Genomic DNA, 133275 nt, shown 5'->3' with positions numbered 1-133275 from the left:
AAGAATGAGTAAATATTTTAGGCTTTGGGGTCATATAATTTCTGTCCTGACTACTCACTGTTCCTACAGTGTGCTACTGTAGCAAAAAGAATAGCTATAGACAACATGTAAATAAACGGGCATGGTAGTATTCCAATCAAAATTTATTTACAAAACTAAGTAGAAGGTTTGATTTGGCCTGATGGCTATGGTTTGTCAACTCCTGCTCTACATTGTCAAAAAATGACCAATAATTATGTATTTCTCTATTTCTTTGTATCAGTGAAAACCTGTTACAGGAATAGGCCTTTGGCAGACAGATGGTCTGATCCCTCTTAGGAATGGTTCACAGGAGATATTGATTCATCCAGTCTAAGCTACCTTAGCTGTTTCATGTGTATTTAAGTTAAGACTGAGTGGATCAATATTACTTCTCCAGTGAATCATCCCTAGGCAGTCCTTTAGTGAGACTTTTCAGAATGGTTTGGAAGGAAGGATTAATGTGGTATAAAGTTCCCTGAGAGGAAAGGGAATGGAATTCTTGAGGACCTGATTGGATCATCCTCCCAAGTCAGGCTATTTTATTGGCAGCTTGATAACTCTTGTGGGGACCTGAAGATCCGGGAAGTTTGCACCTAGCACTGGAAACACTGCTGGGTTCCTTGTTTTAGTGCAAATGAACTGTGTTCTCTACCTAAACTAAAGACTGTATCCTCACCCTGTGTCCATAGCCTGTTTTCGTCAATCACTTCAGAAACTCTGAGAATAGGGGCACCTGGGTGGCTCAGAGGTTGAGTGTCTGCCTTCAGCTCGGGTCATGATCCTGGGGTTCTCCTCATGAGGAGCCTGCTTCTCCCTCTGCCTATATATCTGCCTTTCTTTGTGTGTCTCTCATGAATAAATAAATAAAATCTTGAAAAAAAAATTAGAAACTCTTATGATAGTTACTTTTCTTGTTACAGAAAATAACCTTCATTGTAAGTGAATATCAGAAACTGATTTAAAAGCCACACACCAATCACAAATCAAGAAAAAACATCTTTAATCCATTTATATTTACATTTAAACATTTACATTTTCCCCTTCTGAAAATGTTCTTTTTTTGCACTTCATGATATTTTATTATCAGCTTAATGAACACTGTCAGTTTTGTATGGGTCTAAACAGAAAAGTGAAGTTGTCAATGCATTTTGCTGAGGGATTTAAGCTTCAACCTCTCGTTTAATTGTCAAATTTCCATTCACAATTTATGTATTTTAATCAACCACTATAAGTTTTAAATGGCATCATTTAAGGCTCAGTGAAGAGATCCCTGGGTGGTGCAGCGGTTTAGTGCCTGCCTTTGGCCCAGGGCGCGATCCTGGAGTCCCGGGATCGAATCCCATGTCGGGCTCCCAGTGCATGGAGTCTGCTTCTTCCTCTGCCTATGTCTCTGCCTCCCTCTCTCTCTCTCTCTATGTGACTATCATAAATAAATAAAGATGAAAAAAAAAAAGAATCGGTGAAAAGTGAATCAAATTTTATTTAAGTAGCTGCTTAATCAAATCATAGGATTTTAGAGATAACAGCAGTGGACAAGTTAGCTGCCACAGAGCATTGTCCTAAATGTTTTCTGGAAACTTCTCTCCCACTAGGTTCCTCAACTAGACACAGCTGTTTGAATCAGAAGTTGTTCCCTTCACACACATTTGGCCAACAAGCACTGTTCCTAGACAATCTGGAACTGAGACCAAGGGATTTTTAGCCTGGGTGTGGCTGCTGTCTTGAATACAGGAAATGAAAACTCAAGAGCTGCTGTTTGTGTTATTTTCCACATGTGACCTGAAAATCATAGTGAGCTGGACTACAGCAATAGTGAAAAATAAAACGAGTGCAGAGGTTGGGGTAGAGGGCGTCCCTGCATGGCTTAGAGCACACCAGTCTATTCCTGAAGCTCAGCTTCAACCCAGCTTCTGTGAAATGCACATTTATTCGTTAAACCAATTCCTTCTTCTCTCTTTCTCTCTCAAGCTAGGTAAAGGGGGTTTCTGTTAGTCATAACTAAAAATATTTCTAACTAATACATCATGTAGTCCACACTTCTCATTGTACAGAAAGAGAAACACAAGTTCAGGAATGATAAATGATTTGCTCAAAGACCCCCTTTCAATGACAGACTAGAACCTAGCCTTCTCCCTCTTTGCCAGGTTTTGCTCCAGGTGATGCTAGATAGACATTTATTGAATGAATGAATGAATGAATGACCCCATGAATGAATTAATCTTGAATCTCAGCTTGCAATTAGCTTTTCCTAATGGGTTTGCTCTCTTCTTTTGGCCCGAATAAGTGACAAACTGCCTCTGGACTACTTACATCCAGAAGGGAAAACACTCAGCTTTAGAGTTGTGCTTCTCCTGCTCAGTTTGAGCTAATTATGGAAAGGCCTTATTTGGTATAGTAGATTCTGTGCACTGCCCAGGTGTCCCCTTCAGAAGGAGGCATTCATTTCTCTAGCTCCTGGCTGCTGAAGGTTTGTAACTGTTGCTCCTTCTAGTTGTCCCACTGAAGGGAATTGCCTTGGCAAGGTTATGCAGGTTATGCCTCTTCCTTGGGGTCTGTCCTCAATGATTGCTGATGCCAGGAAACAAAAGTCCGGTCCCCTTGCCTCAGCTCAGCACAATTCTGAAGGTCATTTCATCTCCAGGCTTCCTTTGCAGCTGTGTGGCAGTTCAACAACTCCCTCTGCCCAATCTTCCTTACTCCCTCACAGGGGCTTATTCCTGAGCACACTCCTTAATTTAAAACTTCTGCATGCACAAAGTTGGTTTCTGTGGGAATCTTATCTAAGACAGTACTACTTGCACTCTGTTACCAGAGTAAAAGATAAGTGGAGCAGAAAAGCTACATAAAGCAATTTGTGTCAGAAAGTTTAAGATCCCCCAAAGTTCTTCTATCTCACAAATGAAACTCTATTTTTTTTCATTCTAATTGATATTTTTAAAATAGTGTTAGCTGTGAATTATTTTAAACTGTTTACTTAAGACATGAAAAGTATAGCATCTTGGGCACCTGAGTGGCTTAGTTGGTCAAAACATCTGCCTTCTGCTCAGGTTAGAGTTAGATTTGGGCTCCGGGGTCCTCGGGCTGAATCCCGTGTTTGCCTCCCTGTTTAGTGGGGAGTCTGCTTCTCTCTCTGCCCCTCCCCACCTGCCATTCTCTCTCGCTCAAACGATAAGTAAAATCTTAAAAAAAATTTTTAAGTAAAAAAAAAAAAACCAACACATCTTGTATCTTGTATTCTATTAACCACTTTCTAATAAATTACTTTTATATTCTTAAAACTGCTTAATCCCTGGTAATCCCTATATAACAGTAATTACACTACAGCTGTCTCCTTTGCTGGTCTTTCCTGCTAGATTGTCTTGTCTTTGAATCTCTAGCACCTAACTTTCAGACTGTCTCTGAGCAATTCAGGTAATGTTGGTTGAATAAATAGGTTGCATTCAGTTGAAAATCAGAAAAAGATTATAGCAGGAAAAGAATTCTTAAACTGAAGGCCTGAATCACATTTCATTACATAAACTTTTAAAAAAAATTTCTTAAGTTTTTATTTATTTTAAAGATTCTATTCATTTCTTTGAAAGAGTGACAGCACAGTGGTGGGGAGGGTGGGAGAGGGAGAGGGAAGAGCAGACTCCCCACTGAGCCTGGGGAGGGACCCAGGTGCCCCTGAATAAGATTTCTTAAACTCAGAAGCCTTGAGATATTAACAATGGATTGTCAGAAAGACATTTTAGAAACTTGTTTGTCTCTAAAAGAATTAGTATCTGGAATTCCGAGTTTGGCAACATGTGAACTAAACTAATGTAGAACCATTCCCTCAACAAAATGCTGAGAGATTCAGTTTTAATTTCCTTCAATTTTTACTTCGAAAAATTTCAAAGCTACAGAAATTTTTTTCAGTTTGGGGCCATTACACTCAAAGTCTGTAAACAAACAAAAAACACTTGCCCTTTTTTTTCTTTCTCTGAGTGTCTTTATGAACTCATGGGTTATTTTTTAATTAAATTTATTAGTCCATGAGAGTCTTACTATTTTTGATCCATAAATTGTCACAAATTTGACTGAAGAGTTCTTTTGATCTGACTTCTGTATCTCTTTACATTATATTAGTCTTTTAGTATTTCTTTGCATTCTCGCTCATATTACACGGCTGACCTCACAAGAAAACAAAGGAAATTCCTATTTGCTAGAAAGAAAAGATAACTGAAAGCCAAAGCAGATTATAATTATAAACTGACACTGAGGTAGCCTGGGAGGCTGTGAGGGGACCTGGAACTGGATCTTAACAGCTAGGGTGATGAGCCCCTCAACCTGGGTGTAGCATGGAATAGAACTGAGATCTCTGTATAAAGCAACTTCAAAGAGCTGCAAGTACCATGAAAGGGGACTGAAAACTGTTCATAAGGCCAGAGAGACAGCAAAGATCCAGAAACTCTATGTGGAGGAAAAAAAAAAAAATCCCTGGTGAGAGAAGAAAATCATTACACCATTCAGTGATTCAGGATGAATTTTAAATTACCTGAGTGGGCAGTCTGGGTGGTTCAGCGGTTTAGCCCCGCCTTCAGCCTAGGGCGTGATCCTGGAGACCCAGGATCGAATCCCAAGTCAGGGTCCCTGCATGAAACCAGCTTCTCCCTCTGCCTGTCTCTCTCTTTCTCTCTCTCATGAATAAATAAATAAAATCTTTAAAAAAAATTACCTGAGTGTTATGGACATCTCCAAGGTACTCTTGGCATACCTGGCAAAGGCATTCATAAAATCTCTTTGGAGGGACACTGTAATAATCTACAATTCCACATTAGATTTTCAGAGAAATAACAACTGCCATCCAAGATATACACACATAATCGAGACGTTAAAAGACATGAGTAATGACTGTCATGAACATAGGAGTACTGAAAATCTAGACAGTTGATAAAATAGAATATTCGGAGAGATACTATAAAATTAGTATCTTTTCTTAGAGTATGTAAGTGAGCTAGGGAGTTGGGGGGGAAGGAAGAGGAGCAGACTCCACACCCAGCATGGAGCCATTACCCTGAGATGGTAACCTGAGCTGAAATCAAGAGTTAGATGCTTAAATGACTGAGCCACCCAGGCACCCCTAAAATTAGTATCTTTTTTTTAAAATTAGTATCTTTAAATGATGAAACATATAAGGAACTATGACTAGAGATTAAATCACTGTGCAAAAGTGTATTTGATATAAAACCCAAACACAATGACCAGAAATGAAAAATAAAGTCAATGAAATTATAAGAGAAACCATGGTGTGAATAAACAGATCAGATACAGATGAATAAAGCGGTAATGAATTAGAGCAGATACTAAACCAGTAAAATTGAGCAAAGTACCGGAATGAAAAGATAGATGTCTAAGAAAAGCTCTACTAGAAAAAAACTGTAGAGAATGTTTGTGAGGTGGATAAGAAATTTCCAAAATTGAAACATGGCATGAATCCTCAGAAAAATGAAATACACAAAGTTTGAGCAGGATAAACAAAAATAAAATCCCTATCTAGAATACCAAAGAAAACACAATAATCTTAAAACCAATCATAAAGAGAGGGCAGATTAGGCAAAAGGGATTAGAATTAGACTGCTAATAAATATCTAAGCAGTAAAACAAGGTTAAAAGACAATGTAACAGTGTCTGTGAAGTGCTAAGAGCAAAAAATGCAACATAGAATTCTGTACCTAGTAAGTAAACTATTATTTAAGAGAAAGGGTGAAAATTAATATTTTCAGATACAGATAACCGCTGAAAGAGATATTAAGAATGTATAGAATAGTCAACTGCTACTATTTTTCAGTTTTTGACCAATACTACACTTAAAAAGAAAACCACTGGCTTTGTAGAATTTTTAAATAGCTTTATTGTATTATAATTAACATATTAGTTAACTATATAGAAGTAAAGGATACATATGCATTTTGTACATTTTTTGACATGTGCATACACCCATGAAACCATCGCCACAATCAAGGTAATGAACGTCTATACATCAACCTCCAAAATTTCCTCATGCAGCTCTTTATTTTTATTTTTTAAAGATTTTATTTATTTATTCTTGAGAGATACAGAGACCGAGAGAGGCAGAGACACAGGTAGAGGGAGAAGCAGGCTCCATGCAGGGGTCCTGACATGGGACTCAATCCCGGGTCTCCAGGATCAGGCCCTGGGCCAAAGGCAGTGCTAAACTGCTGAGCCACCGGGCTGCCCCTCATGCACCTTCTTAATCCCACCGTCCATCTCATCCCCTGGAAACTACTGATATGCTTCCTATCCTTATGAAATTAGTTTGCAGTTTCTAAGATTTTATATAAACAGAATCATAAAATACATACTTGTTTTTATCTGGTTTCTTTCACAGAGGTTAAGTATTTTGAGATTCATCTATGTGGCTGCATGCAGCAATAATTCATTTTCTTTTTTTTTATTCCAGAGAGGTATTTCCTTTGTATGAATATACTAAAATCTCTTTATTCATTCATCTGCTGATGAATATCTGGGTTGTTTCCAGTTTGGGGCCATTACAAAGAAAGTTGCCAGAAATAAGTCTTTTTTATTGAGATATAATTGACAATAAAACATTGTATCAGTTTCAGATGTACAATGTAATGACTCAGTATTTGTATGTATTATGAAATAATCACAATAACAATAATTAAAATAAAAGTAAGTCTAGTTAAAATCCATCATAGCACATAGTTGCAATATCTTTTCTTGGGAAGAGAACTTTAAAAATTTACTCTTAGCATCTTTCAAATATACAATATTACTAACTATAGTCACTATGTTGTACATTACATCCCCATGATTCATTTTTTTTTACAACTGGAAGTTTATACCTTTTGACCACCTTTGATCACCTATTTTGCCCATCCCCCACTCCTTGTCTCTGGTAGCTACCAATCTGTTCTCTGTACCTATATGTTCAGTCTATTTGTTTTCAGAGTCCACATATAAATGAGATCATACAATATTTGTCTTTCTCTGACTTATTTCACTTAGCATAATGTCCTCAAGGGCCATTCATGTTGTTGCAAGTGGCAAGATTTTATTCTTTTTTATAACTGAATAATATTCCTATGTATGTATGATACACACACATTTCCTTTATCCATTCATCCATCGATGACACTTAGGTTACTTCCATGTCTTGGCTCCTGTAAACTTGCTGCATTGAACACAGGGGTGCATATATCTTTTCCAGTTAGTGTTTTCATTTTCTTTGGATAAATACTTAGAAGTGATGGATCATATGGTAGTTTTATTTTTAATATTTTGAAAAACTTCCATACTGTTTTTCCATCATGACTGCACCAATTTATATTCTACCAACAGTGTTCAAATATTCCCTTTTGTCCAGTCACACCAAAACTTGTCTTTTAGATAGATAATAGTTATTCTAACAGATATGAGGTGGTATCTCATCGTGGCTTTATTTGCATTTCATTGATAGTGATTGTGAACATCTTTTCATGTACTTATTGTCCATTTGTATCTCCTCTTTGGAAAAATGTCTATTCAGATCCTCTAGTCATTTATTAAACTGGATTGTTTTTTGCTATTGAGTTGTATAGATTTTTTATATTTTTTTAATATTAGCCCCTAATCAGATATGATCTGCAAATATTTTCTCCAAGTCCACAGGTTGCCTTTTCATCTGGTTGACAGTTTCCTTTGCTGTGCAATAAAAATAAGTCTTTGCATGGATAAATACTTTTATTTCTCTTAGGTAAAAACCAAGGAGTGGAAAGTGTGGATTATATGGGGAGTATATGTTTAACTTCTTAATAGTTTTTAAAAGTTGTTATTTTGCATTGCATTCAGTGATGAGTGGGAATTTCAGTTCCCCTAGATTTTTGCCAACCCTTGGTATGGTTACTCATATTAATTTTAGCCACCAGAAAAGATATGTAGCAGCATCCAATTGTGATTTTAATTTCTAATGACTAAAGATGTTGAATATCTTTTCATGTGTCTATTTCCCCTTTGTACATCTTTTTGATAATTTGATAACTTGAAAATTCTTTCAAATATTGATTTATTTTATTTTTAAAGATTTTATTTATTTATTCATAGAGACAGAGAGAGAGAGGCAGAGGAGAAGCAGGCATCATACAGAGAGAGCCTGATGTGGGACTTGATCCAGGGTCTCCAGGATCACACCCTGGGCTGCAGGCGGCGCTAAACCGCTGCGCCACCAGGGCTGCCCTATTGATCTATTTTAAAAGTTAGGTCATCTCCTTATTGTAAAAGTTTTTTTATATATATATTTGGGATATAAGTTCTTTATCAGTTTACTATTTGTGAATATTTTCTCCCAGTCTGTGGCTTTCTTTCTTTTTTCATTCTCTTTACAAGTTGCCTTTGACAGAGCAAAGGTTTTTAATTTTGATAAAATCGAGTTTATTAATTTTTTTCTTTAATGTATGGTGCATTCTGTGCCATATCTAAGAAATCTGTGCCTAACCCAAAGTCACAAATATTCTCCCATTGCTTCAAGGTTTAAGATTTAGGTTTTACATTTAAGTCTATGATCGATTTTGAATTAATTTTTATATATTGTGTGAGGTAGGATTAAAGTTCCATTTTTTGCATATGGGTATCTAATTTTACTCTTTTGTCATAGCTGATTTAGCTATTTATGGACCTTTATTTTTCCTCATAAATTTCTGAGTAAATTTTAGTAGTTCCTCAAAAATTCTACCACAATTTTAACTGAGATTACAATGAATTTAAAAGTCAATTTGGGTAGAATCAATATGAGCTTAAGTTTCCCCAATTACATCACAAATTCTCTTGCCTTAGTCGTCAAAACCACCTTCATATTTCTAAATCCTACTAAAATTTTCATTGTGATTACACTATAACACTGCCTCTCCAATGAAACACTTTTTTTCACTTTGCTTCCAGGACCCTACACCAGGGGTCAACAAACTTTTTCTACATGGGGACCAGATAGCAATTTTAGAGTTTGTGGACCAAACAGTTTCTCTTACAGTTACTCAACTATGCCATTACAGTATGAAAGCAGCTATAGAAAATATGTAAATGAACAAATGTGGTAGTATATTCCAATAAAATTTTTAAAAAATTTTTTAAAATTTTTAAATTTATTTATGATAGTCACACACACACACACAGAGAGAGAGGCAGAGACATAGGCAGAGGGAGAAGCAGGCTCCATGCACCGGGAGCCCGACGTGGGATTCGATCCCAAGTCTCCAGGATCGCGCCCTGGGCCAAAGGCAGGCGCTAAACTGCTGCGCCACCCAGGGATCCCCAATAAAATTTTATTTATAAAAAAAAGGCAGTGGGTCAGATTTAGTATCTGTGAGCCACGGTCTGCCAATCTCTTTTTGTTTTCATCCCACCTTACTGAAAACTTCTCTGTCTCTTGTGCTTATTGTTCCTCATCTCCTTAACCTCTGAACACCAAATTCCAGGACTCAACTTTCCTTCTGTAGGTATAATCAATTTCTTGGTGATTTCATCCAATATTAGGATTTTAAATACTTTATCTATATTAATGGCTGCCAAATAGGTAGGTCCAGTCCAGACAACTTCCTGAAATCCAGCTGTTACATTCTATGTCTTATTTCTTGTGCCCAAGATTGCGAATCCGAGAAACCACCATGGAGCCGACACCGATGCAAGCGCACGACAGTTTATTAGCAAGCTCAAGCTTGGGTCCAAGTATACCCGACACAGAGGAGCAGGGACTTGGACCCCGAAGTGGGTTACAGTTGGGTTTTTTATAGGCTGGTCTAGGGGATTTCCAGAAGGGATGGAAGAATTCTAAAATGGGACTTTCTACCATGGGCGTGGGCTCTGTTGTCTTTCTGATATGGGGTTCTCTGCCGAGGGCAATTCTGAGCTCTGTTGTCTTTCTGATATGGGATTACCTGCCGAGGACATTGAGGACATTCTGTAGTTTTTCCCCTTAAAGTTCAGCTCTTATTCACAGGGAACTAAGATGGATGTACTTGTGCTAATGCTAAACTTTAGGTGGGATGGCCTTAATTTTTCTCAGCCTCCACATTATTAATATCTCCACCTGGATAACTAATAGGCATTTCAATCAATACATGTTCAAAACTAAACTCCCAATCTTTTTTCATAAACCTAGTCTGCTTTCACCATAATAATTGATGACAACAATATATTTCCAAAAAAGAAAAAAAAAAAATAAATAAAAATAAAAAAAAAAAACAATATATTTCCAGTTGCTCAGACCAAAACCCTTGGGAATCACCCCTTCCTTTTTTTTTTTTTTAAGATTTTATTTTATTTATTCATGACAGATCGAGAGAGAGAGAGAGAGAGAGAGAGGCAGAGACACAGGCAGAGGGAGAAGCAGGCTCCATGCAGGGAGCCTGATAAGGGACTGATCCCGGGACCCCAGGATCATGCCCTGGGCCGAAGGTAGGCACTAAACCACTGAGCCACCCAGGCACTCCCATCTTTTCAAAACCATCTAATAGCTCTGCATTTTATTAAGAGTGAAAACCACAGTCCTTGTAATAGCCCATGTAAACTGGCACCCACTCCCCACCTTGCACCACTGTATCATTTCTATGATTTCATCTCCTACTATTCACCCATAAACCACTTTGCTCTGGTCACTGCATTATCTTTAAAGAGCAGCCATGAATCAGTCTTACAACACTGCACTAGCAGTTTGCTGTTTGGAAAGCTCTCCCCTTCGATATATGCATGGTTAGATGCCTTATTTCCTTGTCTTTGCTCAACTATCACTTTTTTCCTGAGATGTTCCCTGATCACAACATCACCCTATAGTTCCTGGCTTCCCTCCCTTTTCTTCCTTACCTTTCTTCAACTTACTTATCACCTTCTAATTTACTTGTTAATTTTGTTTACTATCTATCACCTCCAGAAGTAAGTTCCCCTAGGGCAGTGAATTAGTGAGACTCCCAAAAGGAAATAGATGGTACATTTAAAACAGTTTGAGAATGATTTACTTGTAAAGAGACTATTTACAAAACTATGAGTGTAGGGGAACCCACATGGATAGTAGCAGATGAGCTGTTGCAACCCAGGCCTGAAGAGGAAAGGGAAGCTCTTACCCAAACCGAAAGGAGAGAACTATACAGAACTCACCGTGAGAAAAGCTTTGAAGGGTTGTGCAGCCTGAGGCAACCTCCCAGGGATTTTGGAATGTTGAATGCTGTGAAAACAATCCAGTGGAGAGATGGGGGGAAAAAAAGATTTGGTGGAGGAGAGGGATAATAATTTTAAGAAAAATGTCCTTAAATGATTCTAATATACAGTAACTTGGGATATGATCAAAGTTGTCTTATATGTAATCAGGAAAAGAATGGGCTATCTAGGGCAGCCCTGGTGGCTCAGCAGTTTAGCGCTGTCTTTGGCCCAGGGTGTGATCCTGGAGACCAGGGATTGAGTCCCATGTTGGGCTCCTTGCATGGAGCCTGCTTCTCCCTCTGACTGTGTCTCTGCCTTTCTCTCTGTGTATCTCTCATGAATAAATAAAATCTTAAAAAAAAAAAAAAAAAAGAATGGGCTATCTAATAAATGATGTTGAGGCAAACTTTTTCCATAAAAATATAAAATTAAACCCCACCCTCATATTACAAACTAAAATAAATTCTAGATGGCATAAAGGACCAAACATAAAAAGCACAACTTAAATGCTCAAAGGAAAATGTATTGTAACATCTTTATGACAACAGAGTAGAAAAGAACTACTTAAAAAGGTACAAAAGCAAAATAAATAAAGGATCTTTTAAAATGGATACACTAAAATAAACTTCCATACTACTTTCAGGTTTATTATAAATAGTGTTAAAAGACAAGTCACATTATGGAAGAAGACATTTACATCACAGATAACAGGATTAGCACCAAAAATATATAAAAAGGAATCAGTAAGAAAAAGCCAGACAATCCAAGAGAAAAAAGTGGACAAAGGATATGAACACATTCATAAAGGAAAACTGTAATGACTAATAAACACAAAATGATCTACCTCACCTGTAATTCAGAAATGCATTTAAAACATGATGCCATTTCATATCCATCGATTTGACAAAAATGAGAAACCATATATAAGGATATGGAAAAATGGGACTGCTCTCACAGTGTTGACTAGAATATAAATTGTACAACTACTTTAAAGAACAATTAAAAAATTCCTGAAAGGGGACACCTCGGTAGCTCAGCGGTTTAGCACCTGCCTTCAGCCCAGGGCATAATCCAGGAATCCTGGGATCGAGTCCCACATTGGGCTCCTTGCGTGGAGCCTGCTTCTCCCTCTGCCTGTGTCTCTGCCTCTCTCTGAGTCTCTCATGAATAAATAAATAAAATCTTAAAAAAAAAATATTCCTGAAAGGATTTATGTATATACCTCATGAGTCAATGGTTCTGCTTCCTCATATAAATTCAGATAAACTTTGGGTACAAGAATCCATGTGCTGGAGTTTTTGGTAAATTTGTTTGCAATTTCAAAAAACAAGACAATACTATTGTTCAAGAGACATGGATAAGTTAGTCATTCTTATAATGGATTGAGACATAAAAGACCCAGAAATTTATGCAACAAAATAGATAAATCTCAAATAAAAAAAAATAGATCTCTAAAACCTAATGTATGATGAAAATAAATTACAGAATACATGGAACATAACACTATTTTCATTTTAAGATCTCAAAACAACATATTGTTTTGAATATACACATATTTGGTAAAAGTATAAAAATAAGTATGGGAGTGATATCCACCAGTAGTAAAACAGTAATTATACCTGAAAAGAGGAGAAAGAAAAGGAAGTGGGACTTCAGCTTTTTAAGACTTTGTGACTTATAAGGAAGGACATCTTTAAACAAGTATGGCAAAATGTAACCTCTGTCAAATGTGGGAATGAGATTCATGAGCATCTGATACTCTAGATGCTAAAATTTGAACTATTTCATAATTAAGTTTTAAATAAATCAGTAGTAGGAACGCCCAGGTGGCTCAGTGGTTGAGTGTCTGCCTTTGGCTCAGGGTGTGACCCCTGTGTCCCTGGGTCCCCACAGGGAGCCTGCTTCACCCTCTGCCAATGTCTCTGCCTTTCTCTGTGTATGTCTCTCATGAATAAATAAATAAAATCTTTAAAAAAATCAATCCCTAGTAGCTTAAGTACTGTACTTTAAAAATTAAACATTGTTTTACTCACTGAAAAAAAATATTTAAACATGTATTAGTTACCATAATAAAAAATCCCCAATTTACCAGTCTTTTCACCAAATCTCATTTTTGTACCTAACTACAATTGGCCCTTGAACAACAATGGGGGTTAGGGGCATTGAACTCCTCACAGTTGAAAATTGACACATAACTTTTAATTGCTCCAAAACCTAACTACTAATAACCTCCTTGTTGGCCCTACTAATAACATAAATAATTAACATATATTTTGTTATATGTATTATACACACAATTTTAATAATAAGGTAAGCTAGAGAAAAGAAATTAAGGAAATCATAAGGACAAGAAAATACATTTATAATACTGTACTCTATAAAAAAAAATAAGGCCCACATAGAAGTGCACCTGTAAATAGTTCAAGTACTTGTTGTTCAAAGGTCAACTGTACTAACATAAAGCATATGTATTTTTTTAAAAGTATGTAGATTTTTATTTATTTGTATGTATGTGTATGTATATGCATAAATGTGGGCAAAAGTATTTTTTAGATTTTATTTATTCATAGAGATGCAGAGAGAGAGAGACAGAGGCAGAGACACAGTCAGAGGGAGAAGCAGGCTCCATGCAGGGAGCCCCATGTGGGACTCGATTCCAGGTCTCCAGGATCACACCCCGGGCTGAAGGCAGCGCTAAACCACTGGGCCACTGGGGCTGCCCCAGTTTTTTTTTTTTTTTAAGTCTATTGCTATTTTATAGTTTTGTCTGCTAATATAAACAGGATTTTTTTCTTATATATATATAAAAATATATATATCTTGAAGAAAATTTCAAAGCCACTGGTTTTAATAAAATAAACATGTAAATTATTAATCTTTACTGCTCCTAATGGTAAGTTTATTAAAAAAAAAATCTGTTGAGATATTCAAATTAATGTGAATAAAGAATGGGACATAGGATTAATAAAATTCAAGGAAAAAAACTAGGAACTGCTAAAAATGTTCAGTGATACTGAAATAATTTAAAAACATTAAGTTAACCTAAGTCAGTCAATTTTCCTCCATATATATAATATAGATACTTAATGAAACAATAGTAAGTCAGGGAATTTACCAGTGACTGCGTTGTGACAACTTTCAGCATTCTATTCTAAGAGCAAATTTCAAATATGAAACAACTTTTTATGTAGGTATAATTTCCACATAAATAAAGCTAAACATGGGAGATGAAAAATTAATGTAGCAAACCTTTTGACATGCATAAACCATTTCACAGACTACTAAATACTTTATATACATATTTTTTTTTATTGGAGTTCGATTTGCCAACATATAACAGCCAGTGCTCATCTCGTCAAGTGCCCCCCTCAGTGCCCATCACCCAGTCCCCCCGTCTCCCCATCCACCCCCCTTTCCACTACCCTTTGTTCGTTTCCCAGAGTTAGAGGAGTCTCTCATGTTCTGTCATCCTCTCTGATCTAAATACTCTTCTTACAAGTATAAGAAGGCATTAAAGATAGTCAATGACTTCATGTCAAGTATAATATGAAGAATTTAGAAAAGTCTTTGATCTCCTAAAATCATTTTATTATTTTTAAATTAAATTATTTTAAAATATGACATTTCATATCCAGTATGGATATACCTATGTTTTGCCAACAAACAAAGCTTGCATTAAGAATCCTGCAAAAATTAAAAACCCTGTATCATCATTGAATGGGAGAAGAAACACAGTCCCAGAGAACACAATGTTCACTAAGAAAAGAGAATGGTAAAGATACACAGATAAAAGAGAAACAAGAAGAATATTAAGTACAATTTTATAGTTCCCACCATTTAGATGGTAGGATGGCAAGCTGTTTTGTGATGCTGCCAATCACATCAGGGATGGATGGGACATGTGGAAGAAGAGCCATTTAAGTTTTATTGATGAAAATGGGAAGAATGTAGCCACATGATACATTTTCACAATAAAGTCTAGCTGTGGTCTAAGTACACTATTTCTACTAAGGCTGTATTATATAGTTTGATTAAGGTCATTATTTCCTAAAAAAAATAATAAAGGATTTCTTTATTCTACAGTGATCCTAGGTGATTTTTATATTTTATTCATCTATCCTTGAAAGACTTATTAGAAAAATGTCTTTACAGAAACAGAGAGATATATTCTATTTCTGAGAGGAAACCAAATAATTGTTTCTTAGCTATAGAAAGAATTTCAGTGCTTTAGGAAACAAAGGCCACTTTCTGTTGAGAGTTGGCACACACTATGATTTTTTTTTGACCAATTTAATGTTTGTGGGACTAAACAAATTTAATATAATAATTTCAATCTGTTTCATTTCACATGGGAGGAAAATCTACCAGTTTGTCAAAACACTGCATTCTTAGTTAAGAACAAAATACTCTTCAAGGTCAAAGGGAAATGAATATGACATACCTCCTGAGCATTTATTTTAGTTCATAAAGTTTGATTTTCAAAACAAATGACATGTCTTATCTAATGCTGTTTAGAAATATTTAACTATGTTCTGCAGTTTTCAACAATGTTCTCTTAATGTGAAATTTAATTATGAGACTTTAATTCATTCATTTTCAAGAAGCTAGTTCTGAAATATGTGCATTTATAAAACTTTTGCCAGTGTTATATATTTAAGATTAAAAACTACAAAGACTTGATTTTATACTCATTGCTTCTGAGTTGGTGCATCACAATATGGCACATTTTCTACAAGGAGTTCTTTCCTAGGGACCAATTCTGAAAGAAAAACAAAAAGTAATTGATATCATTAAAATTAAAATTAAATGAATATACACTCTTCCTCCTAACATTTGTAACAGTAAAATAATGAATTTTAAGGTAAATCTTCCAGAAATATTTTATTTCAGTTAACTTCAAAGGTAAAGTCCTTGATTTTAAATGGAGACTGTTAACAGGATTCTCATTTCAGATTCTATTAAAATATATATGATCAACTTAACCCTTTATCATTTATATATTTATTAAATATAACTAATTACTTGAACAGAATTCTGCTAATGCACATTATCACCTATCTGATGACAGATTACTGAGAATTAAAACAATCAACCTGAAAATTTGTTAAACTGCCTACTATATAAAAAGCAAGACCATTTTCCTAATTTAAAGATTCTAAATTTTACTGAATAGTGGTTCTCAAATGGGGGTATTTTCGGTTGTCACACCAAGTGAAGAATGCTGCTGGCATTTAGCGAGCAGGAGCCAGGGATGTATGGGACAATCTGGTGCTGTAAAGAACTATGTTGTTTAAAATGTCAACAGTGCCTTACTGAGAATCCCAGTTAAACAACAACAACAAAAAAATCTTACTGGAGGGATGCCTGAGTGGCTCAGTGGTTGAGTGTCTGCTTTCTGCTCAGGGCGTGATCCCAGGATCCAGGATTGAGTCCCGCATTGGGCTCTTGCAGAGAGCCTGCTTCTCCCTCTGCTTGTGTCTCTGCCTCTCTCTGTGTGTCTCTCATGGATAATTAAATAAAATCTTAAAAAAAAATAAAAATTATATAAAAAAGCTTACTGGAGATTAAGTGAGATATAGCTAATTAAAATACAAAATTTTGTAAAGATCAATGATTTTTCCTTTTTTTTCCTCTAGAAGAGCTGAATGATTAAAAAAATGCTCATATCACATTCTATGAAATAACTTGGATATAGTCTTCAAAAATATCAGGGTCACGAAAGACAAAGAAAGACTGATTGCTTCAGATTAAGGAAGACTAAAAAACATGGTAACTAAATGCTATTTGTGTGATTCTCAACTGGATCCTAGACCAGAGCGAATTTTTCTTCTTCTTTTACAGAAAACAAGTTAGGACAAATGAAAACATATGAATGATCGAGTTGTATCTGTATTAATATCCTGGTTTTGGTAATTACATTGTGGTTTTATAAGGGAATATCCTTGCAAATTTAGCAAACATATATGTAGGTATTTTTAAAAAATGCACTCCTTCTCCAAATCCAATCCTAGTGGGCTGTCATGATTTTAAAAATGACCATTTGGGGTAAAGAAGCATTATGTTTACAATTTATCCTCAGACCATTCAGAAAAAAATTGAAGGACGGATAATAAAGCAAATGTGGTAAATGTCAGCATTTATGGAATCTGGGTAAAGAAAATTTCTATACCCTTCAACTTCTCTTACATCTTTCCTATAAATTTGAATTATTAAAAAATTTTTAAAAGGTATCACTAAAACAAATTCAAAAGGAAAAATAACTTAAAAATAATGTTATGAGGGGATCCCTGGGTGGCGCAGTGGTTTGGCGCCTGCCTTTGGCCCAGGGCGCGATCCTGGAGACCCGGGATCAAATCCCACATCGGGCTCCCGGTGCATGGAGCCTGCTTCTCTCTCTGCCTGTGTCTCTGCCTCTCTCTCTCTCTCTCTGTGTGACTATCATAAATAAAAATTTTAAAAAAAATCCATATAAAAAAATATTATGAGCCAGATTATAATTGTGGTTTACCAAAATGAAAATCAGCTAAGTCATTATTATTTAGCCATTGTTTATATCTCCTCTACTACCAATCTTTGGCGATACCACCAGAGAGCAAATTATAGTTTAGGTTTTAACTTATTAGCAATGGCAGTAAATTGTTTCACTTATCAAACACATATGTGCCATTTTATGCTGAACATCACCAAATGAAGATGCAGAGGTGAATATCTAAGGCTCTTCAGCACAGCATAATGACTACAGTCAATAATACTGTATTGCATATCTGAAAGCTGCTAAAAGAGTAGATCTTAAAAGTTCCCAAGAGAAATAATTTGTAACTATGTACCTAAATAGGCATTAACTAGACTTACTGTGGTAATCCTTTTGCAATATATATATTGAACAGAGGGGACTGGAACCTCCCCTGCTGAGGGCTGCATGCTACTGCATTTAAATTGCTACGTTGGCTATGGGGTTAACAGCTGTTGTCCTGGCAGCACTTGGAGAGCAAGTCTAATAGGCCCACGTGTAATCTGCTGTGAAAAACCATTTGTATAGTGTGTTTCATTTTTTAATGTGTGAAAATAAAGAAAATTAAAGGGAAAAAAAAGGAATCATGTACAAATGAAACTATTATTTTCAATTATACCTCAATTTTAAAAGTAAGAGATTTAATTTTCTCAAATATCAAGAAATAAAGATTAAGGCAGTCCTGGGCTACTTCATACCTCAGGTCTTTGCTACCACTTAGAAGCAAGGCTCTTTTTACTTTTTTCCTAATCATTGTTATGTACAGGTAGTCACAGGCAAACATCCTGATAGTTTTTAAGCATGAAGATTTTCATCCTTTGGTAATGGTCTCTGTGTTCTGCCCATTCCCCCAACTCTAAGATTAATGGATACTTCTTAAAGTAATGAAAAATTACAGGCCTCAGTAAGTAAATGAATTGTATGTATATCTGATCTTTTTCTGGCAAATGGAAATTGCTTGAGGCACTGATTTTATTTCATGTCAGAACTCAAAAGCCACCTGTCTGTACTGGCTATAGGGTGAGTGGGTAAGAGCAATTCTCATTTTCAACACTGCAAGACTGTAAATCTCAAGTATAGGACTCTCAATCAGATAGAAAAGTGCCCTTAGCAAAATAGTACTTCCTTCCATATTTGCTTTGCACCAACTAGCTTAATCTGCATTCATCCTCTTTTTCAATGTTTTGCTGAAGGCAGGAAGAAATAACCAGAACATCTTGCCATTCTGGTTATTTCTCTTATTTCTGTAGCCTCAGCTGGTCTTTGGTCTGTGTCTCAAGAAACACAATGAGCCACTGACCTTATGTTTCATTACTACATAATGAGGACCATCAGCCTAAAGGTTGTAAAGGTCAGGTCCACATAGTCCTATCCCCTCTCTAGTTTTTTGCCTTCCATTCAACTAATTCCACATTTTAGGTTATGTAATTTTCTGTATCCTACTTCTGATAACAACTTCTATTGTTCTTAGTTAAAAGAAACAGAAGCTGACTCTGGCTGATGAAGCAGAAAAGTCATTTATTAAAAAGGTTATTAGTCTAACTCATGCAAAGATTTTAAGGGCTTAAGCATCAGGCAAGCTTAAGGCTAAGCTTCCAGGAACAACGTATAAAAGTTATACTGCAAAACTGGCCTGATAATGAAAGCTGCTGGTGCCTACTGGGCACTAAAAGAAACTGCCACCACTTATACTACCATGGAAAACAAGATGTTACATTTCAGACGCTGCTGGAAACTCAATTTTACTACATCTACTCCTGCCACCACACCTATGCCACTTCTCAATCAGTAACTTGACTCTGCAACCACTGATGCTACTTCTGCCTGCAATAGAGATTCTAAGCCAACCCTCTTTTCTCAAGTTCATTTCTGAATATAAGTAAGTATACTGCACCTATATCAAATTCTATGCCTGAGGTATAAAGAAAACTGAGGAACTGAATTTCCTAGATTTTATAATGGGAATTTAGAACTCAGCAAGATGGATATCCCTGAAACAAAATTATCAATTCAAAGAGTGGTAAATAACCAGAAAACTTGCCAAAATTCACTACTCCATCCCTTTATCCAATTCACTTTAAATGATTTTTGAAATCAAAACTGCCTTACAATTGAATTTTTCTAAATTAACTCCTAGCACTTTCATTAGGCTAAATATATCATAGGCATATTTACATGCTGTTATGCTATTTTTCATTGTAATACTGCTTTATGGATTATAAAATCCCTGATTTTGCTCTCTGTATTAGACATCAACGTATCATAACAACATAAGTTTACTGAAGTTGTCAAATCTTGAAAAAGAAGTATACTGAGATCATGATTTATTTCCTCTACTTTAGGCCCCGGAAAAACCTTATCTATTATGGTCATATGAAATATAACAATTAAAAAGTAATTTCGTCAAATAAAAAGCCTTTAATTCACTTGTGGCCCAAATCAAAATATAGGTCAAAATTAAAAATAAATAAATAAAAGAGGAAGGAGTATTTCTTTTTCTTGAAAAGATTTTATTTGTTTATTTGAGAGAGAGAGAGAGAGAGAGAAGAGAGAGCATGAGCTGGGTGAGGGGCAGAGGGAGAAGTGGACTTCCCGCTGAGCAGGGAGGTGGACTGGGGTTTGATCCCAGAACTCCAGGATTATGCATAACCTGAGCTGCAGGCAGATGCTCAACCAACTGACCCACCCAGGTGTGTGAGGAACGAATATGTCCAAACTCTTTATGAAGCCAGAATTACTCTGATACCAAAACCAGACAAAGACACTATAAGAAAAGAAAACCAGAGGCCTAGATTTATTTATGCAACCAACGTTTGTCGAATCACATGAACTTGTCTTAGAACAAAAACCATAAGATAGTTTTAGGCATAGGCATATATGAAAAACCACAGAACAGAAGTTTAAAAATGCACCTGAAATAAAGAATAGTTTCCTGGAACTTTTTTTTTAATGTAACACCCATGTATTTTGTTTGTCTCAATATATGTAAGAGAAGAAGTTAAAAAATATGGATAATGCTGTTTAGAAATGAAGTATGATTAATATATAGCCACCTGAAGTCCTAAGTTTTCTTTTCTTTTTTCTTTTTAATATTTTATTTATTTATTCATGATAGACATAGAAAGAGAGGGAGAGAGGCAGAGACACAGGCGGAAGGAGAAGCAGGCTCCATGCCGGGAGCCCAATGTGGGACTCGATTCTGGGGCTTCAGGATCACGCCCTGGGCCAAAGGCAGGCACCAAACTGCTGAGCCACCCAGGGATCCCAGTCCTAAGTTTTCTTGTTCACAATTTGTTCAGTATACATTTTCTTATTCATAATTTTTCTAATTCACAAATTTGGTGACTGTCTATAAAATACATGTTTGATAAAGGTCAACAATGAAACCAGCTGCCAATGTTCATATGAGAAAGAGGGCTTTCACAAATGTCAATAATCAATGAACAGTGTAAATCAAGGGGATAAATTCAATATTTTTGTAAGACATAGTTATTATTTTTCTATGCACTATCTAGGAAGGATAGGCTAAGACCAATGATGAAAATGATATGAATCAAAGATTATGATCAATCCAAATGCATGTACTTGAGATACCAAAAACAAATACACAAACAAGCTACACACAGAAAAAAGTAGGGGATAAATGGAAAGAAGAGTTTCCCTAACATTTTTTCTTTGTCCTGCCCCCAGTTTCCCCAATATTTTAAAAAAGATTTTAGAAATAATGAATCAACAAAACTAAAATTCAACCTATGGAATGGGAGAAGATATGTGCAAGTGACATAGCCAATAAAGGGTTAGTATCCAAAATATATAAAGAATTGATACAACTCAATAGCAAAAAATCCAATTAAAAATGGGCAGAAGATATGAACAGACTTATCTCCGAAGATATACAGATGGCCAATAGAAATGAAAAAGATGCTCAACATTACTCATTATCAGGAAAATGCAAATCAAAACCACAATGAGATCTCACCACATGCCTGTCAGAAGGGCTAAAATAAAAAAGACAGGAAACAAAAAGTGTTGAGGATGTGGAGAAAACAGAACCTTCAATCATTATTGGTGAGAATGCAAACTGGTGCAGTCATTGAGGAAAATATGGACATTTCTCAAAACATTAAAAATAGAACTACTCCATGAGCCAGTAATTCCAATAGTGGGCTTTTACCCAAAGAATAAGAAAACAATAATTCAAAAAGATATATGCACCCCTGTGTTTAGTGCAGCATTATTTACAATAGTACATAGGCAGAGGGAGAAGCAGGCTCCCTGCGGGGAACCCAATGCAGGACTGGATCCCAGGACCCCGGGATCATGACCTGAGCCAAAGGCAAACACTCAATCACTGAGCCACCCAGGCACCACTGTTTACTGCTCTTATAAATACAACTCAGATCTAATAATTTCTGATATATTCTCATGAACTAAAAATAAAGCTCTGTAGGACTTACACTATTAAATATGAAGATTTATTATGAGGTTGCAATTATCAAGACATTATGACATATGATTCATGGATAGAAACACTAATTAGATTATAAAGTTCAGAAACAGATATATGCATATATAGTTATCTGATTTTACAACAAGAGTGATCCTGCAGTGCAGTGGGGAAAAAGTGTTCTTCTCAATAAATGAGGCTGGATTATTAACTGGACAGTCACATGTAAAAAAAGTAATTTTTGACAAATAGCTTATGATTTCACTTCTATGTGTGACCAATAAACAACAAAAACAATGCATTAAAAAAAAAAGCAGGGATCCCTGGGTGGCGCAGCGGTTTGGCGCCTGCCTTTGGCCCAGGGCGCGATCCTGGAGACGCGGGATCGAATCCCACGTCAGGCTCCCGGTGCATGGAGCCTGCTTCTCCCTCTGCCTATGTCTCTGCCTCTCTCTCTCTCTCTGTGACTATCATAAATAAATAAAATCTTTAAAAAAAAAAAAAAAAAAAAAAAAAAAAAAGCAGAAAGAGACCTAGAGATACAGAGAACAAACTGGTAGTTGCCAGAGGGGACAGTGGTGGGGGAGTGGGCAAAAGGGGGCTAAAGGGGAGTAGGAGCTACAGGCTTCCAGTTTTGGAATAACTAAGTCACAGGGAAAAGGTACAGAATAGGGAATATAGTCAATGATTATCATACTACACAAAGTGCCGTCTGATGACTAATGGAAGCTACACTTGGGATTAGCATAGCATGTACAGTGTTGTTGTATCACTATGCTGTATACCAGAACCTAACATAACATTTTGTCAACTATACTTCATTTCAAAAAAAAAAATCTTGACTATGTCACACCATATACAAAAATCAATTCTAGTTGATATGAACAACCACGTGAAAAGATCAAACAATAAAGCTTTGGGAAGAAAGTATAGGAGAATCTCTTTATGACCTTGCTTGAGATAGACAAAGATTTCTTAAACAGGACTCAAAAGTATCTACAATAAATGAAAAAACTGACAAAGATTACATTAAAATTAAGAACTTCTTAGCAAAAAAAAAAAAAAAAAGAACTTCTTAGCAAAAGATAACATTACCAAAACAAAAGGCAAGTCACCAAATAGAAGATTCTTGCATATCCAACAAAGAATATGTATTCAGAACATACAAAGAATTTATTCAAGTCAAAAATAAAAAGGCAGATAAGCCCTTGGAAAAATGGGGAAAAGACTTGAACAGACATTTTATAAAAGAGAGTATCAAAATGGCCTTTTAACAACTGAAAAGGTGCTAATACTTCATAGGTTACCAAAGAAATGCAAATTAAAATCACAATGCACTAACATTACACAACCACCAGAAAGGCTAACATTTCGGAGATAAAGAGTACCAAGTGTTGGTGAGGGTGTCAAGCAACTGGAGCCAGACACTGCTGCTGGAAGTGTAAATTAGTCTAACCACTTTGGAAAACTGGTTAGCAGTATCATACATTAATTTTGATAATTACAGTGGAGTATTACAAATGTATTTTTCTTATGATTTTAATACTTTTCCCTAGCTTACTTTACTGTAAGACTATAGTATATAATATATATACAAAACATGTGTTAATGTACTGTTTATGTTCTTGGTAAGGCTTCTCATTAATAGTTGGCTAACAGGGGCTAAGTTTTTGGGTAGTTAAAAGTTAAATAAGAATTCTTTTTTTTTTTTAAGAGAGAGCGAGCAATTAAGCAGGGGGTAGGGACAGAGAGAGAATCTTAAGTAGGTTCCATGTCCAACTCAGAGCCTGATGTGGGGCTCTTGTCCAAGACTCTAAGATCATGACCTGAGCCAAAATCATCAGATGCTTAACTAGTTGAGCTACCCATGTGCTCCTATACATTAATTTTCTAATGTGCAGGATAGCAACTCTAGCCCCTGCGCTGTTCAAGGGTCAACTGTAAACACACACACACACACACACACACACACGTAAATGTATATGTAGATATATGTAGAAAATTTTATTTTTCATATATGTATAAATTTTAAACCAAAAGGCACATTCAATAATGTTCAAGGAATCCATATTCATTATAGTCCAAAACTAGGAATAACCCAAACAAACAACAGGAAGGATAAACTGTGGTATATTTAATCAGTATTTTTTTTTTAAGATTTTATTTATTTATTCATGAGACACAGAGAGAGGCAGAGACATAGGACAGGCTCCATGCAGAGAGCCTGATGTGGGACTCAACCCCAGGACCCTGGATTCATGACCCGAGCCAAAGGCAGATGCTCAAACGCTGAGCCACCCCGGTGTCCCTATTCAAACAATATTTATAGAATTGTTACTATAGAACAATACAGATGAATCTCCCAAATACAATGTTGAGAGAAAGAAACCAGACAAAATAGTAATCCTATATGATTCCATTTACATGAAGTTCAAACATTTTATTATATTAAATTAAAAATCTACAGTATTAACAGTTAGGATAGTGGTTAGCTTGTTGGAAGGCGGTATCTGGAAGGGACATGAGGGGCTTTGGGGATGTTGGTAATATTATTAAATAGCTTACTATGGATGTTGGTTACATGGATATTTCACTTTGTGAAACAGGATGCATAGTTACAAATTGTGCACTTTTCTGTTTGTATGTTATACTTCAATAGTTTAAAAAAAGAGAAGGCTTTCAAAAATTTGAGTATCATTTTTGTTGTTGTTGTTGTTGTCTCCAAAGACACTTTAGAGAAATTTTAAAAAATGTAACGTGAAATAAAAATTCTGCTGAAGCCCTATAAACAGTCTGGAGGTATAATGGAGGATCCTCAACTATATTTCCATTTCCTAGAATTATTTTTAAAGTAACTCTAATCATAGAATAAAAGGTAAAGAACTAGATAGTCTAGGCACATGATAAATGGTAAATGTTAAGAACCCCAAATATGATGAAAAACAAGTCATACTGTCTTTTAACTATAGTTCTGTAATGTAACCAGTAGTTAAGATTAAAAAGAAAAAGTAAACTTAAGAAAGAAAAAAAATCTAGTACAAAAAAAGAAAAGTTTCATAATCTAGCATTTCTAAATAGTAGCCTTACAAAAGTACACAAGATATACTGCATTGTCTGGCAAAATCAAGCTGTTTTACTAATCAGCATTAAAAGTGCTGCAGTTGCTCAATATTTTAAAATGCAATGAAGTCAGAAAACATTTTTCTTTAATTTTACTTACTTAGTGTATTGTGGTCTGTGTGAATACCTTGTATAACAGATGTTCTGAGTAACAATTCAACATCGGAACCTATTTTTATTAGCTGTTAAGAAACCAAACAGAATAAATCCTTTGGGTATTTTTTTCAATGGTCCATATGAATGCACTGTTTTTGAAAATTGTAGATTTACTGTTATTTCTTTTTTGGTAATGCGGCCTTTAACTTACCATTTCAAGCATACAGGAAACTCAGACATGTGTGTACTTTTAACTTTTATCCATCTGTTCTGTATTTTGTTTCAAAATAGATTCAGAGTATTTTTTGTTAGAATATATATTTTATGTTTAAAATTCTGTTTTCTTTTTCTTTTGGAGGAGATTGAATCTTTTTTTTTTAAGATTTTATTTATTTATTCATGAGCGACAGAGACAGAGAGAGAGAGGCAGAGACATAGGCAGAGGAAGAAGCAGGCTCCATGCAGGAAGCCTGATGTGGGACTCAATCCAGCCATTCCGGGATCACACCCTGAGGTGAAGGCAGGTGCCCAACTGCTGAGCCACCCAGGTATCCCTGAATCTTTTTTTATACAGTTGGATATTCTAAACACTAGGAAAAAAAAAAAAACAACAACACTAGAAATAATACTGAATCAGGAGTTGGAACAATTGGATTCCATAAATGGCTCTATCATTAAGTATAAGGCTTTGGGTTAATAACTAAGTTTCAGTACTTATATGCAAAATGAAGAAGTGGACTAGAACAAAGATTCTCAAAGCTGAGGATCCCTGAGGGACCCTGAGACCCTTTCAGATATCATGAAGTAAAAATGATTTTCTCAATAGTAGAGCTTTCTGCATTGTTTGAGTTGTAAGCAGAAGTAGAACCTGCTCCATGGAATACCATTTTATATGAATGAACCGCAGAAAAAGTATGATCATTCAGACTTGGGTATATGGCAAACATTTCCTTGAAAATGAACGAGCTGACTCTGTTACTTCAAGAAAACAACTGTATTTGCTAACAATAATGAAATTCAAGTTTTCAAGAAAAAATTAGAATTCTAGGGAAATTGTATCTGCCACTATGAGCTTGATAGTTTCTCAATAATTACAGATTTTTCTGATAAGATATTAATATTAATCAATACAATTTTAAAATATTATATACTGAACTATGTCAACATTTAGAAGATATGTATACTTGGTGAACCTATATTTTCCAAATCAATGGTACAAGACGTTACAAAATCATGCATGGTTAAAAATCTATTCAAAGAGAAAGATAGATTAAATCTATTGGTCTAGTAAATGAAGACTTGAGGGCAGCAGAAGAACATCCTAGGAATAAGCAACAGCATAAATGCCCTGAGATAAGAACATTCTCGGTAAATTCAAGCACCCTCAAAGAACGCACTGAGACTGGAAGAGTAAGAGGGATGGAGTGAGCTAAGGTGGGAAGTTAACAGAAGTCAGATGACAGAGTCTTATAGGTCATATTAGGGACTTTAGATTTTACTTTGGGATGAAGCTAGGGGGTTGTGAGTACAGGAGTAATGTGATATGCCTTCTTATTTTTTTTTAATTTTTATTTATTTATGATAGTCACACACACACACAGAGAGAGAGAGAGAGAGAGAGGCAGAGACACAGGCAGAGGGAGAAGCAGGCTCCATGCACCGGGAGCCCGACGTGGGATTCGATCCCGGGTCTCCAGGATCGCGCCCTGGGCCAAAGGCAGGCGCCAAACTGCTGCGCCACCCAGGGATCCCGCCTTCTTATTTAAAAGGCTCAATCTGCCTTTAAAAGTACTGAGAATAAAAAAAAAAAAAAGTAGGGAGTTAGAGAGGAAGATGGGAGACTCACTGGGAGACTGTTGTAACAATCCAGTGAAAGACGATGGTGGCTAACTAGGAGGTAATGATTGGGACGATGAGAAGTGGTTGAATTCTGGATATATTTTGAAGGTTAAGCCAAGAAAATTGGCTGACAGGTTGGATATAAGTTCGAGAGAAAGACAGCAATCAAGAAACAGAACACCAAGTTTTTTGGTCTGAGCATTAAAAAGAGGGAGCTGCCATTAACTGACATGGAGAAGACGTAGAAGAGCAAAGCCTCATCTCCTAACAGGATGTGAGAAGGGACTTAGGAAGAGAAATAAAAATGGGCCTCCTTATCCATTGAAGGTACATAAACTGAATTGACTCATAAGTCAAAGGCAAGAAACAAGGCTAAAAAAAAAAAAGAAAAGAAACATGGCTAGATGAGGAATAAGGGATAAGGGAAAAGCATAAAGGATGAGCAGGTGATGGTCTATAGGAATCCTGGAGCCAAAAAAAATAAAAACAAAAAACAAAAAAACTCACCAAACAATCTCTTATCTACCTATTTACCTCTCCCCACCCATTCATCTAACAGGTAACGGAGTTCCACAATGCAATTAACCTATAAGGAAGTTTACCATTTGTTGAGGTGTAGTATCAAAGAATATCCACAATTTATTTTAAAGGCTATTATATGTTCCTACCCTTTCCCAACTACTTATCTGTGTGAGCCTCAATTTTCTTCATGTATTGCAAACATTGCACCAGATTGAATAAGGAACTATGTAATGAACTTATTATGTTTAGACAACAAATACGTTTTTCAAAAACTTGGTTTAATTTCTACTACAGTAAATATGGAAAGACATACCACATGAACTACACTTTTTGGGGTCTTCAACTTTAAGAAGGTCTGGAGACCAAACAGTTTGAGAACTGCTGGTGAAAAAGATGCCTAAGGTTCTTTTTAGTGTCAAGATTTCATGAACCCTACAATACACAACAATGTAATTATCTAAAACCTACTAAATATTTAATCTATGCAGAATTATAAAACATACAAAATACACATTTGTATATAACAAATACCTCATTTCTAGACTGCTTAAGGTTAAATTAGTGCTTTACAAGTAAAAGGAATTTAGAAGACTGTAGTTCATTTCCCAGTTTAGTTGATATAAAGACATGTCAATTAAAAAATTTGTTATGATTTCAAAATTTTAAAAAAATTACCATAGTTATTAATCAGCCTACTGAGTAGCAAATTATACAAACTTTTGTATATGTCTTTTAATTTCTCTTCAAGTTATGACTTGATTATGATGTCTCTTAACTTTTCCTGTGAATAAAAATTACACCAGGAAAAAAAAAAAAAAAAAAAAAAAAAAAAAAAAAAAATTACACCGGGATCCCTGGGTGGCGCAGTGGTTTAGCGCCTGCCTTTGGCCCAGGGCGCGATCCTGGAGACCCAGGATCGAATCCCACGTCGGGCTCCTGGTGCATGGAGCCTGCTTCTCCCTCTGCCTATATCTCTGCCTCTTTCTCTCTCTCTCTGTGTGACTATCATAAATAAATAAAAAAAATAAAAAAAAAGACTTGCAGTTGTCTAAAAAAAAAAAGGAATTATTTCTACAGATGAAATCAGTTTCACTCTGATTCTCAGAACTCAGAAGAATTAAAAAGTAAAAATTATAAAAAAATTAAAAATAAATAAATAAATAAATAAAAATTACACCACCCGTTTGCCTTATCAAATGGTTATACAAAATCTTTCCCTTTCATTCTTTTATCACTTAGGCTATCTCATTTTGACTCATTAAATTATTACAGATATTTACTATTCTAAAAATTGCATTTTTCTCTTCTAAAAAATAAATGCATTTTTATCAAAAGTAATTTTAACATGCAGAAATTTTATTAAACATGGAATATTTTCTCTAGTTTGTACTTTCCTCTTTATGAAACCAATTCTTGGAATTATAAAGGCTACTACAAATAATTTTCCATTTTTTGTTTTCTTTCTAAGGGTCCTTTCCCTACATTTACACAAAGCTAGATAAAGGAACACTTAGGAAGCTCAAAACAGAGACAATGTATATGTATATGCAGTATGATTTTATACAAAAAAGGAATCATTATTCATTATTTTAAAAGAACATGTATTAGGAGTATTAGGAAGTTCATATATTAGTGTCAGTAGACAGATTGTCTTCAACTAGAGCAAGTGACCAAAAGCCAAAGCAAGCATAGCTCATAAATTGTGGCAGATTAACTTTTATTGTCAAGATAGGAATTAAAATAAAGTCTGTATAGTTGAGCTAAATGAATAGAAATTCCTTCTGTAGTTCTAATACTTATTCTCCTTAGTTTTAGTCACCTGCCGTAGGTAAAGACAGAAATTTTGTGGGTTTCTGGGTTGGTTCAGCTGCTCTTCCTTTGACCACAGCTACATTCATGTTCTTTTCAACCGGCAACTTGCTGTCTTAGAGCAAATGACCCTAAAGAGGTGAGCCATACCAAACAAGTGAAGGTTATCTTATAGTAGTGATGCTTTCAACTATCAAGTAGTAATTTTTATGTCATATAACCCCTCTATTTTCATCATTTCCTCTTAGTGGCTAAGAAAATTATAAGGGCTTTGTAATAATTGAAAGACTCAATTACTATACCTCTTCTATTTTCTTGGGAGAAGTTTCACTTTTATTACTTTTGAATTCTTCATTTATCTTTATTCTGGCTGCTAGAGAAAGAAAAAAATATATAATTATTTCTTTTCTAATTCATAATTCCTATCCCAAGAATGTATATGTTACTTGTTATAAATGACTACTTCTCTAGTAGTCGAAATAGTTTTGCCCCATGTGAAACTAATTCTAAAAAATTAGGTATTTATTTAAAAAGTGTCCTGGAAGCCTTTGACAGGCTGGCAAATTTGTAATTAAACCTAATGTATTCTAATACTTTTGTTTCCTGCTTTTTACTTCCAAGTTCATTTGTATACTTATAGCTATCAGATTCCAATGAATAATTTTCAATGCTTTCTTTCCATGAATCTAAAAATTTAAATTAAATGCCTTAAGATGGCAAAACTCAATACATACAAGCATGTTAAATTTCACACACACACACACACACAAATAAAATAAAGACACAGTAGCAAAATATATATATAAGTGGTTTGGGTGGCACGTAAAGTGAATGATAAATAAACCTTTTGTTCCTGTATACCACTGACACTTTAACATCATTATAGCATAATATAGTCTAATCTGAAACTCTTATTGTTGCTGTGAGCATATAATGGAACAACCCATGTAAAGTGCATGGTAATTATGCAATGTTAGTAGTTCTCATATCATTTAATAACACTTAAAATGCTGTTGATGGAAAAGAGCCAGAAATCCTTCCTTCTATGCTTTATATATTTCAGTATAAGGTGGTGAAGATTGGGATTTGGAGTCAAACTGCTTAGGCTAATTCCCAGGTCTACCTCTTACTACTAAGATGTGGGACAAATCCTTTCACATTTTGTCAGTTTTTTCCCATTGGAAAAAAAAACAGAAATTATAACAGTAACTACCTCACATGGATCTATGAAGATTTAAATGAATTTGGTAAAGTATATATAACATGAAATATATACTTTAATGTTCAAGAAATTATTCTTGGTGAATTACAAAAACTTGAATTCCTGATGGGGATACTACCTAGGTGTATCCTAGGTGCCCTCTTAAAGAGCTGCAGAAATCTATGTAGTATTGCACATGACCAACACAGAACCTAAGCTTTAGAGCTATGACTTCCAGATATAATAGAAGCCACTTAAAACGTGAAATAGTAAGTCTGTAATCATTTGGAATACATTCTCTTTCATAGCTGCTATCACTTCTAGAATGATATAATATGAAGTATCTGGTCCTAGAGAGTGTGAAAATGTGATTATATAATAGAGAAATAAGTTTAATGACTTGACAAGCAATGGAGCATGCTGAAATTCTGATGTTTCCTGATTCTTTATGAAAACTTGATCTTTGAAAATTTTTCTTTAAGTATATACTCCTCAAACTAGTGTAATGTAAAGTAATCTTTATACAGCGTAACATTACAGGAGAGATGTGAAGATCATTCTCTAAGATGGGTCTTTAAAAAAAAAAAGATGTTATTTATTTATTCATGAGAGACACAGAGAGAGAGGCAGAGACACAGGCAGAGGGAGAAGCAGGCTCCATGCATGCAAGGAGCCCCATGCGGAATTCCATCCAGGGACCCTGGGATCATGCCCTGAGCCAAAGGCAGACGCTCAACCACTGAGCCATCTAGGTGTCCCTCTAAGATGGATCTTTTTTTTTTTTTTAAAGATTTTTTATTTATTTATTCATAGAGACAGAGAGAGAGGCAGAGGGAGAAGCAGGCACCATGCTGGGAGCCCGACATGGGACTCGATCCAGGGTCTCCGGATCACGCCCTAGGCTGCAGGCGGCACTAAACCGCTGAGCCACCGGGCTGCCCCTCTAAGATGGATCTTGATCATACAAGTTCTCTTGGATATATCAGTAGCCATGTGAAGAACTGACTTACTCCAAAGTGGCAAAAAATAAACCTACCTTTTTAATTTTTTTTAAAGATTTGGTTTATTTATTCATGAGAGACACAGGCAGAGGGAGAAGCAGGCTCCATACAGAAGCCCGACATGGGACCTGATCCCTGGACCCCAGGATCACGCTCTGGACCGAAGGCAGGTGCTAAGCCGCTGAGCCACCCAGGGATTCCCTAAACCTACCTTCTAATGCTCTGGTATCATTTTTAAAAACCTGTTGTCTGGTCCTGTGTAATGTTTTAAAGAGCTGTAAAACCTGTAAAAAAAAAAAAAATCAGAATTCAGACCTTAAAAAAGATTTATATTTTATGTAATTACAAGGATTACAAAGTGTTTCTTTTCTGCTACTTAGACTATTTTTCAAAATAGCTGGTGAAAACCAACGTTTGCCAAAACAACTTTCCATTCGTTATTTACTTTTAGATTGTAAAAAATTAGCTTTATTTACAAAAATAATACCAAATTCTTTGAAAAAGAAAAACAACAAAGGATGGTTAAAAAAACGTTAATAATCTCTCTGCCAAAATCAGACTGCTATAGTAACAAACTTTGTCCGGTATGTATTTGTTCTCACTTTTCTTAACATACTGAGGCCTTTCATCTGCTCTTAAAGTTTACACACAGATACACAAACTCATGAACTTATTATATCTTACGAGAGCCCAGAAGGAAGATGTTTCAGATAATTTAGTAAAATGTAATTGTGATTTCCCAAAGAGAAGTGGAATGCTGATACTTCAGAATATACTAAGACCGTTAAAAAAATAGAAGAGCCTGACATTTTGGTAGAAGACAGATTGTGTAGAGGCTTTGGTGTTAGGCCAAGCCTACCTCATACTTATCAGGTTTAAAAACGTACTCAATATTGTTCCCTCAATATTGCTTTTTCTCCTGTCTTCTCAATTGTAGAGAATAGAAGACACTGAGTTTTTCAAGTTGGAAATCTCTAGGCAATTCTTTAAATCTACATTACTCTTTGTGTAGAAATTTTAGGAATGCTTGTTTTTGATATTCTCCATCCTTGAAAATTATTTAAGTTCAGACCCTCCCATCTCCTGTTTAGACTACTTAACACAGATTTGTCACTCTGCCACTATTCCCTCCTTTCCTTCAATCCATTCACTAGATAAAATAGCTAATATTTATTTACTAAGTATACCCTGTGTGCTAGGCAGTTTTAGCTATTTACATATATTAGAAAATCTGTAACATGAAAGGCAGACATCAAAACAGAAACAGGAAACATGGAGCAAAAAACATAAAAACAAAAATCAAACCACAATGAACTTCCTCAGAAACATAAGTAACTGCAAAGATGGAATAATAACAAAAAGAAATCATAGCAAATTAAAAAAGGAAAGTTCAGAAAATGCCCCAAAGCTCTCAGACATCAAATGAATGATAGCAAATATTAAGGTGAGAAAAAACAGCCAAGAAATAGAATAAAAACACAGAAATTGAGGGGAGAAATGAAAATTAAGAGAGTAGTCTAGATGGACCAACAGTGGGATGCCTGGGTAGCTCAGCGGTTGAGCATCTGCCTTTGGCTCAGGGAGTGATCTTGGGGCCCAGGGATCGAGTCCCACATCAGGCTCTGCACAGAGAACCTGCCTCTCCCTCTGCCTATGTCTCTCTGCATCTCTCATGAATAAATAAGTATCTTAAAAAAAAAAAAAAAGATGGACCAACAGTTACATTAATAGGGTTTATAACAAGAACAGTGGGGGGCCTGGGTGGCTTGGTTAAGCATCCATCTCTTCATTTCAGCTCAGGTCATGATCCCAGCATTCTGGGAAGGAGCTCCTGAGTTGGGATCTGCATTCAGCACGGAGTTTGCTTAAAATTCCCTCTCTCTCAAATAAACAGATCTTAAAAACAAAAAATAAAAAACAAAAACAAGGGATCCCTGGGTGGCGCAGCGGTTTGGCACCTGCCTTTGGCCCAGGGCGTGATCCTGGAGACCCGGGATCGAATCCCACATCGGGCTCCCGGTGCATGGAGCCTGCTTCTCCCTCTGCCTGTGTCTCTGCCTCTCTCTCTTTCTCTCTGTGTGACTATCATAAAAACAAAAACAAAAACAAAAACAGAGAAAGAAGACAAAAGAAATTAAAAGGAGAAAAATGTCACCAAGTAAGGTGCAAAAGTTACTTGATTGAAAAAACTCCAAGTGCCAAATCAAAACTTGTACTATAGTACATCATGATAAAAATTCGGCACAATGCTAATAAAAAGAAAAATTTCGAAGATAAAAAAAGTTCACATACAAAGGACAGAAAATCAGAACATCTAACTTCTAAATAGCATCACTGTGAGAAGACAATAGTCTAATTTCTTCAAGTTTTAAAAAAATACCCAGCTTAGAATACCGTATATAGCCAAATTATCACTTAATGCAGCAGGAAACAGACATTTTTTTAAAATGTGGAGTGTCTTACCTGCCATACATCCTTTCTTGTAAAGCTATAGAATAATGTGCTCCACAAGGGGATGAACTGGTGAGACAGGTGATCCAACACAGAGATGGTGAAGGACAAATACATGTCAGCATTTGTGCAGCCAGCCTAGAAAGCAACTAGTCTGGACTACAGAAAAAGGTTGAACTGCTCCAGAAAAGATGTTCCCAGGAAAAAAAATCAAACTGACACTGATTTTGGGAACAGATAAGCAGGAAACCAACCAATGTTAATAAAATCAAGGCTATTAATTTCAAGAGAAACAGAATTAGAAAAGAAAGGCAATGTAATCATATATTAGAGGACTCAGAGGTGGACAATTTAATACAACCATAACAAAAAAAAAAGAAAAAGTGATTCACCAAGATTTGTGTAATGAAAGGACTAAGACATAAGGGGGGAGCTTAGTCATCAACTTTCCTTTTTTATTTTATTTATTTATTTTTATTTTTTAGAGATTTTATTTATTCATGAGAGACACACACACAGAGAGGCAAAGACATAGGCAGAGGGAGAAGCAGGCTCCATGAAGGAAGCCCGACATGGGGCTCAATCCTGGGTCTCTAGGATCACACCCTGGGCTGAAGGCGGCGCTAAACTGCTGAGCCACCAGGGCTGCCCAACTTTTCTTGTTAAAAGTCAGTAAATAGCACCTCCAAAGAGAAAAAAATTAATGAATAGCAGTTTAAATATGTTCTTTAGAAACATGGAGGCAAATATGAGAATAGCTAAAAGACTTAAAAGCACTTTTCTCTGGGGAGCAGGAATTGGGAGTATTAGAAGGAAGTACACACCTATTAGTTTCTATAGTAACACTATTTGATTTCTTAAACCTTACACATTTATCAACTTTATAAAAACTAAAAAAACTTACTTTAGAAAGAGAAAGGGAAAAGACATTACCAAAAAAGAGATTACACAAGCCTTGACTGGAAGAAAATATTTGCGAACCATATATCTGGTAAGGGGCTATTATCTGGAACATTTAAAGAACTTTTACAATCAGTAACTAAAACATAGACAAAGGATTTCAAAAGACATTTCTCTAAAGATAAACAAATGGTCATCAAGGCCATGAAAAGATGTGTAATATGATTTGGTATCTGGGAAATACAAATTAAATCTCAGTGAAGTACACTTAGGCCCAGCAAAATGGCTGTAATGAAAAAGAAAATCAGGAACGAGTATTGGGAAGAATGTGGAAAACCTGGAACTCTTTTGTTATTATCTGATCTAGCAATTCCATACTTAGGTATATACCCAAGAGAAATGAAAACATGTTTACTCAAAAACTTATACATGAATCATCATAGTAGCATTATTCACAAGAGTCAAAAAGTAGAAACAATTCTATCAATTCATGAACAAATAGATAAAATGTGGTATATCCATACTGTTACCACTTGAACTGTGTTCCCAAAAAGGTCATGTTGTAGTCCTAATTCCTAGTACCTGTAAAATGTGACTTTATTTGGAAAAAGGGTCTCTGCAGATGAATTAGGTTAAGATGAGATCATTAAAATGGGCTCTAATACAATATAAGTAGTATTTTTTTTTTAAAGATTTTATTTATTTCTTCATGAGAGACACAGAGAGAGAGGCAGAGAGACATAGGCAGAGGGAGAAGCAGGCTCCATGCGGGGAGCCCAATGTGAGACTCAATCCCAGACCCCGGGATCACACCGAGTCGAAGGCAGATGCTCAACCGCTGAGACATCCATGTGTCCCTATAACTAGTATTCTTAAAAGAAGAAGCAAATGCCATGAGAACACAGACACACACAGACGGCCATGTGAAGACAAAGGGAGGGCTCAGAGTGATGCAAGAATAAGCCAGCAAGCCAATGAGCCAATGGACACCAAGGATTGACTGCCACTATCAGAAGCTGAGAAGAAGCAGGGATTCTACCAAGTTTCAGAGGAAACATGGCTCTGCTGGCACCTTCATTTCAGACTTCCAGCCTCCAGTACTGTGCAGACAATAGCTTTCTGTTGCTTTAAGCCATCTAGTTTGTGGTACTTTGTTAGAACAGCCATAGGAAACTAATACGGATTTTGGTACTGGGAAGCAGGGTACTGCTAATGAGTACCTAAAAATATCAGAAGTGGCTTTGGAATTGAGATGTGTAGAGACTGAAAGAATTCTGAGGTGTCTGACAGTAAAAGACAAGACTGCCTTGAAGATTGTTTGTGGAAATATGGACTTTAAATGTAATAGGGTATCACAGAAATCCAGGCAGTTTAATATTACAAGTTAGAAGACAAGTTGCATGGGATTAAGAGTGGAGAGTTAAATAAATCTAATCATTTTACAAGTTTAGGGAAAAAAGAAAGTAATTTCATTAACACAACAGACAGCATCCCTAATTTAAGAACTAGTATACACAAAAATAAATTCAAAAGACAAGGTAGAAGACAAGTTGCATGGGATTAAGAGTGGAGAGTTAAATAAATCTAATAATTTTACAAGTTTAGGGAAAAAAGAAAGTAATTTCATTAACACAACAGCCAGCATCCCTAATTTAAGAACTAGTATACACAAAAATAAATTCAAAATGGATTAAGGGGGCAGCCCCAGTGGCACAGCAGTTTAGCGCCACCTGCAGCCCAGGGCGTGATCCTGGAGACCCTGGATCAAGGGTGCTTCTCCCTCTGCCTTTGTCTCTACCTCTCTCTCTCTCTCTCTCTCTGTGTCTCTATGAATAAATAAATAAAATATTTAAAAAAAAATGGATTAAGGACCTTAATATGAAACATGAAACCATAAAAATCCTAGAGAACATAGGCCGTAACCTCTTTGATATTGGCTGTAGCAACTTCTTTCTAGATATGCCTCCTGAGGCAAGAGAAACAAAAATAAACCACTGGGAATACATCACAATAAAAAGCTTCTGTGCAGTGAAGGAAATAATAAAACTAAAAGGCAGCCACAGAATGGGAAAAGATATCTGCAAATGACATATCTGATAAAGGGTTAGTATCTAAAACAAAGAACTTATAATACTTAATACCCAAAAAATGAATAATCCAGTTAAAAAAGAAGACATGAATAGACATCTTTCCAAACAAGACATACAGATGGCCAACAGACACATGAAAAGATGCCCAACGTCACTCACCAGGGAAATACAAATCAAAACTACAATGATTTGGGATCCCTGGGTGGCGCAGCGGTTTGGTGCCTGCCTTTGGCCCAGGGCGCGATCCTGGAGATCCGGGATCGAATCCCACATCGGGATCCCGGTGCATGGAGCCTGCTTCTCCCTCTGCCTATGTCTCTGCCTCTCTCTTTCTCTCTCTCTGTGTGACAATCATAAATAAATAAAAATTAAAAAAAAAAAAAACTACAATGAGTTATCACCTCACACCTGTGAGAATGCCTAAAATCAACACAAGAAGCAACAGGTGTTGGTGTGGATGTGGAGTACAACTGCACCAATAGGTACTTACCCACAGAATACAAAAATACTAATTCAAAGAGTTATATGCACCTTGATGTTTATAGCTGCATTACTTACAATAGCAAAATTATGGAAATAGCCCCACTGTCCAGGGACTGACGAATGGATAAAGAAGACATGGCATATAAATATACAATGGAATATTACTCAGCCATAAAAAAGAATGAAAATTTTCCATTTGCAATGTTGTGGATGGAGCTAGAAGGTATTATGTTAAGTGAAATAAGTCAGAGAAAGACAAATACGATGTGATTTCACTCATATGTGGGATTTAAGAAACAAAACAAATGAGTAAAGGGGAAATAAAGGAAGAGAGGCAAACCAAGAAACATACTCTTAACTATAGAGAACAAACAGATGGTTATCTGAGGGGGGATGTATTAAATAGGTGGTGGGGAATAAGGAGTGCACTTGCTGTGATTAGAACCAAGTGTGGTGTGGAAGTGCTGAATTATGATATTGTAGACCTGAAACTAAAATTACTCTGTAGGTTAACTAACTGGCATTTAGATAAAAACTTAAAATAACAGAACTAGTATAAGAAAAAGAAAATGTCCTCGGTACTGTCTTGGAACTATAAGAGCTAATGTTACCTTGGAGTCAATAAATTTTTATTAAAATGCAAAAAACAAGGTCACAGATTATCTTCTCTCCCTCATTTACTTATACTAACTGGATAATTTAGGTAGTGTAAATGGCACGTGGATTCTCTACAGATCAGTTGGAACAAGATATTGTTACTTACTGTAAACTTGGACAAGTTACTCAGCTTTTTTGTCTACATTTTCTTACATAATGTGTTAATATTAAAGATGTATGGGGTAATTTCTGAACTAGGTTTCAATTTAATTACCTACCTATCTCTTCTAAGTCTAGGTTATATGCCCTTCCTGAGTACATCCACAGCACTGAGCACTTACTATACTGTATGGGAATCAAATGTTTACTTGCTGTAGTCCCATACTTCCTCAAAGGCTATGTATTCTTTACACTTACCGTAAGTTATCTTCTATATGTGGTAGACCTCCTCAAAAGGGTTTTTGGAATGAATCTTACTTATTTTGTATTCAGGTTTTCCAAGCAATTTCCCACTTCAAGGACTTTCCATTTACTACTTCCTCTTTCTGAATTACTCTTTCCTCTCTTCTTCTGGCTAATTTCTAACCAAATTTCAGTCCTCAACTTACCTTTTAATTCTAGGAGAGCCTTTTTTTCTTCTTTAGAGTAGGCTCCCTGATGGAGCCTAACCACAGGGCTCCAACTCAGATCCTGAGATGAAGACCTGAGCTAAGATCAAGAGTAGGATGCTAGGATGCTCAACTGAGCAGGCACCCCAAGATTTTTTTTTTTTTGCATCCCTCTGGAGAGGTTAAACCCCAGTTATAAGCTCACAAAATACATCATATTTCAATTCAAAATCTCCCTACCTGCTAAATTTCTTGATGAAGGCAAAAGTGGTCTGTTTACCGTTGCATCCACTATGCCTAGACAGTGTAGGCTAAATGCTGGCTGGAAGGTATTATTGGCAGCTATTATGGATAGTCAATAAATTATCTGAATAACTCTGTACAATTGTTTCTACTGGTGTTCTGACAGATACTAAAATGTACTGAGAACACCAAAGTAGTACAGGAGGCACCGCCTGATGGTTCCTTATTACTGACCAACCATAAGCATTGCTTTTTCCTCACTGTACTGTAACAGGCCTTTCCCCCCTCTTTACCATGCTTATATTGCAGCCAGTGACAGGGACAGGACTCGACTGGCCATGCTGATATTTAAAGTTAGGGACGGTCAGTCTCTGAGAAGTGTGCACCAGCCAGGAACGTGCATCAGTTGGACAAGAGCTGAATCTGAGACCAGGTCCTGAGGAAAGCACCCGATGAGGCCATCACTTCCCAAGGTCATTGCGAGTACTCAGGTCTCGTGTTCATTTTTGGCAAGTGATTCTGCCGCGATTTTCCGGTTATCTGACTAAATTTTTCTCCCATCTGACCTTTCATTCATTAGATGGTTGCAAACGCAGGCTGCCTTTGTCGTCTCGTCCACCTCTCAAGGATGTTAAAAAGGTCCCTCAGACAAACACTCGGTGTGGGGATGAAACAGGTGCAGAGTTTGCATGACGGAGAAACAAACTATTTGCACCCTAGGAGGCGAGGAAGGAAGCACTGGTACCACCCTCCCTCCTTGCACCCGCGCAAACCCTCCACTGCCCTTCGACGGTGGTCACCGGGCTCCTCAGCGGCAACGTTCACATGCTCCGTGGGGGATCCTGATCCCCCATCTGCTGAGATTCCAGACAACCTGTGCAAGGCCGTCCATTTCCCCTCCCTGTCCGCAACGCACCCAAGCCCTCCTGGCCCCCGTCACCTTGGCCGCCTGACCCATGGCTCTCCTCACCGCGGCCGCCACCTCTCCTGCGGTCGAGTCGCCCCGCCTCTCGGCGACCAATCACTGCCCGGCGTGGGCCGTCCAACTTCGAAGCCACGTTCCTGAAGTGACGCAACCAATCACCGCGCAGAATCCCCTTTTTAGCCCCGCCTTCCACGGAGGAACACCGGAGACGAGTATGCTACTGGTAAGACCGCGAGAAGCTGCCAAGCCCAACTACTGGAGAGAGGAGAACGGAAATGACCTGAACGCCATGTTAGTTAGGGGCAGAGCCACTTCCGGTCTGTTCTGACGCGGTCAAGTGGCGGAGGGTGGGTTGAGAGGTAGTGGGTGGCTTTGTCGTCTCTACGTTAATCCTATTGTTTGGGGGTTGGGGTTAACTATTAGAGAACCTTTATGTTAACGTTTCCCAAATGGGATTGTCTCCTTGTGAAAGTGCATAAGAGCCAAGACGTAACTAGTACAACTGTCGTTAATTGGAATTCTGGCTCCCCAAAGCGCTGTTTGTACATTCTCTCAATTCCCGTTAAAGGTGAGGTAGAGTTACCTGCTCTAGACCTAGGCTAGAGGGGTGCCTGGGTGACTGGGTGAGTTAAGGCTGACAACTCTTGATTTCAGTTTAGGTCGTGAACTCTGGGTGGTGAGATTGAGTCCCCTCCCCCCTCGGACTCCGCGCTCAGCGGGAAGTCTGCTTTTCCCCTTCTTCCTCTCCGCTTTGCTCCTCCTTGCTCAGGTGTTCGCCAGCACACTCTCTCTAAAATAAATAAATCTTAAAACAAAAACAAAACCCATACAGCTGGTAATGGAAGTCTGAGACACAAATCCGTATGCCTGATCTCAAAAGCCTAGCGTTAACCCTCTACACAAGCTCCCTACTCTGGTTTTGCTGCTCAAGAGGTAGAGAAATGTTATTTAAGTATATTTAACTTAGGACCTGGCAAACTTCAAGAAAAATCTCAACCTTTTCCCCCATCGCATAACCATTGCTTTTTTCCCTACTTAACAGCCTTTCAGATTAATTTCTAGCCTTTCAGATTAATTTCTAGGTAAAACTGACTTTTAAGTTTTACCTAGTAGGAGAGAACGATTTGAAGCAATGGATCTTAAAGACCTTTTTCCTTCTCTGTGGTTTATGTCATTTTAAAGAATATTGCAAGTCATCAAAATAGCAAGATAATAGTTGACTTTTTAAGTTATAATTCATTAGATTTGCTAATGAGTGTTTAGCTTAACCAAGTTTTTTTTTTTTTTTTTTTTATTCATGAGAGACACAGCGAGAGAGAGAGAGAGAGAGAGAGAGAGAGAGAGAGAGAGAGAGAGAGACACGAAGAGTGAGGGAGAAGCAGGCTCCTTGGAAGGAGCCGGATGCGGGACCCGGGGATCACGCCCCGGGCCGAAGGCAGGCGCTCGACCGCTGAGCCACCCAGGCCTCCCTAGCTTAACCAAGTTAAACCAAATATACTCTGTACTTTTATATAGGAAACAATAGATGATCTCGTGACATTGCATGATGGTGCCTTCTAATTTTTTTTTTTTTTTTTTTTTTTTTTTTAAATTTTTTTTATTTATTTATGATAGGCATGCAGTGAGAGAGAGAGGCAGAGACACAGGCAGAGGGAGAAGCAGGCTCCATGCACCGAGAGCCCGACGCGGGATTCGATCCCGGGTCTCCAGGATCGCGCCCTGGGCCAAAGGCAAGCGCCAAACCGCTGCGCCACCCAGGGATCCCGTGCCTTCTAATTTTTAAAGAATGATTGAAACATGCTTATTTTCATTTCTAATTTAGAATCCTTGCCCAATTTCCTGAAAATTCATAATTTATTGTTATAATTTCTGGCTAACTAGGGTCCTGTATTCAGTTAACTAAAACCCCTCATCTGCCAATACTTGAAAATATAGTTCCCACAGGGCCAGAATCAGTTCAGTACTGAAGCTTCTCTTAGGTAAACCTGTATGGTTCCTTCAGCTGTTGCATAAACAAGATGACTATTTTGGTTATTCTACGAATATGTCCTGGTTTCTTAACATCTCAAAGCATGAGACCCAGAACTGAACAAGAAATTCCACAATTTGTTCATCCCATAAGTTCATGGAACTATAAGTAGGCAGAATAAAGCCCTCCAAAAGAGGGCTTTCCTGTTTAAATCCCAGGAATTTTTTTAATGTTACCTTCTATGACAAAAGGGACTTTATAGATGTGATTAAATTAAGACTTTTGAGAAGGGAAAGTTATCCTGAATTATCTGGTGGGCCCAACTGTAAGTAATCAAAAGGCTGCTTTTAAGTGGAAGAAGGAAGCAGAGTCAGGGAGAGGTTTAAAGATGCCCTGCTTCTGAAGATGGAGAAAGAGGCCTCAAGCCAAGAAATGCAGGGAGCTTCTAGAAGGTAAGGTAAATGTTCTCCGCTAGAGCCTCTAGAAGAAATGCAGCCCTGCTAACATCATGATTTTAGCCCAGTGTAATTCAGATTTCCAACTTCCAGAATGTTACCTGTTTGTGTCCTCTTCCATCTTGAAAGCCAATAGTAGGGCATCTTCAATCTTTCACCGCCACCTCTGCTTCCATCATCATATCTCCTATCTCTCCCGTGTCCCTCTTTCATTTATGAATGCCCCCATGATTACATTTAGCCTACCTGGACAATCAGGAATCTCATCACTGCAAGATCCTTTAATGACATCTGGAAATTCCCCTTATCATGTAAAGTAACATATTCATAGGCTTCAGAGATTGGAACATGGGCATCCTCTGCCCACCACATGCAGTCTGGTTAACACTGGTCAATAATCTTGAAATGCATGGGCCTGAGATCATGTGAGAACCCTATGCACCAAGGTAAAGATTTTGGATTTAATTCTGTCATGAAATGCTTAATAAGCAAGACAATGAGATCATGATTTATATTTTACAAAAATCACTTTCTGTGCTGAATGCCAAATTGACTATAGTGGAAGCAGAACCAAGCTGGAAGGCACTCAAAGTACAATGGTTTAGATTAGGGTGGTGTAGTAGAAGAGGTGAAAAGTGACTGGATTCATAATATATATTCCAAGTGTAAAAGAGAGGAGTTAAGGATGATTTCAAGGCTTTTGACGTGAGCTATTTGGTGGATGGTACTATGGTAGACGTAGAATTTGCAGGAGGAGATTTTATCATTTGTTTATTGTACAAAGAGTAAAAATAAATTTGAAGTGCCTGGTAGACATCCATATGGAGGTGATAAGTAGGCAGTAATATATATACCATAGGCCAATCTAGAATTAAGGGGAAAGGTAGGTCAGGAGATGATACATGCTGGAAAATCATTGTTCTGCAAATGATAAAGCCTTAGTGAAAGGTGACCACATTTATTATCCAAACCAGTATATATCTCTTCTTAATTTTGTATTTTTACAATTTAAGTCTTACAGGAAAGTTGCAAGAATAACAGGATTTGCATATACCTCTCACTTAGATTCCCCAAATGTTAATATTTGACTACAATCACTGTATCCTTTTCTCTCTACATATGAACATTTTTTGGTATTTCTTTATTGTTTGAAAGTGAGCTGCAAATGTGATACTCCTATACTCCTAAATACTTCATTATTTTTTATTCCTGCAAAAAAAAAAAAAAACAAAAAAACAAAAAACAAAAAAAAAACCCCACAGCAGTCTCTTATATCAGTGGCACTCAAAGTATGATTCCAGGGCAAGCAGCAAATGTATCAATTGGAAACATGTTAAAAACCTAAACTCTAAGACCCCCACACCAGATTAACTAATTTTGATAATTTTGCTGTGGTTATGTGAGGAAATTAACACAACTTTCAAAACTATCTAATTTATAGGCATTATTTAGAATTTTGCCAATTGTCCCAGTAATGTCTTTGATAGCAACAGTAGCAAATGGGCCACTTTTGAGATTCAAAGAATCCACTATCAATAATTTTTATTAGCAAGGGACAAGACAAGACAAACTGGTAAAGTATTATCATGTTGAGTACTCCTGGAGCTACAGTTAATTTTTCTTAACAAGGGCATGTGGAAATTAAATGTTGGCTAGAGAAGATGGCTAAGAATGGAACCTATTATGAAGTCTGGAACTGGAGGCTTACTGTGAGGTTGAAATAGCAACCAGAAGGATAGGAAACACTACAAACGTGGAGACTTCCAGAAAAGAGGAAATGATCAACATTAGCAAATGATGCTAAGAGGTCTAGTATGATAAGAAATGGAAATGTTCAGGGACGCCTGGGTGGCTCAGCAGTTGAGCCTCTGCCTTCTGCCCAGGGTGTGATCCTGGAATCACAGGATCAAGTCCTGCATTGGGCTTCGTGCATGGAGCCTGCTTCTCCCTCTGCCTGGGTCTCTGCCTCTCTCTGTGGGTGTGTCTCTCATGAATAAATAAATAAAATCTTAAATAAAAAAAAAAAAAAGGAAAGGAAAGAAATGGAAATGTCCACAGAATTTTTTAAGTGGAGGTCCTCAAAAACATTGGCAAGAGCGAAATGGGTTTAGAAAGGATGAGAAAGTAGACACAGAATAAAGAAAAGTTTTAAAAAATCATCAAAGATATGAGGGGGTATGTCAAATTAAGGAAGGTGTTATTTCGTTAAGATGGGGCATGTTGCATTATGCTGATTACTTCTGGGGAGAAGTCTTTGTTTTACAGTGGAGGGAGAATTACAAACTACGGATGCCTGAGTCCCGACTCCGGAGTCTGATTTAATTGATCTGGCCAGGTTCAAGAGGATTTTTCAGAAGTCCCCCAAGTGATTTTAACGTGCACCGAAAACAACTGCTCTAGAGAGGAAAAAACAGTGGTGCAAACAGAGCTTACTTCCCGGAGCCAAGCCCTTCTGTAGCCGAGAAGTTAAGTTGTTAGGGTGTCTCAGCACCCATGACCAGCAGCACTTTTTGGATTATCAAATCTTTTCAGTTACAGTACCTAATTTTTCCTACAAGTTCCATAAAGCAAGTGAAGAAGGGCGTATACAATAACTCTACTCCCCAAGACACACTCAAGGAAATTAAAAAAAAAAAAAAGAAAAAAAAAAAAAGACCTCAGCGCGGCTGCCTAGAGCCCCAGACCAGGAACCTCCCTTCTGCCGGGTCTCGACCGGCTGCTCCGAGAGGCTCCCGCGCGCTCCCTGCACCCGCGGCGCCCGGGCTAGTGCGCACGCGCAGGACCAGTCCGGGCGCCCGAGCAGCGGTCCCCGCGCAGGCTTGGCCGCGCACTCCCGCCCTCCGCCCGCCGCCCCGGCTCCTCCCTCCTCCCGAGCTTCTCCCCGGGGCGGCCGCGCGGGAGGAGGCCGCGATGGCCGATGAGATCGCCAAGGCTCAGGCCGCCAGGCCTGGAGGCGACACGATCTTCGGGAAGATCATCCGCAAGGAAATCCCAGCCAAAATCATTTTTGAGGATGACCAGGTAGACAGCGGGGTCGGGTCGCCTCGCGGGCAGGCTGACAACGGCAGTCGCCCGAGGACACGGGGGTTCTCGCGGACGGAAGGACGGGAAGGGGTCGGGCGGCGCCGCGAAGGGAAGGGAGTCGGCCGCCCCGCACGGCCTCCGCCGCGGGCCCCCAGCCAGCGGGCAGGGCCCTGCCGCCCCGAGGCCGCCTGCCGGCGCGTGCCGGCGCTCCGGTTACGCGTTATCAGCCCGGGGCGCGGGTCAGGCTGCCGGGCGCGTGCGGGGCCGCGCAGGCTCCTCGGCGTGGGTGCCCGCCTGCTCCGCGGCCGCCTGGGACCCCGCCCGGGTCAGGAATCTCACAATCTCGCCCGCGCTCTGCCCGGCGCGGAGAAATCCGAGCGCGCCCTGAGCCGGGCCCAATCTCCGCGATCTCCCGCGCGCAGCCTGCTGGCCTGGGCTTGCCCGGGCGCCCGCGCGCCCCAGGGCGGGGGTCGCCGGGGCCGCCTCGGCGGGGTGGGGAGGCGACCCGCCCCTCCCTCCCCCAACCCGCTCGGGCCGCCGGCTCCCTGGGTCCGCTTCGGGGATTGGTTTTCCTTCGGTCCCGCCTGGTAGCAAAGGCTCCTTTCCTATTTGACAGGAAGCGGTAGTTTTTGTTGACTTCATCGTCGGTGAAATTCCGTGTCAGGCGGGCCAAGTAGATGTGACATCTTGTGTAAAAGACTTCCTGGGCAGTTGTATTTATGGGTTTGGATCTCAGATAAAGCTGGGCATTGGGCAGGAGGTCGGCCCATCCAGACAAGTAATTTTGTAAACTGTCATATTAACTTTAAGAAATATGGAGCATCGGGGAAGCATTCTCTTCGGACTCCCAGTAGCGGTCCTAGATTCAAAACGTTACCTAAGATTTAATTAGATTCTTCTAGGTGGACTTTAGATAGCTCTATTTAATTATTACCAAGTTCTTTTGTTCTAGAAAAATGCGTATTTCTTTTGTAAGTATTTTCACTTGCTTTTTTTTTTTTATTATAAATGATGCCTGAAATAATTGATTTTTTGAGCCACCTGAGACCCAACAGTGCAACTGCATGAAGCAATCTGAATGATACAGCATTTTGTATGGATTACCAAATAGAATTAGTCCTGAGACCTTTGAGCCTGGAAGGTCCTATTATGCAGCTTCCACCTTGAGTAGAGAAGAAGAGATTTAAAAAAATTCATGTGGTTTTATAATTTGTCTAAATGCTACTTCAAAAAAAAAAAAAAAAAGAAAGAAAGAAAGAAAGAAAGAAAACCAAACAGCTTCATTACTTAAATAGTTGAGTAGGGTGGGAAGAAATAGATGTCAGTCAAAATATCAAATACATAATTACAAAGCCGATCATTGTAGTAAAGAAAAAACAGGAAATTGCACAATCAGGACTCCTAACCTAGGGAAAGTGGGGTCGGAAATCAGATTTCTTTCAGAAATTTTATATATGCCGGGAGCTGAGGAATAAATATCAGGTGAAGACAGAAGTTGGGGTTGAGGGGAGAGAAGACCATTGCAGTAGAGGGAATGGCCTTTGAAAAAAAGCCTGGGAGTGTGGAGAGAGATGAAAGATACTGTGATTTGAGCAGAAGAGTTGCATGAGATCAAACTGAAGAGATAGACAAAGGATTATCATGCCTAATTTCTACTTCACTTTTGGATCTCACTTTAAATGTCCCTACCTCAGAGTGGTTGTCTTTGATTCCCTAGTCAAAATTTGGCTTTTTTTCTGTGATAATCATTTATTTCAGTCTTTACTCTTCTTTTGTAATGTGTAGGTAGGATCTTAACTTTTTTATACCTTTATTGGTTTAAGGTCAGCCTTTCCATTAAACTAAGTTCCATGAAACTGACCATGGATCACATGTATTGTGTACACTTCTGATTTCCTAGCAGTGCTTCTCATGGGGCTAGTGTGAAAGAATAAATGTAGCCTATAAGATAATATACTAAAACTGGTTTTTCTCCCCTTTTTTTCTAGTGTCTTGCTTTCCATGACATTTCCCCTCAAGCACCAACTCATTTTCTGGTGATACCCAAGAAGCATATATCCCAGATCTCTGTAGCAGAAGATGATGATGAAAGTGTAAGTAAATTTACTAACACAATTGATTTCCTTGCCTTTTTTTTTTTTTTTAATTTGGGAGACTGGGCAGCCTGGGTGGCTCAGCGGTTTAACGCCGCCTTTGGTCCAGGGTGTGATCCTGGAGACCGGAATCAAGTCCCACATCTGGCTCCCTGCATGGAGCCTGCTTCTCCCTCTGCCTGTGTCTCTGCCTCTTTCTCTCTCTCTGTGTCTCTCATGAGTAAATAAATAAAATCTTTAAAATAAATCTATAAATAAATTTGGGAGACTAAATTGTGACCTGAAAGTGATGTCACATTTTCATTTTCTTAAGGGTATTATATATATTTTTTTAATTTTATTTATTTATTCATTATAGTCAGAGAGAGAGAGAGAGAGAGGCAGAGACACAGGCAGAGGGAGAAGCAGGCGCCATGCAGGGAGCCCGACGTGGGATTCGATCCCAGGTCTCCAGGATCACGCCTTGGGCCAAAGGCAGGCGCTAAACCGCTGCGCCACCCAGGGATCCCTCTTAAGGATATTATTGAGGGGGGGAAAACACAATCATTTGGAAGTCAGTGCAATGTAGAAAAAGTTTGATTTCTTAAAATTGATATAGTTGACACAAAATTATGTTTTAGGTGTGCAACATAATGGTTTGATACATGTATATTACAAAATGATCACCACAGTCAACATCCATCACCACAAATTCTTTTTTTTTTTTTTTAATTTTATTTATTTATTCATGAGAGACACAGAGAGAGCGAGGCAGAGATACAGGCAGAGGGAGAAGCAGGTTCCATGCAAGGAGCCTGATGTGGGACTCCATCCTGGGTCTCCAGGATCACGCCCTGGGCTGAAGGCAGCACTAAAGCGCAGAGCCACCTGGGCTGCCCCATCACCACAAATTCTTAAACACAATGGTTCCTAACAAGAAATAGTTGGTGAGACCCATTTTTCCTTTTTTTTAAAAGATTATTTATTTGAGAGGAAGAGCGGGAGTACATTTGAGCAGGGGTGGGGCAGAGGGAGAGGGAGAAGCAGGCTCCCCACTGAGCAGGGAGCCCCAGGCTGGGCTTGATTCCAGGACCCTTAGATCATGACCTGAGTCGAAGACGCTTAACCAGCTGAGTCACCTGGGCACCCTTCATTTTTCCTCAGTAAAGAAATAGTACGTCATACAGGGGAGGGTTCAGTGATTCTGTTTAGAGCCTCGTCAACTTGTGATGAGCATGTAGTGAGCACAAGAAATATATCTTTGTTGTAAACCAGTATTTGGTGTTTGTTACCACAGCTTAACCAAATCTAGCCTGATTGATATACTCTCCTGTTAAAAGAAAGGAAGATATATTTAACATTTAAACAACCCACTTGGAAAATGATTTAAAAATTGTTTTAATTGAGCAGATTTATATCTAATTTGTTTATTGGAATTAGTAATGAATAAATAGCTAATCTGTGGGTTTTTAATTATAAATTATGTTGTGTTAGTATTAATGCCCAGTAGGGTACGTTTTAATTTGGTAGTCTTTTAATATATGAACTTGGTAGTATGTTATTTAGTGGCAAGAATTTGTAAATTGCCTATTGCTTAAGAAACTTTTTTTTCTTTTCCAGCTTCTTGGACATTTAATGATTGTTGGCAAGAAATGTGCTGCTGATCTGGGCCTGAAGAAAGGTTATCGAATGGTGGTGAATGAAGGTTCAGATGGGGGACAGTCTGTCTATCATGTTCATCTCCATGTTCTTGGAGGCCGGCAGATGAATTGGCCTCCTGGTTAAGCATGTTTTAGGGATAATTTTCCCTTCTCTAGGCAATGATCAATATTTCTAAGTTCCAGTATGTTAAACAGTATACTTACTTTTGCCTGTGTATGGATAGATTGAGGAAGTAATTTTTAAAACCCATACATAATAAAAGACAATGTTGCATGGTTTATAGTTTCTCTGACTCTTGTATTTGATTTTTTTTAAAAAGATTTTATTTATTTATTCATAGACACAGAGAGAGAGGGAGAGAGGGGCAGAGACACAGGCAGAGGGAGAAGTAGGCTCCATGCAGGGAGCCCGATGTGGGACTCGATCCCGGGTCTCCAGGATCACACCCCAGGCTGCAGGCGGCGCCAAACCACTGCGCCACTGGGGCTGCCCTTGTATTTGATTTATTTAAAAAAAAAATTGTTGGAACATATGAAGGTAGAGTTCATAATTTGGGAGGTTTTTGGGTTTTTCTTCCCAAAAAGGACACTACACATGTACATTGTTAGAATGGTGTGACTGGTTTCTGAAGGCAAATTACAAGATTTCACCAATTTGGTTTTAGCTTTGAAATAATCCTTTTAGGGTAAAATATTAGTCCAGGAGAAGATTTTCTAATCTAATTCTCTGTTTTCTGAGGAACAAAGGAGTATCTGATGTGATTGATCCAGAAAGTGACAGATTTGGGGCTAGAAGGAATGGTTTTTGTCTAGCTCATGTTTCTCCTACAGTATGGGGATAATTTAGAAGGGATTAAAATAGATTTGTCACAGAATCTTTGATGACCATGTGAAGCCATACATTGGTATTTCTTTTGCTATCTAAACTGTCTGAATATTTATTATAATCATATTACTTAGAATTAACTTTCCAAATTGAAAACTCACTGTTTTGAATGTACATGTGCACACTAGCAAAAATATTTAAGTTGTACATGAATCTGGCTTATGTGGAGTTGGGGAGGGCACCTCATGGTATGAGTTCTCCTTATATAGACTGACCAGCCTTTTTTAGTTGTACCATGCACCTTAGCCTTTCTGAGATGCTGTAGGGCAAGTAGTTTTGTCTTTTGGCTTTCCTTCACGTAGGCACTTAACATTTTCCGAAACTTACTTGATATTTCCTGTCTGCCTTACTTTCCTCTTTGATAATCTTTGTGCTTATGGATTACTTCCATTATTAATCTCTTTATAGACCATTTTAGTAAGGTTTGACACTAATTGAAAACTTTTTTCCCTACATTTTAAATTATGTTATTGATTTTTAAATATCTGGGGCTATCAGGAATATTGGCATTTCAGTCTTAAAATAATTTTTTCCTAATTGTCATTTTTAAACTTTTTTATGGTGTTTAAAATATTTGCATAATGTGTCAAGTTTTAATTTATTTCATATTTTAAAAAGCCTTCCCATCCCAGGAAGATTTTTAAAAATCATTATTTTTTCCTCAAGACTTTAATGGGTTTATGTACTTCTAGGACTTTTTTTTTTTTTTAATTAAAGTGAGCTGTAGCCCAAGATGGGACTTGAATTCATGACCCTGAGATCGAGAGTCAGATGCTCTGTTGACTAGGAGCCAACTAGGCACTCTGACTTTTTTTTCAATGAGGGAAGATGTGGGGAGGAGTTTGGGAAGGATTTGTACCATTATAAAGGATGTAATAATGAGAGAACCATTTGTATTATGTTTAAGAGGGTAGAATCTGCTTTTTTTTTTTTTTTATTTATGATAGTCACAGAGAGAGAGAGAGAGAGAGGCAGAGACATAGGCAGAGGGAGAAGCAGGCTCCATGCTCCGGGAGCCCGACGTGGGATTCGATCCCGGGTCTCCAGGATCGCACCCTGGGCCAAAGGCAGGTGCTAAACCCCTGCGCCACCCAGGGATCCCCTAGAATCTGCTTTCTTGAGGCATATTCTCTTTCCCACCGATTTCTTCAAACCAGTGCTAATAAGTCAGGTAGACAACTACGTTGTCTTGCTGGTTGTGCCTCTGACCTTTCTGCCTTAAACAGGCTTGTGGAAGCTGGTCATCACCGACTCATTTCTGTGAGTACAGTAGGTGCAACTTTTATTCCAAGTTAAAGCTCCTTCTTTGCTGCATTCATTTATGGTGTTTTATTATACTGATAACTTTTTGTTTTGCTGTTCATGTTATGTACGAAATAACACATAATTAAACTTTAAAAAGCCCTTTTCTTATAGCATGGATTTTAGTTAAATAGAATAAAAAGTGGTTAAGCCTTCCTCAAATACGTCCTGCAAGTATCCCAAGAGTTGCTTCAAACTTTGCATATCAGTCCTTTAATTAGTTGGAAAGCAAAATATTTGAGAACACAAGCAGGTAACAGTAATTACTTCTTGAATTGTTGTCCATGATATACAGGATCATTTAATAAAGAGATTTTTGCCTATACTGGCATACCCTGGAGATATTGCAGGTTCTGTTCCAGACCACTGCAATAAGATGAATATCACAAAAGCTAAATCAAATGAATTTTTTGGTGTCCCAGTGCATATAAAAATTATGTTTATACTATACTGTAGTCTGTTAAGTGGTAATAGCATCATGAATAAAAAAACAATGTACATCCTTTATTTCTAAAAAATGTTAACCATCATCTGAGCTTCCAGGGAGACAGTCTTTGCTGTCAGAGGGTCTTGCCTTGATGTTGATGGCTGCTACCTGATAAGATTGGGGTTGCTGTAGCAATTTCATAAGACAACAGTGAAATTTGTTGCAGTGATGGACTCTTCATTTCATGAATGATTTCTGTGTGGCATACAGTGCTGTTTGATAGCATCTGGCCCACAGCAGAACTGCTTTCACAACTGGATTCAATCTTCTCAAACCCTGCCACTGTTTGATCAACTAAGTAATATTCTAAGTCCTTTGTTGTCATTTCAACAGTCTTCACAGCATCTTTCCAGGCACAGATCCTATCAAAAGAAAGCACTTTCTTTGCTTACTCTTAAGCAACTTCTTATCCATTAACATTTTATGAGATTGCAGCAAAGCAGTCGCATCTCAGGCTCCACTTCTAACTCTAGTTCTCTGGCTGTTCCCACTATATCTGCAATTAAACTTTTTGTTTTTTAAGATTTTACTTACTCATTTGAGAGAGAGTGAGAGAGCACGCACACGAGTGGGGTTGGGGAGAGGCAGAGGGACAAGTGAACTCTCCCCACTGAGCATGGAGCCTGTTGTGGGACTCTCATCTCAAGACCCGGGATCATGACCTGAGCCAAAGTCAGACACAACCAACTGAGCCACCTGGGCACCCCATCCCTATGCTATTTTAAAGGGGACAATTTCTAATCTTTTTCTAAAATTTCAGATACTCTCATTTGTGCCACCATTTACTTTTTAGTTTTTATTTATATTAGCACCATTTGGAATTACATATGCTTAAGAGTAGGCAAAGAGAGTGCTTATCTTAGCAGGCATGAAAACAACCTTAATTTCATTGTACATCTCCATCAGAGCTCTTGGGTGACCACGTACATTGTCAGTGAGCAATAATATTTTTAAAGTAATATTTTTAAAGGACTTTATTTCCTCCCTAAGCAGCAAATCTCAATAGTGGGCTTAAAATATTCAGTAAATATTATTGTAAACATATTGTAAACAGATGTGCTGTCATCCAGATTTTGTCCCATTTATAAGGCAAAGGTGGAGCAGATTTAGGATAATTCTTTCTTTATTTTTTTATTCATGAGAGACCGAGAGAGAGGCAGAGATAAGGCAGAGGGAGAAGCAGGCTCCATGCAGGGAGCCCAATGTGGGACTCGAACCCAGGACTCCAGGATCACACCCTGGGCTGAAGGCAGGCGCCAAACTGCTGAGCCACCCAGGGATCCCCAGATTTAAGATAATTCTTAAGGGCCCTAGGAGTTTCAAAATGGTAAATGAACATTGGCTTCAATTTTTAAGTTTCCAGCTGCATTAGCCTGTAACAAGAGAGTCAGCTTGTCCTTTGATGCTTTGAAGCCAGGCAGTGACCTCTCCGCTATGAAAGTCTTAGGATCTTTTTCTGATAGAAGGCTCCCCTGTCTATGTTGAAAATCTGTTTAGTATAGTCACCTTCATTAATTATCTTCACTAGATCTTCTGGAAAATTTGCTCCAGCTTTTACATCAGCACTTGTTGCTTCCCCTTGCAATTATGTTATGGAGATGGCTTCTTAAATTTCCTGAACCAACCTCTGCTAGTTTTAAACTTCTGGACCCTCCTTACCTCTCTCAGCCTTAATAGAATTGAAGAGAGTTAGGATCTTGCTCTGGATTAGGCTTTGGTTTATGGGAATGCGGCCGGTTTGATTCTAGACCATTAAAAATTCTCCGTATCAAGGGTTCCTGGGTGGCTCAGACAGTTAAGTATCTGCCTTTGGCTTGGGTCATGATCTCAGGGTCTGGGATTGAGCCCTGTATCAGGCTACCTGCTTGTTGGGGAATCTGCTTCTCCCTCCTGTCTGCCCATTCCAATCCCCCCTACCCCATCCCTGTGCGCGCTCTCTCTCTCCCCCTCCCTCTCCCCCTTTCAAATAAATAAAATCTTAAAAAAAAAAATTCTCCATTATCAGCAGTAGGGCTGTTTGTTTTCTTATCATTCTCATATCCACTAGAGTAGAACTTTTAATTTCCTTCAAGAACTTTTCCTTGGCATTTACAACTTGGCTAACTTGTTCAAGAGGCCTACCTGTCAACCTGTCATGGCTTTTGACATGCCTTCCTCACTAGGCTTAATCATTTCTATCTTCTGATTTAAGCAGAAGATAGAAATGTGACTCTCTGTGACTCTTTTCACTTGAACACTTAGAGGCCATTATAGGGTTAAGTAGCATTTGCTTGAGTATTATATGTGTAATGGACACTTGTAATTATTGGTGTCCAGCATTTGAACGCTCTTCACATTTGAGGGATTCCATACCTCCCCAAAGAGAAGCTGAAATGAAGAGACATCTAGTTTTCTAGCTCCTCTGCCAGCTGGGATGTAGGCCCTTGACTTAGGCTCTGCCAATCAGATACACTCATCTGGGATTTTGAATTTGAAACTAATGATACAAAGAAACAAGGACAGTGGAGACTTCTTTCTGGTGTCAGTGGCAGCAGCATCCAGTTGGCAGGCACAATAGTACCTGTGTTGCCAGTCGTTGGATCCGGTATTAAATACCAGGGATGACAGCAATGCTGGCCGTGGTTCCTGTGTTCAGCAACAGGGGTAGCAGTGCTCTACTAGACTAGCTCTCAGGTGTTATTTTTGAGTGTGGTATTATCTACATAGCTTCTCTTTATTCCTGCCCATTTTCCTAGTTAATCTGTGACTAGCCATTAAATATTGTTTCAAGAAATGGATGGCTGGAGAAATTTTTACTAGGAATGTTTACAGACTGTAATAGATTCTCAGTTAAAGGTGGGGTGAGGTGCTGGAGAGCTGAGATTAGCTATTTGGCCTGGTTTGGGATGAAGGCAAGAAGGATCCAGTAAACATTAAGAATTATTTTCAAGGCCCATGGTAAATAGTATCAAAGTAGCTAATTAAGTCATTCTGTGGGTCACTTGTACTGTTATGCCAGTTGAAGGCAAGGCTTGGGTTATCAGGTGCTACACCATAGGATAGTATGAAGGATAGGGAGAATTCAGGGACCGTGGAGGTGTTGTGATTGCTTCTAACTGCTGACCATCTTAAAAGATGATGACAAGCTAAGATTTAAATTTTTTTTTGATAAGCTAAGATTTTCTTTTTTTTTTTTTTTTAAAGGTTTGTTTATTTATTTGAGAGAGAGAGCAGGTTCAGGGTGGGGAGGGACGGAGAGAGAGGGAGAATCCCAGGAAGACACCCCAAGAATCAAGGAGCCTAATGGGCTCAATCCCACAACCTCAAGATCAAGATCTGAGCTGAAATCAAGAGTCAGAAGTTCAACCTACTGAGCCATCTAGGTGCCCCAAGCTAAGATTTCTAAATTATTAGTCCAAGTTACCAGATGAAACCCAAGGGCTTTCTATGACAATGCTATTAAAATCTATGAGAGCTTTTTTTTTTTTTTTTTAAAGAAATAAGCTGTTTCAGCTAAAGAACTCAAACAGTTGTAAGCCAAACACATTTGATTCTTAAGGTTGCCAAATTTTATTACTTCAATTCATAGCTTAGTGTCTTATGAGAAAGTTAGAATATCGATAAGCAAAGAATGGTATCTGAATGATTGAAAGGAGCTATATGGGACAATTTGATTGACTCAGAGCATCCCAAATTCCCAACCTACTGAGCCTTTCTTGTCAGCTAATGCAGCATCTCCTCTTGTATAAAAGGTACTGAATGCTTAAAGAAACTTCTTAATTATTTCTCTTATTTATTCCACGCAGCTATTCCTGTGTCCCACTATTTTTTCTAAATTTATTTATTCATGAGAGACACACAGAGAGAGGCAGAGACATAGAGGGAGACATAGACACAGGGAGCCTGATGTGGGACTTGATCCCAGGAGCCTGGGATCATGCCCTGAGCCAAAGGCAGACGTTCAACCACTGAGCCACCCATGCGTCCCTTGTGCCTCACTCTTTTAGGAGAAAAGGAAACTCTCATGCTTAATCTTCCACGCACCTCTTAAATTTATTTCTCTGCAATTATATCAGAAGATCCCAAGAGACCCTCAGTAGTATATTTGGGACCATTCTCAGAACTGAAGAAAAAGAAATCGCCAGCCAAAACGAGCACTTTCTACTACTGACAAGGATGGAGGAAGGCTGAAAACACCCACGAGTTAATAAGCTAAATGTAAATTAAAAAGGTAAAAAGTAGAGCCTAAAATCAAATGCAATTAGAATGAAATGAAATCAACTATATATAAATATTAAAAAACATAAACACACAAAATATAATTCAAGTTGCTTTTTTTTTTTCAAGTTGCTTTTTAACACAACACATGGACTCTAGATCCTAAACCAAATAAATTCTTTTTTTTTTTTCTAAACCAAATAAATAATGAGGACAATAACAACTACAAAGAAATCTTAAATATTATCTCATGATATTGTTTGGAATATAATTTGTAACAGGTTTTTTTTGTAACAGGTTTTGTGTGTATCATAGGATAGAGCAAACGATCAGAGATATTGGTGTGAGTGGGAGTCAGATTTTTATGGTGGAAGAAGGGAGATAAAGATACAGAACGAGGCAAGATGAGAAAGAACCTCATGAAGTTGAGAAATACCAGTATACAGTGATGGTTTAAAAAAAAAAAGCCTCGTTTTATCCACTAGGCCTAGTGACAATAACACTATATAATGCCTAACTTTTGGTCTTTAACTAGCATTCCTCACTAAAAGATTCCTTGAAGAAAATGGCTGATTCCAGGTGTGGGAAGGGAAAGTACCAGGTGAGCATGGAGTATCTTGTTCTTGTAGGCTGGGCAGTGGGAGTGCTCAAAGGCTGAGCAGGTCATGTCCAAAGGACACAGGAATTAGACTGAATGGGCTCCACGTGGCCAAATTTGGGATAGTTTGAGCAAAAGAATACTTAATAATGGTTATAATACATGGATAAATAAATATGTGAATATATATTGATATGAGAGAGAACGCTTTTTTTTTTAGCCTAAGTGCCAACTAGTAAATGTAAAAAAAAAAGATCAAATGAAAAAAATCACAATTTTTCCACTCATAAATGACATATATACAACAAGGTAACACAGTATAACAACTGATTCAGTCAAGGATCATCAATGAATGCTAGCACCATTGGGGGATATGGTCTCAAAGCATCACTTTGTTGGTTTGCAACCTCAGAGTTTCTCAGGTGAAATTCAAAAGTGGGTCCCAAATGTGGAGGGCAAAGAGAGACTGAAGAAACAAGCAGACCCCTTCAGAGTGGTGGGTAGAAGTTTTAATGAGCACGGGAACTTACATATGAGGATACGAGCCTTACTTGGGACGAGTAGATCTTGAGACAAGTGGATCTCTGGATCTACACAACAGAATCATTAAGTTTTTATTTAGAGGTCTTAGCAAAGCTTAGGCATATTTATTATCCAGATAGTCTCAATAACAGTCCTTTCAAGATTGCATACTTGAAGGGGCTGCTAGTAAAGGAATAATAAGTGAAATATAGATTCCAAGGATAAGGAGAGAGTAAGGAGCCTCTAATTACCCGGGTGCAGTTCGCAAGTCAACCAGTGGTCACATCCTCTCTGTGACCTCCTCCAACACATTTCTAAGTCACTTTTTAGTTACAAAAGAAGAAAGTGTATATACACTGTGAAGAGATCTGATAGCACATTAAGTATATGTACAAAAATAGCATTGCCAGTTGTGGTGTAATGAGTACATGACACTAGCTGGGTAGTATTCTTGCCAGACGAGTTTAGTCTGAATCTAATAAAAGAGGAAACAATCAGATAACTCTTCAAATTCAGAATGTGGGACATTTTATAAGGGTAAAACTCTTTTAAAAAGTCAGTGTCATGAAAAACATCAATGCCACAACTATCAACATCACAAACAATAACCACCAGCAGCAGAAGGTAATTCTAGTCTAGATGAAAAGTGCTTTCAGGGACTTAAATAGACAATGTATTTATAGTGATTGGATCTTGGATTAAAAAAAGGCTACTAAAGACATTCCTGGAACAATTGGGAGATTTGAATATAAACTATAGTATTATTTTTTGAATACAAACTGTATATTAAATAACACTATTGAATTGTTAACTTCCCTAGGTGGGTAACTGTGTTGTAGCATAGGAGAATATCCTTGTTCTTAGGAAATGCATGCTGAAGTATGGAGGGATAAAGTGAAGTGTAAGGATCTCTACAATATACCCATTAGCAATCATGTTCCATTTCCCTCTAAACCCACTAACCCCAGGCCTGGACAACCATTATTTTCTGTCTTTATGGAGTTGCCTATTCTGGACATTTCATATAAATGGAATCATACAGTATTTGGTCTTTTGTGTCCGACTTCTTTAACTTAGCATCCATGTTGTAGCATGTATCAATAATTCATTCCTTTTTATATGCCATGTTTTTCCATTCAACAGTTGATGGACATTTGGATTGTTTCCACATTTGATCTTATGAATAATGTTGCTATAATTATCTGTGGACAAGTTTTTATGTGGATATAGGTTTTATTTCTATTAGGTATTTACCTAAGGAATTGGAATAGGAGTAGAATTGCTTATAAGGTTACAAATTTGGTCACATGATTAGTCTACACGTAACCTTTTGAATATTTGCCAAAGTGGGGGCTGACCCACTTTCCAATTCCATCAGCAGTGTGTAAGGACTCCAATTTCTCTACATCTTGACCAACATTGCCTTTCTTATTATAGTCATCCTAGGGGGTGTGAAGTGGTATTTTGTAGTTTTGATTTGCATTTCTCTGATGGCTGATGATTATCTTGATTATCTATCTATCTATCTTTTCATGTGCTTATTGCCCATTAAATATCGTCTTTGAAGAAATGTCTATTTAGATCATTTGCCCATTTTTAAAATTGTCTTTTGTTTTTTTATTAGACCCTTATTAGATATATGAACTGTGAAAAATTTCCATTTTTTCAGTCATTTTCTTCCTTTCTTCATTGTGTCCTTTGAAGCACACACTTTTTAAAAATTCTTTATTTTTTAAGGATTTTTAAAAAATTTATTCATGAGAGACACACAGAGAGAGGCAGAGACATAGACAGAGGGAGAAGCAGGCTCCATGCAGTAAGCCCGATGTGGGACTTGATCCTGAGACTCTCAGATCATGCCCTGAGTCAAAGGCAGTGCTCAACGGCTGAGCCACCCAGGCATTCCTGTAGATGTTCTTTATTAAGTTGAGGAAGTCCCCCTCTATTCCTAGTTTGCTGAGAACTTTTATCATAAATGAGTGTTAGATTTTGTCAGATACTTCTCCTGCATCTACTAATATTATATAGTAATACATTACTACATTAAATGATTTTCAAATGTTGAACTAATTTTGCAGACCTGGGATAATTCCCACTTGGTTATGGTGTACAATTCTTTTTACACATTGGTGGATTCAATTTGTTTATATTTTGTTGGGTATTTCTGCATCTGTATTCACAAGAGATATTGGTCTGCTTTTTTGTTTTGTTGTTGTTTTTTTACTTTGTAATGTCTTTGTCTGGTTTTGGTATTAGGGCAATGCTGGCCTCACAGAATGAGTTAGGAAGAATCACCTCTGCTTCTGAAAGAGTTTGTATGTATGGTAAAATTTCCTCCTTAAATGTTTGCTAGAATTCATTAGCAAACCCATCTGGGCCTGGTGCTTTTTCTTTTGGAAGGTTATTGATTATTGATTATATTTCTTTAATGTATGTAGGCCTATTCAGATTGTGTATTTCTTCTAGTGTGAGTTTGGTAGATTGTTTCTTTGGAAGAAGTGGTCCATTCCATCTAGGTTATCAAATTTGTGAGCAGAGAATTGTTCAGAGATAGTATTCCTTTATAATCTTTTTTATATTCATGGGGTCTGTAGTGATGTTCACACTTTCATTTTTTTTTCACACTTTCATTTTTGATATTAGTAACTTGTGTCTTCTCTTTTTCTTGGCTAGCTTGGCTAGAAGCTTTTTAGGTTTTAGTGATCTTTTTGAAGAATAAGCTTTTCATTTCAGTGATTTTCAGTATTTAATGGAGAAGTTTAATTTTATCAATTTCTTCTTTAATTTTTATTATATCTTTACTTCTGCTTACTTTGAATGTAATTTACTCTTCTTTTTCCAGTTATAGGTAGAAGCTTAAATTAATGATTTTAAATCTTTCTATTTTAATACATGCATGCATTCAATGCTATAAATTTCCCTCTAAGCATTGTTTTTGCTGTATCCCACAAATTATGATGTTATAGTTTCACTTAGTTCAAAATATCTAAAAATTATTCTTGAGATTTTCTTTTGATCCATATGTCCACATGAATTTTTGAATTAGCTTGTTATTTTCTGCAAAGCAGCCAGTTAGAGTTCTTATTCTTCAATAAGAATAAATGAATTCGAGCTGCCAGGGTAGCTCAGCGGTTTAGCACCGCCTTCAGTCCAGGGCCTCATCCTGGAGACGGGGGATTCAGTCCTATGTCAGGCTCCCTGCATGGAGCGTGCTTCTCCCTCTGCCTGTGTCTCTGCCTCTGTGTGTGTGTGTCTCTCATTAATAAATAAATAAAATCTTAAAAAAAAGAATAAATAATTTCTAATGACTAAAAGTACTTTGGAACCACTGTAATTGAGGTCTACAATTATTACAATTGAGGTCTACAATACTCTCCTCCTTTATCTTTACTCTTGCCTTGAATGCACCACATTAAAACAGGAATAATTTAGAGGCACCTGGCTGGCTCAGTTGGTTAAGTATGTGACTCTTGGTTTTGGCTCAGGTCATGATATCAGGGTGGTAAGACTGAGTCCTGCATCAGGCTCAGTGTGTGTGTGTGTGTGTGTGTGGGTGAGGTTGGGGGGGCGAGTCTGCTTGAGGTTCTTTCCCTCTCCTTCTACCCCTTCCCCTGCTCCCTCTCTCTCTAAAATGAAATAAATTTTAAACATATTAAAGAAAATAAAACAGGAATAATTACTAAATGATTCACAATTCCTCCTAGTATTTTTTTTAAGATTTTAATTTTTAAGTAATCTCTACACCAAATGTGGGGCTCAAACTTACAACTTTGAGATCAAGAGTCACGTCTTTCACTGACCAAGACAGCCAGGCACCCTCCTCCTTGTATTTTTTATGGCATATTACAAAATGTATTTTGTTACTATTCTATCTCATATTTCCTCTTTTTTGATGTATCTGTCCTGTGGAAAGCATCAACAATTCCTGAAAATAATAGAGCCCAAAGGCCATCACTAGCTAGAAGAATGATAAGAATCTTACTCTTGAGAGCAGCAGTGTATCCTTTTTAAATCTTATTTTTGTCACATTAGACACTTCTATTTGGCAGCATAGTACAGGTTGGGTTCCGGAGAACATTAAGCTTTGCTAAGACTGCATTTCATCATTCAATAAAAGTCTCATGGAGCACATTTTTGTTATTAAAGAAAATAAATTAGGCTCTATTCAATAGATCTTTCTCTGGATTTTAGTTAATGCTGATTTTTAAAAATATCTGGTATAATAAAAGGTGTTGCAATGATTTTCTTTTCTGAGTTCAGGAAATGTCTCATTCAATTATTGGTTTGCTATTAAGTACTGTTAGGCAGAAAACAAAGGAATGAACTCTCTTTCTGGTATAACTAATAGAAAGTTCAGTATATAGTAAATGTTTTGCAGTTTATACTACTTATATTTTACTGAACGTGGCTGTAAGTGATTCAGGGAAAGATGGATATCAGAGAATGCTCATGTCTGCTAAGGGGAGGATATAATTCCTCTTAATATTGATATTGCATGTCTTCAAGAATCAGCTATTTGGTGTGTTTGGGATTCTATAAAAGGTTTTGTTTAAGAGTACTCTTATCATGATAGCACTGACTAGTGTACAGAACTGTCGTTGAATTACTTAACTATATACCTGCAATTAATATAATCACTATATTTTAACTATACTGGAATTATTATTTTTTTAAAGATTTATTTATTTATTTATGATAGGCATAGAGAGAGAGAGAGACACAGAGAGGCAGAGACACAGGAGAGACACAGGGGGAGGGAGAAGCAGGCTCCCTGCCGGGAGCCCGACGCAGGACTCGATCCTGGGACTCCAGGACCATGCCCTGGGCCAAAGGCAGGCGTTAAACTGCTGAGCCACCCAGGGATCCCCACTATACTGGAATTAAAACAAGAAAGAGGTTTTGTTATTTACTCCTCTGAAATTATAATGAATAGCATTTCTCTTTGGAAAATATTAAGTGCCCTGTGTTGGAGTCCCCAGGAGGACCCCCAATAAATAGTACTTCTTTTCCTTTCTTGATTTATAGACAAACTGAGAAGATAAAACAAAGAGTATATATAGAACCCACATTCTGATTACATCTTATTGTTGGTAGAGATGAGGTTGAAGGATATGGCTCTAAGTCTGTAGCCATGTGTTCTTACTAATACTCATCTCACAATTAAGCAGATTTAATCCAGAAGGGGTAAGGGAACTGGGGGATTAGTTTAGGATAGGAGCTTCTTGAGGGCAGCTGGCTTCTAAGAGGAAGAACAGCGGAGCAAAGAATTTGCATTAGTGGTTTTCTTCAGAGATTTACTAAACAGATAAATCACCCCATTCTCTTGGGATGTAGTGGGAAAAAGGGAAGAGTGTGCTTAGGAAGAAGCCTTCCATAAGTAAGCCAGGAGTAGAAGAAAGGAATTCCATTCCTACATTCCCCAGTTCTTTGTTCTTTGGGTTCATTTATTTATCTACTAAGCCTGTGGAGAACCACAGGCTATTCTGTTTAATTGTATTCATAAAACTGCTCTTCCCAATACATACACTTTTCTTTTGGGCATTATTCTAGGACTGTTGGTGGGAATTTAGATTTTGATCCAAGAAGCCTAGAAAATGGGTGAGCAAGTATACTTATTAGTCAATACTAAAGATATTCCACTTCAAAGGCTAGAAACTAATTCTCCACTTTCCATTCCAAACTAAGCACAGTCACAATGCCCAACAGAGTGTATCAGAAGTTCCACATGAGACTGAATGAATATATTGATATATAATAAATAATAAAAACTGAAAATATGGAATTTTATCAAATGTGAATGTAAATCTTTCCTCATTATCAAATTCCCGGAAAGAAATTAAAGTCTAAAGATAAAATCTTTTTGCAAATTTTGTAAACCAGAGACAATTAAGTACAAGGAATTAAAATTCCAAATTAAAATTTTTTGTTCTTTTGAACTCAAAGTTTGAAGTTAAAAATTTTTCAGGTCCCAAACTCATCCTCTCAAATTTCTATTTTTTTTTTTAGTTTTACCCAGAGACTATGATTGAGTGGGACTGAGTTTCCTTCTATAGCCATGGTTTCAGCTGGCGGTCATGTAGGGTGTATGCTTTCTTTAGAATTTCAGAAATAATACCTGTTCAGAGCCATGTCTTTCCTGGGTCTCTCATTTTAAAAAGTTCAAAGTGTCCACAGACCCTATAACAGCCACAAATTTAGGAAAGGAGATTTCTCTATCCCAAGAGCAAGAGATGAGAGAAAGCCAGACCACTCTGCTTTATCTCCACTCAGGAGATGGGGAGTGCATGAATCCTTGGGCACAGAGCTCCAGGCTGGAGAAACCCACTGTCAAGAAAACCCACATTCACGGCTACATGCAAAAGAATGAGACTGGACACTTCCTTGCATCATTAAGCACCAAATGCTTAAATGTAAGACCTGAAACCATAAAAACTCCAAGAAAATATGTCAGTCTTAGCAATATTTTTCCAGATCTGTCTCCTCAAGCAAGGGAAATGAAAACGAAAATAAACTATTGGGACTATATCAACCTAAAAAGCTTTTTTGCGAAGTGAATGAAACCATGAAAATGAACAGACAATCTACTGAATGGGAAATGTTTGCAAATGACATATACAATAAGGGGTTAACATCTAAAATATATAAAGAACTCATAAAATTCAATGCCAGGGAAAGCAAACAATGATTTTAAAAATGGGCAGAGGACCTAAATAGACATTTTTCTAAAGAAGACATACAGATAGCCAACAGACACATGAAAAGATGCTCAACATCATTAACTATCAGGGGAATGTAAATCAAAACCACAATGAGATTTCTCCTCACACCACTTAGAAGAGCTAGTATCAAAAAGACAGTAACAGACAATAACAAAAAATGATGAGGATATGGAGAAACGGAACTCTTAAACACTATTGGCAGAAATGTAAACTGGTGCTGCTACTATGAAAAACAGCATGGAGGTTCTTCAAAAAGTTAAAAATATAAACCATCCAGTGATTCAACTTCTGGGTATTTACCCCAAGAAAATGAAAGCACTAATTCAAAAAGACATATGCACCCCTATGTTCACTGCAGCATTATACATAGTAGCCAAAATGTGGAATCAAACTAAGTAGTCCAGGGGATCCCTGGGTGGCGCAGCGGTTTAGTGCCTGCCTTTGGCCCAGGGTGCAATCCTGGAGACCTGGGATCGAATCCCATGTCGGGCTCCCGGTGCATGGAGCCTGCTTCTCCCTCTGCCTATGTCTCTGCCTCTCTCTCTCTCTCTCTCTATCATAAATAAATGAAAAAATTAAAAAAAAAATTCTTTAAAAAAAAAAAAACAAACTAAGTAGTCCATTGATAAATATATGTGATGTAATATTACTCATATAATGTAGAAAAATGAATGAAATCTTTCCATTTCCCACAACATGGATAGGCCTAGAGAGTATAATGCTAAGCAAAACAAGCCAGTCAAAGAAAGATAAATACCATATGATTTCATTTATGGATGGAATCTAAAAACAAATGAGCAAACAACAAAAAAAGAGAAACAGAATGATAAATAAGAGAATAAACTGGTGGCTGCTAGAGGGGATGGGGGATGGGTGAAATAGGTGAAGGAGATTAAGTGGTATAAATTCCAGTTATAAAATAAATGAGTCATGAGAATGAAAACTACACATAGGGAATATAGTTAATAATAATGTAGTAACTTTGTATGGTGACTCATAATAACAACAATTACTGTGGTGAGCATTTTCTAATGTATATAATTGTCAAATCATTAAGTTGTACTCTTTTTTTTTTCCCCAGTATGATCCATGCTCAACGTGGGGCTCAAACTCACAACCCTGGTATCAAGAATCGCATGCTCTACCGATTGATCAAGCCAAGCACCCCACTATGTTGTACTCTCAAAACTAATATTTATGTCGATCATATTTCAATTTAAAAAACTCCCACACTCAATCACCATTCACTTCTCAAAACAGCCCTGGTGGTCAGGTGTTCCCCCTTTGTCTCTGTATTTGTAAGAGTTTTTCCAGGGAAATAGAGCCAACAGAATACAGAGAGATGTAAACAGATATAGATACAGATTTAAATACAGACGAGGAGATTTATAATAGGAATTGGCTCACTGTGGTTATGGAGGCTGTCCCATGATCTGTCACGTGCAAGCTGGAGAACCAGGAAAGCAGTTTATATTTAGTTCGAGGCCTGAGAATCATGGGGCTGCTGATGTAAGTTCCAGAGTCTGAAGGCTGGAGAACCAGGAGTTCCAACATCTGATATCCAGAGGCAGAAGATGGATGTCCTAGCCCCAGATGAGACAGAGAGACTGACAGAGAGACACACACAGAGAAAATTCTCAAAAACAACTGAATGATACCTGCCCACATTATCAAGGTGGAACTTCTTTACTCAGTTTACTGATTCAGATACTAATCTCTTCCTCAAACGGCCTCACAGATGCACCCAGCTACAATGTCTGATCAGCTCTCTGGGTATGCCTTAGCTCAGCCAAGTTGACAAATAAAAATAACTGTCAGAGCCTCCTATGGAGACACAGCATAGAAGGATACTCCTTGGCTGTACTTGCCCAACTCTGAAGTTTCTAAGCATCTGCCCAAGGTCACTTAGTCCCCTTATTTGTCTGCTCCTCTCATATGCACAGGACTTCATCTTAAAATTAACCTAATTTTAATCCTGAGGACACCTGGACACTGGGCTGCTGGTAAAGGCTTAACAACTGGCTGGGGATTATTGGGCGGGGGGCTTGATTTGTAGAGTTGGCTGATCTTTGTGGCATAAGTACTCCCACCAGGGCCAATTTCAAGCTGCCAATTGAAAGTGAAGTTGAGAGGAGATATGCAGTAGCATAATATTATATAATGTTTCCACCATACAAGTATAATATATATAAATAACATAAAGGATATAGAAAATTACAGATTGTAGTAAAATAATCAGGAAGTGTTGACTTTGATGACTTTTGAGTATTATAAAGAAAACTGACCTTTTTAATTTTTACGTTGTTTTAGATTCGCCAGAAGTTGCAAAATAGTACAGGGAGGTTCTAGGTATCCATCACCTAGTTTCCCTCAATGGTATTACCTTTTTTTTTTTTTCTCAATGGTATTATCTTATATGATGATAATATATTATGAAAGTCAGGAAATTGAGATTATAATTCCTTTGATTTTTTTTGAAATTTTACTTTTTTCTTTTCTTTTAAAGAGGGAGAGAGAGCACACATGTGAGCGGGAGAGATGGAGGGAAAAGGAGAGAATCTTAAGCAGGCTCCATGCTCAGCCCGGAGCCCATGGGACTCAATAGCAGGATCCTGAGATTGTGACCTAAGCTGATATCAAGGGTTGAGGTTACCCTAAATTTTACTTTTAACTGTGGTAAAATACATGTAACACAAAATTTACTATCTTAATCATTTTTCAGTGTACAGTTCAGTATTACTGTTTATTTACAATGCTGTGAAAGTAATTCCAGAATTTTTACCTTGCAAAAAACTGGAACTCTATACTTACTAAGTCCCCACTCCTCCTATCCTCAACTCCTGGCAACCACCATTCTATTTCCTGTGTCTATGAATTTGACTACTTTTGGTATCTCATATAAATAGAATCATAGAGTATTTGTCTTTTTGTATCTCACTTATTTTGTGTCTGACTTAGCATAATGTCCTTAAGATTCATGCATGTTTTAGCTTGTGTTAAAATATACTTCTTTTTAAGGCTGAATAGAATTCCAGTGTGTATTTCCAGGGAATCATCCCTGGAAGTTTTGTGGACTGCTTTAGTTTTCCTGAATGCCTAACATACAGTTAGAGAATTTCTGCTTGGATTGCAAATTGGGAGAATGGGCCTTAGGAAGTACTCAAGTGGAGCCAAGAAGGCTTTAACATAGTTATGGTTTGTTAGTACACTGTTAATTTTCCAAAAAAGAGTATTTCTTTTTTGCTGTAAACCATATTATATTTATTTAAAAGCCAAAAACAATATGATGAAGCATGAAAACACACAAATTTCAGAGAGTAGCTTTTTTTTTGTGAATCTGGTCAATTTTACACAATGAAACACTATTAAGAAATATAGAGTTTATAATATGAGCCATAATATAAAAATATAAGACACATAGTAATACTTTTAAGAAAAGTGAAATAATAACTGTAAGAGAATACCACAAAAACTTTAAATGTCATATGTTAAAAGTAACTTTTTTCTTCGTATTATGCAGCAGGTCTTCGGATGTAGGGATATAGGCAAATAAAAAAGGTTTATAGAAATAAACTTTCTCAATACTATTTGTCTGATTTCATATATAAAATGTCAGACAAGGGATCCCTGGGTGGCGTAGCGGTTTAGTGCCTGCCTTTGGCCCAGGGCGTGATCCTGGAGACCCAGGATCGAATCCCACGTCGGGCTCCTGGTGCATGGAGCCTGCTTCTCCCTCTGCCTGTGTCTCTGCCTCTCTCTCTCTCTGTGTGACTATCATAAATAAATAAAAATTAAAAAAAAATGTCAGACATTATAAGAAATAACATAAATGTCTAAGACTAAATGTCTAATTATATTTTCAAATATAAGGTAGTTTTTTAAAAAGCAGAAGTTTTACATTTTTTTAATAAGCTAGTAGTAGCACCCAGAAATAAAAATTGCAAGACACTGAGTAAAACAACTTTACCATGAAAAGATAAATATAATTTGAAGACAAAGCACCTTTCTTTGACTTCAATAGGAACTGTGGGCAAAGGCCCTCATCTCCGAATAATCCCATCTGAGTACACGCAGGCTTGTTTTATTTAACAAGGAGAGGGGATCCCTGGGTGGCGCAGCGGTTTTGCGCCTGCCTTTGGCCCAGGGCGCGATCCTGGAGACTCGGGATCGAATCCCATGTCAGGCTCCCAGTGCATGGAGCCTGCTTCTCCCTCTGCCTATGGCTCTGCCTCTCTCTCTCTCTGTGTGACTATCATAAATAAATAAAAAATAAAAAAAAAAAACAAGGAGAATTTAAGCTCAAATTTTGAAATCATTATGTTCAGACAAGGTCATGTGTCATCATGAACCTATTTCTTTTTTGAGGGTGTAGTATTCAATTAGAAGTTGTAGTAAGCCATTTACATGGTACAGTTGTACTTTTGATGAGTGCTATTCATAAACATTAGCCATGTACTTAGGGGACTCATTACATTTCATTTAGGTGACACATTTAAAAATTCATAGTTTTAAAAAAATATTTTATTTATTTATTCATGAGAGACACACACACACACAGAGAGGCAGAGACACAGGCAGAGGGAGAAGCAGGCTCCATGCAGGGAGCCCGACGCGGGAACCCAGGTCTCCGGGATCACATCCTGGGCTGAAGGCGGCGATAAACTGCTGAGCCACCCCGACTGCCCTAAAAATTCATAGATCTGATAGGAAGTTGTAATTAGTCTCCATTTCTCTGCAGGGTAGAAGCTGAGAAATGTGTTTGCTTATGACTTGGTATTTTTGCCAATTATTTAGTAAGATTAAAAGTGTGTGGGTTCCTGTGCTTTTTTTTTTTTTTTTTTTTTTTTGCCAATTACACAGCACGCACCACCCTGAACATTTACTTATCGAATAAATTTATCTTGAGATTCCTTCCACGTAGTCTGCCAATGTGTTATTTCTCCTTAGGGAATAGACTTTGCTTCCTGTACAATAAGCATCAATTAGGTCTTGGGCAGGAAGTCCTACATGCAAGAATATCATTTTGGTGTATTAGATAAAAACCTTAGAGACATATTTTAGCGATAAATAAAGTGTGTGTGTGTGTGTGTGTGTGTGTGTGTGTGTATGTGTGTGTGTGTGTCTGTGTTTTTTTTTCCTTGCACTGTTTGCAAGAGAGTCCAGGTTTCAGGAGTAATGGCTCACTAAATTGAGAGAACAAACCAGTTGTAGCTGAGTATATATGGCAGTCAAAAATTCGACGCAGATGGCATTTAGTTCAGTTTTGATTTAAAAAAAAAGAAAGATGCTTGTGTTTTGACAAAGAAAACCAGGGTGTGCCTGTTATTCTTGGCTTATCACGGAATGCAAGGATTTTAGGAATCTCACTCTTTTTTTTGCAGATAATGTATGTGACAGAGTCTACCCTTGACCACACTTTAGTCAGGTTCATTGGAACTCTTTCTTCACCTGGTCCTGATTTTTGGACTTCTGTGTCTTTCTCTGCATTACCTAATTTTAGCAAGAATCCTGTCAAGTTGGTTTAGGCAGACTCTCCCACCTTCCATAGCTGATCACCCTCGATATCTGTTTGGGTTCCTCATCCTCCACTGTTCCCCAGATGGTCCCATCACTCTGGCCTGCCTCCAGCAAGTATCCTGTTAGATGGGCTTAGCCAGAATCTTCTCTTACCCCTGATATTTCCTCTTAATAATTCTCCATTCACCCAACCCATGTCCTCCCACCCAACCTTGCTCATTGGCAATACATTTCCACTTTTCCTTGCTGTATTTGGAGTTGAGCCTGATTTCTCTCCCCACCTACAGAACTCCTTTGTTGCAGCCCCCTTTGAATAGTTTTCTTTACCATCTTGAAAATGTGATTGCATTTTTTTTTTTCTTTTAGCATATGAACACTTGCTTAGCTGAATGATGAACAGAGTTGGGTTAAGGATAGGATGTGTCTTTGTTTCTCAGATGGCTGAAATGTATTACTAAACTTTTGGAGGAAAATGATGATTCTAATTATAAGTGTTTTATAAAGACATGTGTGCACAGGCACACATACCCTGCTTTGACTATGAGAACCTTATCACCTGTGGTAGAATTTGGATTGTCAGTTTATCTCTGGGGTCATAAGAAATAGAGCAGCAGGTGGGAAAAGCAGACAAAGATTGAGGCTCCTGGCCTTAACCATACTTCTAAAAACTCTTAAAGTTCCTCCGATGCCCCATTTTTCTCAGTGTTTTACTTCATTTTTTTAACTGCATGAAATTCCACAAAATGAAAATTAACTTGGGGGCACCTGGGTAGCTCAGTGGTTGAGCCTTTCGCTCAGGTCATAATCCCAGGGTCCTAGGATCGAGTCCGGCATTGGGTTTCCTGCAGGGAGCCTGCTTCTCCCTCTGCCTATGTCTCTGCCTCTCTCTGTGTGTCTCTCATGAATAAATAAAATCTTTAAAAAAATGAAAATTAACTTATATTAGTGAGTATCATCACTAAAAATATGAAAAATCTAGAGGGCTGAATAACTACTCAGTCATTTATAGTTAGGGTGAGTGAATCCTCTTCTTGAGTCACATGGGGGTCTCCTCCTGGGATAATCTATTCAGCTACATCAGAGATTATACGTGAAATTCATGAATTAATGCACATTATAAAAGTGTCAAACAACTGGTGCCTGGGTGGGTTAGCCATTTAGGTGTTTGCTTTTGGCTCAGGTCATGATTCGGAAGTCCGGGGTTGCACCCTGCACCTGTAGGGCTCTCTGCTCAGTGGGGTGGGGGGAGGGTGTCTACCTCTCCCTCTGTCCCTCACCCTGCTCTCATTCTCTCTCACTCTCTTTCTCTTTTTCAAATAAATAAATAAAATATTTTTAAAAGTGTTTACTTGGGTGTATATGGAGTAAAAATACAATCCACTCATCTCAATTCCTTCTCACTCCAAGTTCTAAGCATATATATACACATATGTTTTTCACTGAACAATATATCTTAAAGATCTTTCTATACCAATGTACAATGATTAGTTAAAATTTAAACAAATTTGCTCCGTGGTATCATGTTAGGTGGACAAAAAATTATTCAGCAGAAGTTCAGCTTTGGTTAAAATAAGAAAAAAAAAAAGAGAAACTTTCCAAATCTCAATGGTAAAGAAATATCAAGGGGGAAAAAAAAAGAGGAAGAAGCTACTTATCAGGTTAATTTCCAAAAAGAAGGAAGTGCGCTTAGAATTGGTTATCTCAAGAACACAGCAGACAAAACCTGAAGCTAAGACAAAGTTCTTGAAGGTTGATTTTGATGTTCTTTTCCTGCAAACACAATTATACTATGTTTTAAATTTTTGTGATAAAGGTTATAACCTGTAAATTTAAGAAAATACAAAATAGGCTCTTTACAGGAAATTGTAATTTGCTCTAGGGAATTGTATTTGTTCAGGAAATTAAAAATTTTCACGAGCCTCTGATAATCCATTAATATCGTCTCATTCACCTTATTTTTTTTAAAAAGATTTATTTATTTATTTGAGAGAGACAGGGAGAGACAGAGAAAGAGAGGAGGCGCAGAGGGAGAGCAGCTTAGGCAGACTTTGCACTGAGTGTGGAGCCTGATGTGGGGTTCAATCTCAAGACCCTGAAATCATGATCTGAGCCAAAATGAAGAGTCAGACGCTTAACCAACTAAGCCACCCAAGCGTCCTACGATCTCACTCATTTTATAGTAATACACTGATCTATAAATTATGTAAATTCTCCTGCTATGTAATGGAAAATAAGTAGGCTCAAAATTGTAGATATCTTTCCTTTCTTGTAGTTGAACAAATTAAAAAATTTGGCATCACGAATAGACATACTTCCCAAAACAAAACAAAGAATTTCATTCTTTAACGGGAGTATGAAAGCACCATAACATACGATGGTATTGTTGTTCTTTAACTGAGACCATTTAGGTTGATTTCTATATTTAACTATTACAACATCTTTGTATAGATCTTTGCAAATATGTGCAAATATGCACCAATAGAAGAGAGGTCTAGATTTGGGATTTCATGTCAAAACATGTGTTGCATATTATATTTTGAAAGAAATAATCTTCTTTAAAGGTTGCGTATTTCTAGCAGTATCTAAGAATATCTTCTATGGATTTTGTGGGAGCGAAGCGGTCGCGGGGCTGCTCGCGGGTGGGTGGCTGCTCCGGTTTCCCCGTCGGGCTTCCCAGCCGCGGGCTCGCGGAGAAATAAAGAGATGTCCGAGTCCATTCGGGTGACGGAGGACGAGAACGACGAGCCCACCGAGACCCCGTCGGAGGGTGACCGCACGGTGCTGCTGTCCACCGTCACCGCCCAGCTGCCCGGGGCGTGCGGGCGGCGCTACCGGAACCGGCGTCCCAGTGCCTGCGGGGCGTGCGGCGGGTGGAGGGGATCCTGCACGGCCCCGCCGCCGGCTGGGGCGACCTGGTGCACGGGGTCAACTACCCCAAAGATAACAAAAGAAAAATGGATGAGACAGATGCTTCTTCAGCAGTGAAAGTGAAAAGAGCTGTCCAGAAAACTTCTGATTTAATAGTGTTGGGTCTTCCATGGAAAACCACTGAACGGGATCTAAAAGAATATTTCAGTACCTTTGTTCTTTTTTTTTCTTTTTAATTTAATTTTATTTTTTATTTATTTATGATAGTCACACAGAATGAGAGAGAGTCAGACACAGGCAGAGGGAGAAGCAGGCTCCATGCACCGGGAGCCCGACGTGGGATTCGATCCCGGGTCTCCAGGATCGCGCCCTGGGCCAAAGGCAGGCGCTAAACCGCTGCGCCACCCAGGGATCCCTCTTTGGAGAAGTTCTTATGGTTCAGGTCAAGAAAGAGGTTAAAACTGGTCATTCAAAGGGGTTTGGCTTTGTTCGCTCTACGGAGTATGAAACCCAGGTTAAAGTAATGTCACAGCGACATATGATAGATGGACGGTGGTGGGATTGTAAACTTCCTAATTCCAAGCAAAGCCCAGATGAGCCTCTGAGAAGTAGGAAGGTGTCTGTTGGGCGCTGTACGGAGGACATGACCGCCGAGGAGCTGCGGCAGTTCTTCTGCCAGTACGGAGAAGTGGCAGACGTCTTCATTCTCAAACCCTTCAGGGCCTTTGCCTTTGTCACATTTGCAGATGATCAGGTTGCCTAGTCTCTTTGTGGAGAGGACTTGATCATTAAAGGAATCGGCGTACATATATCCAATGCTGAACCTAAGCACAATAGCAATAGACAGAAAGAAGTGGAAGATTTGGTGGTAATCCAGGTGGCTTTGGGAATCAGGGTGGATTTGGTAACGGTAGAGGGGGTGGAGCTGGTTTGGGAAACAATCAAGGTAGTAATATGGGTGGAGGGATGAACTTTGGTGCTTTTAGCATTAATCCAGGTATGACGGTTGCGGCCCAGGCAGCGCTGCAGAGCAGCTGGGGCATGATGGGCATGTTAGCCAGTCAGCAGAACCAGTCAGGCCCATCAGGTAACAACCAAAGCCAAGGCAACATGCAGAGGGGGCCAATTCAGGTCTTTGGTTCTGGAAATAACTCCTATAGCGGTTCTAATTCAGGTGCAGCGATTGGTTGGGGATCCGCATCAAATGCAGGGTCAGGCAGCGGTTTTAATGGAGGCTTTGGCTCAAGCATGGATTCTAAATCCTCTGGCTGGGGGATGTAGACAGTGGGGTTGGTAGAGACTGTTGGGAATTCAAATTTTTCTAAACACGTGGTAAGTATGTTGTAAAATACGTATGTACGAAGAATTTTCAAAATTGGTTTGTTCAGTGTGGAGTATATTCAGCAGTATTTTTGACATTTTTTTTTTAGAAAAAGAGGAAAAGCTAAAGGAATTTTATAAGTTTTGTTACATAAAGGGTTGAAATATTGAGTGTTTGAAAGTGAACTGCTGTTTGCCTGATGGGTAAAAACCAACGCACTACAATTGATATCAAAAGGTTTCTCCTGTAATCTTTTATCCCTGGACTTGTCAAGTGAATTCTTTGCATGTTCAAATGGAAACCATTGATTAGAACTACATTCTTTTCTCCTTGTTTTAATTTGAACCCCACCATATGGATTTTTCCCTTAGGAAAATCTCCTTTTTGGAGATCATGGTGTCACAGTGTTTGGTTCTTTTGTTTTTGTTTTTTTAACACCTGTCTCCCTTCACATGCAAAAGTACAATATGAAGCTTTCATTTAATCTCTGCAGTTCATCTCATTTCAAATGTTTATGGAAGAAGCACGTCATTGAAAGTAGTGCTGTAAATGTTCTGCCATAGGAATACTTCTTCTGTCTGCACGCTTTCTCATTCAAGAACCCGTCAGCATGCTGCACAGGCCGCGTCTTTGACGGTGGGTGTCCCATTTTTATCTGCTACTCTTTATTTCATGGAGTCGTATCAACGCTGTGAATGCAAGGCTGTGATATGGAACCAGAGGCTGTTTGAACTTTTGAAACCTTGTGTGGGATTGATGGTGGTACCGAGGTATGAAAGGCGAGTATGAGCAAGAAAAGGCGACAGCGCGTGCAGAGACTTGGTGGTGCATAATGGATATTTTTTAACTTGGCGAGATGTGTCTCTCAATCCTGTGGCTTTGGTGAGAGAGTGTGCATAGAGCAATGATAGCAAATAATGTACGAATGTTTTTGCATTCAAAGGACATCCACATCTGTTGGAAGACTTTCAGTGAGTTTTGTTCCTAGGTAACCCACGTTAGTTGAATGTGTTAAGTGAACCGATACTTGTACTTCCCCACCCCTTTGTCAACGGCTGTGAATGCTGTATGGTGTGTGTTCTCCTCTGTTACTGATCTATAAGTGTGCTCATGTGACCTGAAGCTGGTGGGTTGAGAACTTGGACTGAGCTGGTGGTGTGCTTTGCAGGAGTACTTGGAAGCAGAGTTCACCAGTGAGCTCGGGGGGTCGCACAGAAGGGTGGAAGTCCTAATGTCTGTTAGCTCCCCTAAGAATGCTGTCTGAGGCAGTTCTGTGTCCTGTGCTTGGATGCTTTTTATAAGAGTTGTCAATGTTGGAAATTCTTAAATAAAACTGATTTAAATTAAAAAAAAAAAGAATATCTTTTATGCAGTATGATCACCAACACTGCATTTTAAAAGATTGTTTTACTGAAATATAAATCACATACTGTAAAATGTGCCAATTTAAAACGTATAATTCAATGGTTTTTAGTGTACTCACAGAGTTGTACAACCGTCACTACAATCTAAATTGAGAATACTGTCTTCACTCCAAAAAGTATCCTTGTTCCCACTAGCAGTCACTCTATTCTCCCCTTACTCCTCGTCTTTCAGCCCTAGGCAGCCATTAATCCTCTGTTTCTACAGATTTGCCCATTCAGGACATTTCACATAAATCAGAATCATAAAATATACGATCTTTTTGTATCTGGCTTTTCATCAATCTTTTAATTACTGTCAATCTGATAAACGGAAAAGTTGTCTCACTGAGTATTTTATATCATTTTCATCAGGTTGAACTCATTTTTTAAAAAGTTTTTTATCTTTAAGTAATCTCTACACCCAACATGGAGCTCAAACTCACAACCCTGAGACCAAGAGTGGCAAGCTCCACTGAAGATCCAGCCAGGCGCCCCAACTCACTTTCATATACTGACTAGCTATTATTAGTGCTTCTAATGTAGGTAGCCTGGTTTTATATTTATCATGTTTTGTTAAAATCTAGCTAATAAAAATGTGAATAAAATATTTGGTTCTAGCCTCCTTCTTTGCGGATACACCATTGTAAGGACTTAGAAGACTAGATTTGAATTTTTCAGACTCTTAGATTTCTGTAGACTGTGGCACTGCAGGGAGGGCTAGTCTTCAGTCCAGCTCTAGGTCCACCCCATTCTTCCCTTTTTTCTGAGGCAGTGCACAAGGTGCTTATACTCTGGCTCTCATGAGCGCATTCCTTCCATCCCCCTACGGAAGACTTGTGTATCCCCACCCCTGCTGAACCAGGGAGTCCAGGTACCAGTAGAAGGGGGCAGACTGTGTGTGTGTGTGAGGGGCATGCTCTTACTGCTCTGTGGACTCCCTACTCCTTGCCTCAGGCAGAGGGGTGAGCTGAATGAGTGTCAAAGCTGGCACAGGGACCCTTGACTCCCCTGTAAATAAAATTTTGTAGCCCACTTATCCCTGTTCTGTCAAGTCCATGTTAATTTGATCCTAAACCTTGCACTTGTTAATTTATGTTTGTAGTTGTGAACTGTCAGGAAGACAGCCTGATGTTGGGAATTTTATTTTTGGAAACATAAAATATATAAAATGTCTTGATCTTGAGGAGCTTCTTTGGGGAAATCAAGCTAAGTTTAGAATGTAGTTTTCAAATACAATTCACCATAAGATTAAAAGTTACAAATCTAAACGATGGCCATTGTTTGCCTCAAAGCAACTAAAAATCAAACCATCGAAACAAAAATATGGGCAGCCTGGGTGGCTCAGCCGTTTAACACTGCCTTCCGCCCAGGGCGTGATCCTGGAGACCCGGGATCCATTCCCAGGTCAGGCTCCCTGCATGGAGCCTGCTTCTCCCTCTGCCTGTGTCTCTGCCTCTCTCTGTGTCTCTCATGAATAAATAAATAAAATCTTTAAAAAACAAAAAGAGGCTCTCTGCTCCTCCCCATTAGACAGACAGCCGCATCTTCTGGTGCAGTGTCACCCGCGTTCCCAAGACATGATGGTGAAGGACGGAGTGAGCACATTTGTCTGTATTGGGCGCCTGGTCACCAGGGCTGCTTTTAACTCTGGCAAAGTGGATATTGTCACCATCGATGACCCCTTCACTGACCTCAACCACATGGTGTACATGTTCCATGATTCTACCCACAGCAAATTCCATGGCATGGTCAAGGCTGAGAATGGGAAACTTGTCATCAACGGGAAGTCCATCTCCATCTTCCAGGAGCAAGATCCTGCCAACATCAAATGGGGTGATGCTGTGGAGTCCACTGGGTTCTTCACCACCATGGAGAAGGCTGGGGCTCACTTGAAGGGCAGGGCCAAGAGGGTCATCATCTCTGCTCCTTCTGCTGATGTGCCCATGTTTGTGATGGGCGTGCACCATGAGAAGTATGTCAATTCCCTCAAGATTGTCAGTAATGCCTCCTGCACCACCAACTGCTTGGCTCCTCTGGCCAAAGTCATCCATGACCACTTCAGCCTTGTGGAGGGCCTCATGACCACCGTCCATGCCATCACTGCCACCCAAAGACTGTGGATGGTTCCTCTGGGAAGCTGTGGCGTGAAGGCCGAGGGGCTTCCCAGAACATCATCCCTGCTTCCACTGGCGCCACCAAGGCTGTGGGCAAGCTCATCCCTGAGCTGAACAGGAAGCTCACTGGCATGGCCTTCCGTGTCCCCACCCCCAATGTGTCAGTTGTGGATTTGACCTGCCGCCTGGAGAAAGCTGCCAAATATGACGACATCAAGAAGGTGGTGAAGCAGGAATTGGAGGGCCCCCTCAAGGACATCCTGGGCTACACTGAGGACGAGGTTGTCTCCTGCGACTTCAACAGTGACACCCACTCTTCCACCTTCGACGCTGGGGTTGACATTGGCGTCGATGACCACTAAGCAAGCTCATTTCCTGGTATGACAATGAATTTGGCTACAGCAACCGGGGGGTGGACCTCATGGTCCACATGGCCTCCAAGGAGTAAGAGCCTCCTGGACCACCAGCCCCAGCAAGAACAAGAGGAAGAGAGAGGCCCTAAGCTGCTGGGGAGTCCCTGCCCCACCTTAATCCCCCAACACACACTGAGAATCTCCTGACCTCCAATTTACATCCCAGACCCCAAGGAAGGGAGGGGCTTGGGGGAGCCCTAGCTTGTCATGTACCATCAATAAAGTATACTGTATCCCAAAAACAAAAACAAAAACAAAAACAAAAACAAAAACAAACAAAAGCCAGAATGAACTGGTGGCCTGTCAAGACCGAGTCATATTAGCTCCTTGAGAAGTCTCATATGAATGCCTAGATGTTAGGAACTGGACATAATGAGGTAGGTCATATCAGTGGGGAGAAAGATGAAAGTTCAAGTTAATTTTGGGTCTTCAGATGGGGCTTAATGCTAATTAACTTATCTTAAACCAAATCTACTTAACATATAATGGAATAAGTAATTATGCCTTATTGTTTTTGTGACTTAGCATTCTTTTCTTCCAATGTTAAAAACAGTGAAGAGAAAACCTGTAATTGTCAGATGCAGTCATAATACTTTCTATTTATTCAGCTTTGATAGGTATTTCTCAACCAAGATTAGTTTGGTTGATGTCTTTTCCTTAGGGCTGTAAAGCAAACATCTTTGTGCCAGTGAAATTAAATACTGCCCTGGGAGTCAGGAGACTTGGACTCTGATTCCGTTCCTTGAAGGCTACCTACCTATTCAGCCCCAGGTCTTTGAGGCGTCTTGGGTACCATGAGGTTCCCTGTCTCCCTCACAGCACTGTGTAGGGAACAACAGAAATCACTTCTGTGAAAGTGCTTTGGAAAGTATCCAGGGCTCATATGCCATGTCAGGAGTTTGTTGTGAGGATTAAAGAAATTAATATTTGCCTGGTACCTGATATATAGTAATGGCTCAGTTAATGTTAACTGTTATTATTTTTTTTTAAGATTTTATTTATTTATTCATGACAGACACAGAGAGAGAGGCAGAGAGAGAAGCAGGCTCCATGTGGGGAGCCTGATGTGGGACTTGATCCCGGATCTCCAGGATCACACCCTGGGCCAAAGGCAGGTGCTAAACCGCTGAGCCACCCAGGGATCCCAATGTTAACTGTTATTATAGTTATCCCTGCTTTTCACATTTAAACCCATACCGTGTTTTACACAGCATCGACATCTTACCTTGGAAAAAAGAGAGGTATATAGAAACATTAAATTCAACTTTACAAGTGGATAAATTAAAAAGAAATCTGACTTTCGCCGCTTTCCCTCTAGGTCCCTCTAGGTTTATATGTTACTCTTTTTTTCCATAAGACTGTGCTCAGAAATAGGAATATTTAGTGTGGGTTTCTTATTAAAAGAAAAGCCTCTGTTTTTTTTTTTTTTGTGCTTTGTCTGTTTCTCTGACTGAAGGCATTTACATTAGCTGATTCCAAGTCTTCTCATGCACTTCTCAGCGTTCCCACAGCAGGGCAGAGCAGCACCATAGAATGAACTCGAGTCAAGCTGAGCTGCAATGGAACACAGGGTCTGCGGCCCTTCACCTTGCTTGAATATGCAGTCTCACATGTAACCCTGTGAATGCTCTGTTTGCAGTTATGCTTATCACATTTACCAGGCTGTTCTTCAAGCACTGTTATGCCCTCTTAGCATTTTGTGGGTGTGTATGTTCAGTATAATCAGAAGGGAGACAACTAAATGTATACCCTATAAAACTGCCCTTCCTTTGGTTGGATGCATTCTTCTGTGGAAGGGAAGACAAACTTAACCTGGTGCTTGAGACAACCACTGGTTTTGCTGTTGAGACTGAGTGCAGCCCTTTGAGAAAGCAGGAGCTTGCTGCTGCCGTTGGTGTTTTCACTCCTTACGTGTAGAAGTGAAATTATGAAAGGCTGCATCTGAGGCTTACATGTTGTTTTCACAGCCACCGTTTAACACTTACATGGGGATCCAGACATTTTGTGGAGGCTTTCACTACAGTGAAAGAGTAATCCGTAGATAGGTCTCTGAGTAGACATTGATAAATTTTTGACACACACACACACACACACACGAGAGAGAGAGAGAGAGAGGCAGAGACACAGGCAGAGGGAGAAGCAGGCCCCATGCAGGGAGCCCGACGTGGGACTCGATCCCAGGTCCCCAAGATCAGGCCCCAGGCTGAAGGCCGCGCTAAACCGCTGAGCCACCCGGTCTGCTCTAGACATTGATAAATTAAAAAAAAAAAAATACAGTAAATGGCCATACCTGGGCAAAATATTCCAATGACTATCTATTTGGATGTAAATCTAATCACTCACTATTAACTTTTCTTTTTCTATCTTGACAATGTTTTCAGAAAAGCACCCATGAAAGAGAGCATTTACTTAGCTACCTTACTCTTCATAAGACCTAGGGCCTTTCATGATACCAATAGTATTTGTTCTATGATTAATTAATGTAGAAAAAAAAGACTTTATAATATCCCTGTTTTGAGCAGTTATAGTGGTGTGTGTGCATGTGTGCGCATGCACATGCGCTTGTGTGCACTTGCGTGTACTTATTGCTCATTTGATAGATCCACATACAAATCAACAAGTATTTGTTAAACACCATGTATAGAACACTGATAAAATGGGGGATTTCAATCAAGTAAAGAAGTAGACTTTACAAATGTACTCAAGTTTGAGGTTGAGAGGTAAGACCTGTGTTAAATAACTATTGGCATTCTAAATAACTAACTGATGTTAAATAACTAACTGATGTTAAATTTATTTATTATTCTAAATAAATAACATGTTAAATAACTATTGGCATTCTAAATTTTTGCCATCGACAATGATAAGTACTGAGATTTTTCTAGTTGTAAAATTTTGCTTCTATGATTTAGAGGACAAAGAAAATGAATATATATAAAGAGATACTAAATTTTATGGCATTGCTCTAAGCACTGCCTTGGAAGATTAATGATGATGATAATGATTTAAAGTTGATTTTATTAAAAAGATTTTTTTATCTATTTATTCATGAGAGACACAGAGAGAGAGGCAGAGACACAGGCAGAGGGAGAAGCAGACTTCCTGCAGGGAACCCAATGTGGGACTCCGTCCTGGGACTCCAGGATCACGCTCTGAGCTGAAGGCAGACGATCAACGGCTGAGCCACCGAGGCATCTCAAAGTTGATTTTTTTCTTTTTTTGATCCAAAAACTGTTACTAGTGATTAAATTAAGACACAAAAGGAAGAATTCTTATTTTTTCATTTTTTTGGGAAAGAAGTAACCAGAGTTTTTCCAACTTCTGTGGGCTTTTTCTATATTCTTAACAATAGGTACTTAGGATAAAAATTGGACTCTTTAAATGCTTCCCAATGTCTTTTTAAGGTATATTAACCATCTCAAAACTAGCTGTCATTTTAATTTAATCAACAAGTATTTTGGGGCCACCAATTGGGTGCAAGACAGGAAATACAAAGACAAATACAAAGACAAATACAAAGACTAAATACAATAGACTTTATTGTTCTGCATGATCTATACTGACTTCATTATATTTATTGTGACTTCTAAAGAAAAGTACTAATTGTGAAACAGAGTCTTCCTACTTTTCTCTCTCTTGGGATTACAAAAACATAGGGAATGATTTTCTTGTGGGTCCACATAAAAGAGCCACAATATCTGTGGCTTTTCAGAAGTCAGTGACTATTCTCAGACTGTAATTTCAACATTGGCAGAACCCTTTACACAGATGACTTCCAAATCCGCATCCCTAGCTTTGAACACTTCTGAATTCCAGTCATAAAACTCCAACCACTTAGTGGAAATACATTTGGATATCCTGCTCACCTCAGTTGAACCTAACTAGAAGAGTCATCATCCACCTCTCCCCCCACCCCCTTTCAACTTCTCCTCATAGTTGTGTTCAGCTAGGGTTGAAGGTCTAGACTTATCTTAGACACCTTCTTCCTTCTATGGCATAATCAGTCACTAAAGCCTGTCAGTTCTTACTTCATAACTTCTCTCAATTAGACTTCTTAACTTGACTTCTGAAGTCATCATTAAAGTATAAGCCCTTATCTCCTGTCTCTTGTCTTTTTGCCTCCAGGCTCTCTGTTCTCTAATCTAGCCAGTGACCATTTTCATATTAATCTTCTGAGAGCACTACTTAGATCTCTAAAGGCATTTCCAGTTCAAAAGTACTACAATTTCATTACCCAAGAACATTTAGAACTTCCCTGTTGTTTAGAAGATTAAGCCCAAATCGGAATTCAAAGATTTTCAGTTCCAACACATTTCTAATGATGTCCTCCAGTACACTAATATCAGGATCCTATATAGCATTCATACCTTGGTACTTTCCACACCTTGTTTATCTGATGTTTCTTCTTTACATTCACATGTTAATTATCTGTCCGAGTTGAGCCCTATTATCATTTTTTTTTTTTTTTCCAATTGAATCTTCCTTCACTGCTCTATTTGTAGTGATTTCTCCATGGTTAAATCAAAAGTGATGTCTGTGCTCATATATGGCATTGTTGTGTGTATGATGGTCTAATTCTACCACTTAAGGAGGCTATCCATTATTTTCCATATCTCCTATTGCAGATAAAGCTGCTCTCAGAACTTATTTGTCAATCAGCCAACTGAATGAATGATTCAGTAAATAGAGAATGAATAAAAAGTTAGGCCAAGCTGACCGGAACTCAAAGCCTTACATGTGGTTTCGACCACTTAAAACTTCAAGACTGCCATTATGTTCTTCCTAAATGCTTTGACTGGACTGTAATCAAGTCAGGAAGAAGATATCATCTGTCCTTCTGGAGGAGCTTACAGGCTTGGGAAGTCAGTCAGGAAGCTTCTGCTGGAATGCCCAAAGGGGACTTGTAGTCCTACATTCTTCTGAGCTTCAGGTCTCTGAATATTCTGTGAAAACTATAGGACACTTGCAGAGAAAGGAGTTCAAGACTTGCTTTTACTCTGTCCAGAATAAACTGAAAGCCACAAATTAATATCCCTGATCCTCTTCCCAGACTTCTGGAAAATGCATCTGCCAAGAAGGCACCAAGCATCCCTTTGCATTAGGTCAGGAGGTTTTGACAAATATCAAGTGACCTCTGTTGGATATTTACCAGTAGAGCTGTCAACTTCTATCCCTAGAGCTAGGTGTCCAATGTCCCAGCTTGATTAGAATTACCTTAGGATTTAAGTCTCAGAGTTTGTCTGCCCAGATTAGCACACACAGAAGTCCACAGAATAGTTAAGGGTCTACTGAATAACTTCCAATGGGTAATGGGATTGAGATGGAAAATTGATTAACCCTCTCTGTATTTTCTTTCTTTTTTTTTTTTTTTTCACTCTGTATTTTCTTTACTGGCAGTACAAATGCTTAGGTTTATAAATTTGTATAGAGTATGATGAAATATTTAAAAGTCTTACTTTTTTATTGAGATTGTTTTATTTTGAGATTGTTTTATTGTGCTTGGTTCAAAAAGTGAAAGAAGAATTTTACTGACACTTGCATTATATCAGTAATCAGTTATCTGAGTGCATGATTCAGATATATCCCCTTGGCTCAATTTCCATGACATCACTGCTTTGAATCTATGAGGTTGTTGCCCAAACAAGTTGACTTGTAGAAGCTCTAATTATGCCACCTTTCTATGATTGGTTTCCTACATGGCAACAGAAAGGGACTTTCTTTCTCCTTTCATATACTTGTTGTTTACAAAGGAAGGAAAGGAACCCTTTATTGACACTGTGATAATGATTTAGTGTAAGGCTGAGCTCTCACAATAATCAAAGCATACCTATACAATTTCCACCTTCTCAACAGCAGATATTCTGAGCCTACAAATATTCCTCTATTTTCCTTTTCCTAGGAAGTTCAATGATGATCAGTCTGTGAGCCTCTGCTTCTTCTTTAAAGCCCAAGCAAAAGCATTGTTCTTGCTTGGATAGTTGCCCCGCCCCCCCCCCCTCCAAAATTATTTCCTGAAGATCTGTACTACATTTCCTCATCTTTAAGGATTTCTAGGGTGTAGTGATTTCTAGTGACTCTTCATCAGTTTTAAATAGATATCTACTTAATATCAGCCCTACTATGGTGACAGAGCACATTACTAAGAAATCAGTAACATCAATATATGATTGACAGATAGTATGGGATAATGAAGATGACTCTTTCAATCAATAATAATTCATTTTGATCAAGAACCATTCATTCATTCATTCAACAAGTAATTCCTGAGCACCTACTTTGTGTCAAGTGCCATGCTAGTATCTGGGGATACAACAATGAACAAGGTAAGGAAATTCCTTATTTTCAATGATCTTATATTCTAGCAGGTAAGACAGATTGTAGGCAAGTAGACAAGTGAATAAATAACACAAGTGCACTTTATATTATGTGTTATTAAGGAAATAACCAAACATTGCAATTGGGTGGTCATGAAAGACTTCTCTGAGGAGGAGAAGTGTGAGACTTGAGGCCTGTAAAGAAGCTAGACATATGAAAGGTCAGGGAAGAGATTCCCCAAAAGATCAAACAATAAGTGTAAAGACCTTAAGAGAAGAAGTGAAACTACATAGATTAGAGATAGGGGTGGGATCCAAATTATGTTTTGAGAACCTCAGAGGATAATGTATAGAGATTGTTCACTATAAAACTCCAAGTAGAATGGGAAGATCTGAAGGGTTTAATCTGGGTTATGGTAGGAAGTGAATTTTATTTTGAAAGATCATTCTGGATGCTGTGAAGAGGTGGAGATGGGGAAAGGTTACAAGTTCAGTTAGAATATACAAGTGCAGAATGTCTTGTTTGCACCTACATATCTACCTTATACCCTATCCTAGGTGGCTAATCTGAATGGATTACTTCAACAGGGTTCCCATGCCCCGTGTCTTCAACAAGGTTTGACCAAAAGTTAGTTGAAGATTAGAGAAAGAGAATGAGGTTAGGCTAATTATTCACTTGGATTCTTTACTGCAGGAGCTGTTTTACTCAACTAAGACCCTTGCTTCTCTTGATGTGGTCTACTCTTTTATGATTCTTTCTTTTTTTGGGTTCTGGTAACCCTTCCCTCCCTTAATCTTTGTGAGGTTAGATAACAGCTCTGATACTGCTGGCCTGAGTTGCTTCAATCCTTCATTCCCTTAACTTTACTTTGTGTGCTTGTTTGAAGATACACCTTGAATTTCTAGAAATCTGACAGAGTCTTTCAGACTAAAACACTCCCAGGATTTCACCTTTCACTTCTTTAGTTTCTGTAGATTCCTTATTTCCTTGCATCTCAGAAATTCATTCAATATGATGACTGTTATTATTATTTAGCTTTTGTAGTCAATTCTTTGGGAGAATCCTTAGTATATCTAAACAAGAAGCTTACCCTCCATTTATCCTTGTAACAGACCCTGAACTTCCTGATCATGGGATGGACACATGACATAGGCTGAGGCAATCTTAGCCTCTAATTTCTCCAGGACCATGATTGGTCCAGGTGGAGCATGTGACCCAAATGGAGATAATCAGAGAACTTCCCATGGATTCTTTTAGCCAGAGCCAATAGGAGAAAGAGACTTTTTTATCTTCTTGGTTTTGTGCTGTGAGGATACAGGAAACCAGGATTTCCAGCAATCATTTTTCCCGCTGCCATGGAGCAAAAGTCTGTTTGCTATGGGAGAGGTTGAAGACAAGCAGACATCCACAAAGATTAGAGATGGGTTGAAAAAGAGAAAAAAGAGTACTTTGGAAGTATCAGTTTTCTAGTTCCAATTGCTGAGATCCTTGGAACTACATGAGTCTCTGTAGCCCTCCCTTTGATTCTGTGGCAAATTTCAATATCCTTCCTGTAAATTCCTTAAGTCACTATGGGTAAGCATCCCTATGGAACTCAGGGCCTACATTGTGGGACATTTAGGAGACAGCCCTACAGCAACACTTTTAGCAGTATGACCCTGTTGGAGACTGGCAGTTTTTGAAAATAATCATGTGTTATTCCTTCTAATCCCAAAGTAAGATGACTAAACAGCCTGGCTCTCAGGCTAAGGATTCAGGATCAAACAGTCTAGTTATGAGCTCTGCACAGGGTACCTGATTCAGAAGCCAAATCAAAGATAGCTTAGATGAGGCAATCTTTACCATGACCTCAAAGACAAAATTAAAGCTGTAGCCCCCTAATCTGTCAATCCAGAGCCTTCACCAGCTCTCTGTCAATTCAAATTAACACTTAGGAGAAATTAGCTTTCTTATATTTTCTGTTAAATTTCCAGTCATTGCCAAAATTCTGGCACATAAGATATCGTGAAGCAGGATTGAATATTTAACATATTTTAGAAAGTGACTATGAAGAATTAAGTTCTAGATTAATTTTATTTTTTCTTTTAGAAATAAAACTAACACGAGATTTTACAAAACCGTTTAACATTTACTAAAAAAAAAAAAGAGAAGCACATTACATTAGCATTCATGTTCCACTTTTGAACTTTGTCAGATTTGAAGTTTTAAATAGCTGATAGGCAAAACAGAGTCACTGCACTATAATCAAGTTACTTCCCTCTTGATGTCAAGGAGTTTGTCTTGTGATGTTAGATTTATTTGAACTGAAGTCAATAGGTGGGAATGGAGATGTGCAGTTCTTTGTTCTTCAAGATTAATAAACTCAATTTCCCAACAGCTTCCTGAAAGACTCACTAAACTCTCAAGATCAGTCAAGATCCTAGTACATTTATATCACCATTACTGGAGTTCCTGAACTCTAACAGGCAAAACACTTTAAATGATCTACGAGCACATGATGCAAGTGCCTCTAATCCCAACCGTTCTTTTAAAGATCAACAGGATCAAGTGAGATGACACCTGATCAGCCTGGGACATCATCAAAGGGACTAGATGTGCAAATACTACCTAATGGTGTCTCTGTCTCTCTCTCTTCTTCCTTCCCTCACTCTCCCAGCTACTATGCTTTCCTATTGCTGCTATAAGAAATGAGCACAAATATAGTAGCTTAAAATAACGCAAAAACTTTATTTTATTGGTCAGAAGCTGGAAATGATATTCCCTGAACTAAAACCAACATGTCAACAAGGCTCCATGCTTTCTAGTGGCTCTAAGGAAGCCCACCTTTTCCAGCTTCTGAAGGTCACCTACTATATTCCTTGGCTCCTGACCTCTCCAATCATCTTCAAATCAGCAACTGGAATATTTTGACCTCTGCTTCCCTAATCAAATCTCCTCTGACTTCGACAAAGACTCTTCTGATTCCTTCTTTTACATTTAAAGACCATTGTGATTACATTGGATCCACATAGATAATCTGGGATAATCTCCCCATTTCAAGGTCAGCTGATTAGCAAACTTAATGTCATTCACAATCTTAATCTTCCTCTTCTATGTAACCTAACACGTTCACAGGCTCTGGGGATGAGGATGTAGACATTGGGTGTTTGTATATATATATTATTTTGTCTACCACACACTCTCTCTCTTAAACCATTACAAATTAAAATTAATTTTTTAAAATAAAAAATAAGTCTAGGATGATAAAAATGTTCCAGAATGGAACAGTGGTGATGGTGCATATCCTTGTGAATATGCTAGAAAACAACTGAATTGTATACTTTAAAATGGTGGCATATAGATTATATCACAATAAAAAATTTATGTATACATATCCTATGGGCTTACTATATGCTGGTCAAGTGCTTAATCACTAAAAATAATCTTAGTGGATTGGCGCTTGGGTGGCTCAGTCAGTTAAGCATCTGACTCTTGATTTCAGCTCAGGTCATGATCTCAGGTTTGTGAGGTTGAGACCTGTGTTGGGCTCTGTGCTGGATGTGGAATTTGCTTAAGATTCTCCCTTTCCCTCTCCCTCTGCCCCTACCTACTGTCCCTGCTTAAAAAAAAATCTTAGTGGAAAGAAAAAGTATATATATATATATATATATATATATATATATATATACACTTTTAGTATATATATATACTTTTTTATATATATATACTTTTAGTATATATATATCTATATATATATCTATATATATATATATCTATAACAAAGTCTTGGTTGACTATATGGGTTCTATCCACTTTGCTTTACTTATCTGTAAACAGGAAATATCACTCACAGTCACTCCTCCGCAACTTCATCCAATTCAATTTTCTTCTGAGTGGGAAAAAGTTAATGAATCCAGACATATCAATTTCAAGAAAGATTAAAGAAGAGATAGATAAGCAATAAAATAGGGTATATTGGGGATCCCTGGGTGGCTCAGCGGTTTGGCGCCTGCCTTTGGCCCAGGGCGCGATCCTGGAGTCCCGGGATCGAGTCCTACGTCAGGCTTCCGGCATGGAGCCTGCTTCTCCCTCTGCCTGTGTCTCTGCCTTTCTCCCTCTCTATGTCTATCATAAATAAATGAATAAAATCTTTAAAAAATAAGGGTATATTGACCCAGAAGTGGACCCTGAACTTTATGATCAACTAATATTCGATAAAGGAGGAAAGACTATCCATTGGAAAAAAGACAGTCTCTTCAATAAATGGTGCTGGGAAAATTGGACATCCACATGCAGAAGAATGAAACTAGACCACTCTCTTTCACCATACACAAAGATAAACTCAAAATGGATGAAAGATCTAAATGTGAGACACGATTCCATCAAAATCCTAGAGGAGAACACAGGCAACACCCTTTTTGAACTCGGCCACAGTAACTTCTTGCAAGATACATCCACGAAAGCAAAAGAAACAAAAGCAAAAATGAACTATTGGGACTTCATCAAGATAAGAAGCTTTTGCACAGCAAAGGATACAGTCAACAAAACTAAAAGACAACCTACAGAATGGGAGAAGATATTTGCAAATGACATATCAGATAAAGGGCTAGTTTCCAAGATCTTTATAGAACTTATTAAACTCAACAGCAAAGAAACAAACAATCCAATCATGAAATGGGCAAAAGACATGAAGAGAAATCTCACAGAGGAAGACACAGACATGGCCAACAAGCACATGAGAAAATGCTCTGCATCACTTGCCATCAGGGAAATACAAATCAAAACCACAATGAGATACCACCTCACACCTGTGAGAATGGGGAAAATTAACAAGGCAGGAAACCACAAATGTTGGAGAGGATGCGGAGAAAAGGGAACCCTCTTGCACTGTTGGTGGGAATGTGAACTGGTGCAGCCACTCTGGAAAACTGTGTGGAGGTTCCTCAAAGAGTTAAAAATAGACCTGCCCTACGTCCCAGCAATTGCACTGTTGGGGATTTACCCCAAAGATTCAGATGCAATGAAACGCTGAGACACCTACACCCCAAAGTTTATAGCATCAATGTCCACAATAGCCAAACTGTGGAAGGAGCCTCGGTGTCCATCGAAAGATGAATGGATAAAGAAGATGTGGTTTATGTATACAATGGAATATTACTCAGCCATTAGAAACGACAAATACCCACCATTTGCTTCAACGTGGATGGAACTGGAGGGTATTATGCTGAGTGAAATAAGTCAATCGGAGAAGGACAAACATTGTATGTTCTCATTCATTTGGGGAATATAAATAATAGTGAAAGGGAATATAAGGGAAGGGAGAAAAAATGTGTGGGAAATATCAGAAAGGGAGACAGAACATAAAGACTCCTAACTCTGGGAAATGAACTAGGGGTGGTGGAAGGGGAGGAGGGTGGGGGTGTGGGGGTGAATGAGTGACGGGCACTGAGGGGGTCACTTGACGGGATGAGCACTGAGTGTTATTCTGTATGTTGGTAAATTGAACACCAATAAAAAATAAATTTATTATAAAAAAATAAAATAGGGTATATTGGAGCTTTAAAGATGTTTTAAGATAACTGAGGGTTTCAGCCCCAAGACCACCCTAAGTCACACTCCAGCAGATCTTATTGGGCTCTAGCAGAATTTAGAATAATCCCCAAGTAAAGGGAGTGTGTGCTTAAAAAAGTCCTGGGAAGGGGACACCTGGGTGGCTCAGCGGTTGGGTGTCTGCCTTCAACTCATGGCATGATTGTGGAGTCCCAGGATCGAGTCCCACACTGAGCTCCCTTCATGGAGCCTGCTTCTCCCTCTGCCTGTGTCTCTCCCTTTCTCTCTCTGTGTCTCTCATGAATAAATAAATAAAATCTAAAAAACAAGTCCTGGGAAGGTACATATAGAGAGATGTTTAAATGGTATATGTTAGTACATATCTGAAGGAGGAAATAGAGGTGATGACAAATCAGCTGCAGTGCCCCCCAGAATAAGTAAGTAAAAGTCCCCCATGACTGAAGAGAATCCTAGGCAGGTTTTTATTTTTTGTTTTATTTATTTTCATTTTATTTATTCGTTTATTTTTTAATTTAAATTCATTTTGCCTATATATAGTATAACATCCAGTGCTCATCATTTCATATGCCCTCCTTAATGCCTGTCATCTAGGTCGGTTTTAATGACAATTATGAAGAAAATAAAAGAAGAAAAGAGCTCCAGGGGTCCTTTATGTGAAACCACAGGCTTAAACCACATAGAATTAACCAAGTAAGCCTTATTCTGACAACACAGCCTCAGTAGAGGAGGGAGTGGTAAGGCTCCCAGGGCACAGAGCCTAGAGCACAGGGCACAACCATTATGTGGACCAGTGGTTTGGAAAGCTTCTCTGTGCTATACATCTGAAAAATCGATGTATAGAATATGTGTGAATGTTGCAGCAAGCCTTCCCAGCTTTACTTCTCAAACATCAACTTGGTTAGAAGTGAGAAGATATTAGAAATAGGGAGGGTGGAGATGGAGAAGGTACAGTGTCAGGTAATAACGAAAACTGAACCCTTGAACTGCTGTTCATGTTTGGGAATACCGTAATATAACAACTAACTAGTTACCCTGGCTGTCTCCTTTATCTCTCTACTCACCTTAGGGGAAATTCAAAATTTATGTTGACAAAAATGGTATTTGTATCTATTAAAACTATTTTTATTCTGTCTGAAAAGTGCCTTTATTCTTCAGGAAAAATCTCACAACATTTATTAATCCTCCCACAGTGCTGTCATAAAAGACAAACCTGAGATGAACTTTTTTTTTTTTTGCTTTTGAGTTTGCATTTAAAAGAATATGATGCTGGAAGAGAGGTTTCAAGAATTTACAATGAACTCACTGAGTTATTTATTGCTGAACTTTTCCTTCACTCTCACCAAGGGAACACATTTATTATATTTTCTTCCTCTGTGCATTTACATTTCTGAGAAGTCTCCAGAAATGGAAGGAAATGGGGAATCGGTACACTTACTCCGCAGCCAGGGAGACTCTTCATTTTTTAATAGCTCATAATACCAATGGGATGGCTGAATCAAATAAATGTCTTGGCCAGAGACTGTGTCAGTCTAGCTTGATTTTTTAAACTGTAATCAATCCATTTCTATGCTGCTCTTACAGCTGGATGTAGTTTATATTTCAAAGTCTCTGAAAACACAGGTTACAAATTTTCTGGTTTTAGATGAGGTGGGAAAAACTTTTGATGTTTTTGAAGTGAAAATTACCCATCAAAGTAGAGTTAAGCATGTGCACCAGAAAAAAAATTTCCTAGTTCCATACTGGAAAAAAAAGAAGGAAAACAAAAATCAGAGACCTGTAATTCAGCGAATGAATTTTATTAATTTTGGCCTTTCCTAGTAATATTATCCTGATCTCTCATGGGCTCTAAAAGATGTTAAGACAGTCAAACCAAAATTATCAGTAGGTTTATTATCCAAGCCATAACTTATCCAAAACAAATTATGAAACCTCAGATTGATTTTGCATTAAAAAATATTTTTGTATTATTAACCTCAAAATTCTCCCTCCCTCTCCCCCCTCCCCCCCCCCCTCTCTCTCTCTCACACACACACACACACACACACACACACACAGTATCATTTGGTTAGCCTTTATGTATTCCAACAAAGCTTAATGCAGTAAAATTCTATCATAGGACAATTTGCTTTCCCACAGATTCGAAGGACGGTGTGAAATATAGAATTCATTTCTTTTCCAAGCTTAAGCAGTTGGGTTTCAATGCAATTAGCCTAAGGTATATAAACTATCAGGAAAAGTAAACAAATAATCACTTCCTCAAATAGATTATCTAAAGCAGGGTTTCTCAAGCTTGGCATCATTGACACCTGGGGCCAGATAATGCAATGTTGCGGCTGTTCTGTACACTGTAGGATATTTAGCAGCATCTCTGGCCTCTACCCACTAGATGCCACTGTCACTCCTCCTCCAATTGTGATAACCAAAAATGCCTCCAGACATTTCCATGAATTCCCAGAGGAGTAAAACCATCTCTAATTGAGAAACATTGAATGAAAGTAATTGAGGGGCACCTGGGTGGCTCAGTGGTTGAGTGTCTGCCTTTGGCTCAGGGCATGATCCTGGGGTCCTGGGATTGAGTCCTGCATCAGGCTCCCCAAAGGGAGCCTGCTTCTCCCTCTGCCTATGTCTCTGCCTCTCTCTCTGCATCTCTCATGAATAAATACATAAAATCTTAAAAAAAAAAAGAAAGTAATTGAGATTTTTGGATACTAGTTTAGGATCATCAGCTCTACTGCTCTTCTTTTATCTCCATGAATTGGGCGTGCATTCTTCTGTAAAGTAGTTTATGTAAAATATGGACATTTATGCAAAATGGGTTACTAGACTTATGCAAAGTCCTATTCCTCACCCAACTGCAATTTCACAGAGCCAACACCTTCTAGATTGATGGTCAAATTGCTTCACTCACAAATTGTTCAGTAGTTCTTTTTTTTTTTTTTTTTCACTTAAACTTTTTCATAAAAATTAGAGAGGGAGACAAACCATGAGAGACTCTTGGTTCTGGGAAACAAAGTGTTGCAGAAGTGGAGGAGGGGGGCATAGTGTGCCTGGGTGATGGGCACTAAGGAGGGCACTTGATGGGATGAGCACTGGTTGTTATACTATATGTTTGACAAATTGAATTTGAATAAAATATTAAACAAGCAAATAAACAAAAATAAACCATGATGATCAAGCCAGTATTTCTCCCTGTGTTGTCAACTGGGAAACCTGCAGACCCCTTGCAAATCACACCTTGCATTATCTCTTGGGTCAATACTACCTCACTTGCCTTGTTCTGTGGGCCTTCCAAATCCTCTCAATTCAGTAGTATAATCACATTTTCTTGAGAGACACTTTCTCAGTAAATGGTGCCTTAGTCATATGCTTTGTCGCAGTTTAACTTTGCTTGGCTGGGCCTTTAAAAAAATATCTGTGTCTTTCATTCTTGAGGGATGTGTGTATGTGTGTGTACACTAAAACTGCAAAAAGAAGTTTTTAAATAATCTCCACTATCCCAAAGCCTTAAAAAAACCTTTTTTTTTAAAAAAAAACCTTTTAACTACTTTTTTTCCAGTTTTATTAAGATATAATTGACATATAATAGACATTGTATTATTTTAAGGTGTCCAGTATATGACTATATTGCAAAATTATCACAATAAATTTAGTTAACATCATTACCTCATTGGGATACCAACAAAAAAGAGAGAAAGGAAATTTTTTTTTTAAATTTTTTTTTTTTTTAAATTTTTTTTTTTTTTTTTTTTATTTATGATAGTCACAGAGAGAGAGAGAGAGGCAGAGACACAGGCAGAGGGAGAAGCAGGCTCCATGCACTGGGAGCCCGACGTGGGATTCGATCCCGGGTCTCCAGGATCACGCCCTGGGCCAAAGGCAGGCGCCAAACCGCTGCGCCACCCAGGGATCCCCGAAATTTTTTTTTTAATGTGATGAGAACTCCCAAGATTTACTCTCATCATCCCTCCTACTTGCATTTTATTGTGTTTTTTCTTCTCTCTTTTTTTCAGATTCTACATTATAAGTGAGATCATACAGTGTTTGTCTTTCTCAATCTGACTTGTCATTTAGCATAATGCCCTCAAGGTCCATTCTATAATCACAAATGGCACGATTTCTTTTCTTTTCTTTTTTGGCTGAATAATATTTCATTGTGTATTTATACCACACTTTTTTTAATCCATCCATTCATCCATCAATGGATACTTAAGGTTGTTTCTGGGTGTTCTCTATTGTGAATAATGCTGCAATGAGCCTGCAGATGCATATATTTCTTTGAGACAGTTTCTTTTTTTTTTTTTTTTTTTAAGATTTTATTTATTTATTCATGAGAGACACAGAGAGAGAGGCAGAGACACAGGCAGAGGGAGAAGCAGGCTCCCTGCGGAGAGCCCGATGCAGGACTCCATCCTGGGACTCCGGGATCACGCCCTGGGCCGAAGGCAAGCGCTAAACCACTGAGCCACCCAGGGATCCTTGAGACAGTTTATTGTCTTAACAGTATCCTTTGCTGTGCAGAAACTTTTAAATTTGATGTAGTCCTGCTTATTTACTTTTGTTTTTGTGGCCTTCTCCTATGGAGTCAAGTACAAAAAATCATTGCAAGACCAATGTCAAGGAGCTTATCCTCTATGTGTTTTTATAGGAGTTCTATGGTTTCAGGTCTTACACTCAACACTTTAATCCTTATACCTCTTATATCTGCTACTACTGTGTTTTTAAAATTTTCTTAACCACTTAGTGGTCCCTGTTACTATAATCTTCTGTTACAGGTTAATAATTCTATTAAACTTTTTCTATTTAATTACTGTGTGGTCTCTGTCTACTGACTAGACCCTAACTGATACAAACTACCACCATTTGACTTTATAAATATTTGCCATCCCATTATTTTAGTTTCAAAAAAGCAGGGTGCTAGGGCACCAGACTGGCTCAGTTGATAGACCATGCAACTTTTTATCTCTGAGTTATAAGTTCAAGCCCCAAGGTAGGTGTAGAGATGACTTAAAAATAAAATCTTAAAAAAAAAAAGCAGGGTACTGATTTAGAACAGGATGAATCAAGAACTCCCATATCAGCTTCGGCTTTGCCAAAAGAGACAACATTTTCATGCTACAGCAGTGTGACCAGTCAGAACCTCATTTGAAAGAGACAGTGGTCTTTAGAAAACAAACAGAGATCCTGGGTATCAGTCAAAGCAGTGAGTGTTTGCAGTATCACATATATTCAAACCAAAAAAATATACTTATTAGAAGGAGTAGGCTAAAAGTACTAGCAGCCCAACTTATACTAAATTAAGCATATAAAGGGATTTATTAGAATGATATTGGGATTTGTATTAGAATCAAAGGAAGGGACGCAGAAACTCATGCAGCTCCAAGGGTCTTAGCAATTGGAACCAGAAACCCGATATTTCTAAAGTACTCTTTTTTCCCTCTATCATTCTTTTCAAACCATCTGTAATTTTTGTGGATGTCTGCTTGTCTTCAACCTCTCCCACAGCAAACAGACTTTTGCTCCATGGCAGGGGGAAAAATGAGTGCTGGAAATTCTGGTTTCCTACATCCTCACAGCGCAAAACCAAGAAGAGAAAAAGTCTCCCTACTCTATTGGATCTGGTTAGAAGAATCCCTAAGAAGGTCTCTGACTGTCTCCACTTGGGCCACATGCTCCACTCGGACCAATCATGGGCTTGGAGAAATTGGAGCCTAAAATTGCCTCAGTCTGTGTCATGTGTCCATTCCATGATCAGGAAGTTCTGGGTCTGTTACAGTGATGAATGGAAGGCAAACTTGTTGCTTAGATATTCTAAGGATTCTCCCAATGAAATGACTAAAAAGCTACATAATAAGCTTTTTTCTTTTCTTTTTTTTAAGATTCATTTCTTTATTTGAGAAAGAGAGAGACGGACGCACAGTAAGCAAGCTGGGGGAGGACAGAGGGAGAGGAAGAAGCAGATTCTCTGCTGAACAAGAAGCTCAACTCTGGGCTCGATCTCATGAGCCTGAGATCATGACCTGCACCAAAATCAAGAGCTGGTCACTTAACTGACAGCCCCCCAGGTAGCCCCAAATAATATGCTATTAGTAATACATAAACGACCATCATGTTAAATAGTTGCTGAGATGGCAAGAAAGTAAAGAATCCACAGAAGTCAAAAACAAAGTGAAAGGGAATCCTGAGAGTGGTTTAGTCTAAAAGACTGTCCAATGCTGGTTACTGAGAGCTTCTCTCTTGATTGCTACAGCAAGTACGAGAGATAAGATATGTTTTTATTGTAAGGTTTTAAACTCATGGCTGCCTTACTGTTGATGTTTCATTAAAGACTAAAGCGACCTTATCTTAACAAGAGCTAGCCCTCCAAGATCCTGGAGACCTTGCTTTTAACATGCACACACATTCCTCAGAGACGTAAGTTATCTCTAACCCCCACCCACTAAAAAGTGTATAATCAGTTACTCCTCATGATCCCAGTGCAGCATTTTCTGCTAACAGATCCTGTCCATGTGCTATAATAAAATATCATTTTACACACACACACACACACACACACACACACACACACAGTGTTAAAAAAAATGTGACCTGGGGGATCCCTGGGTGGCGCAGTGGTTTGGCGCCTGCCTTTGGCCCAGGGTGCGATCCTGGAGACCCGGGATCGAATCCCGCATCGGGCTTCCTGCATGGAGCCTGCTTCTCCCTCTGCCTGTGTCTCTGCCTCTCTCTCTCTCTCTCTCTCTCTCTCTCTCTGTGACTATCATAAAAAAAAAAAAGTGACCTGAAAATATGAGCAAGGAACAAAAGTCTGTAAAAATGATCTAGCAGACTTGAGAAAGAGTCAAATAGAACTTCATGTCAGAGACTGTCTGCCTAGATTTTCTTCCCGAAAGACATAGAATGACCTTAAGCCATCACTCGGACATGCCACTGATCATCTCTGGGGACTGTGAACTGAGACTTTGGGCCTGTGATAAAATTGCCTTCTGTGCTCTAAGTGATCCCCTTTCAGCTTCATTTATTTACTCATTCTACAAATATGCCACCACCAGGCTGTGTGTGCCCTGAAGGAGGTCAGAGCATAATATGTACTCGGGTTCACAATCAGATCACAACAATGCTGGGTGACAGGTGCTATAGCAGAAGAAGGCACAAGGGGTGAGAGGAGTTCAAGAGGAAATTCCTATATCTAGCTGGGTAACTAGGAGTAGTTTCAAATTGTGGTCTGAAGCCAGACAGTTGAGATCGGGCATCTTGGGCAGTGGGGAGAACGTGTGCAACAATAGCATGTACAATGGGCACCTAGGAAGGAGTGTGGTACATTTGGAGAATTTCCAGAGGTTCAGTATTCCTGACTCACAGGGAGAGTGTGTGTAGAGGAGAAGGATTCAGGGGGCAATCAACAGGGACCAGGCCCCAAAGACCTTGTCTGCCATGCTTAGGAGCTGAGATTATATTCTGTAGGGTAGGGGAGGGGTGTTATAGGATTTTAATTTGGGCAGTGACATGACACTCAGGACTATGTAGCAGCTTATCCAGACCAGAGGTAGCAAAGGCCTAAACCGGGCAGCGGGAGCCGGGGGATGAATCTGAGATACTTAGCAGGTCAGAACACCATTATTACTGAGAAAGTACAATAAAAGAGAGAGGCAGGGTTTTTGGGTAAACGGGTGTAGATAAAGTTTGAATAAATGTTGTCTCAAGAAAATGAAAGGTAAATGTAAGTTATAAGAATATACTTTTAAAACTATAGGAAACCTGTAGGAAAAAATCCCAAGGAGAAAAAAAATGGCCTGAATTTATCAGCTGAGCATAAAGAAATGTTATTGGACAAAGTAGAAAGGGCTGGCTTTCAGAAAGGCTCAGGGCTGGTGAAATGAGCCAAAGAGAGGAGGAAGAGGATTTTCTTAGTTTCCTGGTGCCATAAAATGCAGCTGGGATGGATGCCCAGGATCCTAACTTAGCAGTTTTAGCCTCCTCTAGAGACAGAACTTCTGCTTCTTCTTATTTCACCAATGAGACCAAGGAAAGTTTTTGGTATTTTACATAGAGTGATTATTTCTCCAAAGGAAAAATAAAATCTTACTTTATCCTGTCAGGCTTATAAATGTTTTAGTTAAAACATCAAGACAATCAAATGTGCATAGGTTACTCCCACCTGCATTTAATGCTGCCACTAACCAACTTGCTAGCTGGCTTTGCTTCTTGCTAAGCATGGAGTGTCTTCAGAACACATACACTGGCATATGTGCTTTCCAAAGGGAAGGTGGGAAAAAGAACAATATCCAATCATTGCTGGGCTTGTTAAAACTTGTCATTTGCTGTCTCATTCTGTGTCTGACTTGACCCACGAACCATGAAGCTGAGTCCTTTTTTTATATTCTTTGCCTCTGCTACTGTTCATGTCTGCAAGCCTGACTTGCACCCAACTTTTCTGCTCAGTGGCTTCTCCTCACCACACGGTACACCTTCCAGATGTATTGCTCTTATAACCTGAGTGAATCCAAAGGCTCCACGTTGCCCAATGTCCGCATGCTGTCACATTCAAAGAACTGATTAATCAGAAGCAATTAAAATTCATTTGAAACTTTGCTTATGTCTCTCAAAGAACATTGAGGGAGATCCAATTCAAAATTCACAGGAGCACTTTTTAAACTAGCCATTTTCCCATTCTTTTCATTCTCTCTCTCTCTCTCTCTCTCTTTTTTTTTTTCCTAGCAGCTTGACAGATGCTTCCATGCCATTAGTTTCCTGTCAGATTCCTGGTCCTAACTTATGACTTGTTTCTGCATAGTAGGATTAGGGTGGGGTGGTAGGGGTGGTGGTGGGGAGGGACATGCCAGATGTTCCTTAGTGGGCTGGGGTGGGAGATGCTATTGGTTTTGGTTACACTGTTCTTGAACTTTTAACACTGTATTGTAATTATTTATATTCTTGTCTCTATCACCTAGATCAGCAGGCCTCCACAGAAGTATCCTAGCCCACAGATGTGTTAGAGTCAGGCTAGAGGAAGGGCTGGGGTTATAACTATTGCTCAGGGAATGTGTTTAACTCTCAATCTCTGCCAAACTCTCAGTCTCTGCCAAAGCCTGGAGGGAGTGACCATAAAGATCTGGATGTATTAAGACAGTAAAATCCTAGACAGTAAAAAGGTAGGAAAGCCACTATATTAATTTCTATTCTTTACCTGCAGAAGGAATGAATAAACTCATTTTCACACTGTAGATTAGGATTTACTTAAATGTGTTAAGCTCCAGTGGTTATAAGTCTTAGTCACAAGTTAGTTGCTTTCAACTTGAAGTTATTAACACAAATTTTATGATTCACATATTCCTAAAAGGAATATATGTGTGGTAGGAAGAAAGAAGGCAAAAAGCAATTCTAAATTCATCTGATGGATGTAGATGTTGGGAATTTTTTTCCAGGAGAAAAAAAAAATGAGTCTCACATTATCAGTCCAGATCTCATGATGCTGGATTTGCTTGAAACTCAGTATGATATTTGCTGCTAAAATTTTTATATAACTCTGTATTGATTCTGTACTAAAGGATATAGAAAACTGGTTTTAGGCAAATAGTAAGTGTGTGCTGGACTGTTTTTCTTTTTTTAACTTTGCCTTGTCATATATTATTGCCAAACTCCTCGTGCTTATGTGGCTCATAAGATTTTGCATTTCTGGATAGCATTCCATCTGATTTATCAAAACTGTGAAGCTGTCTCTTTGGTTTGGGGAAAAACAGGAGATAGAGTTTAGGTGCCAGAATATGAAAAACTTGTTCTCTTTCTCTTAATACTTATCAAATAAGCAAATCACCAGTAAATTACATATATATAATAATTATATATATATACATATATATATGAAAAAGAGAGAGACTCTCTGAAAATCTAGCCCTTTTCCCCTAAGATACATATTCATACAACCAAGTGTCTAAAAAGCCCTTCAAATAAAATACATCTACAAAAGATTCTTAATTTATTCCCTTCTCAGTTTACGCTTTTCCAGCCTGTTCATCCTTATAATAAATGGTAGCACCATCCACCCAATTCAAGGACTAAAAGCTAGAAGTCATCTTTTTAGTTTCTCCATTTATCACCCTCCACATATAATGCATTAGCAAAGTCTACGGGGTCTACCTTCAAAACCCTCTTGAATTTGTCCGTTTTTCTCTATGTCCCAAACTACTATCATAATCCAACCTATATTACCTTTTTTCCCCCTAGACCTCTATAATAGCTGCCTAACTCGTCTTCCTGATTGTATTCCCACTCTCCACTCCATCCTTGATATAGTCCATTCTTCACACAGAAAAGTGAACTTTTATCTTTTGGTCATTATATTCGTTTCTCAAAACCGTCTAAATATTTCCTATTATTTAAAATAAATTCCAGACTCTGTACCTTGGCCTGCATGGTGTTGTGTGCCCACCTGCCCGACCTCAACTCATGCCACTGTAATCCTCACCGCCATGCTCTAGCCGTGACAAGTTTACTCCCATTTCTGCACCTTTATAGCCACTGTTTGTTTGTTTGTTTCTTTCTTTTTTAAGATTTTATTTGTTCATCAGAGACACAGAGAGAGAGAGGCAGAGACGCAGGCAGAGGGAGAAGCATGCTCTATGCAGGGAGCCCGATGTGGGACTCGATCTCGGGTCTCCAGGATCACGCCCTGGGCTGAAGGCAGGCGCCAAACCGCTGAGCCACCTAGGCATCCCTCCACTGTGTTTCTAACAGGGCTTTTTTTTCTTACTAATGGAACAACGGTTCACCATTTGTCAGAGATCAGTTTTCCTGGGCACTGACACTGAGATGGAGATTTATGTGCACAAAATACACTGGGAGCTCTTGGGATGGATATCCGTGGGGGGAGTGAACCAAGCAGAATTAGGCAGAGGGAGAAGTTGAACTGCAATATAGTTGCAACATAGGCATCATCCAATTCTAAAAAACTGGCCAAATTCCAAAAAAAAAAAAAGAGCTCTGGAATTGGGTCCTGAATTGGGGCAAGGTGGCTGAACCTCTCTAGTCTTTTATCAGTCAGTCATGGGGTAAGAATGCCCTGGGAAAATGGTATAATCTTAGGAGAAAAAGCCTTTTTCAAAGTGAACATTCCCTAGAGAGGGGCTCAGCTGAGGGCTGTCATCAGGCAAGGCTCCTGGGAGCTGAGAGATGAATGATTCATTCCTGATTGAACTGGGTAGCTAGGTGGTGCTCCATGGCAACCACCACAGCTTCAAGGCGGCGGCTGTGCCTCGGCTTGCTCACGTTCTTAGTCACCTTGTGGCCCTTGTTGTGGCTTCTGCTCCTCAGAGAGGACGTCCATGACCATTCCCAAACTGACAATGCCCACCTCTTATCTCCATCTAAAACTATCTTACCTATTTGTGACTTCTCTACTTTCTGACTATACAAACAGTATGTACACATTAGAGAAACAGGGATCTTGGTTATCTTGTTCAATACTACTGCCGCAGTACCCTGAAAAGTGTTTGGTAGGCAAACAATTGATCCAAACGAATAATATCCTGAGTAAGTTTAGTCTCAGACAGGCAAAAGCTTTTTATATTCTATATCCTTCCCCATAGAAATAGAAACTCAAAGTTATGAGTATGAAACCCTCATGAAATAGATTTAGAGGAACTGATTTTGAAAATAAATTCTGACCTGTAAGAGAGAAAAATAAAATCTTCCTGCTCCCTAGCAAATAAACATCCAACCTGGCTTAGGTTGCCTATTTGGACCTCAATGTCATCATGTTAAAAAAGCTTCTATAATGCTGATATTGATGATTCTAAGCCTAAGGCATGTGGAATATAAATACATAATTACTGATTTAAAAGGTGAAAGGACTCCACTTCTGTAAATATAACCTCAATTTTGTGTTTACAACAAAAATAAACTTGCCTTATTAAGTAAGACAGTATCACTATTGGACAATTATAGCTCAATGTGATAAATACAAACTTGTTAGGTGTAAATAATATTAATAACCAGAATTTACTCAATTGCTGGTTTACTTAAAAAATATCTGTTTTTTGGGACACCTGGGTGGCTCAGTGGTTAAGCATCTGCCTTTGACGCAGAGTGTAATCCTGGAATCTGGGATCGGAGTCCCGCATCGGGCTCCTCGCGGGGAGCTTGTTTCTCCCTCTGCCTATGTCTCTGCCTCTCTCTCTGGGTGTCTCTCATGAATAAATAAATAAAATCTTTTAAAAAAATCTGTTTTTCAAGTAATTCAATTAAAAATGGGCAGAAGATCTGAACAGCCATTTTTCCACAGAAGACATACAGATGGTCAACAGACACATGAAAAGATGCTCAATACCACTAATCATCAGGGAAATGCAAATCAAAACAACAATGAGATATCACCTTTCATCTGTCAGAATGGCTAAAATAAAAAAGACAAGAAATAACAAGTGTGGGTGAGGATGTAGAGAAAAAAGAACCCTTGAGGGTTGGTGAGAATGCAAACTGGTGTAGCCACTATGAAAAACAGTATGGAGTTTCCTCAAAAAATAAAAAATAGGAATACCATATGATCCAGTAATTCCATTACTTGTATTTACCCAAAGAAAATAGAAATATGCATTCAAAAAGATATATGTACCAATATATTCATAGCAATATTTACAATAGCCAAGAAATGGAAGCAAGCTAAGAATTCATGGACAGATAACAGATAAAGAAGATGCAGCTCTCTCTCTCTCTCTCTCTCTAAAAATATATATAATGGAATATTAACTAGCCATAAAAAAGGATATAATTTTGCCATTTTGACATGGATACCTCTAGACGATATTATGCTAAGAGAAATAGGTCAGAGAAAGACAAATACCATATGACTTCACTTTTTTGTGGAATCTGAAAAACAAAACAAATGAATAAACAAATAAACAAAAGCAGAATCAGACCTATAAATATAGAGAACAAACCAATGGTTGCCAGAGAGAACACAGGACAAAAGGAGTGGTAGATACAAGCTCCTAGTTATGGAATGAGTAAGTCATGGGGTTGAAAGGTATAATATAAGAAATATAGAAAATGGTGTTGAAATGGCATTGTAAAGTGACAGATGGTAGCTATACTTGTGGTGAGAATATATAATTTCAAATGATGCTAATAATATAAATAAAAACTAAAAAGTAAATGGTGGCCACAAATGATAATATCTGAAACCTTAATAAAAGGTGAAAAATTGTCCCCTTTAAAATTTGTTCCCCTTTAAAAATAGCATAAGGATGGGGCATCCGGGTGGCTCAGTTGGTTGTCTGCCTTCAGCTCAAGTCATGAGCTCAGGGTCCTGGGATCAAGCCCCATGTCGGGGTCCTTGCTCACTGGGGAGTCTGCTTCTCCCTTTCCCTCAGCCCTTCTCTTTGTGCTTGATCTTTCTCCCAAATAAAGAAGTAAATAAATAAAATCTAAAAAAAAAATAAAATAGCATAGGGATCATTAGAATATAGATAATGTATAATATACAATATTAAGATATAGCTAATTTAAATGTCTCTGTAAGCATGATGTAGGTATAACTAGGGTGTTAAATACATCTCAGTAAGAATTAGGAGCATCCTTGAAAACAGAGATATCAAATTCCAAATTAAGATGGCTAACTGAACAGAGACATAGAGTTTCATTACTTCTAAATGTAACTAAAGCTAGAGTAAAGGATTAAAAATATTAATCCACAAAGGCAGTTGAGAACAGAAAAAGGGAAAACATACATGAAATTCTGGAAGCTAGAAAAGAGATGGATACATAGTAAGCAACTAAGAATACGGAACTGAATACTAAGTGAATAATTGGCAAAAACTGAGAAACAACTTGATTTTCACTGAAGAATATTTAAAGATTTGGAAACCAGCAGTACCAAGTACCTCTGAAATGGATGCCAAAGAAAATACTAAATGATATTGATTTGGTGAAAAGTGTATAAAAATGGTATTTCTAGATCCATCTGCACCGTTATATGTTTCTGGTAAATTGACTCTACTCTACCCATGATAATAATTTGGGACTGGAGAAAGTAAAACACAGGGCATTTAGCCTGGGGAACGTAGGCAAAGTTAGAGGTACAGGTACGGAAACAAAAATAGGTTGATTAAATGGTCTTGTGCAGACTACCAGGATCCCCAACTTCCTTCACTTACTTCCCAGAGCTCTGGTAGATGGAGCTTTACCCTCCAAAGAGAAAATAAAAGACTTCTATTTAGAAAACTGATGATCAAAAAAAAAAAAAAAAAAACTAAAAATATTGTCTGTTGGTTTCTCAGCAAATAACCTACCTGATCACTCTACCAGAGAAGGCTAAACTCAGCAAATCAACCCACTTGTTCAAAACTTCTGATCAGCTTTTTATTTTTATTTATTTATTTATTTATTTATTTATTTATTTATTTATTTTTAAATTTTTATTTATTTATGATAGTCACACACAGAGAGAGAGAGAGGCAGAGACACAGGCAGAGGGAGAAGCAGGCTCCATGCACCGGGAGCCTGATGTGGGATCGCGCCCTGGGCCAAAGGCAGGCACCAAACCGCTGCGCCACCCAGGGATCCCTGATCAGCTTTTTAAATGCTTAATGGGAGACATATAAAAATAAGTAAACAAAAAGAAAAATAAAAACAACTTGCTGGAGACCGAAGTTATGCCATTAAAAATAAAACTATAGAAGACTTAGATGAAGACACCAGGTGTATGAATTGAGAGATTCAATAATGGAAAATGTCAATAACTCTAATTCGATCTACAGATTAAGTGTAACCCCAATAAAAATCAAGGTAAGAACTTTAAAGATAGAAATTAATAAACTCATCCCAAAATGTATATGGAAATGCAAAGGGCCAAAGATAACTAAGATAACTCTAAAAGGGGATGAAACTTGTGAAATTTTGCTTCAAGATATCAAGACTTATTGCAAAGATACAGAAAATATGACAGTGTGATATTAAACAAGAATTAATAGGTAGATCAATGGGACACAATAAGAAGCCAAATAAAAAAAACAGAGATATAGACAAATGCATATGGAGTTATTTATTCTACATGTAGTGTTATTCTTATGCTGTGAAGAGAGAATGGTCTTTCACCCAAATTTCAGGTATATAATTGACAACCATATAGAAAGATTATCTATCTAGACCACTCCAATCCACATCATATCTATGCCAGGAATGTCTTCCTCTGGCACAGCAGAGTCAGTGTCAGAGAAATATTCACAATGGCAAAGATGTTACCATGACTAGCCAACAAGAAACTTAGAGCTACTCATACTGGCAAGTTGAGAATGATCTGTAGCCCATCTAAGAACTTCTGTCAGAGTTGGTAATAAGTTCCTTTCAGTATTTTATTGTTTTTTAAATATTTATTTATTTGAGAAAGAGAAAGAAAGCATGAGGGCCAGTATGAGTGGAGGGAGTGGGAGAGGGAGAGAAGAAGACTCCACATTTAGCTTGTAGCTTGATGTGGGGCTCAATCCTATGACTCCGAGATGATGACCTGAGCTGAAACCAAGAGTTGGATGCTCAACCACCTGAGCCACCCAGTTGCCCCTATTTTAGTCTTTTTATTTATAACATTCTCACCATTGGGAAAATAGCTCTGATTGTATAAACACCGAGTGAGTAATTCTTCCGGTTAGAGTTACCTAAATAATCCAAGGTAGCCACATTTAGGAGGTCTGTGTAAGTTGGAATTTCCAACTTTAATGCTTTACAGAATTATATTTCAGAATACTATTCCTAAAACACATGACATATTAAGGCAAAATGGACCATGAGTCCTCGAATGTAAATGTAGTAGTAGCTGGTAAGGGCACAGGAAAAAAGAAGGTGTTTAAAAGATCAGTACCAACATCTTGCATTGGCTTGGTTACATATTTGGATTTCTATTAATGTCTTCTAAGTGGCAGTTTTTGGCCCCTTATCTAATGAATGGTGTTGAATTCATATTTAAAATCACCTCTAATTGATCAATTGTAATAATTAGTTTTTTTTCTGGGGAAGGGAGAGCCATCAAAGTCAGACATTAAGGTCACTTGTCCACATAGGTACAATGGAAATGCCATTAGCTACAATTCCCTGTGTCTCGTTTGATGAGAGCTCAACTGCCCAGAGGTTTTTATTATGGAGGTCTGGATGGATGGCATATTCAGCAGCTGGTAAGATTAAGTGTAGTGGCTACTGTTTGGGAAAACCTAAAAATACCATTAGAATAAATGTGCTCTAATCTAACAGTTATCACAGAGAGGAAAGAAAAGAGAAATAGGGTCATTATGGGTGGACAACAACAATGATCAAATATAATTGAAAAGACAAAGGTATATCCTGAGCACTTACCCTTGATTATGAATACAAGAGTCCTTAAGAACTTCTAGAAATATTCTTTTTGGTGGATATATAATGTTACAGTCCTATTTTTTACAAAGCAAGTCTCTCTTTGTTAAAGGAGTGATGATGTAGGGCAGGGAGAAATATTTTTCAGTCAAGGGCCCAAGAATTACAGTCAAGGACTAGGAAAAAGGGTCTGTGGATTATTTAAAACACCTACAATCTGTGTGGCATGTTTACTTCAAAGAAGAGACTGAATAAAGATGGCAGGGTGTTTTGTTTTGTTTTTTAAGATTTTATTGATTTATTTGACAGAGAAAGAGAGAGCAAGAGAGAGAGAAAGAGAGAGAGAGAGCACAAGCAGGGGGAATAGCAGAAGGAGAGGGAGAGGCAGGCTCCCTGCCAAGCGATGCTAGGCTCAATCCCAGAACCTTGGGATCATGACCTGAGCCAAAGAGAGACGCTTAACCAACTGAGCCATCCAGGTGCCCCAAGACGGCAGGTGTTGTTGATGTTGTTTTTTTTTTGTTTTGTTTTTTTGAGCCAATGGTTCTTTTACTTCCACAATTTTATATAAGGGAACATGCACAGAAGTGAGTCTTTCTTTCTTTTTTTTTTTTTGATAAACTTATTTTTATTTTATTTTACAATTATTTTTATTTAAATCCAATTTGCCAAAATATAATATAACACCCAGTGCTCATTCCTCATGCCCATCACCCAGTTACCCCATCCCCCTGCCCATCTCCTCTTCTGCAACCCTTTGTTTGTTTTCCAGAGTTAGGAGTCTCTCATGGTTTGTCTCCCTCTCTAATTTTTCCCACTCAGTTCCCCTCCTTTCTTGTATAATCCCTTTCACTATTTCTTATATTCCACATATGAGTGAAACCATATGATGATTGTCCTTCTTCAATTGACTTATTTTACTCAGCATAATACCCTCCATTTCCATCCATGTCGGAGCAAATGGTGGGTATTCGTCTCTTCTGATGGCTGAGTAATATTCCATTGTATACATAGACCACATCTTTTTTATCCATTCATCTGTTGAAGGACATCGTGGCTCCTTCCACAGTTTGGCTATTGTGGACATTGCTGCTATAAACATTGGGATGCAGGTATCTGGCCATTTCACTGCATCTGTATCTTTGGGATAAATACCCAGTAGTGCAATTGCTGGGTCATAGGATAGCTCTATTTTTAACTTCTTGAGGAACCTCCACACTGTTCTCCAGACTGGCTGTGCCAGTTCACAGTGTAAGAGGGTTTCCCTTCTCCACATCCTCTCCAACATTTGCTGTTTCCGGTCTTGTTAATTTTCACCATTCTCACTTGTGTGTGGTGGTATCTCATCATGGTTTTGATTTGTATTTCCCTGATGGCAAGTGATGGCAAGAGCATTTTCTCATGTGCTTGTTGGCCATGTTGGCCATGTGTATGTCTTCTTTGGAGAAATTTCTTTCTTTCTTTCTTTTTTTTTTTTTTTTTTTTGGAGAAATTTCTGTTCATGTCTTCTGCCCATTTCATGATTGGATTTTTTGTTTCTTGGGTGTTGAGTTTGATAAGTTCTTTTTTTTTTTTTGATAAGTTCTTTATAGATCTTGGATACTAGCCCTTTATCTGAGGTGTCATTTGCAAATACCTTCTCTCATTCTGTAAGTTGTCTTATAGTTTTGTTGACTGTTTCTTTTGCCGTGCAGAAGCTTTTTATCCTGATTAAGTCCCAATAGTTCATTTTTGCTTTTGTTTCCCTTGCCTTCATTGATGTATCTTGCAAGAAGTTACTGTGGCCAAGTTCAAAAAAGTTGTTGACTGTGTTCTCCTCTAGGATTTTGATGGATTCTTGTCTCACATTTAGATTTTTCATCCATTTTGAGTTTATCTTTGTGTCTGGTGTAAGAGAGTGGTCTATTTTCATTCTTCTGCATGTGGCTGTCCAATTTTCCCAATACCATTTATTGAAGAGACTGTCCTTTTCTCCAGTGGATATTCTTTACTGCTTTGTCAAATATTAGTTGACCATAGAGTTGAGTGTCCATTTCTGGGTTCTCTATTCTTTTCCATTGATCTATGTGTCTGTTTTTGTGCTGATACTATACTGTCTTGATGATCACAGCTTTGTAGTTCAGCTTGAAATCTGGCATTGTGATGCTGCCAGCATTGGTTTTCTTTTTCAATATTCCTCTGGCTATTCGGGGTCTTTTCTGATTTGATACAAATCTTAAGATTGTTTGTTCCAACTCTCTGAAGAAAGTCCATGGTATTTTGATAGGGATTGCATTGAACGTGTAAATTGCCCTGGTAGCATTGACATTTTCACAATATTAATTCTTCCAATCCATGAGCATAGAATATTTTTCCATCTTTTTGTGTCTTCCTCTATTTCTTTCAGAAGTGTTCTGTAGCTTTTAGGGTATAGATCCTTTACCTCTTTGATTAGGTTTATTCCTAGATATCTTATGGCTTAGGGTGCAATTGTAAATGGGATTGATTTCTTAATTTCTCTTTCTTCAGTCTCATTGTTAGTGTATAGAAATGCCACTGATTTCTGTGCACTGATTTTGTATCCTGCCACATTGCTGAATTGCTGTATGTGTTCTAGCAATCTTGAGGTGGAGTCTTTTGGGTTTTCTATATACAGTATCATGTCAAGATGGCAGGTTTTAATGTAGAAAGAATAATGGTGATACCTACTGCAAACTGATGAAGATTACCATCTATATTTATAATCAATTCACTTTGAGTGTTTAAGGTGGAGGTAGCAATCTAAAGCATCAATGGGTGCTTTATCCATGCTCAGAGCATTCTCATTGATCTGAATTGAGGGATTTTTTTTCTTTGTCTCAATTTTCTGTAAGATGGATTAATGGTTTTTGCTAGTGTTCTTTTAACTTATAGTATTTACAAGACTTCTTGTTAATAAGTAGTCCTTTGGGAGGAGGGCTACCCACCTTCTGTATCTGTAAGGCCATTTAAGTTTATTTGTTAAGGCCTTGTTTTGTCCTGGACCCCTTTCAAAATGTCTTGACAGGTATTGCAGGACTAGTTCCCATTCTATTTTCTGTTTTCTAATTAGGTCTCTGATTCAGGTTTCATTCTACTGCTAAAGAGAAAAAAGGTCTGCATTCGTGCCTTCTTTAACTTTCAAATTTTGATAGTTAAAAGTTGTCAGAAGACATTTTCTAGTCTATCCCATAAACATCCTATCATTAAGGAGTCTAACTTTCTCCTGGAAAATCACAGTGCAATCAATGAAATCAAAATCTCTGACAGATCCTTCAAACAGAGAAATTTTCCTATCAGGGATAATGAAACATTGTGGGAAATGTTGTATTATATAAAGTACTTTTATGAGCTAGAGAGATCTATCGTCAGTTAAGATTAGTAAATCATTTCATAAATTGAGATCTCATTAGTTTGGCCAGGTGACTCCTATTCACAGAGCAAGAATACAATTAATGAAATTAAACAACTAAACATGCAAAGTTGAGGTCGTAATTCTGAATTTTCAGGAGCCCAGTAAAGTACAGATGCCCTGAAGTTTCAGTCATAGCTGCAGAAAAAATGCAGTGTGTTCGTCTTTGCTACTTTGCTGTAGTGCTATCATGTGGCATAGAATTTTAAATTTAAATTATATATTTTTAAAATATTTTTAAAGGCCATTCAATTTTTTGATTGAGTCTATCTAATTCACTGTTTCCAGAAATGTGTTCTTTTTATTTTTTACTTTTGTGTCTGCTTATTTACTTATTTATCTATTTTAATTCCAGGGTAGTTAACATACAGTGCTATATTAATTTCAGGTATATAATATAGTGACTCAACACTTCCATATATTACTCACTGCTCATCAAGAGAAGTGCACTCCTAATCCTCATCACCTATGTCAACCATTGCCCACCCACCTCTCCTTTGGTAACCATCAGATTGTTCTCTAGAGTTAAGAGTATGTTTCTTGGTTTCTCTTTCTCTTTTTTTCCTTTGTTTTGTTTCTTAAATGTCACATATGAGTGAAATCATACATATTTATCTTTCTGTGATTGACTTATTTTGCTTAGCATTAATCCATCCATGTTGTTGGATGGCAAATGGCAGGATTTTCATTCTTTTTTATGGCTGAGTAGCAGTTCATTGCGTGTGTGTGTGTATACACCACATCTTCTTTATTTATTCATCTGTCAAAGGACACTTGAGCTGCTTCCATAATTTGGCTATTGTAAATAATGCTGCAATAAACATGGGGGTAATACACATATCCCTTCAAATTAGCATTTTTGTGTTCTTTGGGTAAATACCCAATAGTGTGATTACTGGATTATAGGGCATTTCTGTTTTTAATTTTTTGACAAAACTCTATATTGTTTTCCACAGTGAGTGTATCACTTTGCATTCCCACCAACAGTGTACGAGGCCGCCATTTTCTCCACATCCTCACCAACACCTGTTGTTTCTTGAGTTTTTTATTTTAACCATTCCAGAAGTGAGTTCTTTAGAATACCCTCACTGCATCTTATAGTACCTCACAGGTGTTATAAGAATATAGGAGAGGAGGTAGGGAGAGATTGAGATCAAACAAGTTTAGGAAAAAAGTAATGTAGTAGTCAATGAAAAATCATTTGGTTTTGTCTTTCCCTTTAAATATTTCTCAAAGTATGTCCTTTATTTCAAAATGGAAACATATAGTTTTATTTTTCAGTGTATAAACCACATAAAGCCATTAAAATGCATTAGGTCATGAAATTATCAGACAAGTCAAACTTTTGTGAAGAAAATGGCTACAGGGACGCCTGGGTGGCTCCGTGTTTGAGAGGCTGCCTTTGGCTCAGGGAGTGAGTGATCTTGGGGTCCTGGGATAGACCTGCATTGGGTTCTCCACAGGGAGCCTGCTTCTCCCTCTGCCCATGTCTCTGCCTCTCTCTGTGTGTCTCTCATGAATAAATAAATACAATCCTTAAAAAAAAAGAAAGAAAAGAAAATGGCTGCAAAGAAGCAATGAATAAGTGCTTAAATAGTTTGTGCAGTTTAAGAAATAATGCCACAAGGAACACAAAACTAGACCTTTCAGAATTTTCTCTCTCCAACTGTTGAATCCTGTGAAGAATTCCAGCTTCAGGGGAATGAATCATGGCAGCTGCCTTTCTGTCTTATTAGAATGGCATTTCTGGCCTGATTATGTTGAAATTCTTTCATAGCATTCATCATATGATCTTTCCTATGAAAACCTGTGAGAATACTAAATTTAAATTTATCCTCGATAACATTTAAGAAAAAAGCATCTAAAATTTTAGGATTCAATTAATATAACTAAGAAAAATAAAAAATCTTGCATTCAGAAGATGGACTAGAGTAAGTACAAAATTTAAAAGGGTGTATGTAAGGGTAGAAACATTAAGGATTAAAGAATAGCATGAAACACTAAAAACAGGCAATGAATATTATTATTATTATGGAAGTTTTATAAATAGATTTTTATGGAAAATTGTTCAAATATTATTCATGACACATTTTACCCAAAGCTTCACCCCTAAGGAAGAGAAATTATGCCTTGGTGTTAAGGGAAGGTGGTATAAAACTTAACAGGGAGCGGAAAAAAACTGTAAATTTTTTGAAGCAAACGTATTCCTCTATAGAGTATTATACACACCCCCGCTATTCTCTCTTGTATCATTCTACTTGCTCTCCCTTATTCTTTATATTTTGCTGGTGTATGCCATGAAGTTGATTTCATTAATCTTTCTCAGGTTGAGCGTTAAAGATTTTATTTTTATTTATTTTAGAGAGAGAGAGAGAGAGAGAGAGAGCATGAGCAGGGGGAATGGCAGAGAGGGGAGAGAGAGAGAATCTGGAGCATACTCCTCACTCAGCATGGAGCCTGATGTGGGGCTTGATTCCTTGATTTCGAGATCATGACCTGAGCTGAAGTCAAGAGTCAGATGCTTAACCGATTGAGACACCCAGGCACCCCAGGTTAAGCCTGAAAATAAAGAATAAAAGGAACATTCAAGGATCATATATATGCCTTTATAACTAGCCAAGACAGGAGTTCAGGTAGGTTATCAAAGCCATAGCTTCAATAACACTTTCAGGCATCCAGGTGGGTGCTGATGCTCATGAGGCAGCAACATTCTGGGTTTCAGAAATCCTGAGGTCATTACCTCAGGAAGAAGGACAGTACAAATATTTTTGGTGAAATTTCAAAGAATCTTGCTTGGATTACAAAACAGCAATCTATCTGGTAATATGGAACCACAGGTATATGAAAAAATATTTGCCTGCTTTGTGAGCCATATTTTTTTAATTAAACATGTTTATTGCCTGGGGTTTGCATAATTTTAAATGTTAGATGTGCAGGTCCAATATAACTTATATATTCGGCATAATATCTAAAGTTATCTGAGGACAATTGAAAGGTTTTGAGGGTTCTATATTGCCAAAGCAAAAACCGACAAAGTTAAAGATGCCAGGAAAACTTTATTCATGGATATTACCAATAGGGGAAAAAGCTCAAAACCGGTCTCAACACTACTGAAACAAAGGGCAGAGGGGTTTTTCAATGCTGGCATAAGAAGGAAAACACAGGCTGTGTTTGCCAACTGACTACCTAAAGAAAGAATAAACTTTCTCTTATCCTTGTGACAGCAGGTAGTTTTATAACTTGGGTCAAGGCACCCACCCAAGTTAGCCATCTATTCTCCCACCCGAACTGAAAGGTTGGGGTACTTTCTTTACTGGTGATTACATTTCATAAGGGATGGTTCTCAGCTCAGCAAGTTGAGAAAATCTCTAGACAATGGGCTTGAAAGGTGTTTAGATGGTGGAGTAAGGATGGCAGTGGTAATCCAATGGATTTCCGGATTTGCAGTCTGAATGTTTTTGATGTAACATAAACCTCAGAGAGGTTTTGGTCAGATTATCCATAGTAATGGCTATTTCCCGCAGCAGAGGATGGAAGTCAAATGAGTGGCCCATAAGGCAGCAGTTTCAGGTATGAAATGTGCCTACATACGATTAGCTCTAGTATAAGCTTCAAGCAATCCAGCGTTAGCTTGCAGGATTTCTTCAGATCTGTGTGTGTATTGGGGGTGAGGGTGGGGGTGGGAAGGCCAGCCATGAAATAATACAGAGTCCCAGAAAGTACCTGGGCAGTCAGATTTTAGTTCTCAGTGATGCCAAGATGTAAGGGCCAGAAAAAGTTGGAAGCATAAATTTGTAGTGTTGTAGTGAAATACTGAAGGAAGTTAAAAACATTTAAAATTTGGAAAGGGTTGCCAATTTGTGCAAGATGACAGGATTGAATGTAACATATAGGTAGGTCACAGAACCAAGTAGTTTATACAGAGGTGAAAAAATCACTCAAAGACAATGAACAAGACTTGAATTTCAAAACCCACAAGGTTGAGCTATAGTTTTCTACTAAAACATAAAATTTCTCTCTACGGTTTATGCTCTTTCAATCAAAGTTAATCAATTAAGATTATGTTAAATCACATAATAAGTCTGGTCTCATTAGATTTGGTTTGATCATTTGTGTTCATACAGAAAGAATGGTAATAGATTATATAGGCCTTTTATAATTTACTTTACTGGAAGTTTTCATAAGAAATCCAAGCCAAAAATTTGCTACCAGATTTCACCCTTAGTATTTACAGATTTGGGTGAATTCCTCTCTTTCTGGGGTCCCCCAAATACACTAAAATACCTGTGTCTACCAGGAAGTGATCTTCCTTACTCATCTATAAGGCTGGGAACCCTATAAGCCATATACCAGACTAGTTTTCCTGAGAGAGCTTTGTACTGACTCCGTAAAGTCAACCTTAGTTCCTTAAAATCTCTGGTCATATCTGATTCTGGGCACATCATTCTCAAATATGGCATGCCAGTTAAAGCCTTATACAGCCAATGTTTCCAATTATGTCTTGTTATAAGGAAGATAGATTCTTATTGAAACTATGAAAATAATGATATTGCAATGATATAAGTATACTCATTTAGAGTTTCTGAATTCTGGAGGAAGCAGGCAGGGAGAAAAAGATAAATGTTTTATTTCTGTTTACAGAAAGTATACTGTACTAAGTTGTTATGAGTTATAGATGGCTTAAGAGAAAAGAAAGGAGTTCCTTATATCCAGAAAATAGAACATTAAAACATCAGCAATATTTCAAACAAAACCCATAATCATCCTTCATCGGTTCATTCAGCTCCATGTAATTATTTCCTGTCTGGTTTGATCATGGGTTAGCAGTCTCATGAACCCATCTGTATCTCCACCAGAGTTAAAGAAATTCTGACTCAATCCAGTGGTATAGTCCTAAAGTCATTAAGCCATTATTATGTCCTCAAAAGTTTGTGCTTCCCAGTACCTTACATAGTCCTTTCCATGGGTTTCATAAACAGTCTCTTTACATTGAAGACAAAGTGTTCTGATCTATAGCTAATTGCAAGTGCTTTCCAAGAAGAGTTAGAGTAAAACAAACTATCTCTGGATAACAAAAGAATTAAAATGGCTGTGGTTAAAAATCTGATGAGAGTTCATTACAAAAATAATGCAATTGGGCAAGCAGTTTGGTTGCTGGGAATGTAAACAGGTGCAGCCACTATGGAAAACAGTATGGCGGTTCCTGAAAAAACTAAAAATAGAACTACCATTTGATCAAGCATTCTCACTTCTTGGTATATATTCAAAGAAACTGAAACAGGATTTCTTTTTTTAAAGATTCATTCATTTATTTATTCTAAAGAGGGGAGGCAGAGGGAGGGAGGGAGAGAAAGAGAATCTCAAGCAGACTCCCAAGCTGAGCAGGGAACCTAACATGAGGCTCCATCTCATGACCCTGAGATCATGACCTGAGCTGAAACCAAGAATTTGATGCTCAACTGACTGAGCCACCCAGGTGGCCCTGAAGCAGGATTTCAAAGAGATGTGAACACTGTCATGTTCACTATAATATTATTTGCAATAGCCAAGACATGGAAGCAACCTAAATGTACTCTAACAGATAACTGATGGATAAAGAAAACATATATACATACAATAGAACATTACTCATCCATTAAAAAAGGAAATCCTGTCATTGCAACAATGTGGATGACCTGGAGGACAAATACTACACTATGCCATTTCTATGAGGAATCTAAAACAGTCACTCATAGAAAAAGAGACTCAAAGAGTACAAGGTTATATTTATGCAAAATTAATAAGTCCTATAGATCTACTATATAGCATAATGTCCATGGTTAACAATATTGTATACTTAAAAATTTTCTTTTTCTTTTTTAGATTTTAAATAAAAATAAATTTTATTTATTTATTCATGATAGACACAGAGAGAGAGAGAGAGAGAGGCAGAGACACAGGCAGAGGGAGAAGCAGGCTCCATGCCAGGAGCCTGATGCGGGACTGGATCCGGGGACTCCAGGACTGTGCCCCAGGCCAAAGGCAGGCTCTAAACTGCTGAGCCACCCAGGGATCCCCATACTTAAAATTTTTGTAAGAGGACAGATCTTATATTATTATTATTATTTTTTAAAGATTTTATTTTTATTTATTTATGAGAGTGAGAGAGAGAGAGAGAGAGAGAGAGGCAAAGACACAGGCAGAGGGAAAAGCAAGCTCCATGCTGGGAGCCCGACGCGGGGCTCGATCCCGGAACTCCAGGATTGGGCCCTGGGGCTGAAGGCAGGCGCCAAACCGCTGAGCCACTCAGGGATCCCTTTATATTATTTTTATCATCAAAATAATAATAATAATTAATAATAATAATAGTAATAATAAATAAAGAGCCAGAGGAAACTTTTAGGGGTGATAGATATGTTAATGGCATAGATTGGGTGCTAGTTTCACATATGTATGCTAACCTCCAAATTCATCAAATTGTATATAGTAAATACACAGTTTTTGTATGCCAGTCATACCTCAATAAAATAGGTTAAAAGAAAAAAAGATTTCTTTCAGGATTTTACTTCATTAAAAAAAATATCAAAAGTTGTTAAATTTGTTTTTGTTTTTTTTTAAAGATTTATTTATTTATTCATGAAAGACACAGAGAGAGGCAGAGACATAGGCAGAGGGAGAAGCAGGTTCCATGCAGGAAACCTGATGCAGGACTCCATCCCGCCTGAGCCCAAGGCAGACACTCAACCACTGAGCCACCCAGGCTTCCCAAAAGTTGTCAAATTTGAACACTTGGTAAATAGAATCATGAGTCACTGAGAAACAGTAATTAGCTACTTAGTAATCCAAGGGACAATAAAATATTTAAAAAGTAAATATAAAAGGTAACATGATTTTAAAAAATACACTTTAACTCATTCAAAACTATGAAGGTTTGATTTTCTTAAATAATCAAGGATATTGAAATGTCAACATAAAGAACAGGAAATAATTCTAAGGCACAGATTGTGTTGTGTCTTACAAATTAATTATTCAAAAGGTAAAGAAAGAGCTTTTACAACCTATTATTAGGAGTAGACCAATAATCCAAGAACATATTTCTCTTTTTAAAAGAGAGAAAACCAAACTCTAGTGTTGCATCCTTGTGCTATTGATACTAAAGCTTTTTAAAAAAGCCTTATAAATAAACCCATCAACTCTGTTCGCCAATGTTTTTCTGAGGTCCACTTACTCATCTGGGAAGATCTCAAGCATACTAAAATGCTGGGGTTCTATGTAAAAAAATGAGAATCACAAAATTGGAATTCACAGGGTTGAAGATATGTATTTCCTGCTAAAAGCAAAGAGCTAACTGTTAATGATCTCTTCCAATTATCATTGGGACCACATTTAATTCCATTTGCTAGGTAAGAATTCCCTTCTTCCCTGACCAAAGCAATGCCCAGCCAACAAGTTTTAAATTGTGAGTTAAATGAATATGAGTCTTTGATCAAAGATACCTACTTCTCTTCCCATCTATCCTTTTGGAAATCCAGTCACTTGTTAGCACTAATTGAGCTTGCCATATGGTACTGCATATGACATTGTTAATCAATCCCTTCTTCAAGGAAGTTTTTCTTCCCTTGTTTTTTCATTTTTCCCTTCTCTCCCGGAAAGCTATCCAAATAAGAACCCAAAAGTTATTCTTATCTTTTATATTCTGTTTATGTTACTTCTCTAATTTTCACTCAGATATGTCCTTCTTTATAGCAGAGTTATTTTAAGAGTGGAAACTTGAACCAAAATTTAAAGTGCAGTTCTGTTGTCTATAAGCTACATGTTCCTGGGACATAATGATACTAATAAAAATAAGGATAGGAATAAGAATAAGGCACTTGTCACAGGCACTATTCTATATCATATTCTATATGATATATGTATATTCTATATACATATATCACCTCAATTATCACAACAATTTATGAGATAGGTCCTTTTATTTCTCTCATTTGAAGATAAGAAAACTGAAAACAGAGGTTAAATAACTCATTGAAGGTCACATAAATAGTAAATGTTCAGCCAGGATTCAAACCCAAATAGTCTAACTAAAGAGTTCATGCTTTTATCCACTTAATTTTTCCTCCTAGGTTTCAGTTTGGTACCTACCAGATAGTAAAGAATAAATATTCTAGAATTTTTATTAATACAAAAGCATGACTTTTACCAAGCTTTCATTATTTCTTACTTGTATTATTGTATTAGTCTAACTGAATATCCCTAATTTAATTGACCTCTCACACTGCTACCAAGGCCATCTTTCAAAAAACAGAGCTAGCCATGTTACTTATTTGTATTAAAAGATTTTAATGGTAGCCATTAAATCTATCAAATAATATTCAAACACAGCATAGTGCCCAAAGATCTTAATGATTTTGATAAATATTCTTATTCCAAATTAATTAATTTTCTTGCCTCATATTTAATCATTCCTCTTTACCACTCATTCCACATTTGCCTAATCCCTAGCCACATCAACAGCTTACTGGTCAACAATGGCTCTACAGATTTTTGCATCTTTTAAAAAATTTCTTTATTTATTTATTTGGGAGGTGGAGGAGGGGCAGAGGGCAAGAAACTTAATCAGACTCTGAGCTGAACATGGAGCCCCAGGGCTCAATCTCAGGACCTTGAAATCATGATCTGAGCTGAAACCAAGATTTGGACACTTAGCCGACTATGCTACTCAGGCACCTCTACAGATTTTTACATTTTGGGATAAACTTAGTGGCGTCACCTCACTATGTTGGACTGACAGTTGGGTATTACACTTAGGTCCAACTTGGGTTTCAGTTGATAAGTATAAGGTAAGAGGGCCTCTGAGTAGAATCTGTTAGTGTGTGAAAGCCACATAGGAGATAGGGAAGCCAGGGCCATGGAGTAAACCAGTGGGGTGTCCTAGTCCTGAGCACTCTAAGCCCGATTCCCACAGAGAATGCAGCAAGCAGACAGTGAAGGGGATTTTTCATAAGAGTCTTAGGTTCTAAGACCTGCTACACTGAAAGTCTGGGACCAAGCTTAACTTTAGCTTGGGAGTAGGTACTCTCCCATCTCTGAAACAAAAGCAAGACAATGCCAGGTACAGAGAGAAAGCAAGAGAGTAGCACATTATTCAGCACCTGGGGAGTGGGAACACTGAGAAAGATATCCTTAGGCAGGTAGCGGGGTGGCTATTGAGAAGAATGCATGAAACTGCTGGGTTTGAGCATATGAAAAGTACTCTTGGGAAAAAAAAGGAAAAGAAAATTATTCTCGAGATCCCCAAAATAATAGAGGAGATAGTGTGGCTACTGAGTAGTTGGGATATAGAGATAAATATTCTGCAGTTGGGCTGGAAAGTGGGATGGGTAATGGGGCACAAATCAGTGGAGTAAGGATGGTAATGTGCCTTTTTATATGTAAGTGGGATTACTGAGACACTCAAGTATATTAGTCATAATATATATTTTGTGATATACTCTAAAATTGGATTCAGCTAGACTAGCATATTGTAACATTATGTTTAAGAATTATTCTTCTGGAATGCCTGTGTGGTACGCTCGGTTAAGTGTCTGACTCTTGCTTTCGGCTCAGTTCATGATCTCAGAGTTGTGAGACTGATCCTTGTGGCAGACTCTGCTCAGCACAAAGTCTGCTTAAGAGTCTCTCTCTCCCCCTCTCCCCCATGCCACTTCTCATTATCTCTCAAAGAAATAAGTAAATCTTAAAAAAAGAAAAAAATTATTATTCTTTATAGCAGCATTATCAACAATAGCCAAACTATGGAAAGAACCCAAATGTCCATCAACTGATGAATGGATAAAGAAGATGTGGTATATATACACAATAGAATATTACCCAGCCATCAAAAAGAATGAAATCTTGCCATTTGCAATGATGTAGATAGAGCTAGAGTGTATTACGTTAAGTGAAATAAATCACTCAGAGAAAGACAAATATATAATCTCAGTCATATGTAGAATTTAAGAAACAAAATAGAAGAACATATGGGAGGGGAAATAAGATAGAGAGGGAAACAAGCCATAAGAGACTTAGAGATAGGGAACAAACAGAGGGTTGATGGAGGGAGGTGGGTGGGGGATGGGCTAGATGGGTGATAGGTAATAAGGAGGGCACTTGTGTTGAGCACTGGGTGTAGTATGTAAGTGATGAGTCACTGAATTCTACTCCTGAAACCAATATTGCACTGTATGTTAATTAACTTGAATTTAAATAAAAATTTAAATTAAATAAAGAATTACTGGGGAGGGGCAAGATGGCGGAAGAGTAGGGTCCCCAAATCACCTGTCCCCATCAAATTACCTAGATAACCTTCCAATCATCCTGAAAATCTACGAATTGGCCTGAGATTTAAAGAGAGACCAGCTGGAATGCTACAGTGAGAAGAGTTCACGCTTCTATCAAGGAGGAAGACGGGGAAAAAGAAATAAAGAAACAAAGGCCTCCAAGGGGGAGGGGCCCCGCGAGGAGCCGGGCTGAGGCCGGGGCGAGTGTCCCCAGGACAGGAGAGCCCCGTCCCGGAGGAGCAGGAGCTGCACCAACCTTCCCGGGCGGAAAGGGGCTCGCGGGGAGTTGGAGCAGGACCCAGGAGGGCGGGGATGCCCTCGGGCTCCAGGGGACACTAACAGACACCTGCGCCCCGGGAGAGTGCTCCGAGCTCCCTAAGGGCTGCAGCGCGCACGGCGGGACCCGGAGCAGCTCGGAGGGGCTCAGGGGCAGCTCCGCTGAGGGGGCTGCACCACTGGGAGAGCGAATCCAACAGCACATGCCCGGGAGCACAGGGCGCCGGGACACAGCCCAGGATCCGGCCTCCCCCCGGGATAGGCAGAGGCCGGGAGGGCCCAGGACAGCAAGGACGCTCCTGCCCCAGCTGAGCAGATCAGCGGCCCCGCCCCAGAGCCTCCAGGCCCTGCAGACGGAGAGCTCCGGAGTTCCTGCGGGGCTGACTCCAGGGCTCCAGAGCTGGTTGTTCCTCCTGGGGCCTCACGGGGTAAACCACCCCCACTGAGCCCTGCACCAGGCAGGGGCAGAGCAGCTCCTCCAAGTGCTAACACCTGAAATTCAGCACAACAGGCCCCTCCCCAGAAGACCAGCTAGACGGACAAGTTCCAGGGGAAGTCAAGGGACTTAAAGTATACAGAATCAGAAGATATTCCCCCGTGTTTTTTTTTTGTTTTTGCTTTTTGATTTCTGTTTGCTTCCTCCACCCTTTTTTTCCTTTCTTTCTTTTTCTTCTCTTTTCTTTCTTTTTTCTTCCTCTTTTCTTTCCTTCTTTCTCTCCTTTTTCTCCTTTTCCCAATACAACTTGTTTTTGACCACTCTGCACTGAGCAAAATGACTAGAAGGAAAATCTCACCTCAAAAGAAAGAATCAGAAACAGTCCTCTCTCCCACAGTTACAAAATCTGGATTACAATTCAATGTCAGAAAGCCAATTCAGAAGCACTATTATACGGCTACTGGTGGCTCTAGAAAGAAGCATAAAGGACTCAAGAGACTTCATGACTGCAGAATTTAGATCTAATCAGGCAGAAATTAAAAATCAATTGAATGAGATGCAATCCAAACTAGAAGTCCTAACGACGAGGGTTAATGAGGTGTAAGAACGAGTGAGTGACATAGAAGACAAGTTGATGGCAAGGAGGGAAACTGAGGAAAAAAGAGACAATTAAAAGACCCTGAGGATAGATTAAGGGAAATAAACGACAGCCTGAGGAAGAAAAACCTACGTTTAATTGGGGTTCCCGAGGGCGCCGAAAGGGCCAGAGGGCCAGAATATGTATTTGAACAAATCATGGCTGAAAACTTTCCTAATCTGGGAAGGGAAACAGGCATTCAGATCCAGGAAATAGAGAGATCCCCCCCTAAAATAAATAAAAATCATTCAACACCTCGACATCTAATAGTTAAGCTTGCAAATTCCAAAGATAAAGAGAAGATCCTTAAAGCAGCAAGAGACAAGAAATCCCTGACCTTTATGGGGAGGAATATTAGGGTAAGAGCAGACCTCTCCACAGAGACCTGGCAGGCCAGAAAGGGCTGGCAGGATATATTCAGGGTCCTAAATGAGAAGAACATGCAACCAAGAATACTTTATCCAGCAAGGCTCTCATTCAAAATGGAAGGAGAGATAAAGAGCTTCCAAGACGCGCAGGAACTGAAAGCATATGTGACCTTCAAACCAGCTCTGCAAGAAATTTTAAGGGGGACTCTTAAAATTGCCCTTTAAGAAGTTCAGTGGAACAATCCACAAAAACAAGGACTGAAGAGATATCATGATGACACTAAACTCATATCTTTCTATAGTAACTCTGAACATGAACGGGCTTAATGACCCCATCAAAAGGCGCAGGGTGTCAGACTGGATAAAAAAGCAGGAACCATCTATTTGCTGTCTACAAGAGACTCATTTTAGACAGAAGGACACCTACAACCTGAAAATAAAAGGTTGGAGAACCATTTACCATTCAAATGGTCCTCAAAAGAAAGCAGGGGTATCCGTCCTTAATCAGATAAACTAAAATTTACCCCGAAGACTGTAGTGAGAGATGAAGAGGGACACTATATCACACTTAAAGGATCTATCCAACAAGAGGACTTAACAATCCTCAATATATATGCCCTGAATGTGGGAGCTCCCAAATATTTAAATAAATTAATAATCAAAGTGAAGAAATACTTAGACAATAATACACTTATACTTGGTGACTTCAATCTAGCTCTTTCTATATTAGATAGGTCTTCTAAGCAAAACATCTCCAAAGAAACGAGAGCTTTAAATGATACACTGGACCAGATGGATTTCACAGATATCTACAGAACTTTACATCCAAACTCAACTGAATACACATTCTTCTCAAGTGCACATGGAACTTTCTCCAGAATAGACCACATACGGGGTCACAAATCGGGTCTGAATCGATACCAAAAGATTGGGATCGTCCCCTGCATATTCTCAGATCATAATGCCTTGAAATTAGAACTAAATCACAACAAGAAGTTTGGAAGGACCTCAAACACGTGGAGGTTAAGGACCATCCTGCTAAAAGATGAAAGGGTCAACCAGGAAATTAAGGAAGAATTAAAAAGATTCACGGAAACTAATGAGAATGAAGATACAACCGTTCAAAATCTTTGGGATGCAGCAAAAGCAGTCCTAAGGGGGAAATACATCGCAATACAAGCATCCATTCAAAAACTGGAAAGAACTCAAATACAAAAGCTAACCTTACACATAAAGGAGCTAGAGAAAAAACAGCAGATAGATCCTACACCCAGCAGAAGAAGAGAGTTAATAAAGATTTGAGCAGAACTCAACGAAATTGAGACCAGAAGAACTGTGGAACAGATCAACAGAACCAGGAGTTGGTTCTTTGAAAGAATTAATAAGATAGATAAACCATTAGCCAGCCTTATTAAAAAGAAGAGAGAAGAGACTCAAATTAATAAAATCATGAATGAGAAAGGAGAGATCACTACCAACACCAAGGAAATACAAACGATTTTAAAAACATATTATGAACAGCTATACGCCAATAAGACAATCTAGAAGAAATGGACGCATTCCTGGAAAGCCACAAACTACCAAAACTGGAACAGGAAGAAGTAGAAAACCTGAACAGACCAATAACCAGGGAGGAAATTGAAGCAGTCATCAAAAACCTCCCAAGACACAAAAGTCCAGGGCCAGATGGCTTCCCAGGGGAATTCTATCAAACGTTTAAAGAAGAAACCATACCTATTCTCCTAAAGCTGTTTGGAAAGATAGAAAGAGATGGAGTACTTCCAAATTCGTTCTATGAGGCCAGCATCACCTTAATTCCAAAACCAGACAAAGACCCCACCAAAAAGGAGAATTACAGACCAATATCCCTGATGAACATGGATGCAAAAATTCTCAACAAGATACTATCTAATAGGATCCAAGAGTACATTAAGAAAATTATTCACCATGACCAAGTAGGATTTATCCCTGGGACACAAGGCTGGTTCAACTCTCGTAAAACAATCAATGTGATTCATCATATCAGCAAGAGAAAAAACAAGAACCATATTATTCTCTCATTAGATGGAGAGAAAGCATTTGACAAAATACAGCATCCATTCCTGATCAAAACTCTTCAGAGTGTAGGGATAGAGGGAACATTCCTCGACATCTTAAAAGCTTTCTACGAAAGCCCACAGCAAATATCATTCCAATGGGGAAGCAATGGGAGCCTTTCCCCTAAGATCAGGAACAAGACAGGGATGTCCACTCTCACCACTGCTATTCAACATAGTACTGGAAGTCCTAGCCTCAGCAATCAGACAACAAAAAGACATTAAAGGCATTCAAATTGGCAAAGAAGAAGTCAAACTCTCCCTCTTCGCCGATGACATGATACTCTACATAGAAAACCCAAAAGCCTCCACCCCAAGATTGCTAGAACTCATACAGCAATTTGGTAGCGTGGCAGGATACAAAATCAATGCCCAGAAATCAGTGGCATTTCTATACAGTAACAATGAGACTGAAGAAAGAGAAATTAAGGAGTCAATCCCATTTACAATTGCACCCAAAAGCATAACATACCTAGGAATAAACCTAACCAAAGAGGTAAAGGATCTATACTCTAAAAACTACAGAACACTTCTGAAAGAAATTGAGGAAGACACAAAGAGATGGAAAATTATTCCATGCTCATGGATTGGCAGAATTAATATTGTGAAAATGTCAATGTTACCCAGGGCAATATACACGTTTAATGCAATCCCTATCAAAATACCATGGATTTTCTTCAGAGAGTTAGAACAAATTATTTTAAGATTTGTGTGGAATCAGAAAAGCCAGGGGAATTTTAAAAAAGAAAATCATATCTGGGGGCATCACAATGCCAGATTTCAGGTTGTACTACAAAGCTGTGGTCATCAAGACAGTGTGGTACTGGCACAAAAACAGACTCCTAGATCAATGGAACAGAAAGAGAACCCAGAAGTGGACCCTGAACTTTATGGTCAACTAATATTCGATAAAGGAGGAAAGACTATCCATTGGAAGAAAAACAGTCTCTTCAATAGATGGTGCTGGGAAAATTGGACATCCACATGCAGAAGAATGAAACTAGACCACTCTCTTTCACCATACACAAAGATAAACTCAAAATGGATGAAAGATCTAAATGTGAGACAAGATTCTATCAAAATCCTAGAGGAGAACACAGGCAACACCCTTTTTGAACTCGGCCACAGAAACTTCTTGCAAGATACATTCACGAAGGCGAAAGAAACAAAAGCAAAAATGAACTATTGGGACTTCATCAAGATAAGAAGCTTTTGCACAGCAAAGGATACAGTCAACAAAACTCAAAGACAATCTACAGAATGGGAGAAGATAGTTGCAAATGACGTATCAGATAAAGGGCTAGTTTCCAAGATCTATAAAGAACTTCTTAAACTCAACAGCAAAGAAACAAACAATCCAATCATGAAATAGGCAAAAGACATTAAGAGAAATCTCACAGAGGAAGACATAGACATGGCCAACACGCACATGAGAAAATGCTCTGCATCACTTGCCATCAAGGAAATACAAATCAAAACCACAATGAGATACCACCTCACACCAGTGAGAATGGGGAAAATTAACAAGGTAGGAAACCACAAATGTTGGAGAGGATGGGGAGAAAAGGGAACCCTCTTACACTGTTGGTGGGAATGTGAACTGGTGCAGCCACTCTGGAAAACTGTGTGGAGGTTCTTCAAAGAGTTAAAAATAGACCTTCCCTATGTCCCAGCAATTGCACTGTTGGGGATTTACCCCAAAGATATAGATGCAATGAAACGCCAGGACACCTGCACATCAATGTCCACAATAGCCAAACTGTGGAAGGAGTCTCGGTGTCCATCGAAAGATGAATGGATAAAGAAGATGTGGTCTATGTATACAATGGAATATTACTCAGCCATTGGAAACGACAAATACCCACCATTTGCTTCAACGTGGATGGAACTGGAGGGTATTATGCTGAGTGAAGTCAGTCAATCAGAGAAGGACAAACATTGTATGTTCTCATTCATTTGGGGAATATAAGTAATAGTGAAAGGGAATATAAGGGAAGGGGGAAAAATGTGTGGGAAATATCAGAAAGGGAGACAGAACATAAAGACTCCTAACTCTGGGAAAGGAACTAGGGGTGGTGGAAGGGGATGAGGGCGGGTTTGGGGGAGAATGGGTGACAGGCACTGAGGGGGTCACTTGATGGGATGAGCACTGTTATTCTGTATGTTGGTAAATTGAAAACCAATAAAAAATAAATTTATTAAAAAAAATAGAATTACTACTCCTCCAATTTGTTGCTACCCTCCTGGCAGTACACAGCATTTCTCGGGTTTCCCCCTGCACTTTCCATAAGTGGAAAAAAGAAGGGGTTAGGACCCAGTGGAAGACTGGGTTTGAATCCTGTGTGCCTGAGTGTGAGTCTGAGGATTGAAAATGGATGACTAAATCAATCCTGACTTGTGATAGCCAGCAGTGGTGCACTGTGAATACTAAAAGTTGTCAACATCTGCAGTGGTCAAATTCCAGGTCTCAGAATTAGAATCTCATACAATGTGTGGTGCCTTGTCCAAGACACTCATAGATGATTCATACTCTCACTCCTTCCTCCAAATGGCTCTTCAGTCACTCGTCATCCAGGGATGACTCACTCTGCTACTGTTTATCCTTGAACACATCAGACTGTAGCTATCTTCATATATGTCACACATGTCATAATTTACTTGATGACATATGTTTCCAGAGTGACGCTGGAACACACACTTGTACAGAATTTCTCCCATGTGTGATGTGACATAGGGCCCTAGTTGGGGCTCTGGCATTTAAGCTTAGAGTCCTTCTCTAGGAATCAAAGAGTCCTTAACAGGCACTGTAAATAACCTTTTATTTCCTTTATGCTTTTTTTTTTTTTTTTTTGTAGTAAAGAAACATTAGAATTTAGTGGATACAAGTTGTTAGTGAGCAAGGAGAAGGACCAGTGAACCTGTTCCTTTAACTTTACTCTAAGTGCTTCTGGCCTATAATTCCCCACCTGAAACCTCACAGAATTAGATTATTTCTAATTACCAATGAAAAAGTTAGGTACTTCATTCTTTACTATCTCTCTGCTGTCTTACTTATGACAATAAATAATCTGATTTCACATAATCTTAAAAGTAAATATCATTAGTAGAGTATTTATTATTACAATAACACCCCATATAACAATACTCTACTTATTTGTTTGCTTGAACTGTTGCCAAAGATTTCCATTAATACTAATTTTACCACACTTTTTGATGCATCTCACAGACACTTATGCATCTTCTTTGAGGAGATTATAACTGCCTGTATGGTTTATGTTGCAATAAGAACAAAAAGGAAACTAGCAAAGATGATATCTAAGTCAAAATCTTCTAGTTTATAAGGAAAACCATAGAAAAGCATTTCAGCAGTTGATTTAAATGTTTAAAAAAAGTATACTTTTAAACATTAAAAGCAAATAGAAACCATATAGGCAGACTAAAAGTTTCTCACATCCTAGCGTTTGATTCACAGTTGACTTGTAAAATAAACTTTTCAATAGTTCCAGAGAATGATTTAATATGAATGAAGGGAGAAGTTATGTATGTATATACATGTGTATCAAAATCTCCAAATTTGGGATCCCTGGGTGGCGCAGCGGTTTAGCGCTTGCCTTTGGCCCAGGTCGCGATCCTGGAGTCCCGGGATCGGGTCCCGCATCGGGCTCCCGGTGCATGGAGCCTGCTTCTCCCTCTGCCTATGTCTCTGCCTCTCTCTCTCTCTCTCTCTCTCCCTCTCTCTCTGTGTGTGACTATCATAAAAAAAAAAAAAAAAACCCAAAATCTCCAAATTTGTAAAATGGAGATAAAAGTATATATTCCCAGATATTATTTTCTTGGGATTTTATGTGAATAGATTGAAAAATCCAAGAGATTCCATTAACTTAAAAATACTGTTTTTAGCAAAGAAAGCAATCTTTCCTTTTACATAATAACTAGTATGATCTCACTGATGGACTTAACATACCCTAAGGTTACTTTCTCTGTGGCTGAGCAGGATTCTTATAATGTTCAAGAGGCAGTGCACAGAATCATGATCATAAATTGCAAATTAACACTTCGTGAAATCAAATGGTACCTAAAGCATCAAAGTTATATCCTTAAGTATACTGCATATATTTAGGAAAGGCAATATGGTTTAAAAATGGCCAAAGGAAAGATTTTTTAAAAAAACTTCATTAGAAAAAATTTTTTGACCTGTAGGTGAGGGACTATTTTGTGTTGGGTTGAGTGGCTGAGCCAGTGAGGGGATGGATGTGAGTCCCTGTGGGAGCCTGAAACCTTGTACTCCACCTTCACCCAGCAATGACTGTGTTCTCTAGCCAAGGAGAAGGACCCTTCATCCAGGTCTAGTAGCAAATATAAAAAGATAGCCAAATCTCAACTAACCCAAACTAAACCTTTTGGACACTAGTATGTCCATGTACGGATTGTTGTGGCCACAGTAAACCACTGCAGATGCAAAAATGAAAACAGTATGGATCCTTGAATGCAGGGATTGAGGACTCCTTCATTAACTGCTAAATTACCAGGTCCTGGAATAATAGTGCCTGGTATAGAACAGGTACTCAATAAACATTTGGTGTATAAATCTCTACTTCCTACTTATAACCAATCGGGCCACACTGATAGGCATGACATAATATTTGCTTTATAAAGAGCATGTTTGGTCTGTATATGCCAAAAACCTGAGACATGATGATAACCCAGCAATCTCAGACACACAGACATGTTGGGCATATGTTTCTTTAATTAATTGCTTTAAGAAATTAACCTTAATACAATGGGAAAGGGACAACCTCTTCAATAAATTGTGTGGGGAAAAGTGGACAACCAATGCGAAAGAATGAAACTGAACCACTATCTTATACTATACACAAAAATTAACCTCAAATAGTTTTTTTTTAAATTTTATTTTTGTAGATTTTATTTATTTATTCATAGAGATACAGAGAGAGGCAGAGACACAGGCAGAGGGAGAAGCAGGCTCCATGCAGAGAGCCTGAGGTGGGATTCGATCCAGGGTCTCCAGGATCACACCGTGGGCTGCAGGCGGCGCTAACCTGCTGCACCACCAGGGCTGCCCTAACCTCAAATAGATTAAAGACTTGAATGTAAACTTGAAACCATAAAACTCCTAGAAGAAAACACAGGCAGTCAGCTCCTTGACAGAGGTTTTGGCAATGACTTTCTTTCTTTTTTAAGATTATATTTATTTATTCATGAGAGAACACAGAGAGAGGCAGAGACATAGGCAGAGGGAGAAGCAGACTCCCTGTGAGGAGCCTGATGTGGGACTTAATCCCAGGACCCCAGGATTATAACCTGAGCCAAAGGCAGACACTCAACCACTGAGCCATCCAGGTGCCCCTTGGCAATGACTTTCTGCATTTGACATTCGACCTAAAGAGAACAAAATAAAAAACAAACAAGTGGGACTACATCAAACTAAAAAGCTTCTACACAGCAAACAAAACCATTAACAAAATGAAAACGCCACCTACAGAATAGGAGAAAATAGTTGAAAATCATATATCTGACAAGGGGTTAGTATCCAAAATGTATAAAGAACTCATATAACTTAATAGCAAAAATACAACCAATCTGATTAAAAAATGGGCAGAGTAGATGGACAGACATTTTTCCAAAGAAGACATACAGATGGCTAACACCCATGAAAAGATGCTCAGCATTAGGGCAGCCTCTCTCTCTCTCTGTATCATCCATAAATAAATAAATAAAATCTTAAAAAAAAATAAAATTAAATTAAAAAAAGATGCTCAGCATTACTAGTTGTCATGGAAATGCAAATCAAAACCATAATGAGAGATTACCTCATATCTGTTAGAACAGCTAGCATCAAAAAGACAAGAAATAAGTGTTGGCAAGGATGCGGAGGAAAGAGAACCCTTGTGCACTGTTGATGTGAATGTAAATTGATGCAGCCACTATGGAAAACAGTATGCAAATTCCCTTCCAAAATTAAAAACAGAACTACTATATAGATCCAGAATTCTCAGTTCTGGGTATTTGTCCAAAGAAAATGAAAACTCTAAATGAAAAAGATATATTTCCTCTCCTTGTTCATTGTAGTATTTTTTTTTTTTTAATTTTTTATTTATTTATGATAGTCACACAGAGAGAGAGAGAGAGAGGCAGAGACACAGGCAGAGGGAGAAGTAGGCTCCATGCACCGAGAGCCCGATGTGGGATTCGATCCCGGGTCTCCAGGATCGCGCCCTGGGCCAAAGGCAGGCGCCAAACCGCTGCGCCACCCAGGGATCCCTGTAGTATTATTTATAATAGCCAAAATATGGAAACGGCCTAAGTGTCCATTGATGAATGGATGGAGAAGGAAAGTGTAGTATATATAAACAATGGAATATGGGCCCTGAAGGCATTTTGCTAAGTGAACTCTTACAGGAAAGACTAATACTGTAAAATCTCACTTATATGTGGAATATAAAATAAATGGATTACGCCCTCCCCTCTGTCCCCAGAGGAAAACACCAAACAAGTTCACAGATAAAGAGAACAGATTTTTGGTTGCCAGAGACAGGGGGTGACAGGTGGGCTAAATGGGTAAAAGAAGTCAAAAGATAAAAATTTCTAGTTATAAAATAAATAAGGTATGGAGATGGAATGTGCAGCACAATGACTATAGTTAATAGTATAGTACGCATATTTGAAAGTTGCTGAGAGTGGTTTGAAAAGTTCTCATTACAAGAAAAAAAATCTGTAACTATGTATGGTGATGGATGTTGACTAGATTTATTGTGCTGAGCATGTGCAATATATACAAATATCTGATGTTGTATATCTGAAACTAATATAATGTTGTATGTTAATTATACCTCAATAAAAAATTAAATTAATTTAAAAAGAGGAATCAATCTTAGAATTTCTACAGTGCGTAATACAGTTTCCATACTGTAATATGGAAATACTGTATATACTAATATGGAAATACTGTAATAATACTGTATTACTGTATTCCATACAGTTTCAGGTACTGCATAAACATGCCTATAAAGTTGTTTATATCATTTGAAAATTGTGTTAAGAACATTTACCAGGAAATCTTCCCCCTAAACAAAATTTTAAGTGTACTATAGAGTGTTTTAAACTATGTCATAAAACAGATCTCTAGGCCTTAATCATCTTGCACAACTGGAACTTTATGCTCTTTGAGTAGCAACTCCCCGTTTCCATCTTCTCCCAGTCCATGGTACCCACCATCCTACTCTCTGTTTCTGAGTTTGGCTGCATTAGGACCTCATATAAGTGGGATTGTGCAGTATTTGTCCTTCTGTGACTGGCTTATTTCACTTAGGGGAATGTACTCAAGGTTCATCCATGTTGCTGCAAATGGCAAGGTTATCTTCTTTCTTAAGGTACCTTTAAGTCTTGATAGAACTTGTTCATATCCTCTGAAGCCTGTATCTTGCTATGAGAAACTTTTTATTGATTTCCTAAAGGTTTGTTCAGTGGACTTAAATGTTTATTTTAATCGTATTTATAATTAAATATAATAATAAATAAATATGTTAAAGTTTTATAATTAACTATACATTCTGCTACAATGGCATGCACACATATACATTTAAATAATTTAATAGATACAGTTATTTATATCTGTATAAATAACTTAAATAACAATCACAGGCACCATTTACTTAGAGCTAATATATACCAGGTCCTGGCATTCATTTCAAAATTTTAATCCCTATGAAACATCTATGCAGAATACATAATTATCCTTATTTTATAGATGAAGAAAGTGAGGCTTAAGGAAACTGCACATTCAAGAACATTAAGTCTATATGCAGCAAGGTACAAAATACATATGATATGACCAGTGCTGCTTAAGTAGCAGATCTGAATCATTTGTTATGGGTCCAACATGAGATAAGAGGCTTGTGCTGAAATGTAAATCAAATCAATCACAATTCATTTTTCCATTAACATATCAGCATTGTCAATTAGAAGGTGTCTGTTATCCTTGTATAAAAACAGAACCCCTATTTCAGTATTTGTTAGTGTACTGATGTGTTATTCACTGAGAAAGCCTTGTTTTAAAAAAAATAAAATAAAACCAGTCAGTTGAATTCTATAATGTGCTCAGTGGATAGTTTATTGACATTCTGATGTAAATTCATATCTGGGCAGGGACCACAAGCAAACACTCCATGCTCTTGTCAGGGTCTACAGCCCACTTCTTGAGTAGCACTGTATCTGTGGGGTCTGAACAAATACCTAACACTTCAGTTTAAGCAGAGTTCAAGCTGGACTAAAAAAATAAGAACATTTATATGAAATGCTCAGGGTATCTTTAATGACTTCATTTAAGTATTCAGAACACTAATATTTACTCAGTGTACATAATGGGCAAGGCACTATAATAGAAGGTGGGGGGGGATTAAAAAAAATCAAGGTCATCACCCACTTTAAGAAGTTTGCCATCTGGATGCAGAGAAACACTAATGCAAAAACAAAAAACAAAAAAGTCATGATACTTAGGTATTAAAGGCCTAGTCTGCTGACGTAGACCACGAGAGTCAATGCAGGTTGCTGAGGGAGACAGCTCTGGGGTAATCTGCCAAAGCTCTGTGGTAGAGGGAAAGGATAATCAGGTCCTTTAATGATGAAATACTCTATATGGTCTGAGAAAAATGTAGAGGCAGAAAAAATTGTCACATTCTGAAGAAAATAAGAGAAAGTAATCAAGTGGAGTGGAGACTTTGAAGGAAAGAAAGAGAGGGAGAGTGGGAAAGTAAACTTTCCCTCAGGGACATGAGGTGCAGATGCTTAATAAGGATCCTGAGTTTTTGAAGGAAAGCTTTTTATTGTTGAAGGCTGACTGTCTTAATAAGGGAGCAGAGACTTGGGTAGGGACAGTGTTTTCCATTTTTAGTATGCAAGAGTGCACTTTTCTGCATAATTTTTATTTTGCATGAATTGTCATGAATACCCTGCAGGTTTAGTTTTAGTTCAGGTTTATGTATTAAGGATGGGACATTTTATGTATGAACAACTTCTAAAAAGCTCTACCCTGGTAAATAATGCATATATTCATAGCCTTTAGAAGTATCTGATCCAGGGTTTAGGCCTAAATCAAAATGAATTTTCCCAGGAAGCCTTTAGTAAGTAATATCCTGGGATATGTTCCAGGAATAATCAGTTTCTATGATATTTTCCAAGTTTTATGTGGTGAGTTTAAATTGAGAAAGCTCCTTAAACTATATACATTTGTTACAGAGAAGAAAACAGCCAACTTACTAGGGGCAGATATTTCTTTAAGATTCAATATACATTTTCCTCTCTGTTAAGACCTTTTCTCAAACTTGGTTTTTATATTTACAAAATGCTAAACATATGAATCCCTAAATTCAAACCAGTGAAAGATGATGGTTGAATGTGAGGTTTGCTCCTTTCCATTTCCAAGTTCAAATGCCTAACTCTATCCTAATTCATAAGGGAACCATTTGGGAATCCCTATCCTGCTGGTTATATATGTATCTCCATGCAATTTGCATAGTATAAGAAAAGCCTACAGTTCTCTTTAAACCTGTGTAAGTGACCAGCAAACACTTACTGAAAGATTTAATGACCTAGATTATTTCACAGAAAGAGGGAATACCTGCCAGAAAATCCATTAACATGCTAATAATTTCACTTAGTTTTGGCAATGGGAAGGTGAAATCAAGATGGGCTATATTTGCATTTGAGCTTAGAATAATAAACTGACATTTGCCTAACATTTCCAAGTGAGTTTGCACATCTTTCCCACAAGCATTTATTTTCATATTAGTTGCTTCTTATTTCCAGATATACTCTTGTGTAATTAGGGTTAACGTCAAACTAGGCCTGGAAAACTTGTTCAAGAGAGTTAGAGTCAGAGGAAGACAGGAAACTCCAATTCGACATAACCACACAGTGGCCAAATATAACCTGGTCAGAGGCACAGGTTCTGATGATGAGGACTCAGGGAGGATGT

The 133275-nt window shown here is 38.2% G+C and overlaps 2 protein-coding genes, 1 non-coding gene and 2 pseudogenes across 7 annotated transcripts; 3 read left to right on the top strand and 2 right to left on the bottom strand.

Moving 5' to 3' along the window:
* Positions 1–14759: 14759 nt before the first annotated feature.
* LYRM7 (LYR motif containing 7) lies at positions 14760–40367 on the bottom strand. Of its 5 annotated transcripts, XR_012037848.1 has the most exons (6): positions 40028–40367; positions 31951–32023; positions 29840–29910; positions 25372–25453; positions 16547–16715; positions 14760–15952 (listed from the first exon to the last, which is right to left on the bottom strand). XR_012037848.1 is itself a non-coding variant. In XM_072840887.1 (5 exons), the coding sequence occupies exons 1-5, from the start codon at positions 40067–40069 to the stop codon at positions 15882–15884; spliced, it is 336 nt and encodes a 111-aa protein (XP_072696988.1). In that variant the 5' UTR covers positions 40070–40259; the 3' UTR covers positions 14760–15881. The 5 variants fall into 5 exon arrangements, 4 of the variants coding, with proteins under 4 accessions (XP_072696988.1, XP_072696987.1, XP_072696990.1 ...); XM_072840887.1 differs by lacking the exon at positions 16547–16715 and having other exon boundaries at positions 29840–29907; positions 40028–40259; XM_072840886.1 differs by lacking the exon at positions 16547–16715 and having other exon boundaries at positions 40028–40256.
* Positions 40368–45191: 4824 nt separating this feature from the next.
* HINT1 (histidine triad nucleotide binding protein 1) lies at positions 45192–49496 on the top strand. Its single transcript, XM_072840885.1, has 3 exons — positions 45192–45481; positions 47473–47577; positions 49177–49496. The coding sequence occupies exons 1-3, from the start codon at positions 45371–45373 to the stop codon at positions 49339–49341; spliced, it is 381 nt and encodes a 126-aa protein (XP_072696986.1). The 5' UTR covers positions 45192–45370; the 3' UTR covers positions 49342–49496.
* A 13672-nt stretch (positions 49497–63168) lies between these two features.
* Positions 63169–75561, top strand: LOC140641298 (TAR DNA-binding protein 43-like; annotated as a pseudogene).
* On the bottom strand, positions 68219–68278 carry LOC140642056 (small nucleolar RNA SNORD107). The gene has a single exon (XR_012038635.1). It is a non-coding gene; the product is annotated as a small nucleolar RNA SNORD107 (small nucleolar RNA).
* Positions 75562–76617: 1056 nt separating the features above from the next.
* Positions 76618–77738, top strand: LOC140640880 (glyceraldehyde-3-phosphate dehydrogenase-like; annotated as a pseudogene).
* The last annotated feature ends 55537 nt before the right edge of the window (positions 77739–133275 follow it).

The sequence above is a fragment of the Canis lupus genome, chromosome 10 (assembly GCF_048164855.1).
Source record: "Canis lupus baileyi chromosome 10, mCanLup2.hap1, whole genome shotgun sequence".
NCBI lineage: Eukaryota > Metazoa > Chordata > Mammalia > Carnivora > Canidae > Canis > Canis lupus.
This window is presented reverse-complemented; position numbering and strand designations above follow the sequence as displayed.

Excerpts from the sequence above, each read along its gene's own strand:
- HINT1 (XM_072840885.1), top strand. The coding sequence starts at position 45,371 with ATGGCCGATGAGATCGCCAAGGCTCAGGCCGCCAGGCCTGGAGGCGAC. Across the intron at positions 45,482-47,472 it reads TCATTTTTGAGGATGACCAG|TGTCTTGCTTTCCATGACAT; the intron begins GTAGACAGCGGG and ends CTTTTTTTCTAG. Across the intron at positions 47,578-49,176 it reads CAGAAGATGATGATGAAAGT|CTTCTTGGACATTTAATGAT; the intron begins GTAAGTAAATTT and ends TTTCTTTTCCAG.
- LYRM7 (XM_072840886.1), bottom strand. The coding sequence starts at position 40,069 with ATGGGTCAGGCGGCCAAGGTGACGGGGGCCAGGAGGGCTTGG. Across the intron at positions 29,911-31,950 it reads TGATACCAGAGCATTAGAAG|CAGCCAGAATAAAGATAAAT; the intron begins GTAGGTTTAGGG and ends TTCTTTCTCTAG. Across the intron at positions 25,454-29,839 it reads CTCCCAAGAAAATAGAAGAG|CTAATAAAAATAGGTTCCGA; the intron begins GTATAGTAATTG and ends GTTTCTTAACAG.